We start from the raw sequence: 144,179 nt of genomic DNA on the forward strand, positions 1-144,179 counted from the left end.
ATTATTCACCCTTTTATATTAGATGGAAATGAACACAACTTCACTTGAAATTTGGGTCCTGTAAGGGATGTTATAGCACAGTTGCCTTTGGGCTGTCCTTGGACCTGTTGGGCCCTGCCCCATATATTTGTCCAAGGTAAGGTCATCAAACTTTCACTTCTCATTTTTCGCATTGCTGATTTTGCCACCTTTAATTCCTTTATCATAAGCTACCTCTCCCTTTTAGATAAACACTTTCCTCCTGTTTTTAACTCCATTTGATGTGCTATACTTAGTGTTTATATTTGGCATTTTTCTGTATTTTATTCCCCTAATTTCACCTCCCAATCCAAACATAACCACTTAGAAGCTGCGATTTACTATATTTGGTGACTGACTGGCTTATTGAAACAATTTTATTCACATTACAAAGGAGGAAAGCTTACTATTTGTGTTACAAAGAGGATGGGTAGGTGGACCTTTGTGTGAGGACTGGTGGTTAGTGACCTCTTGTATCTGTAGATAGTGTAAAGTGGTCAAAGCTTATACTTTATAATAAGATTGGGCCATGTCCACCTGTCTCTGATGTTAAGTTCTGCACCTACCAAACAAATATAAATTCCTTTCTTTTAGGTGAATTGTACATTTTGAAGTAGGACAGGTGCATACTATTTGGTACATTGACCTTTGACCTAGTTATTACATAATATGATATAATGTGATTTATCCCATATCACCTATGTGAAGTTCAATAATTGCTGATATGAATAAGATACAACTCATAGTTGAAAGAATTCATTTTATTTCAAAAGATGATTTTGATGGTGAAGCAAAAGTATGAAAACAATAGTTCAAACAGCTCAATGACATTTCTATACACATTCATATAAGACATAGGTTAGTACCTCATCAAATTGTTTTTCACAAGTGAGACTAAGCATATTTGTTACTTATACAGTCCCGAACTATTTCACAGATTATTGGAAAAATTAAGGTTTGCTATAGGTATAACGGTACCAATTGCGCAAGTCCAGGTGGGCGGAGCTTAAGGTGTATGGAACATTGTATTCAGAATTAAAGAACAAAACTAGCTGTGATTGGTGCATTATGTAAGACTTGTACTTTCTGTTTGGCTTAAAAAAAAGTTGAGCCTCTTGGCAACATGTGAGTTTGTGTTAATTTCTATCTAGATCATATTTTGTATTTTTTATGATTTTTTTAAAATATGGTACACATGACTGAAAATGTGCTTGTTGTGACTAGATAACTCTTACCCCTGTCTAGTTCCAGTAGAGTTATCTCTCTTAAATGCAATGGAGTACCTGGTTATGTCATTGTCAAATTGACAATCTAGCATTGTTCTATAGGACAGCGTGTGACATGCATGCCCAAGTAGGACAGAAAGTATATTTATTTCACAAAACATTAGCATTGAGGTATATGGAAAAACAATTGGTACCGTGATACCATATGATATATGTAGATATTTTACATTGTTAAAGTATTCGTGTTTACTATGTCAGTGTCCACGAGAGTGGAACACATTGTCAAGGTATTCGTGTTTACTATATCAGTGTCCACGAGAGTGGAACACATTGTCAAGGTATTCGTGTTATCAGTGACAACGAGAGTTAGCCACATTCTCGTTTTTTGTTTGAATTGTACTTATACAACATTAAGATTCTGACGTGAACAGCATATAGAAACTGCATGATTATTTATTATGCTAGAAAATCATGTAAAATCTTTTTCAAGAATGGTGTGTTATGTCAGGACTGTTTCGTTGAGGTGCCAATTAAAACTCCTTCGTTTGTAGTAGGAAATCACTTTAGCAGTACCATTCTTTTAATATTGAAATTGACTATTTAATAAAAGACATATGAAGAAAAAAAATCTTCCTTTTTATAGCATTTCCTCAGTGTACATAACAAGGTAATTCCCCATGTCATAAAAACTAAGAAATTACTATTGCTACAGGTAGAAGCGTCTACAATTCATTTCTTGAAAATGTATACTGAAATGTATACTGAAATGTATACCGATACGCTTACCGAAAACGATAGAACATAGAAGTGCTTCAAGTTCTCGAGATATTAATACAATTCTTTTTCATTGTACTGATATGGCTTTTTAAGTGCACTCAACGGGTCCATAATACGCTTTGTATAACCCGTTTACCATATCATTGATAAACAAGACACTGACCGTCAGATTATTTCATATGTTTCTGCCATTAATATCCCAACATTTGTTTACAGAATAACCTTAACGTTAGCACGCGCGACATGATCCAACGCCGAGTTATACCAAAGACTTATAAAAAAATGACACTAGCAGCTGCCTCTCTAGGTGCTCATCATGAAGAGGTTAGTGTTAGGATTGGTAGACATGATGTTAGGATAATGTGACTGGGTGAGACATCGTGCTACATGTCTGTAGCATGAAGCCCCAGTGCTAGACTTCACTATAAACTGCCACACTGCAGACATTGTAGCGATATGACTGAAATATCTGGAAAGATGCGCTAAAGTTCCACACACACACACGCACGCATACACACACACACACACACACACACGCACACACATGCTTGTCATTATGTTTTCTTGATGCACGATATTGCAATCAAAAGTTTGCAAGTGTCTCTAAGTCCAGTTACAAGAATGTATGTATGTATTTATGTATGAGGTAGATGTATACAGACTTCGATAGATTAAGGACGACATAATCCGTATTACTATTATCTCTGTGATAAGTCAATACTTTGAGCTTTGACAATTGTCTGGAATGTAAGGAGGCTCTTGAAGTGATTAACGAAGGAATGACCTGACTAGTCTCACACTGTACGCTAATCAAAGATGGATGACTAGGCTATAATGCGGTCTACTATTGTTGAATTCAATCAGTGCAATTTCTCCCCTAAATACAATCTTAAGAAGTTGGATTCATGCTATTAACGTTAAATATTTAGATTGTCAAATATCGATTGAGTTCAAGTTGTTACCTATATGTATCTGAAAAGAGAATTTTGAAAACATCTATGTCTCTTAGTGTTCACAAGAAAATAAAATCAAAGCATTTAACTTTTTCATTGTGTCATCGACCTGTTTGTCTTTGTTTCATTTTCATGCCACAGATGAAAAATTATAGTTGCCAAATTACTGGAGGTTTTGGGAGACCTAGATATGAAACAAATGCATAGTCGAAGAGGCTAGTTTACACCTTTGCACATTTTTATATTTTGTATCTAGTGGTACAGGGCAACCTGTATCGACTAAAAAGTATTTATCGCTTGGAAAACTGTCCAAGGTTAGTCGTTGATTTTATGGTGACAACGCATATACCTCGACGTTTATTCGGTCAGTTTGTATAGTCAGGATCGCATTAAAGCAGAATATTGAATATTTACCTTCGAATGTTGGCAGCTAAAACTAGAGGCAATACGGGACTGAAGGAGATTGTTATAACAATTCTCAATTATATTTATTCAGCGATTGTAAGAACGCAAGAAAGTCTTCTGTACAACGATAGGTTGGAAAACACTGATTTGCAACGGGGAAAGAAATACATTGAAAACAGTCTCCTATCTAAGGGTCTATTTTGCAATTTACATTTACATTACAATCCCCAGCCCAATATGATGCATTACACAGGAAATGTCGACTATTATCTGCAGAATTAGAACCAAGCTACAACAAAATGAAGAAAGATATAAAAGAAATAAATAAGGAAAGTCCAATAAATCTTATCACGCCTAAAACTAGAACCTCTCTCCATTGCAAATATTTGATAATTGCAACGTTGCCAGTTCATAATTCAGCCTAGTTGAAAAACAATGCTTGACACATATTTGCGGTTAGGTTCTTTTCACTCCCGAGGGTCACAACACTCAGCTAGACAGATCCATTAAAACTGACAGTGCTGATTGTTCAAACCAGTGCTCTAATGAAAACACACACACCCATTATTACAAAGCGTCACAATTCTCAAATATATGTATGTGTGTAATTATGATTTTCAACGCATATCTAACAATTTTAGCAGTCATATAGCTACGAGGTTTGTATTGAGGTATTTTATAGTGCTGTCTAGCACTGGGGCATCATGCCGCAGCCAAAAATCATGTTCCACTTAGTCACATTATCCTGACACCCGGCCAACCAGTACTAACATTAAACACTAACATTATAATGATGAACTCGAATCCACGACCTCCCGCAACTTAGGCGGACGATCTAACCACTAGACCACCAGAGCGGTCCCCAAACATATCTTCATCACAGTATTCTATACGAAATATGGTCCATATATATATATATATATATATATATATATATATATATATATATATATATATATATATATATATATATAATGAGCTTAGTTATCCCGATTGACCAAACCCCAAAGCTCAGTGGTTAGAGTGCAAGCCTCGCAAAATAAAGATGCGGATTTCAATCCTATCATGGGACCACTTCGGGTTGTCTACCAAAGTAATGCTTTGGTTAAGACACCTAGCTCAGATTGGAAAGACACGGAACAACCGACTTGTACTTCACTGCGAAATGACACAAAACCAAATAATCGTGATAGGAAGTACACACCATTAGCAAAAGGTGGCTGCATTCATCTAGCCTTTATATTTCATTGTTGATATCTTGCATTTACCTCATGTTCTCTTTCAAGTTTGCATGTATAATGTTACAACTTTATTGGTGCATTCACGTGGAAGTGTACTGTTCACGATGAACAAAATTGTATCAGAATAATCTACTTTGGACACTTAAGTGACTATGAGATACACCGGTCATGAAAACTCGGCCACTGTGATGTACTTTTGTTGCATGATTGACTTTGATAATTTGAATATATCCTGTCATATCAGTCTGCAGATTTATTTGTAATTCAATACAAACTGCTGTGCTTCCTGGGAGCTATTTCTGCAAAGCTGTACATCATGCAGCTATGAGACTAAAGTCTCTTTTCATTTTCCAGAACAGCAGTAGAATTCGGCAGACACCCCGACTAAGCAACCCATTTGATGATCAGACTGATCACTTCGACATAATGCGGAATGGCGCTAACAAAATTGTCCTAAACATTGCATTATTTACGCTAGCCATGGTTAGCATGCTGGCTATGTCGAAGGTCTAAGAAGAAGACAACTGTGACGGAACTTGCAATCGTTGTCTGGAAAGTGTCAACAACTAGTGGACGGAACATAATCAAATATAACAGATGTAACAGCACTAGTTGGAACAGAACTGTCCTTGAATCGACTGGCGATAGTTTGCATGAACATGGTGTGTTTTGATCGACCCTTGTATAGAGATACATGTGTTTGTTCATAGTAAATATAATTTTTACTTGATATACCATTAGTTATACAAGTCATCCTTTACACAAGTGATATATCTATGATATAGCTTGCATACTATTCAAGTATTTTGTTTATAGCATATAATGAGAGTAGTAAATAGGGATAGTATACCCTCAATGGGAATTAGCATTACAGACCCCCCCCCCCCCGCCGGGAACATATAGCCTCAAGGGAAATTTAACATGGAGAGAAAATCGTGGGAACATATAGCCTCAAGGGAATTTAACATGGAGAAAAATCGTGGGACGATATAGCCTCTAGGGAATTGAACAGGGAGAAAAATCGTGGGACGATATAGCCTCAAGAAGAATTGAACATGGGAATAGGGACTGCATAGCGTCAAAGGAATTTAAACAGGGTGGGACTGTATAGCGTCAAGGGAAATTGAACATGGGATTTTTTTTTTTTTAAATTTAAAAAAAAGGGGTAGGCAATTGAAAGTCATTCTCTTTTCGAGAAATGTGGGTGGCCCTGAAAAGGGCCTTTGGCTTTCTTCTATTTCCTCCATTTCCTCATCCAGCCCCTAATCTTTCCCCAAATTCCTTTGTTCTTCTTCTTTTCATTTTCCGGTATCCAGTCCGGGTGACCCATGGCTCGGAACTTCTGTTGGATTTTTATCCAGTTATTGTTCAGTCTCTCATATTCTTCTTTTTTCTTTCTATTCTCTTGTTCTTTTCTATCTTTTGCCCACCTGTCCTTAATTTTCTGCACTTCTTCTCCTCTATTATCTTTTCATCTTTTCTTCCGCTTTCTTTAGTTGTTCACTGCCCCTTTTCACGAACTTCCACTCTGACCATTTCTCTAGCTCTTCTAAATAGCATCTCACTCCTTTTACCTTGTCCATAGACTCTTTTATAGTCCCCACTCTTACATACTCTGGTTGAATCAATCCTCTCAATCCCTTAACTTCTTCCTCTATCATCTCCTCTATCATTTTCCTCGCTAATTTTAGTTCATTGACATAGTCAAGACTTTTTCCAAACCTCCATTCTCTTTCTATCCTTTCAATAGTATATTCTCCATCCATCATCCAAAAGTAAGCATTTCTTAAGTCATTAAACAACGCCGACACTTCCATCTTGTATCTGTTATTCCGTAGAATGGTTCGAACGACGAACGTGGTGGGTTCTTATACGAAAAGCGCGGACGTGAAGGAAAACATCCCCAAAGACATAAAATTGATCTTACCTAGATCATGACCAAACAACGCGCGGACGTGAAGGAAAACATCCCCTACTTTTCTCATTTCATATGATCTACTATCCACATACTTAAACCATCAATGAACAAACCCATAATCTACTATATACACAAACTTACGTGAGCGTTTACAAACACAAACACACAAACACATACACTCGTACTATTAAAAAAAGAGTTAGTGTTTATATTCACACTACTCTACCTACACACATTGGCAAATTGATGGTTATTTCTTTTCTAGAGTATTTGGTAGCCCTGAAAAGGGCTGTTTTGTTTGGAACTTCATGGACACCTGGTTAATGATGGCACATTCCAGGCCTGGCGCCACATACACATCTTGTTCTCCAGTTGCTTTTTACTTTTTTTGGGGAGAGAGCAGAGGCGGAATAAATAGCTTCAGAATCCCAATTTTCTGTTTCTGGGATACTGAATTTTCTTCTCTCCTTTTCCTCCTCTTCTTTGTTTCTTCTCTCCTCTTCCTCTTCTTTGTATCTTCTCTCCGCCTCTTCTTTGTATCTTCTCTCCTCCTCTTCTTTGTTTCTTCTTTCCTCCTCCTCTGTCATCCTTCCCTCTTCCACAATGGCCTCCGCGGCCAGTTCGTTCAACAGGCGCCTGGCATATTCCAGATGCACATGAAGTTCCAACAGTTTCGCTAGTCTGGTGTTCATTCTGGTGTTGATCAATCAACAAGGGTAGCTGGACTGCCGAACGAGTTTCAATTTATACTAAAAGTGCGGACGTGAAGGAAAACATCCCCCTAAAAACATAAAATTGATCTTACCTAGATCATGACCAAAAACAACGCGCGGACCTAAAAGAAACACTCACTCACTTTTTTATACTACCCATTCCTATTCTAAATTTTTTTTTCATCAATCACTTCAATATACTATTCACATACGCAAAGCAATCAAACCCCAAAATCTACTCTCTCCACACCTCAAACAGCAAAAAAAACATGATCTTAATCTACTATCCACACCAACGTACGTGAGCACTTACTAACAAACAATCCTATACACAAATACACTCACACTATAAAAAAAGAGTCAGTGTTTATATTCACACTACTCTACCTACACACATTGGCAAATCGATGGTTATTTCTTTTCTAGAGTATTGGGTAGCCCTGAAAAGGGCTGTTTTTTTTTGTTTGCTATGGCAATCTTTTAGTTTCTAAGAATGCGATGTCCTCTGAGGATGGACTTTCTGGCGATAGGTCTGCTTCTTCGGAAAGAGAAGAAGAACTCTTTGGTGTAGATACGACAATCGACAAAGCCTCTGTCAGGTTCAGGTTGCTGCTGTTGTTGTTGTTGTTGCTGTTGCTGCTGCTGTCTCTGAAGTCTGTACTTCTCTGTCCATTCTTCTTTCTCCCTGTTCACTTCTTCTCTGAAGAGCTCTTCTATCAGGTCTTCAGTGACTTTTAACATTCTCACATTCCACTGGACAACAAATTTTTACAAAAGTCATGTTACTGAAATAAAATTAGTCAATTCTTATCAATTTTTATGTGCTGAACACGAATATGACAGTCAAATTGCAAAATTGGCTCTAGTTTTTTTGTAATCTGCAAGAAATTAATGTTTACATAACGAAATGCATTCCAATAGTAAAAGGTCAACTGTAATAGCCTACCTATAAAAAATCAAGTCATTGACTACATCTTAGATTTCTTCGCCTGTCTCTTGTACAGCTGTTCGGGAGCATCTCTGAGGAGTGTCCAGCAGTAGTCAGCCAGCATTGTAGTGGACCATTTTCCCTGGTATCTTTGTTCCATTGTTGCGATATCTTGATGAAAACGTTCGCCGTGTTCATCACTAACAATACCACAGTTGCTAGGAAAGAAATCCAAATGGGAATGAAGGAAGTGAATCTTTAGAGACATATTGCAGCCAAGTTTCTTATACTTCATCAACATGTCTTCTACTAGTTCCTTATAGTTTTCTGCCCTAACATTTCCGAGGAAGTTTGTAGAAACTAGGCGAAAAGCATTCCATGCTTGTTTCGCGTCACCTTCCAGCAAGTTGTTGAACCGGTCATCTTTGAAAAGCTCTCGAATCTGAGGACCCACAAAAACTCCCTCTTTAATCTTTGCTTCGCTGAGTCGAGGGAATTTTTCATGCAGGTATCTGAATGCTGGCAAAGTCCGGTCAATGGCTTTCACGAAGTTCTTCATCAAACCTAGTTTGATGTGAAGGGGTGGTAGCAAGATTTTCTGAGCCTCAACCAGAGCTGGGTGTTGGATATTCTTCTCTCCAATGGCTACATTCTGCCTGTGAGTCCATTCCTTCCTCATGTAGTGCATTTCCCTTGCTCGGCTATCCCACTCGCATAAGAAACACATGTATTTTGTATATCCTTGCTGCAGTCCCATTAAAAGGGCAACTACCTTCAAATCACCACAGAGGTGCCAGCTGTACTTGTTATACTCAATGGAATTCAGTAGCTGCCTTAAGTTATCGTATGTCTCTTTCATGTGGACAGCATACGCTACTGGAATAGATGGAAGAATGTTTCCATTGTGCAAAAGCACAGCCTTGAGACTCAGTTTCGAAGAGTCCACAAATAGTCTCCATTCTTGTGGGTCATGAGTGATTTTTAAAGCATTCATGAGGCCCTCAATATCGGAACAGAATATCAGATTACTTTCCTTTCTGAAGAAAGGCTCCAATTGCTGGTGGCCCTTTCGATATGCAGTAATTGTGACATCTTCTTCTAGAAGATTCCATTGTTGGAGTCTTGATCCTAGCAATTCTGCCTTGTTCTTTGATAAGTCCAAATCACGAATCAGGTCATTTAGTTCTTCCTGTGTTATTCTGTGTGGGGTTGATGATGCACCACAGTGAAAATCTGGATCACTGCATGCTGATGGACCAGGAGAAAAGAACAGGTCGACTCACCTTTGTCTTCGTCAGATGAATCAAGAGAATATTCTGCTGGAGGTTCTGGAATAGGAAGTCCCTCACCATGTGGAACTGGTCTCAATGCAGACGGAATGTTTGGGTAGACTATTCTCGACTTCTTTCGCTTCGTTATTCCGCCGGAAAGAGGAGGAACCAAGCAGAAGTAACAGTCATTTAGGTGGTTGCTTGGCTCTCTCCACACCATTGGGACTGCAAACGGCATTGATGACCTTTTGCAATTCAACCACTGTGAAAGCTGTGTTGTACATGTAGCACAGCATATATGCGGAGCCCAAGGCTTGTCTTGGTCACCAACCTTGCATCCGAAGTAAAGATGATATGCCTTCTTCACTTGAGAATTGATACTTTTCTTCTGGTTGGCAAATGTCACTTCCCCACAAATATAGCAAAAATTGTCCGCGGTATTAACACACTTTCGAGGCATTACTGTTCTTTATTGTACGTAAATGGATAAAATAATAAGTTTTATGTAACAGTAGCTTGAACTGTCTCGCACAACGTCTAAAATATTTTAAATGCTGAACCTATCTGATTGGGCTTTATATAGTACACTGCTTACGTCAGCTTCAGCAGCCGCCTGGCATTAGTATAATAGGCCTACACATGTATAGTACACTGCTGACGTCAACTTACTTCAGCAGCCGCATGGCATTAGTATTGCATTGCATCAGAAAATGATGCAATCAACTGTGGATGATGTGAGCATGATGGTATTATGCAATGTTACATCATTATTCCGGATGTTGCTGCAGTCCTACTGGAGAAATTTACACAGTGAAACATAGAAAATGAGGTATATGAATATCTTCAAAACGAGAGCCAATACAAATTTTTCACGGTTATATTCGTGTTCGGCACACCAAAATACTACAGATTAGGGCCTTTTCAAGTCAGTAATGATTTCACTGTTGACCAGTGTTCTCTATCTCTTCTGGCTTCGGTATCAGACTGTGTCTGACCCTATGCAAATTCACGTAGGCTTCGTTTAGCTTAGCTAGCTTGGAGCACATCTTCGTAGGAGGATGAGTCGACAATGGATGGTTAGACTGGAAACTTCCCCGGTTCTTAAAGTCAAAGCGCGGACGTGAAGGAAAACATCCCTCCACGGTTTTCGAGCCGCAACGTTCAATGAGTGTCATGAGAGGGATAGTAAGAAATTAAAGAGCATGAATCAACATTCCTATAGCCAAACAAAAGACAAAGGCATTTTTTTAAAAACACAACATTTTTTATTCAAAAATCACTTAACAATAACCAACAACTCTAACATTTTTAACAATAATCCAACCATATAACATCAAACATTTTTTCAAATCACAAACATTTTTTTTCAATTCACACTCTACTTTAAACAGGGCTGACAACGTTGTGAATGAAATTGTGATTTCCACTGTTGGAAGTCATTAGGCCATTGATGGACACCACGTTTCTTAGCTTGAGACAAAAGATAAGCATAATGGTCACAAAACCATCGATCTACTTTCACATCGTTTCTAGAAGAAGAACGAGGATCAAAATGAGTCACTAAATGTTCTAAGGAATAGCCCAGGCTGCGATGATGCAGAAAATACACACAGTACTGTCCACACACCAAGGAATCTGTGCCTTGTAATTTCACATTATTGAATCGGGTGGTCTGAGCATTTCTTCTCATAAAGTCAATGATATCGTCTTCCAAAGGAGGCAATCCGTACGAATCGAAATATTCCACACATCCTTCTTGAGGAAAGTAAACGGCTACCCATTGGGTTCCTGGGAGATGACTGTCGTCCGTGTTGATCACGTAAGCTAGATGGTCTTGAGGTTTGCGATGAGGGAGTTCATCTTTAGCACAGACGACAGGATTCCAAGAAGCCGTATACGAACTGTGGTTCAAAAGGTAATAAAGTTCCCAGGTATCCATTTGTGTGTTGTTTTGCTTCTTCTTCACAGGTAATAATAAGTCATCAATTCGATCCTGACTTTTTGCTTGAAAATGTCTGACAAATAACCGTTTCTTCGTTTCGTCTCCTCACTCTGATTCAGGACAGCTTCGATACGATGGATCTCTTGAGTGGTTAATGCTGGACAAGAATGTTCACGCAAGTCTTTATACCACTGATGCAACACAACTTCGTCCGAGATGAGACTCCAAGCTTCGTCCAGATACTCGTCCAATTTTTCTTCTTGACTCAGCATCAGGCATTTATCGTGTTGAATTTGACTGGGATGATCGTTTTGACATCCATAGCAATTTTTCTTGATCAATTCCGTCATTTTTTCGACCATGTGTTTGGCAAAACAGGAGAATAAATGGGCTTCTTGTTCTGGCCATCTCGACTTCATCATGATTACTTCTTCCACCGTCTCCGCACATTCCATGTCTAAAGTTTCTCCACTAGGTAAAGAGGGATAACAGTCTTCCATGACTTCTAATAATCTAGAATGACTTCTCTCAAACTGTTGATTTCTATGGTATTATCGAATTCTGCATACAGGATGACGTTCACCGTTTCATCAGGGACTCGGTTTGCAAACTGAATTTCCACACGAATTTGGCCGGTATTTATAGGGTGGAAATGTCCCTCGTCGCTGCCTTGGTCTGGAGTGAAATCGAAAGTCCACAAAGCATAGCCTCCTGCACAATCGTCGTACGTAATACCGTGACTGGTGTTGGTTCCTAACTGTCCGATAGCTGCGTACAGGGACAAGTACGATCTCAAGTAATTCTTCTTCTCAAAGTTAGGTTCGAAAGGTCGGGTACACAAGGTTTTGCCATCGCGACTGACTTCGATCTTGGACACGCCAAAGTGTTGAAAGTAGAAAGGATTTTTATTGATAGCTCCGTTGAAGGCTGTATTCTCGACCATACCAACGATTAAACGTTTGGGTAACTGTCCTTGAAACAGATGATCTTCGATCATGGATCGCTGTCCCCTAGGAATGGTGAAGGTTTTCACTTCCACGCGTCGGATGGGATACTTGGCGGTCGTTCTGCTCAACGTCTGACTAATGTCGTTTCCCACTTTGGGTAACACTTCCACGCGTCGTCTGGCTTCTTGGATTTTGGTTTTGTAATTGTCAGCATCACCCAATAAATGGAAAGCGGTACTGCTACGATTCAGTCTCAGGCGGACATCCACACCGTTTAGCAAATATTTCTCTTGCAACCACATGTCCAAATGCAAACGATCCATCAGTTCTAAACTGTGTCCGTCTTTGATTCTGTCTCTTCGTTCTACAAATCCCGCATTGTGGTCTTTGGTTATATCAGTTTTGAATGTTTCAAACTCCTTAGCTTCGTCAGCTTCCCATACCACACAGGCATCGAGATGAGTGTTCTTGGCGTCTATTCCGTACGTCAAGAGATTTTCCAGGTACGTTCGATAAGGGTAAGTATCCATGCTGCTACTGACTAGTTTGTTATTCAAGTACAAGTCCACTCCACTGAACAAGGAATGCATGAAATTGTTGACGGGAGCTACTGCTTCATCGTCTATAGCATTTCCATTATTATCTTGAACTTTGACTTTCAGATACAAGTAACTGCTATTCAGATCTATGTAATCTTCGGGCTGTCCTTTGATTTCAAACTCGATGGGAGCGGAATCCGTCAATGAGGAGACGGGATGAAATTCCACCCATTGGGATTCTTGCATGGTCATCATGGTGGGGGGCATGGCAAACAGATCCAGTTCCGACTTGGAACAGACGCAAGACTCTCGGTGCATCATTTTGTTCTGTTCTTTCTCAATAATCAAAAACGTCTAAGTCTCGAACGGTTCTTCTTTTCTTGGCCTTTCTCGCTTTAGACGTGTGAAGTCTGGTGAAAGGGTGTTTTCTTCGTCGTCTCTTTCTACCTTGTCCTTGCTGAATTCCTGACTCGGTAGCGTGCAGGGCATTTATAGGTGTTTCGCGTCGGCCCAAAAGGTCTTTGCCCGTTTGCAGCAAGACATTTTTGCCTGCCCTCATGAAGGCTTCTTTAGGATTTTGTTTGTCGATGATGACATTTTGGAGAAATTCTTTGCCTTGCGTCAGGGCCGCATCTTTCAAGGTGTGCAATCCGCGTGTCACCATCGGTTTCAACACCGGAGCCACCGAACGAAAGGCCGATTTCAGCATATTTCCTAAACCGTGTCCTCGCTGTCGTGCAACCCCTCGGTACACTGGATACATGACTTACGAGTCGTGAGAGAACCGTTTTCGAAAATGGAGTTTCACCGTGACTTTTCCTTTGGTGAATGAAATATTTTGTCCCAAATCTCCTTTTATAGCAATGTTGACCGTGTCCAAATAAGACTTGCTGACAGGCAAATAATGAGGATGTACAAATTCGCGGTGAACGTGGTAAGTGTTTCCACCTTCCTCGTCACTGGTCGTGGTACTATCCACTTTGAAAGGAATGACACGCAGTAACGGCACAGAGGTGTGTCCCACCACGTTATACTCCACCACATCTTAGTACACAAAGATCAAATTCATTCCTTGGTTCAGTTCTACAGGGAATCGAAAAAACTTGTAAAATTCCATATTGCTGTTGATCTTCAGTTTAAAATTTGGAGCCATTTTTGTGTCTCCACCTAAAATATCAAACAAGTCACGATTAAAACTGATGGACAACGTTTGGGTGTCCTGAAATTTCATCAGTAAGCGACGAGCCACTTTATGGTACTCCAGGGTGACACTTTTTTTGGCTTTGTTCAGGGCTTTGTCAAAGGCTAACTCGAACCTGGAAGCAATGGTGTCCACCAAATGTTGGCCACTAAAATAAAACCCTGAAGGAATTTTAAAAGTGTAGATATTGAAGGGTGAATTGTTGGATGGTCTTGTGTCCCCTGAAAACCCGATGTCATTCATGGTTTCTTGTAATTGTTGGTTCAGGATTTCGTCCTCAAAAGTGTTTTGCTTTTCTGTGATGTTTTGGATTTGTGTAGGGTGAATGATTTCTACTAAAGCCACTTCCCAATGGGCTTCGTGATCTAACTGGATGGCTTGAGGTAATTTGGCCGTGTAACAGCACAATGTGTTGTGGGGAAACACCTCCATAGAACTGTCACTGGGTAAGGTTAAGTAAAATTGGTTTTGGTGGCTCATAATTCCAGAGTTCTGTGGCTGTCCGAGGGGTTACTGGACGTCAGAGGCGTGTCTCCGCCCAAAATGGGGTTCTGGTTGTGGTTGTTGTTGGAGTGGTGACTGGCACTGACACTGGACACAAGGTTCCCGTGGTTCCCGTTGGAGGAGAATTTCAGGGAGGGATTGGGAAGCAGGTAACCGATGCAACTGCTCAATAAAATGGTCCACAATTGTTTGTCTCCTTGTTGCAAACTCAAATTGGCAATGGCTGCCCCGATGACACAATACACCACGAAGATTTGGCAGAAAAAGACGATTTGCGTTTTAGGCACACGTTCTCCACACCACACCCACAAGGGTTGTTTTTGTAAATCTTGCACAGAAGAACTAGGTGAAGGAGTGGTCGACGTAGCTGCGTCTGTGTGAAAGGGTATGATGGTCACTTCTTTTTATAGTCGATGACTTGCGAAGCGTCGATCCAAGAATCAAAACTGGGTGGATATCCTTTCCAACGTACTTTCACTTCTTTGACACGTCGTTTGCCCACTTTACGGGTTCTGCGTTCGAGAATGCTTTCGATGTCGTACACGTCGTCTTCTTTTTTGGTGACACGTTGTAACTCGGGCAAATAAAACGTTCCTTTGAGCACTTCTCCGTTCATGTCTTCCAATTTATAGACGGCAGGATGACGGCCATGCACTCGTCCAGTGACGCGAAACAATTCGGTCGTCCAGTTAGGTAAATAACCTTTGTCGAAAGTGCGTTTGGTTTTGCCAATGCGCACCCAATCTCCTACGGCCAACTCTCCACTTTTCTTGGGGACAGCCCTCGTCGGGGACGTACCAAACAGACGCTCAAACAGCAGCACTTCGTTGTCGGGAGTCACTTCTTGCGAGGCACGTCCGATGCTTCGATGGTAAGATTGGTTGTACGCTTGCACCAGGTGCGGTAAGATGTCGATGTACTTCAGAGTGTGGTGATGCGTAAAATATTTCCACATGCGTTCTTTCAAAGTGCGTTGAAAACGTTCCACGATGCTGGCTTTGGTTTCAGGATTCTCGGTGGTAAAAAAATGAATGTCACGTTTCTTTAATTCTTTTTGGAAAGCTTGGTTCAGAAATTCGGTGCCTTTGTCCGTTTGCCATCGAAGAGGGTGACGACCGCTTTGTTTCAACACCCGTTGCAGGGCTCGCACTAACTCGCTGCTCGATTGGAAGTCAAGGGCACGACCCAGGCAAATTTGGAAAAGACGTTAATGACACAAAACAAATATTTGTAGCCACGATTGTAGCTGGCCAAATGAGAGACATCGGCTAAATCGGCTTGCCATTGATGATCGATGCCTTCCACTCGGGTGCGACTTCTGGCAAACTTGCGTCGAATGGGTTTGTGTAAAGTGTAGGTAGCTTGTTCTTGTAACCATCGTTGAACTTGAGGTAAACGGAGACATTTCAGTCGAGTTTTGGCAGCACGATACAATTTTTGAACTCCTGCGTAACCTGCAGGATGCGAGGGATCATAGTAAATGCTGGCTAAGACTTTTTCCATTTTTTTTTTGTGTTTGTGTGTTAATAAGACACCCACTCTTAGAGGATGCTACTCTTTTTCTCTTGGGGTATTTTCTTGGATTGCAATGCTTTGCGTGTGCGACCGGCAATAGGTGTTGAAGAGGAGGATGTCTAAGCGGGGGATATCGCTTCTTGTTTCACTTCTGTCTTCACTTTCTTTTTCTCTTGTGATGAAGAAGGGGTGGCCATCATCTTTTTAATCCATCCAATTCTGGAGGTAGGTGGTGTTGTTAACTTGCGTACTTTTTCTGGTGGAGTTTGAAACCCTTCTTCTTCTTCTTCTTCTCCTTTTTCTGTCTTGGTCACTGGTACTGGTACTGGTACTGGTACTGGTGATGGTGCTGGACTTTTCATCAAGGTCTTAAAATCTTTCAGAGTGGGTAGAGCTGTTTCGTCTAAAGCTTTCTGGCGAAAGAGTTGCAGTCGTTGCAAGAGTTGACCGTGCTTTTGCGATTTTTCTGTTTCGGACAAATCTTGGCGATCCATCAAGGACTGCAATTCGTGTTGTAACTGGGACATCTCGCTCAAATTGGGATTGGGAGGTAAATGCGGGGTGCGTTGTTCTTGCCACCGATGTTATTCCATCCATCGTTTGTAAGGCACTAAAGCTAGTTTTCGTCCTTCCATGGGGTTGTCAGGGGTCGATTCTGAGATTTTGGGACTTCCGAGGGCCTTTTTATCTTGCTCCCACCAGTCCTCCCAACATGGTTCCCAAGACTCCTTTCAGCAAGGGACCTAACAAGAGGGGTAAAATGCATCCACGTTGGACCAACATCTTTTTTTTTTGACGAATGGGAATTTTCTTTTGAACCATTTGGCGAAGAACGTGACGACGTTTGCTTAAGCATTGTTTCTGGTGTTTGGACAAAGGGATCGTGCCTTTCAAGACGTTCAAACAGCATTCGCACACGGTATCGATGACCTCTTTGGAGGCCGATTGAATGAGTTTTTCTCGTAGAGGTGGAGAAGCTTTGGACAGGACAGATAACATGTCTCCATGTTTGATTAAACGTGGTGGTAGTCCTTTCCTTTTCTTTCCTTGGGGTTTTCTGCAGGGTGACATCTTCAGGAGCACCAAAACACTGATACCCTACTTGGTCACACACCTTTTTTTATACTGGAACGCGTCGCCACTGATTGTCTTTACCTCGTATCAGTTTGAAGACAGGCATGACACGTAGTGGAGGGATACGCAACGGACTAAATCGAGCCAGTTCTTGCTTGGACAAATCCAGCAAACTTTGTAACATGCCCGATCTTTCTTGAACTTTGATTTTGGGAGAAGGTACTTTGTGAGCAGCAGCCACTGCCACTAAATTGGAGGGTCCTGCCACTGGGGAAGTTCTTTTTGGGGTCATCAACGGAGATGTTCTTGGTGTGATCAACGTCTCCAAGTATTCTTCAGTTCTTGGTGTCATCAACGGAGAAGTGGATGAATGTGAGGCTGCCGGAGATGCAGTCACCGCCGTGGCAGGTCGTAGTTTGCGAGTGTAAGGTTGCGTCCTGGCCGAAGAAGTGCCTCTTTTGCGACTAGTTTTCTTCTGTGGGCTTTTCTTTTTCTGGGGACTTTTTCTCTGATTCTTTTTCTGGGGGCTTCTTTTCTTTTTCCGGGGTGGTGGTGGTGTCTGGTAAGAGGAGGGTCCCGCCACTGGAGAAGTTCTCCTTCTTGGGGACCTGGTCTTTTTCTTCTTCTTGGAGCTTCGTTGGACTTTTTTCTTGGGGAGAAGTTTGGGGGCATTAGGATCCCATCTTAAGAGAGAGCGAATGATGACCCCTCCTAGAGTACCGCTCCCTCCAGGTTTCAAAATGATTTGTTTTTTTGGTTTGAGTGTCGATGCGGGGAAATGCCAGTTGGACCAAAGCGACTTTGTATCGATCGAAAAAGCGTTTGGTTTGATGAGGAATCTGAATGATTCCTTGGAGTATTTGACGTGCCGTCACCGTGAACCATCGTAAGACTTCTTTGAGACTAGCTTCTAAGACACGAGCTCGTATTTGTGAATTTTTTTCTCGACTGATGCCGTACAAGGCACGAATCAATTTGACGGGAAGATGCGACTGAAGGGACGTCATGTTCAAAATGTGTGAGACAGACGAAAAGGGTCTGAGGTTTTTATAGATTTTTTTGTGGAGTGAAATTAAGTCGAGGACGGAGACGTGTACAGGACAGGCCCTCCGTCTTGGCACCAGTGGTGAAACAAGTGGGTATGAAATCGCAAATCCTCGGGGGTCGTAGGTTTCAAATCGACGAGTAAATAGGCGTGTGGAGTTTGAGTGGCATCGTCGTACGCCTGAGTCAACCAAGGCGTTCCTAACTGTTTGGCTAAGACTTGCACTTGCGATTTATCTCGAGGGCTTTTAAACAAGACCACGTAATGCGCATTGAGACTGATGGTGCGATGGGCTTTACTTTGTTGAAATAAATTTTGGGTGATGTAAACGACACTGGCATTACGGTGATGCCCTTTGCGCGTGAACCACAGTTTAATTTCTTCTTCGTCTTCTCCTAACATGTCGTCGAAAATGACCAAATGGGTTTGACGGGAGTCAGAGACGATGCCGTCGTCTTCTTTAGGAATGCATTCCACAAACACGATGGAATCGCCTTGACTTTCTCGCAAGAGGCTGTACGCCGATTGCTACTCTTTGTAACACCACACGACCCGTTGAGGCGGCCGATCGATCAAATGATGTTTATGTTCGATCAAACGTTTGACGAATTCGGTTTTGCCTGAACCGCTAGGTCCAGCAATGAGCATGTTAAAGGGATGGCGAAGATACAAAGCCTCCCAACTGGCACGATCTAAGTGTTCGTCGATGACTTTGACAGTAGAGGAAGAGGGAGCAGAGTCAGCAGAGGTAGCCATAGTGTGAGAAATGTCACTTGTGACACGAAAACAAACAAGACAAGAGTTTATATACTTTTTTCAGAACACTTTTATTGAATGTTTCAAACATGAATACGAAAGACAAAAATACATAAAATCCCAAGGCTTAAGTACAAGGATAAAAGGCACATGATAACCATGAACGTGGAATAAAAACAAGAGTCTGTACAACATGTTTTGGGTAATGTTCTAACCAGTTCTATAGTAGGGGGTAAGGTCACACAAGTGTCCTCCCGAAAGGGTCTTTCAGGCCTGTCCACGACAGTCCTGTCCTGGGTGACGGGTTCTTCTGGCACCGTCACTAACACAGGTTGAAAAGTAACTTTTTTCCTTGAACAAATCTCGTGCATACTGGGCCACTTCTTGGGTCCAAGCCTCAAAATCCCATTCTTTCAAGGCATGGACATCTGTCCAATGGGGATGTAAGTCACAAGCTACACGCACATCGTCATACACGTCTTGGGTAGCTAAAAGTTGACGAATCTTTTTTTCCCGTCGAGGTCGAGAAGTATCCAGATGAAAACGCAAGGCTTTGAGCAAAAGGAGTCTTTCGTGACCATTTGAGACCATTTGGGTGGTAAGTACTGATCGTAAAGAGTCCACAAGGAATCGGCTGGTAAACGAAATCCCAGAAAACAAGTCACTAAGATACACACTATGCGTCGTCCCAAATTGATTGGATATAGTTCTTGTAATAATTGATGGTAATGATCCACGGTTTGAATATTTTCATTGAGTTCCTTCCACGGAATCTGTTCAATGATATGTGACATAATCCGTGGCATGGCAGCCTGATTTTATAGTCTCTTTGTTTCGGAAGCAATAACGGTAATTTCTAACTAGACATGTTTGTTCTCCACTAGGGAATTTAAATGTTACATACTGTAACCGAAACATCAGAGTTCGTCTAGATGTTTCGTCTTCCGCTAAGCAGATTCCACGTAACAAATGTTGGTAATCCTTTAACTCGTCTTCCTCAATACGTTGCAGTAGGTGAATCTCGAAGTAACCAAAATTACGAACGTCTAGTTCATCATTCACAAACTGAAAGTGTTCAACAAGGTCTGACCACTGAAAGAATTTCTGACGAATCAGTCCTCTTATACCATTCAGGCAAGCCCAAAATGTTCTCTTGTAAAGTATCCATAAGTATATACACTGTTCTTGGAATCCTTGGGTGGTGGCCAATAGCCTCGTTTACCTTTGTGCCAAATGTAATATCCACTCATAATCAGTCTTCTTATACTTTGAAACAGAGCATAATTTAAAAACGGTTGAATAACTTTGCGTTTGCGTTTCACTTGTATTTTGATCAGTTCTCGGTAAATGCCTTCTCTCAACTCCACAGGCAAGGCACGAATGTTCTCTAGCAAAGTATCCATGAATAGGTCATACTAAATCCTCTTTTGTCTGACACAAGAAATGTATTGTTTGCACACACATGGTTTTACTTCAGTGTCGAATTTAAATCGTTTAGTTACTAATTTACACATTACAGTTCGTTCAGAAGTTTCCTCTTTCACTAAGTTGACATTGTGAACAAGATGTTGGTAATTCGTTAACTCTTCCTCTGGAATTCGATGCAGTAAGTTTACAATGTAGTAGATAGATTCATCCAGAGCAAACCAATCCTTTTTAAAACTAGGGGATCATTGATCAATGTCCGTCCAATGGAACACTTTCAACTGAATCAGTCCTTGTATAGCATTCAGGTACCAGTGGTTCAAACACCGGTGACGTAACGGATGCAATTGTTCTTTACGTTTCACTTGTATTTTGACCAGCTCTCGGTAAATGCGTTCTCTCAACTCCACAGGCATAGCACGAATGTTCTCGTGTAAAGTATCCATGAACAGATTATAGTAAGTTACTTCAATGTCTCCGTCCCACTAAGGGTAAGTAATGACAATTCGGTGACCATCGAGCATGTTCTACGTAGGCCGAATCTTGCGGTTCTCAGTGGTGAAGTGACACACCGCAACTGAAGCACTTGACTTTATCTCCTTCACCCAAGTAGAAAAATCCGGCTCTGGCTAATTCTTCGGGGCTCGGTCCTCCCAGATACTTAGGCCATTTTCCTTTGAACGATTGAAGACGATTTTCAAAGTCGCAGTATTCCGACAAACGCATAGGAAACGAATATTTGTCTTTCACGAGTTCGTTTCGATGAGGGTTGGGTGACATGGACAGGAGTTTGCTCAGGGCTGGATGACATCCGTAGGGGGGTAGACGTGAAGGTGAACATTCCCCTTTAAAACGAAACCCGGTAAAATGTCCAAGAGGACGAGCGGCATCACTTTCGCATCCCTCAGGTTTGACACGCACAGCATCACTTTCCATAATAGGGGTAGTGACACTAAAGTTCCCATGATGCTTTACGGCATCGCTAAGGTCACAACGTACAGCATCGTACCCATCGCAAGGCTCACAATCGCATTCCAATTCAGAAGCCCCACACTTGAATTGTGCCTTTCTAAACAACTTGTTTTGTGTTTCTCTGAAAGTATTCATCTTGTTCGCTCGGTCTTGGTAGTCACAATGAACTATCGATCTTGTCCAGGGTTCCTTTTTATATGCAGACCAATACCGACGTGTCCATACGGTAAGGTGAAATGGTTGGGAAGTCGAACTCGCTTCTGGTACACGATTTGATAGACTTTTTCCAAGGGTCGACTGACGATGTGGTGAGTGGGTAAACGTACAATCTTGTTGGGTTGATAGGTGGTCACTTTAAAGTTTCCATCCTCTCCCGATTGCAAGGCTTCTTTCAGTACCCCAAAGTTGACCACTCGACTGGTACGATAATTCAGAGTCAATCCCTTCACTTTACACTCTGTGTGCACTTCTCCTTGTGGGTCCCGGTATTAGTAGCCGTAATTTTTAGGACCGCCACTCGCGAAACTTAGAATCTTGTCGTCAGGATGCTCGTCTGTCCAGGCTCCTAAACGGTCTCCTTCGATGTTAGGGTGTTGCTGACCCGGTCGATTGATGTAGATGCAACTGCTCGTGTCAAAGTACAGGACGCGATCTCCTAACAGTTCTAAAGCTTCGTACAATTTTAAGCGAGCATGGGCTGTCACGTAAGCCGCAATGATGACATTTCCAAAGGGGTCGTCTTGTACAAAGTCCAGATCTTCTTCGTAATTGACCAAGATCAAATCCTCGCGAACGACGTCCACGTGTTTCATGTATTTGGTTTTGTCGTGAATCATCTGGAAGTAGCGGGAATGTTCTGTCATATATTCCGTCGTGGGTAAACACGGTCGTTGTGCCATTTTACCCCACACGTAATTTAACCTCACTTTGGCAAACGATCGCCTGCCTTCGTTTTTCTCGATGTGATCTAAAGTGATGCCTTCTTGTTCATAGTATTTCTCTTTGAATTGTATTTGGTCTTCGGGAGTGTGACACCAGGAAGGATAGCCGCTGGCTTCTTGCTTCAGTTTCAAAAAGGCATCCACGTAGTCGGCGAAAATGCCTTTCTGCGTGGGGTCACCCTTGTGGTATTGTTGTGTCTTGGGAAAGTGACAAATTTCGTACACTTCTAACAGTTGGTATCCCATGTCCAGAGCTTTGAACAATTCCACGCTGACCCACGTCCCCGTCAAGGCCCGTTCTTCCTGGGTGTGATGGCAAGGCTGGTCTTGGTTGCACGTTTCGGCACAAGTACGGCACAAAGGAAACATCAGTTTGCCTTGGCAATGGTGAGGTAAGACGGGATGGTACAAGTCCGTGGGCGGCAAAACTTTGCACTTGATCAGACCTTCGTATTGTCGAATGTTTTTCAGGTCGATGTGTTTCGTCAGCAATTGTGGGTGCCCTACAGGAAAGCGACAATATTTGCACGCGTAGGGATACAGCGAACACCCGTCCAAGTATTTGATTTCTTCTCCTTTCTCTTCGTCGGCTTGGCACAGCAAACAGGTGGCATTGGTCCTTCCTCCGTACAAACTATCCCTCGGGTTCAAGGGGTCCATCAGCTTGTAACTTTCCACGAGGCGTTTAAACTCGGGATCGGTTTTCAAACGGTGATCGTACTCGTGTTCCCACATTTCCACCACTTGGTATCCTTGCTGTTCTAACTTTAGGCGCCGCTGGCAAGTGTCCTGGTACAGGTCTTCCATGGTTCGTTGTAAAAACTGATTTTTAGTGCCACGGTCAGGATAACAGACGGGACATCCGTGAAATAAGCAACCGTTAAACTCGTACACGATCTTGGGGTTTTCTAAGTCCCAGCCATCGACCGAATGCGTTCCGATGGTCTTTTCGCCCCCTCCGTTGCGGGCATGCTGAATCCATTTGTCTTCCTTGTCGCACAAGTAATGTAACCAGCGTAGGGCTTTGACCGAGTATTGACGTTTGACACAGTGAGTCGTTTGAGGGCTGATGACAGCCACGGTGTTTTCAGGCATGAATCGTTGTCGGTACAGGAAGGAACACGCTTTGGCAATGGTGCAAGCTTCTTTCAAAGGATCGACCCCTCCGTGTTCCATGAACAGTTCTCGAAATTTTCCACAGCAACGTCGTAAAATGTCCACGTCGGAACGACAATACTTTAACATTTCTTCCTGAAAGTCGAAAGGGTCCGAGGCGTGAGCCTGGTACCAAGCGTAGAAAGCTTCTCGTTGTTCGGTACGCATGTTGTCAGGGTCATAATAGTGAGCCTCAGGTAAATGGGCTAGAATGGCGTGTTGATTGGCTTCCTTATTGAAAAAGTGTGGAAAGTACCCTTTAGCCATTTCTGTCATTCCAAACGTTTTAGGCATTCGACTCAAAGGCATGGCCAAATAGCTCATCGAATCTTTAAACTGTATTTGTCCCACTTGCATGAAAATGATTTTGGCTCCGTTCAAAGTCACTTTAGGACGTTCGGTGCCATGTTCCGTATAGTATCTGAGAAGAAACTGTCCATCGTATCCGGAGAAATTGTGAGCCATCACCGTGGCATGACGATGACAATCTCCGTAACGTTCGATGTCCTCTTGGCTCCAAGTCTTGTCGATGGGGTCTAAAACCCATTGGGCAAAATCGGCTAACGTGTTCGGTCCCCGAAAGATTTTTTCACGCCCTCCAGGAATCTTGCTGCAGTGAGGGCAATGACTGATGATAGGTTCTTGAATGCACTTCTCGCACGCTCGATGAGCCACGCAGAAATTACGAATGTGAATGCCGGTCTCTTGCATGCATTCGAAATCGAAAAAGATGAAATTGCCTTTCTTCTTGTGACCGTCCTCTTTCTCTGGTGGAGGTTGGTATTTTTGCACGTAGCATTGGTGTTCCAAGTCCACGATGTGGTGACAAATGTGACATTTTTTCTTTCCTCGACATACGTGTGCCTTGGCATTATTGGTACGTATGCCTTGTCCACACGTAAGGCACAATCTCAAGAGTTGACAAGCACATTTCTGCTGTGAACCTTGCGTCTTCAGATGTTGTTGGTAACAGGTAGGGCTGACAAACGTGCGCAGACAAGTTGAACAAGGCACTGGTCCTTCGCTCAGACAGGATGGAGAGGCCAAACATCCTGAGCATTTCAATCCGCAATGTTTGTGTTTTTCTCGATTATTATAACCATGGTCACATTTCTCACAGTAATAACCATATCCCAGGAATCCGGTGATACTGGTAATGGTATCGAAATGGTGATCGTGATAATAGACATGAATGTATTTTCTGTCCTTAAAGTCATGGCTTCGAAACAACAGAGGTCCGCGCACTTCTTGAGGGTGCACTTTCAAGGTGTATCGTGGAGCTAGGGCATCTTGCAATTTTTGCATCTCAGGAATGCCACAGGGTGTGTCTTTGGATAGGTCAGCTTGTTGCGACAGGAGTTCTGCTTCGTTTCGTTGTTTGGCTCGGTCCGATTGTCGAATAGTTTTCGAGGCTCTTTTCCATTCTGTCGTGTCGTTCTTGTTGGCATAGGTTCGTCCCACCACGATGGCTCGAGCTAAACACATCTGGTCTTGAGGGTTGTTAATTCGGACGAGGCTACGCTTAATGCTGCGAAGCTCGTTCACCAATAACATCATTTTGCGTCCGGTCCCTTGAGGAGGAGAGACGTGGGTCATGTCCAGTGTGGCTTTTCCATCGGTGATGTCAAACTGGTCATTGGATTGTTGCACGTGTTGAATCTTGTCCATGACTTTGGAAGCGGTCAATTCTGCAGGGGTGCTAAACTCGATCCAAACAGGGGATTTCAAACCGTCGTGTTGTATGGAACGTCTCAAGCGATCGTCTTCTTTGGGTTGACATTGTTGCTTGAGTGTGGTGAGCAAAGAATCCCACACCCCAGTGATGAACCCTTCTGCTTTCTCTAACGGTACTTCAGCCTTGAAATCTTTAAACTTCACCGTGTATTTGTAAGCCGTGGTTCTAAATTTTCTAGAGGAGCGCTTTTCTGTCTCTCGAATGGAATAGTATTTTTCAGGGTTGACTAAGGGTGGTGAACTTGGTTTAGAGGCTTCGGATTCTGGTTCACTCATGTCCTCTTCAAAATCACTGGCATGAATTTGTGCCAAGACTTCAGCTCTGGTACGAGACGATAGATCACGTTTCTGCCTCTTACTTTCTTCTTCTTTCTTCTCGAATGAATAGGATCGTTTCATCTTGAATGAAAAACGTCAAATGACTCAAGTTTAAACACCATGGACTAATTTACAGTCCTGGCAGACCAGCGTATATAAAAGGGTGTGTGTCTTGTCCTTTCACTATTCATTTCACTCTCTAACTGAGCACAACGATGGAAGAAACTAGCCAAATCGAACTTTTCGTCAGAGCTTTGCGAGGGGTCATTAGAAAATTCTCTTCAGACCAGCCGACGGACTACTCTCCTTCTTTTCGAGATAAAAGTCAAGATACTTGCTATATCTGTTAGAAGAAAGGGCATTGGTCTTCAGAGTGTCCAGACCGTCAAAAAAGAAAAAAAAGGGCTAAAAAAGTCAAGATACCTGTTATTATTGTCAAGAAAAAGGACATTGGTCTCCAGATTGCCCAAAAAAGAAACAAGAGGAGTCAGAAGAAAAGAGGAATTCTTCAGAAGAAGAGAGGGATTCTTCAGAGTAAGAAAAGGAAGAAAGAAGACAATTATATTTACAAGAGGCAAAGAAAAAGAAACAGGAGAAGAAAAGAAGAAGGGAAGAAAGTGAGGAGAAAGAAGAGGAAAAGACGGTGAAGAAATTTAAAAAACAGAGAGAGTAAACAAGGAGACAGAAGAAGTCAATGAACTTTTTAAAGTGTTCTGTTGTGAATTGTGAATTGGATTGTAATTATGGATAAAAGAATAAATTAATCATATAAGGTAAGTGTCTTTGAGTTTTGATTTTAAAATAAGAACGTACACTCACGCACTCATACACAGACACGTACTATAGGTGTAAAATGGTTTTTTTTTTTTTTTTTTTTTTTTTTTTTTGAGTTATTGGCAATTGAAATTGTGTCTCTTTTCGAGAAATGTGGGTGGCCCTGAAAAGGGCCTTTTTTGGTGTAGGGGTGAGTTTAAGCAATCAACTTTAACTGTCTTGAACCTTTGCCACGGCCAAGGCCTTCTTCTGGACTGCGTAATGTTGATGATGATGATGATTGGGTTGAAATCACTAAGGGTGGTACGGTAGGCTTAGTCACAGGGTTGACGTGTTTAGCTCGGGAAGGTCGTATTCTCTTCGGTCGTAATAAAGAAGTCTGATACATTTGTTTCAGACTTCTTAACTCCGCTAAAATGTCCAACAGTACCGTGACCGTTTGATTTTCACCCTCTTGTTTCTTTGCTGATACTTCTTGTTGTTGTTGTTGTTTTTTTCTTACCTCTTCTTCTTGCTGCTGCTGCTGTAGGAGAAAAGCTTGTTCCGCTTCCTTTTGTCGTTGTATAAATTTCTCCAATTCTTATTTCTGTCTCCGTCTAAAATTCTCCACTTGCTGTAATGAAGAAGGTAACGAAGGTTTCGGAACAAATTCTTGCGAGGTAAGAAAATCCACAAAATCCCAATTCTCCTCTTCTGAAAGTAAGTCCGGGTTCCCTTGGGCGGTCTCCACTGCTGGTGCACCCCAATGGATCGTTTTCTGAGTTTCCGTCATGTTGAATCACTGTCGCATAGATTGACTGCACACAGGCGCTAGCGAATCTATATAGACCACGTGACGTCACAGACTGCTCTCTTCGGATTGGATGCGGGCTGACTGAATTTTGTAACGCGTGTTCGGATTGGTGAATGAACTCAATCCGTTTCAATCCTTCCTCTACCTATAAATAAGCGCAGTTCACTGCATTGATTCACCTGTTCTCGTCGCCTCACGATGTGGACCACAGTCGAATCATCCACCCTTGTGTCTTCAATGATGTTTAGGACGGACATGCTCATGTATGTCAGGTCCAAGTGGACTGTTGTTGATAGGACAGATACTAGTCTATGGATGAGAAGAGTTTACATAGAAAGACAAGGATGTCTCAAGAGGGTACTTGTGTATGGACCTGCAGTTAGAAGGAGTTTAAGAAGAAGAAGAAGATGTGACAGATGCCATCTATGTTAATATTAACATAAACCCAAAGGCCCTTTTCAGGGCCACCCACATTTCTCGAAAAGAGAATGACTTTCAATTGCCTACCCCTTTTTTAAATTTTTTTTAAAAAAAAAATCCCATGTTCAATTTCCCTTGACGCTATACAGTCCCACCCTGTTTAAAATCCTTTGACGCTATACAGTCCCTATTCCCATGTTCAATTCCTCTTGAGGCTATATCGTCCCACGATTTTTCTCCATGTTCAATTCCCTTGAGGCTATATCGTCCCACGATTTTTCTCCATGTTAAATTCCCTTGAGGCTATATGTTCCCACGATTTTCTCTCCATGTTAAATTTCCCTTGAGGCTATATGTTCCCGGGGGGGGGGGGGGTCTGTAATGCTAATTCCCATTGAGGCTATACTATCCTTATTTACTACTAATGAGTATTGACGGAGTGTGTGTGTGTGTGTGAACTCTTGCATGTAGTTTTGTTACTACGGCATGAGGAAGAAACTGAGACATAGAGGGACGCAGAGCCCGAGACAGAGAGAGAAAGAGAGAGAGAAACATATGCTATTGTGCAACACCTTTAATACATTACCAGCACGAATTATTTTCTACTTACAGTAGGTATTTAATTAAGCATTAAGATGTGGACACACACACACACACACACACATACACACACACACACACACACACACACATATATATATATATATATATATATATATATATATATATATATATATATATATATATATATATATATATATATATATATATATTGATAACGACTTGCGGAAATATCACTAAGAAAAATATACATTTGGCGAAGTGAACTAAATATGGTTAACAACCTTTTGCATGTCACCGTTATATTTAAATCACTCTGATATCAATAGCAGTTTTTCCACTAATGCACACTAATGAAAATGTATAATGCATCAGTATTGCTTACTGGCATAATTTGGCTATAACAAATCCCCACTTGAAATTTTGCGAAGCGAAACGCAACTTAAAAAAGGCCATAACACTGCTTGGTTCAGAAATAACCATCAGTACTTAATAATAAGTGAGTTTTCGCTTACGTTGGCACCATATCGGTCAAACTAGAATCCTTCCTATTTCTAAATGACATTAAAATACAAATATAAGTACTTACACATCTATTGTTTTCAAATGGATTCCTTTACTCTTATCACAGATTGTACTTATATAGGTATGAACTCTTAATACCATCTATTAGGATTAATTGAGAGAGTCCCAGGGAATTTCAGATTTTCATCCAAGATGATGATATAACTATCATAGTCAAAGTTGTTCGCAGCTGGGGTCCGATATTCGACACCAGTTTTGCCAGGCTGCATTTTCGCATCTGCTGCAAGCAAGCTTTGAAAGGACGAAGGTAATGAGCAATATAAGGCAGCCGCGAATAACCAATGATATTCGTGGCAAGCTTGCGTTTTGTGCCACACTTATTACGACAGTCTGCTAAGTGATCTAGAAGATAGACTGTATCTCTTGAACCATGGAACGAACCTCTAAATGTTTTTATTACCTTGGATTACCCATGGAACTTTAACTGTTCGTATCAAACATTGTAGAAATTGTTCATTGTGATATTCCTGTAATTTAATTATTTTACCACTAAAAAATCCTTTTTTTTCTAAGTGAATTATTACCTGCTGCAATCTTCAGTTAATTCCTTACGTAAATGTACAGAATTTTCAACTGAGAGGTTAAAATCAAGCTTAACGACTATTTATTGATCATACTGTCACCATTCAAAAGTGTACTCGCATAAATGAAAACAAATTATTTAGCCAGATAGCTGCTTATGTTTGGGCAGCACTGTATGTTTGCTTTTCTTCTCAGGCTGAGGTCAGGTGTCTGAAATATTGGTCTACAACCAACAAAAAATATATCTCCAATTGGGAATCCTTTGCTTATTTACAAATGTACAGGTTTCAGATCTCCAACATATATCGTACCACGTTCAAAGTGAATTGAAACACTTTTGTTTCTCTATTGGGTTCACAATTGCCGCGTGAATTCGTATAAGTATTTTCAAGTCTACTTGATGAATACTATGGCAGGGGAGATTACACTGGCTGTTGCATCAATCAAAACCATGGCTGGTTGTTTGCTTCTCTTTTCTTGAATGAATACTATTAAACATGATAGGCCTTCCAATATACAAAAAGTCCAATTTCCTTTCTCATATGTGGTTAGGAATAGATAAAATATGTGCAATTTCACCATGCTACCTTTCATTGTCGGCAGTGAACAAAGAATCAAAACGTGACTCTATATGACAGTTAATATAGCTTTATACAGTTAAAACTTTCCAAGGTTTTATAAAAAAAACATTTATTCAAATGAAATCCTCACCGATATATATATATCATTTGAGAGCTTCATTGTAATAACATGACTAAGAACAATTGTGTAATAACATATATAGATGCAGATGATGAATATGTTTTGTGAAATGCAATATTTGAATGTTTCTGCATTTGAATTCCAGTCGACCACCCCGACATTTACTTTCTATCATCCAATCGTTTACCATTCATCTATCTAGTAGTTCAGAATTTGTCAATTACCATCATTTGGTAATTGTTTGGAAATGTAGCATAACATGTTTTAAACAATCGTGGACTATACAAAGAAAATGTCATAATTTCTCGTTTAATACTTGATTGGATACAACAGAAGAAAATGATTACTCATAGTTTAAATATTTGTCAATGATAGGTTTTCAATGATTGTGATAAGAGAATACCAATTTACTTCAAATATTGTATATTCAATTGTGTTGTCATATTTCAATTCAACAATATGTCTACCATAGCATACGTTCGTCCTGCCTTTTATCAGCAGTCGTTTACCATTTACATTCTTTTCAGATATCAGTTCCTTAATAGTTCAAAACTGTAGAATATATATTAATAGCTTTACCATTTGATATAAAATAATAATTACTGTCTAAAATAATATTTTTTTCCTTCTAAAGTTACATTTACTATATAGTTGTTAAATATTTTTAATAACGATTAGTTATTTCCTGACTCTACATAGGGTAACCGATGATAAAAAATGAAAATAATAACCTTAAGTTCATCTCTATGCTGATTAGCAGAATAGCTCCATAGACAGGCGTGGCTGTGGTGGAGAGGAATAAGTACACAACATTTAAGAAGACAGACGTAATTAATACATAAACAACATAGTCTTGCTTAAGTTAGTGCATGTAATCAAAGGTACAGTCATTGATAAGAAATAAGATATCCTTTCTAATGTTCAAATTAACTATTGCCATTTATTGATCAGATAAATATTGTACAGACTTATTAGATAGTCAAGTGACGGTGAATCATATAGTTTATGGATTTTGTTAAATGTCGGAACAACTATGATGGATGCGTACAGTTTGTTTCACAAAGGCTATCAAATTATTGAATGAATATGAACAAGGAGGAGAATGAAAAAATAACAAAGTTAAAATAAAGGAAAGAAAGGAAAACAGACAACAAACGATTTAGCCTCTTAAAGACATTCCAGAGAGGCGAAGTGAACAGTGTGGCTTATAAAGTTTATTGTACCGCGGAATTAACCAATTAGTAATTTTTATATATAAATACAACAATAATTAAACGAATGTATTATTATTGCTATTTATAATGTAGTATTATTTAATAGCTTCCTGAAATGATTATTTGTTAAATGATTTATTTTAAAAAGTCTGTTCTACGGACTTCCAGAAGAACTCTCTAATCCATTGATGTTTTTCGTTCTTGTTCAGCTTGGAAATGAGTAGATTTTGTGGCTGATGAAACACTGGAAACTGCTGCAGCTCTGCTGGAACATTTACTTGGCCTAGACATATGGATATTATGCCAGGTCCAAATCCTTCCTGAAGATTCAAGTTCAGGGCCATACTGATGTAGTCGCTAGAAACAACCTCCTCGTTCAAAACGAAGACATTCAGGCAACTCTGTTCCATTATTGAAGCAGTTGCATTTATTTCCAACCTCTTAGGTATACTTTCCATGTTATTCAGTGAAATAGACAGTCTACACATATCTGCGAAGATCTGGTGTATAACGGAGGACTCTTTCTTTAAAGATTCCGATGACTGAATGTTGATGTCATATTCATGTCTGTCGCCAAAACTCTCAAAGTTCCTCTTGGAACAGAACTGAACTGTTCTTTTAAATCTCATTTTTACTGTCTCTTGATCAACTTCACTTGTTTTTAAAGCATTCAAGGCACCTTCTAGGTAGGCTTGAAAGTACAGTTTTCTGTTTTCACCTTCAAGCCGAGAACTTGATACTTCCATTAGATCCAATAAAAGGATGCTGTTGGAGAAATCTCTTTTCCTTAAATAATTCTCTGCTTTTGTAAACATGATTTCGCGGTCATTCGCATCTTCTTCTCTCATCTCAGATATTTCTTGATAAAAAGGCAAAACCTGACCATATTCACCCACAAACTCGTACAGATGATCACGTTCCTCTATTGTCTTTGTAGCATAGAATCCTCCTTTTTGCTTTTTCTTCATAAGCATCTCCTTGATGGATGGGAACCTTGTCTTCGATATCAAGGGTACACTTGTAGCTATGTACGCCGACTTTTGCAGTACTTCAATTATGAGATTTTTTGCAGTCTCATATAATGACCTAATGGGCCCCATATTAGATCTTCCACCTGGTTTTGTTGATGCAAGGTGAATGAGACAAAGTGCGTGCTGCTCAAGACATTTCACCTTTTGCAATGGTGCGCACTCTTTTTCTTTTGCTGCCTGTGCAAATACTTCAATTGCCTTATCATACCAACGAAGGCTTCGAAACAGAAGGCCTTTATCAAACATCGCCTGGATATTAGATGTACTGCACTCAAGAGACTTTTCCAAGTGACTCAAAATTTCAGCTGTTCTGTTATCGCATGTATAAGGTAACACTTGCTTTGGAGCGACGATGAATTGTACTGTTCGGTATTCCTCGGGTATGGCGTGTTTGTATGATTGTTCCTCTGTACTTCTTCTGCCGGTCCGTCTTGATGAGGCGATAGAACTATTCAGGACAGACCTCAACGTTATCGCCAACTGATGGTGAGCAAAGGCAGTTTTCCGAATTTCAAGGCTTCTTCTTAGTAGCATCTCAGACTTCCTGTAATCTTTCCAATATCTTGCCTGTTTGCCAAACCGTTCGAGAACATATACATCATCGTTGCAAATACTGTATGCCTTTTCAAAGAAATCTCTCTGTGTCATGTTTTTGATATTTGTCGGAAGAATGTGTTGGAGATTTAAGTCTGTATTTTTGTGATATTGCAACAACCCAATGATTTCCCCCAGCATCGCCCATCCTTTTGCTCTATATCTGTCAATATTAGCATTCTTTGCCACGTCATAAAGAACTTCTATTGCGCGATTTGCTAAGTTCTCAAAGTCTGAAAGATGTTCAAAACAAAAGATGTTATACACATTGAATTGCCTTTTCAGTAATAGTGCAAGACCAAATTTTGAGAGAAACATATTTTCCACGTCTGTCCCTTCATCTGAAATAATGTCCTGGAACAAATCAATGGAATATTTATAGAATTTGGGACCAAAACGAGAATACGTAAAAGCTTGTTCAAATTTTGCCCTGTTCACAAGGTTTCGTCTGCTTCCTAATACTTTAAGTTTATCCATTACTCCAGCAGCCCCCTTGTTTCCTTTCTTTCGGTACATCCACATCTGATTTGCAAGAGCGATAACATTTTCACTATTCCTCACTAAAACTTCCTCAGTATATTTCATTGCTTCTTCCTCTTCGCCCATTAGCCAGTGAATGAACGATAGTAAGTTATAAGCTGCTTCCCATTCAGCGTCCGTTTCAAATCCCGATTTCTTCATTTCTTGAGAGATTTTTTCTCTTAAGGACGTCAAATACTCCTTGTTCGGTTGTTGAGGAATTTTCAAGTCGAACAAAGAAGGAAAAGTGTCATTACACTTCAAAACAGTTTCATCTGTTTCAGTTGCCATCATAGAGCTCACTGAAAAAAGAGCATGCATCTCTAAGACAGTCAGTTCTGAATGCATGAAAGATAGCGTTTATTAAATGTAAAAACGGAAAATTGCCAAGGTATATAGGAGTCAAGCTGCGAAAGTCTTTGAAGCAGTAGGTCGAATTAACTATAATGATCATTGTCTTTGCGTTGAATTATTGTTTGGGTATTGTTGAATTAAGAGATACCATTAAGAGTGGGGGGATCAGAGTCAAATCACCAAGTATCCGTAATTTCAAGTCTATGAAAAACATGAGCTCAGATCATACCAGTGTCAACAGACAGTAGTATACATACATGCCAAGCATGTCGACGCCCACTCAGTAAGACAGCAGTTGATTTACCATTGAAGAAGATTTTGGACTTGTGAGGGAATACGGTTTATAGAACAAATGTCAAGCATATGCTTTATGGAGTGTAGGTAATATTAACATCTTTATTCTGTGTATTGTATCTTGTTCTTCATATTCGCGTTTATCCCGAGTCGACACAACATATCCTATATTGTGCTAATGTGCCGTTAAATCTACTGTTTGTTCGATCTTTTTCATAACTCTTGGACCTGAACTTGCAATGGCAAATCGTCGAAACACGTCCAATTAAAACACACTAACGTTACAAAGTTTTATTGTTTATTCGTCTATTGCACGATATACCTTCGTTTTGAATGTGGAGATCAGCAAAGGCGTAGTATTCACATTAAATGACCTACTAAAAACTTGTTTCGATTCTACAGTATTTGTCCCACCCACCAAAGTACTGCATATTAATGGTTCAAACATAAACGAAAGTCACTATAAAACTAATTCAGAAGATATTCCACCACGTCTGTACAAAATGTAGAAAGTGTAGATGCCGTCTTGCAAAGTGTAACTTAAAACATACAATTAGATATTTCTCCTTTTAAATGATTTCATTGTTTTCTTTGGTTTATAGACTTTCAGTACCAACATTTTATTGACTACATTTTATGTGACTTGACAATTTTAAACGTATTTGCACTTTATCACCATCTGCTTTAGTATAAGCAAGAATTACAACAACTTTCGTTCTCTGAATCGCAGAACGTTCCGACCATAATTTGTTCCCTGCACTCTTACAAACTACGCCTGACAAAAAGATTCGATAATAACAACGCCAAGAGGAGAGCTGTGCGAGAGACCATATTTTAACTCTCCTTGTCAGGCTTTTGGTTAATTAACATTTCTCTACTGATCATCAGAGGGACGTGCAAATATATCTTATCTTTCTAAAACAAAGAAACGACAATTAAAAGGTGCAGTTTAGAACGTTTGACATTGCAGAGGCGATGAACACCAAGATGTAGATGAACCGGATGTACGTAGATTTCTTACGCCTGACTAAGGATGGTGAGACACGTGACATAAGTCGTCTATCATATGCAATCGTTCATTTTGTTATGTGTAAGAAATTTTCGCGAATATAAAATTTGCTGACGTTTAAGTAAATATAACTATGTTCGAATAGATATGAGCAGCTTTATTAACACAGATGACCTTGTTAATTCAGTTAATTATGGTGGAACTGGCGTTGACATCACTGGTGATCAAATTCAATCGGTCATGATATTGATAGATATTATACCTTATATATATATATATATATATATATATATATATATATATATATATATATATATATATATATATATACATACATACATATATTTTTTATAGATATCGATGACTCGTGGTAGGCGTTCCTGACTCCAGATAGTTGCGGGTTCGAATTGAGGCCAGATCAAATCAGGTCGGTTACCGTGTTGTGCCTCTGAGTAAAGCACTTTACTCCAATTTCCTCAGCAAGATCTAACTTACCAAGTATTTGAGTGCCGTTAAGTACCAAAGACAAACGGAACATGAGACAACAATACGTCTATTTCTGGACTGAAACCAGTCTGCTAAAAATGAGAATGTTTTAAGCAAATGTTTGGCTAAAATATAGCAAAGATCCAACTTTTTGTTATAAGGTTTAAACATAATCTGTGACACAAATATATTTAACTAAATTTAAGGTTTGATTTCAGCATATTCAAATTTAAACATACCGTTTGAATATTAGGGTCACTAAAATAGTTGTTATTGTTACGATACATGTGTATATTTTGGGCCTTACAAAACAAGATGAGATTCATAGGACACACGAAATAATACTTATTTCATTTGTCAGTTGTAGGCATAAGTGAATGAAAACTGATTTCACCCATATAAAATCTCTAGCTTTCCCGAATATTATCAAGTTTCACTTTGTTTGTACTTTTCATCATAGCTCTTAATAATAATAATAATAATAATAATAACAATAAAAAAACAACAAAATGATAAAAATGTAATTACTTGGAGAGATATTAGAGGAAGTTTTATGTCGGATGCAATGCTAATAAATGGCTGTACTATTGACGATCCTATAATGGTAAGGTCGTATTTTTCATTTAGATCAAATTTAGTTAAGGTGATTGGTACAATGCGTTCAATAGTATACTTTAAGAAATATCAGATGAAAATGTAGCCTCACGTTCAATCTAAAGGCTATTGACAACAAATTAATCATTACCTTACAAACAGCCCAAAAATAGAAGGAAATGCAGTCCTTTGATGCTTCCAGTGTATTATTGTATCTCTAGTCATATGCATTGACTTCAATCGACGGGTCCACAGGTATCTGATTGTTTAAGTAAACTGGGTTATATCTACTTATATAGCTTGGCAAGTCAAATGCCTGACCCAAGGTTGCAAAGCTTCACCCGAATTATGGTCTCGCGACTGGTAATTCTATAAGTGTTATCTGTATAGAAGAAAATGCAAATATAACTCGTGGTTTGAGTCTAACGTGATATGATCCTCACTAACTGGTTGCCCATGTGACATCGCACATTGCTGAATGAATGGATAATCATGAAACTAGTTTTGCGTTATTAATTCACTTGATCCGCTTTTAATTCACTTGATCCGCTTATTTTGTGCGTAATCAAACTGATTTAAATGCAGATAAGGACCTGAATATTTCATGCTTTTCTGAAAATAACTTTCTGGAAAATATGGGTTAGGTCGAGTAATAAATGGCGCATAAAATCAACAGTTCTAGTACGTAAAACATATGTAACGCACATAAATTAAAACACGTGCGCGAAGAAATAAATCAATTTATTTGTTTCAGTTTCATAACGTACGCACTCTGCAAATTACTAATGCGCTTGGCTTATGTAAGTTGCGGACCCAAAATAAGAACTCACGAAGGCAAGTTAAAAGATCGCGTTCGAATTATCAACTTGTGCACGAAATTGGAAAATTTATATAATATTATACAAAGAACAATCCAGCTCAGTAAGACAAGGCATGACTTCTAGATCCGATACTGATTTCTCACTCGACGGTAGCAAAAGAGAGAAAGGTTATCCGATTTAAGTCCTTGATTTTCGGACTATTTTAGAAATTGATTTTTTGAAACTTAAAATATCCCGTATATGTTTGTTCTGGCTTTGTTTCTCGGTCGAGTTTAATGCTTTAATTGTACAAAAATATAATTTTCCTTGAATTAAGTATATTTTGTGTTTATTGTACATTTTATAATCTTTTACAGTAAATTAACGAATGATAACAATTTGGAGTTTTTGTTAGAATGTTTGTGCATGTGGCTTTAACACATTGCCCTCATAAACTTGATGTATGTAGCTTAAACTATGTGCCATGCTTTGATATAAAATGTGGTTGCCAATATTTAAAGCAATGTAGGCAAACGCGTAAAACCATTTAATTCAAACGGTTCATCGTAATACATCTGATTTCGGCAATGACGTTGTTAGAAATGATGGACTTTGGAATAAACTTCGAAATAGCTTTAATTTTAAAGGGCCTTTTAATAGTCTATAAGATACAAATATTTATTTTATTCCGACAAAACGTATGTCATGGAACTGTGTAAATCAAGCTGTGTTGAAGTTCCAATATATTTTAAAGAAACAAATTGATAGAAAAGATTAAGTGACTTTATGCTATTTCACTGACAGGAAGAACCTATTTTATTCACGCCAGGGTTTGAAATAACTGCTCTGTTTTAAAGATTAATTGTTTTTTATATTTAGAATAAAGACTATATAACACTCAAAGACCATTTTTGATCTGTTCTTGCAGTCACTCTCAGCTCCAAACGACCCTCGCAACTTTTATTCAAATAAACGTTTAGTCAAGATCATTCACAGAAGGTGCAATCAATTTGTAAGATATCGTAAGGGCACTATAAATGTACATGCCCTATAACTGCAGATCAGGTATCATACTAAGAACGTTTGATACGAGTCTAAGAACCATATGTTCTTATTACACCTATAGGAATGGATGTTCTTGATTCCGATAGAGCTACAAATGTATTTCAATATGGCTGGTATGCATATGCATGTATTTGCTTTCTGCCTCATTATCACACTACATTTTACCTGATATCTCGCCTTAGATTCATATATCTCTCGCTGATACTGACTTCATATGTGCTACATTAATTTATCAGTGTGTTTTTGTGTATTTTGTGGGAAGGATCTATCTAGACTGGTGGAACTCTAGTTCAATCCCTTTGCCTTGAGCAATACTGGGAATCAAATATGTTTAAACTTAACACCTCGCGTGCGGGATTTAATATAAAACTGCACCCGGGAAACAACACAATATTAATATCTATGTTGCGTAGCAACTATATTTTCAGATATACTTTATCGTGACACTTGGTTGAATATTTAATTCAGTACTGGGGACATCAGGCACAAATGAAATCAATAAATATATATAGAATCAACAACTTTATTTTTCTTGTTTGATTTTGATAGTACGTTTAGGTGGATAGCTTATTACATTGATGCTGCTAAAACCGTACAGGTAGAACAACTCCTGTTCCTAATGTAGAGTACTACTTTGCAACTCTTTTACGTCACATAGTGACAGGTTTATCTGAAAAGTGCTGTCAAATTATTCTTAATAATACTTCAGTATTTTTTTGAAATAAAGTTAAAATACGGCTACAAATATATAAACCTCACAATGAACTTCTACTCCCACAGTTATGTAACTAATCCAGGATAATATATTATATTCGGGTACCAATCTTGCTTTCGTTACTTTGGATTTATTTTGTTACCTTGAACATCACTTTTCAGCACTTTTTTAACTGTATTAAATACCTAGGAACTTACAGCTAAGTGTCTTTCTCAAGGGCCAAAAGAGGCAGCTATATCGGAGCAAATTGGGTGGGTACCACACTCACTAAACTTCGATTAAGAGTCCGTCTCTCCATCAACTTATCTACGGCAACTTCCTCCTGGTGTTGATTCTTGATAAAATGTATTGAAATATACATATAAATCAAAATAAAATGAACAGGATATATTTGTAAAAATTCGTATACGCCACTCGTGGTGAAAAAAATATTAGCTGCTGATCAAAAGAGCACGCTGTGCACAAAAAGTACGCCCGGATAACGTGGGACAGGGTAGATTATATAAATGCAGTCCTGTCTGGTTATCAACACTTTATCATCTCCTTTGCCGAGATAACAAGTACCAGGACATCATGAGGTACAAACTCCTGCTGACGCCGATGATATCAGTACTGTCTGGGCTATCGTCACTGTATCATATCATCTGTTGAATTAGCTAGCACACGGAAGTTATAAAGCACAAATCGGGTAGTTAGAGATTATATGGTCATAGATTCAAATGAAATCCTCACCGGTTACATATATGTATCATTTGAGAACTTTATTGTGATAACATGTATAAGAGCAATTTGTGTAATAACAGATATAGATCAGATCATGAATATGTTTTGTAAAATGCAGTATTTGAATGTTTCTGCATTTGCATTCCAGTCGACCATCCCGACCTTTACTTTTTATTATCCAATCGTTTACCATTCATCTATCTAGTAGTTCAGAATTTGTCAATTACGATCATTTGGTAATTGCTTGGAAATGTAGTATAAAATGTTTTAAATAATCGTGGACTATACAAAGAAAATGTCATAATTTCTCGTTTAATACTTGATTTGGATACAACAAAAGAAAATGATTACTCATAGCTTAAATATTTGTCAAGCATATGTTTTCAATGATTGTGATAAGAGAATACAAATTTACTTAAACTTTTTATTCAATTGTGTTGTCACATTCCATTTTAATAAAATGTCTAAATAGACATCGTTCGTCCAGCATTTTCCCAGCATTCGTTTATCAATTATATTCTATTCAGAGATCAGTTCCTTAGTAAGTCAAGGCTGTAGAATAAATATTAGTGACTTTACCATTTGATATAAAATAATAATTACCGTTTAAAAATAGTTTTTTTTCTTCCTAAAGTTACATTTACTATAATTGTTAAATATTTATTAATAACGATTATTTATTTCCTAACTCTACATAGGGTAGCAGATAATAAAAAATGAAAATAATAACATTATGTTCATATCTATGCTGATTAGTGGAAAAGCTCCATGACAGGCGTGACTGGTGGAGAAGAGTAAGTACACAGCATATAAGAAGACAGACCTAAGAAATACGTAAATAACATAGTCTTGCTTAAGTTTGGGCATGTAATAGTGTAATTAAAGGAACAGTCATTGATAAGAAATACGTAAATAATATAGTCTTGCTTAAGTTTGTGCATGCATTAGTGTAATTAAAGGAACAATCATTGATAAGAAATACGATATCCTTTCCTATGTTCAAATTTATTATTACCACTTATTAATCAGATAAATATAGTACAGAATTTTTGAGATATTCAAGTGAAGGTGAATCACATAGTTTATGGATTTTGTTAAATGTCGGGACAACTATGATGGATGCGTACATTTTATTTCACAAAGGCTATCGAATTATTGAATGGATATGAATAAGGACGAGAAAGAAAAATGTAACAAAGTTAACATTAAACAAACAACGGAAAACAGACAACACACGATTCAGCTTCCTAAAGGCTTTCCAGAGAGGCGAAGTAAACAATGTGTGTTATAAAGTTTATTGTACCGCCCCATTGACCAAAAGAATGATGTTTTTCTGTGTAAATACAACAATAATTAAACAAATGTATTATTATTGTTCTTTATAATGTAGCAACACTATTTCGATCTCATCTACTATATTACTTGACACATACGTTCCTTTGGAGGTAGTCAGCAATCGGTTGTAACTTGACATATGTTCCGTTGGAGGTAGTCAGCAGTCAGTTGTAACTTGACATATGTTCCGTTGGAGGTAGGCAGCAGTCATTTGTAACTTGAAACATTCTTTGTGTCACTATAACAAAGAAAATTAGTGGTTAGGACTTAGCAGACACTTACATTTTATGTTCATTCATCAGGCAAAATTGTGTCCGTTTTAGGTAGTTAGTTGCATATCCTTTAATGAATATAGTAGTTGTCATTATCTTCCTTTTCTTGCTTCGACATTGTAAGTATCAGAAGCAGACGACTTAATGCATGTACATCTGTAGTGCTGATACACCCTTTGCTGAAAATGGACTTGTCCAGAAACTGGAAATGGATCAGAGCATGTCCGTCTATTACACTAAAAACTTCCTTTAAGCATGAGACGCGCATAATATGACGGTGTTACGGCCACTCTACTCAGAGTCAGGTTAGAAACTATAAATCAGTGAATGAATTGACTAAAGTTCCTTGCACATTTTATCACATTAAAAGTTTCTATTATTCAAATCGGTGTTTTTTTTTTATATACAAACAAACGGGTTTTTTTATTATCAGACTATAGTACCGTACTTGTGTGTGTGTGTGTGTGTGTGTGTGTGTATGTGTGTGTGTGCTGATATTGGATATTTCTCATGGTCAATGCAAGTTGCGAAAAGTAGGACATTATATTTAGGTTCACAAGAACATATTTTTGACAGGATGGGATTGAGTTAAGAACATAATTAAGCCTGGAGTACGATGCCGATAACAGGAATGTACAGAAAATACTTGGATACTGATCGCAGAAGGTGGCCCCAACCATTCTCATTGTCTTATTTAGCAACAAGGACAAAGAAGCGAGATTACTTTGTAATAGTGCCAGCACATTGCGTAATTCAATTAAGTTCAATGCATACATATTAAATACACAAATAGGCTTTTGGCCTCAATTTCTTATATGATTGAAAACGAATCTGCAAACCAACAGACGAATATTAATTTACTCCAAGCCAGCTGCCATCAAACACATTGCGTGCAAAACATATCCTTTAGCCAGATACTTCAAGCGACAAGGATCTGCTCTTAGGATAACAATGGAAAGAATTGTCTCAGTACCTAGTTTAGCGGTTCAATGCCAAAATACTTGTGTATAATGCCAAAGAAAATGCGAAATCGAAATAATGAGACCCCCCCCCATTACTGTATAAAAAAATGGAAACTATTGAAAAAATCGATTCGTCTCGCCTTCTATCCAGACTGAGCATTAAGTATGCACACCAAACATTCTGAGTGAAATCCTTGTCGGATCAAAGCTACTAGCTGTCACGAAGCGAACTATGAATGGATCCTCTTAATCTGGATGAAGAGACCAGACACGCTGAAACATTACATAAACTAATAATTTATGTAAAGACCTCAATATTCATAGCAGTACCTTCACATCGAAAGACAAAAACTAACATACTAAACGATACGCAAAAATAGTTCAATCCAGAATGTCGAGGAGACCGAAAAGCTAACAGGATGATGATTCTACTGGCAAACCAAAATATTTGCCAAATTCTCGTTGCAGAACACTTTTCTTCCCCTGGCAACTAGTTCAACAACATGATTTTGACTGGAATAGACCACAGACAAAATGGAATCGTGAATTCAGGAGACCAAACGAAGTTTGTTAGATTCACCAACTTAGACTACAGTATTCTCACACCATCCCGTTTGTTCGTAAATCAACCATCGATTTTAAAAGCAGAAATGCATAATGGATATAACAAATGCACACAGCGTTGTCATTTCATTCACTGATTTATAATTTATGACCTGATTTTCGCTAGGGCTCTCACACACTATCAACTTGTTGACGTTTCTAATCAAAGTTTCTTTAGCAACATGGTCACCATTTTCGGCTGGGCCAGTATATATTTATAAGCAGCGTAAATGATCTACTTCACAGTCTTTGACCATCTCAATAACTCCGTAAATTTTGTATTTTAATCTATTTGAACACATATAAACAAATGTTCCTCCTATTTATTTGCTCAGTTTGTTTTAGAAATGCAAAGCTAGACATTGCAAATATTGTACGCAGACGACAGAGTATTTACGGAAATAGACTACTCTAGAAACCAGAAAAGGGCAGCGAGCAGTATGTTCCTTGTTTACATCCGGAGCCTCGTTTGCGCTAAAACGCCAATAATTCGAGAGTACCAGGGACCCATTAGTGACAGTCAGGTTAGAAATTATAAATAAATTAATGAAATGAAGTTTTGTGTATATCTATTTCTTTGATGCTTTGCGTTTTTAAAATCGGTGTGTGCGTTCGTGTGTGTGTGTGTGTGTGTAAACAAGCAAACAAACGGTGGAGAATGCGAATTTATAATAGCCTTTGCATGGAAGGAATTAAGTCTAGGGAATTTCTGCAACGTTTGGCTTCTAAATATTTGGAATTTTACTTTTAATTGGCACCCTATAGCATCACCGTATGACTTAATTTGTAATTTCAAAAGTATATGCGAAACCCATTTCCCTGTCCATGTTTACTTTCAAATCAAATGTTCTTTCTACCCTAAGACGTTCGTGTAGTTCTTGCTGCGGTGCGTTTTAGCCCTAATATATTCATATATATATATATCATTACATTCTATATGGACGTTGTCTATACTCCTTGAAATACACAAGTAGCATAACTATTATCCGGGGCACAATTTTGAGCTGTCATGCAATAGCATTATTGCTAAATGATGTTACATATCCTTTGTTTCAGTCAGCAAAATAAGTCACAAAGAGAGAAGATAACGCAAAAAAGTATTCGTGCCAGCAGCCAGAAAAATAATATTTACCACAAATCAGAATTAATAAGTCGTTTGTATGGTGTTGATACATTTCTGTATGGTGTTGATACATTTATGTATGGTGTTGATACAGTTTTGTATGGTGTTGATACATTTCTGTATGGTGTTGATACAGTTTTGTATGGTGTTGATACATTTCTGTATGGTGTTGATACAGTTTTGTATGTGTTGATACATTTCTGTATGGTATTGATACAGTTTTGTATGGTGTTGATACATTTCTGTATAGTGTTGATACAGTTTTGTATGGCGTTGATACAGTTTTGTTAAAACCATGCTCATTGCATCCGCATTTTATCTTGTGAAAACGCTATTTATGTGGAAGCCGAATAATATCATCATATTTAAACTGTAACATTTATGGCAATGTTTCCGTGGGTAATTTTATAAGACTCAGTCTAGTTTAAAATGTTATTTGTGTGAATAATTTTATACGATTTTATCACGAATCGAGTTTTGTTACACTAATAAAGCAGACAAGCGAAAACGAAGCAGCAAAACGAAAAGCGCAAACAAGCAAGCTCCGTAGTGTTTTCATATCAACAATTTAAAGTCTCTCGAATTGTACTCCCAGACTATTCAATTGTGTTGCCCTCCATTGTCATTTACAGACTCACAACGTCTAAATCTGGGCTGTATAAATACCATTAATGAGTGTCAAACGACTAAACCAGCGATGTCTCGTCGTTCTTAAACGGGTCTATATAATTATCGCTTAAAGAGGCGACATTGTTGGATAACTTATTTGTAGAATTGCTCAAAGGTATGCCTTTGGAAAGGTCAATCAAAATGAGAGTTACATTGGCTGATGAATGGTTCGTAAAACTACTACCCATGAATGTCACGTTACTGTGTGATTGCTTCTTTGCTTTATAGCCTCACGGCCGATTAATCATCAGCTGAAGAAAAAACAATTACAAAAAGAAGAAACGGATGTTGCTGCGTACACGTTTTGTTTCTTTCGGATTTACTGCTGTACCAATAAACACGTTGGCAGCCTAAGTTCAAACTCTGTAACGTACCACTACATTTTTTGGACCAATCACCTATTAATAATAGCATCCTAATGTTATCCCGTTAATATTTTCTCTCATTTTGTCCGAATATATGATAACCAGTGTCGAATTTTACTTACTTAAAATGAAAAGCAGCATTGAAAACTCGGTTTGAAATAACATATTTATTGAGTTCAGCCAAGGGATTTCGTGTAGGATCAGATTGCACATAGATCAAATGTACTCATGCACCTAGTTGTTTCACTGAAGCACAAATATTTCGACAATATAACAAAAGGTAACATGGATGGAAAGCATCAAAGCGCGAGCAACAAAGTATTCCAATGATTAAAGAGATTCAACAGTTATAACTAGTAAGGAAAAATTGTTTGTTTAAAGCAACATATTAAATCTTGGAATTAAACTTACGACTATATCATTACAGGAATTTTTCAAACATGACGATTATTTTGCAATCAATAAATAATAACAAATATTTCTTATCACAATTTAAGCCACCTTAAAATCCTTTATGTACTTAACAACTTGAATCTTTCATTTCAATTGATACACCGCATTAAATAATACCCAATTTGTTTGATACAGATAACATATCGTTCCATCTCATTAATAGTATTTTAGAATTTTCGCCGGGTCATTTTATCATTACATCCTCTGCTTAGAGCTTACATGATCCAAGGTTCACGTCTAGGCGTTTCAATATCAGTTACATGTTTTTGTAATTTTTTTATATATCTCAGAATATGAAATAAAACATTATATGTAAATTGTCTATAGGAACATATAATGTTATTGACCATACCGCAATAACAATATTCACACTCCTAGCTTGTATTTATCACAACCTTCCCTTCTAACATATACATATATATATATATATATATATATATATATATATATATATATATATATATATATATATATATTCGTCAAAATGAATGCTAATTTTAGATTTATAGGTAAGTAGGCTGATGATAACAAGCGCATATCACATGCCTAGGTTTAAAATACCCGATGCATAAGCGAATGATATGTACAATAAAAACAGGTGATGTTCGTCTATAGCACTCGCCTATCAATCTACATGACGAATTCTTCATACAGTTTAATGTTTTTCACCATACCTGACTGTGTTTGTCATTCCTATCGGCAATGGATGCAGTTATGATATAAGACAGAATATTATAACACTTAAGTTTGTTAATGCTTCCTTAAGAATTATTTTAAAGTGCTTATACATGAACAATGAATACCTAAGAAATATAAATATTTGTTTAAAAACATAAATAAGAAGAACTTCTCGGTGCATACCATAACCAACAACCATTAATACATTTCATACGAAACATATGACAAGAACCATGTAACATGTAATAAAAATTGAGTTTGGATGTCTCGTGCAACAGACAGATTATTCAAAGCCTCATTTACACCGTCAGGTAAGGTCTGCACTGACGCGCATACAATTGGGCCTTAGGATGAATTGTGTTTGGCAGTGTGCCAAGTTGAATGTTTGTCACCAATGTTGTATTTTGGGCATTGTTTGAGTAGAAATTACTAACACGTTCGATAATTACTCCACCACGTTAGCGACATTTGTCATAGGTCCGATCGTGTTGTAAACATATACTACGTATCACAGGAAAGCGATTTAAAGACAAAACTCAAAAAGGGCAACAAATCTGCCTTGCTCGGCGCTCAACATTAAGAGGCTAGTGGTAGGACTGGTCGGACTGGTGTCAGGATAATGTGACTGCATGGAACATGATGCTAAATGTTTGCGGCATGATGTCCAAGTGCTAGACATCACAATAAACTGCCACACTGCAGACATTGTAGCGATATGACTGAAAACCTGTTGCAGCCTCGTTAAATATCCAAATAACACACACACACGCACACACACACAGAAAGTTATGAATTTAAACATCTGATTCAAAGCTAGAAAAATTTAATTTTATTTGTTTTATCATAACCTGTGATACAGCTCTGTTTTTTTAACAAGACGTTACTATCGGGTAGAAATGTTCAACATTGCGTATCTATCTATCTATCTATATATATACCTTTTGGCTTCGATGTCTCAAACAGTTCTTGTGTACACGTTCATTTGCTATTGTCCTACATAAACTGATGTTCTTTGAAGAAAAGGTGTTCGTATAATAATCACTGGCCTCGCATTTGGTAATTTGAAATACAGCTGCATATACCAAATATTTAGTGAAATTTACACACGCCTCGTTTATCTAATCAAGAAATTTCAAAGATCCTGATTTCTGAAGTTTCTTTATGTTCATATTTAGATTTATGAAGCCAGAAATCATTATATTCACGAACAAATACACTCCAATTAATATAAAGTTTCTCTGGTTTTGATACATCTTGTCTAAAACATGACAATATCATGATAAGACAAAATATCATACTTTAATGTTCACCGATTAAGCTGTACATTTAAAAGCTTGAAGATTGTTGCGCAAGTTTATCAACATTTGCTATGATTACATTTACATTATTGTTTCGATCAACGTGCAAACACATGATTACATACCAACGGAAAGTGATTTAAGGACGAAATGTTAAAAATGTATTTATTATGTTCTTTGTAGGGTTGAAACAAAGTAAAGTCCTGTGCGCATTGAACCCAAACCAACAAGCGAATACATGATACGTGCTTCGTTAGAGCCCGTTAACAGGACCTTGTCCTTGCGTCAAGGAATTTACTTTTCTTGATACACACCTAAATACTTGTGGAAAATATGTGCATCATCCAACGACGGCTAACTGATGGAAACAAAAGTGAATAGTAATTTAATGCATTGAAAAGCACTGGTTGCCATATTTAACATATGTCGGCTAGGCATGGTGAAGTGTTGATACAGCTAAACAGCCTTTTAATAAATAATGTGGCTTCGTGTAAACTTAATTTCGGTCAACCTCATTTTTGTTTTATATTTTTTGAGTTAATTCTATCTTTGTCGTATGGAAAAAGCTGTAGGAAGGTTGACTGCGAAAGACGAGGTCATCGCACTGGAGCGATATCAACATTTTAATATCAGCTTGATGTAACAGCCAATAACTTGAAAGACATTTGTGTCCAACTGTAGTTCTCTGGAAATCGTCTATGTTTACATTAGTGTACTGCACTGGTCTATAATCTGAATAAAGTACCAGAACTAACTGTGGCGAAGTGACAATGTCGAACGAAGCTGATGCTTTGACAATAGATGTGATAATAATCTCTATTGTGTTGAATAGGTATCTCTAAATTATAATAAATATTTCAACATCAATATTGTTTAAATTTATTATATTTTCCCATTTTGCTTCACACAGTTATTATGTTGTTTAGAAAATATTTTAAAATGATAAACTTCTCGTTGTTTGTTTAAAAAACAAATATTATTTAGAGAAGTAAATTCAGATGATTGATAATCATGATATAATAATTTATGAAGCCAGAAATATTACATCCGTTGCAAAATGTAATCAGTTTTTATATCATGTACCTTGTTGTGATAAATCTTTGTGGAAAACACGAAAAATGCTCAATAAGGCAAATTAACATACTCTACCTGATTAGTCTCTATTTACTTCATGATAGGGCTACCGATGTGCCAGATGATAAATCTAATCATGTCTACGCCGGAATTAGACATTGATAACTCCGCTTATCTGGTCAATTTGGATGGATCATTCTATTTTAAAATAAGGTTTCTACGTTCAGTTATATGCGACCGCCTCCTAAGTTCGCTTAGTTAGGATTAAAGAAAATATCGACAACAGAAGTTTCAAGTACAGACTAATAAAGTGCACAAAGGATCTTACTTTGTATTTCTAGAATAGTTATTTTTGTTCCCTTCCAGTATCAAAATGAACTCGTCTACCTCTGTAAACATGGGATAACATGCCATATTGACCTGTACAAGGGAACAGTTTAGTGTGTTATGCAAAGTATATAGTGAAATTAACGACATGAATATGCGAATAATGTATTTCGTTTTTGCTTAGTAACAGTTATCCGTTGCTGTTGGAGATTTCACACAAATGGACAAGGGAAGAAATAAACACTCAGCTTTCTGTCTTTTGGTTTTAGTATGTACACATTCAAATATAAACTACTTCTAAGAAAACACATGAGTCCAGCACTCTATCCCCATGGCTTTAAGTTTTATTATAGGTGTAGAATGTAGTATGTGTTCGTTCAGTCAGTTAAATGTGTAAACCGATTGTTAATATTATGTACCTATTAATGGTAATATCTATTCGTTCCGTGAGTTGTTAATTAATTTACGTCAGACTGGAATTGAAATGAACCAGTAAGGCAGCATTTTATCATGTAGATAGGTACCAAAAACGTTTTCACTGATGTTATATACACTGATCTGAAGGTGTCGTCTGTAGCATTGATATTGGCAGTAGAGAATCTCATCACGTGACTGAGAATCACTGACACTTTAGGTCTGCTCCTCCATCATGTAGAAGACGTTAAAATCGCAGCAATTCATGTTTCATTTTCAAATCGAATGTGAGGAATAGATGATTAAAACATGATGAGATTATTTTCTGATTTATATGACCAGGTAACGTTTTAACAATTTAGTCTGGCACAAACTATTCTTTTAGTTTATGTTAACCTTTGTATTGTTTGACATGTGTCCTATTATTCCCCGCAATTATTGTGTGCTTTGCACATAGGTGGGATTTATATAATCTCGCTAATGACGCAGTAGGCAAATGATAGTGCATACATATTGACTTTAGATGGAAACTGTGTAAGAATGTATCAAACACAATTTCACAACAGTTCATGTTGACAAAATGAGCCAATTTGATTTTCTCTTCCAAACACGGTAACGTATTTATGGTTAAATGATCAAGGTCACCGTCCACTATTGCATAAGACCTTTCGCCATTGTTTCTTTGATGACATATCTGCGGCTATGCTTCTATGTGATAAAAGAACCAAACATACTGCAGTCAGCCACTGTTATCCATCATGTGAACCTGCTGAGTTTTATATCATATACGTACACATGTGAAGATAATTCGTAAACATATATCTGATATCGTTGGGCATAAAATTGTATACTTAGAGGATGATAACCATGCAGAAGGAGATGCGCAGATGTCACATGTAACATGAACATAACGTTCTGTGAAGATTACATGACACACGCAATACAATACTAATATATGTATATAATGTAGATGTGATTGTAAGTTATATCTTCCCTAGGGTTGGATCTTCTTTAGGCTCTGTCACATAACACTGACTAGTGACAATTGTAAACATGCCAAGAGAATCGGTAAAGGACACCATTTATCTCTATGTGTCACATGACCTTACATCAAACCGTTCGATAAGCGTGAACCTGATGATGAAGAAATCGATATAAGACAAAACCTTGATATAATGTCGAAACTAAAAATAAAATAAAATACAATCCTAGTGGGGGATGTTTCGTGTAAAAATACAATTTTGTATTATATGCAAAAGAGACAAAGAATATAATAAAATTGTCAAAATCTGTTAAATTTGGTATACTAACCTGCACAACTTGATAATGATCTCTCAAGGAGCTTGATGTGGAGCTCATAACACCTCTGCTACTATCGCATATAAGGTGCTAATGCAATACTATAAGAAAAGCCGTGTCAATGTTATGTTTGCCCTTGAAAGTACTAGCAGACTCGTCAAGTGGACGGGAAAACCTCATTTGTGTGCATGCCAGGTTTGCTTGTACCCATGCTTGATCCTTGACGTTCGACGGAACTGGTAGCTATTACAGAGCATAAGTTTTAGAATGTAGACTTCCCGGAGAGTAAAAAACAATATGTATGTTGCATCCTATATAAGAATGAGGTGATCATTTTTGAAAGGCTAACAAAGAAGTGTAACAGTTATTCTATGACCGGTCTGTAGGTTTACCACTAAACAAATTGTCTATGGATATATCATTGAAAGAGAATCACAAGAGCGCTACGAGTGGTTGGTTCATGGGCGTCAAATTTCACATCGACACTCCAGAATAACGGTGACACTACGTGATGATTGGTCCATACAATGACTATTCATCACGCTCAAAAAGTGATCCTTACAAGTAATATATTTGAGTCGCACTGGGCAAAAACTTGTAAAGGCCACTGAAAGAGAGTTAATTTGCTGTCATTGAAAGAGGGTCACATTCCAACCACACTGGTGATAGAAATATAAAGTCACGTTGTTCGGCAATTCATCAGCAGAACTGCGTTTCATTAAGGTCACATCGATTAAAGAACGACCAACAACAAGGTCATCTAAAAAGATTACAGTGGAAAGGTCGTCCAAAGAAATGTACTATGCACTACGAATATCGCTGTTTTGTGACGCCTGATCTGAAGATTTACTATTCCTGCGATTTATATTGATAGCTGATTTGCCTGTGACAATGTCATTGAAAGAGAGTTCTGTTACTGGATGACTGGTCTGTAGAATCATTACTTATGAGAAGAAATGTTTGCATGACCAATGTTGCTACTCTTTTGAGTCCCATTCTTCAAACTCTTGCCCGTAGAAATATTTCAGCAGTTATATCACTTGATAACCTGTTCAAGGAAAGCAGTCCAAGGAGAGCCACATAAAATTGCCACTTTTTAAGGTCACACTGCTAAAAGGACTAACTTTTAGAACTGCGACATCAAAAGACTGGTGTCGTATTGGTCTGTGAAATATCTTTAAAATTACAAAATTATAAGGACCGCATTTCTCAAACACTGGCCAATGGTAAAATCACCCAAGAAGGTCGCATTTGTTGATCATCGTTCCGCACAATTATTACTTAATAATGTTTAATTAGTTGAATGAATGCCATTCAGTGATAGTTAGTACAACATATAAGTGTAACAATCTTATCATTCCGTTACAGTTAGGAATGGATTTAGTTTAAACATTCATCATACATACCAAGAATTAAGTCTTCAAAATAGTCTTGTTATGAAAATTCAATTTAACAACATATTCCACATTCAGCCATACAAATTATCATTATTTCTGTTATTATTGAGCATTATATCTCTTCAGCTTCCATTCACGTTTACTCTCTTTCTTCATTCTGATTTAGCCTCGGCTTTGATTTATGTTCATCAGTCATAAAAACAAGAGTGTGCATACATATTTCTTACAAACTTATTATTATTATTATTATTATTTGGAAGGGCGAAACTATTACCCTCTTAAAGATGTAAAGAACTAAGTTTTGTTTGCCCTCTCGCCTGATCAAGCACTGGGAACGGGTTTAATTCGATGGTAACATCTATTTTTTCAGGACAGATTAATATTACTCCTGGCCAATAATTCATTTGATGATTTAGCTTGAACGCTACATTGACGAAGTGATTTAAATCATAAACAATTGTCCCTCATTAAAACAAATATGTTCCAATGCGGTTGATTTTATATTTATTTCAAATCTTCCAAACAACATACACCTGTAACGATGTGTTGAAGGGAGGAGGATATTTCCTCCAGAGATTTCATGGACTGAATGTGGATGTAATACACAAACACATGTCCTTCCTAAAAATCCTCCGGATTCTTGAAATAAATTGCTTTCTTAAATCTCAGTTGTAAAGGTTCTTGGTCAGAGTCACAGATTCTTAATCGATAGATGGCACTGTCCATGTGGTTCCCAAGTGCGGTTTTCTGTGTTTACCTACAAACTGTGTAAATGAAGCTTCCGATAGGTCCATGAAAAGACTATTCCTTGCCTTACATAATTGTCTCCCCTCTTAATGATGATACTGAGGCCATTTGTATCCTTTTCACTCATCTAAAAATGTATATATAGAATGACAAAGGCTGGCCATATTCGAGTACTAATTGGCACAGACAAACACGTTCCTCTATAGTCTTTCAACCAGGAAATGTCTTCCTCTCAAAGTTCTCGTAATATTTATCTTAACACAGGAATATCTCTGATCATTACTTACCAAGGCCCAAATAGAAAACAAATCAATAATAAAGAAAATAAATAAAACCAGATACAAAACCAGTGATTAGAACGACATTGTCACATGCTTCGACGAATGGTGAAATTGAAAACTCCAGTGAGTCAAGTAAAAAAGTGCTTATTAAACGAGGAGAGTTTCCTATGCTAAAAGGACCGTTGTTAAATGTCGCGGTTCTCTTGTTAGAATTGATTCCTGAGCGTCCTTTCGTAGCCGTGTTAAGAAGAACATGAACAGTAAGGACATCTCTGGAATGCCATGCTACTTGGACCACTGAATCTTGTGGAAGGACCACAATTTTAAGTTTAGTTCCTTTGAAACGGTTGAGGGAACATTGACGTTCATACAAACGACGAATTCCTTGCTTTCCATACGGAGGTACAATTATTTATGGCTGTATTGATTTGTATAAGCAACAGAAAGGTCTTAACGCTATAGTCAATTACTGCAACCTCTTCACCAGAAAGCTGTAGGCGATAAAGTCAAACCTAGTCTAAGAGATCAAAAAAAAAAAAGTCGTAAAAAACAAAGAAAAGAAAAATGCAGCATCTTCTAAGACAACAACACTTCCAATCTGAAACATTCATCAAGAATCGGTTGGATCTAAAATAGCATATTAACAAACTCCAGCAGCAAAGATATGCAACCTGATCAAAACATTTCACACAAAAAAGAACATCGCTAGTTTTTATCAACTTATTTTCACATCATCAACATTGATACGATTTTAATAGACTTTTTCTACAATCCTGCCCATGCTGCTGGTTGTGGAGGAATTCAAATACGATATCGTGTGGTTAAAATCAATCCCTAAAGTCTACGTCAGCAAAATCTACGAGTATGGGTACAAAAACAATCGAAGTATACGCTAAATAAACCATTATACGAATATTTCAAAGATTTCATAACAAATTAGTATTCATATTGGCCAAATAACAATTTTGAAACCATCTTCTGCTTTCTTTTGAATGTAAGCAATATCACTTTATTTTGTCTTCTGTAATTCATGCGTATTATGTTAATACCATTTCTTTATTTATTTCTTACTTTCCATCTACTAAATGTTTTCGATGAATAAGTCATACTGTTGTCTCTCCATTGATTTGAATGAGAGGTTTAAAAAAAGCCATGAAGTATTTTTCTTTTAAATTCTATACTTTCAGTTGGTTGCTAAGACATTAATGTTGCCTAAAAATAACAGGGGCCGGGTGTTAACATCACTTAAAAACATCGATGACTTTATCAGGATAAGGATGTGGAAACTCTGTACCTTTTCCAATGACACATAGAGACAGCCTGCTGGGCTGTGGCTTGGGAAAGTATCGCATCCGCTACTCTTTGATAACTAATCTTACGCTTTACCAAACGAGCAACTGCAAGTTACTCTACCCCACACCTGCCAGGAAATAAAAGAGAAATTGATTGTTTATAAAATGTTGACCGCCCCAATGGCCCAAACGATTGGAACGTCCGTCTCGGATGCTGGAGGTCGCGGGTTCAAACCCGGCCAAGTCATACAAAAGACTTAACTGCCACACTGCAGACATCATAGCGTTATGACTAAAATTGTTAAAACTACGTTAAAAATCCAAATCACACCCACGCATATAAATTCTTCTTCTGAATGGATTCCCAATCAATACGCAATAAATGTATTTTGAACATTTATCCGACCTGAATGTTTGATTATTTTCTTGTTCATCAATACACTGAACAAATTGCAGAATTCGTGTACTTGTATCCAAGGTTTAGTTTTAATTAAAGTGTCACCGTCGGGTGGGATGGTATTTTCGGATCTTCTTTCGAGCCTGTATATTGTTTCTTTCTACCTTAATATTTTTTTTCTTCAGATTAATATAATGGATACGATATGTTCTTTTAACATCTGTACAACATAACAAAAATAATTATTCTTCGTTACCAGTGCGGTCGTTTATGTCCCAGTCGTTATGTTATATTCATGTGTTACTGTTCACGGTAGAATGACCATTCATGTGCCACTTGGTTACTGATTCCCTAGAGGTTTATTACGCATAATAAATGTCTTCCCTTGGATCAAATGACACTGTATGAATTTTAAACCCTGGACTAAGATGAACTCGAAATCTATACAATTAAAATGATTCTGCCAACGGATATTATGTACATAATCGGGATTCCTCTACGAACATGCTAGAGCCATGGCATTTTTCTATAATTATAACAAGATAAAGAGTGTTAGGTATAAAGATTAGTTATCATACCGAAAAACAACAAATTCCAACAGTGGATTCCTACATTACATCTCCCTAACCTTCGATAATTACACACAGGGCAGACACCAAAGAAAAGCGGCTCCAGCACATTTATTCAACATTCGACAAGGCACCTACAGGTAAGAATACGCAGTGAAAAAGAAATTTCCAGTTTATAAAAGAAAGAAATCAAACAGTGTGCACGTAACAAAATTATATTTGATTCTAGTGAATAGTAGTTTTATGCCAGATAATTAATATACGGCACAGACATATCGTATATATTTAAATCAGAATTACGAGCATCTCTAGTCGCTTTAACCAAATTTTTTTGTTGGTTTAACTGTTTATTTATCGTAACATTCTTTCAAACAGCTACCTCTTTGTAAATTTACTAAAAAATTTACAAAAATACCTGCATGTTACTATTATATCTTTCTTCAAATTTTGTTTCGGTACTTGTTCTGTGATTAAAATGTACATTAACCAATCTATGTGAGCAATTTCTACTTTTCCAATTTCAATTTTTAAAGGTTTCTTTAACTAACCTTCGCTTCTAAATAATACTTCATTATTTTTGTGTGCTAAAGTTTCACACTTGCGACTTATATCTCGCGGAGACAGATCCTTTGGAAGCGCGTTTTAAATTGATCATATACAGGAAGCATCATTCTGTATGTCAAGAACTATTTAATACCGGACTATTACTTTAGCTACGTTTCAAACAGTTTTATCTAAATCGCACATTTTACGAGAATTACAAGAAGCACCAAACTGCTTCCAAAAATGAATGGTGATGAATTCAGATACCAGTTTATACTACGATGAATGATTTAAAATTACAAAAGAGTTAGCATTTTGTGAACTTTCAAGGCGACTGTAAAACGTTAAAATTACGAAGTTTTTGGCTTTTATGTACCGTCAAATGTGTTACACATTTTCCGTTTTAGTATCTAACAGTTGTATGCAATTTCATCCAGGGCATTTGTCAGATAAGAGATTTCAAAAGGCATTCCCCGGTGATGTAGCTAAGTGAAACAACCCAGATTGCACATCCCTTGTCTAAACGAATTTTTAGGAATCAATGTTGTATAGCATTTTATAGGTTAGTATAGCACAGTATAGCATAACATATTACAGCAAAGTGTAGTATAGTATAGTGTGATGTGCCTTTGGTGTGGCTTCGGTGGAGTGGAGTGGAGTGTGGCGTAGCTTGGCGTGGCGTGGCACAGCATAGCAGGCATAGCATAGGAACATTTTGTTATCATACATGGGTCCAGAGATATCGTCGCATGACACAAGCGAAAATCCGTTACATTCTCCGGTGTCTTTCTACGAGGATCCAGAGAGAGAGAGAGAGAGAGAGAGAGAGAAATTATTGAGTAGTAGCGTATTCAGTAGATTAAAGTATGTCTTCTTCCGAACTAATAAATGTACCATACAATCTTGTATAATACAATACCATGTAATCTTGTACCATACAATCTTGTACCTTACAATACCATACAATCTTGTACCATACAATACCATCCAATCTTGTGCCATACAATACCATACAATACCATACAATCTTGTACCATACAATTTTGTGAATTGCTTTTAAAAGTCTCACCAGAACGAATACACATAAACGATGGGAAGTGTTTGGTTATTGTAGGTGACTTGGTGGAAGTTTATTTTTCTCTTTTTCTCGCTCACTCTGCAGGCTTCCCCTTATGCATGAGAGAGAGAGAGAGAGAGAGAGAGGATTCCAATGAATTTATTTACCAGGTTTAATTCATTTAGAACCAGTATTATTACTATTTATTATTATTGTTACATTGCTATTTAAATTTATTACAGATTTAGAGGATATATGAGCGATATCCATCTGTTGAGACATAGCCTAATGATGGGACTATATATATATATATATATATATATATATATATATATATATATATATATATATGAGAAGGGGAGCAGAAATCAGAAAGGATTATGATGAAACTGTGTACCATATTAAATTCATTTAGAAAACGAGGATTATTAATACTTTTAATCGTTATTTTCATACGTCACTAATGATAAAGTGTGTCCACACGTCATTGATCTAGCATCAACTGCAGAATGTCGCTAAATTGTTTATATATATGTATCATTGCGCCATGGGCGAATCACATATTGGTATTGATGTATCAAACTGCTTTATAACAACACTTTAAATGCCATGTTATTGTAATGTATGTGATAAACACACACACACACACACACACACACACACATATATATATATATATATATATATATATATATATATATATATATATATATATATATATATATATATATATATATATATATATATATATGTGTGTGTGTGTGAGTGTGTGTGTGTGTGTGTGTGTGTGTGTACTTTTTGTAGTGGTCTAAAGTACTTTTTTCTTTACCACGCTGCTTTTGCCATCCGACGGTGAATCTAAAAGGTAGTCTGTGCTACTTTGTCTGTATCTAGGTACTTCGAGTTTGAAATATGAATAAAGTGCCAGAAGTTATGTATGTTGCCTTGTATAGAGTCAGCACAGGACATGTGCCGAAAACAAAATAAAATCCAAATGACATATAATTCATTCCCTATTTAATTTAGACTGACTTCATTGATTTCACTACTAAAAGCTTTACCTTTACACTCGTTGCAAATGATATCGTCCGGGATTTTACGAGATTTTACTAAAATAAGGAATAAGCTTTAAAAGTACTGACATTTATTTAACTGGCTTGGAATGTATATAGTGTCACAAAAGTACTGACATTTATTTAACTGGCCTTGGAATGTATATAGTGTCACAAAAGTACTGAGATTTATTTAACTGGCCTTGGAATGTATATAGTGTCACAGAAGTACTGACATTTATTTAACTGGCCTTGGAATGTATATAGTGTCACAGAAGTACTGATATTTATTTAACTGGCCTTGGAATGTATATAGTGTCACAGAAGTACTGACATTTATTTAACTGGCCTTGGAATGTATATAGTGTCACAGAAGTACTGACATTTATTTAACTGGATTGGAATGTATATAGTGTCACAGAAGTACTGACATTTATTTAACTGGCCTTGGAATGTATATAGTGTCACAGAAGTACTGACATTTATTTAACTGGCCTTGGAATGTATATATTGTCACAAAAGTACTGACATTTATTTAACTGGATTGGAATGTATATATTGTCACAGAAGTACTGACATTTATTTAACTGGCCTTGGAATGTATATAGTGTCACAGAAGTACTGACATTTATTTAACTGGCCTTGGAATGTATATAGTGTCACAGAAGTACTGACATTTATTTAACTGGCCTTGGAATGTATATATTGTCACAAAAGTACTGACATTTATTTAACTGGATTGGAATGTATATAGTGTCACAGAAGTACTGACATTTATTTAACTGGCCTTGGAATGTATATAGTGTCACAGAAGTACTGACATTTATTTAACTGGCCTTGGAATGTATATAGTGTCACAGAAGTACTGACATTTATTTAACTGGCCTTGGAATGTATATAGTGTCGCAAAAGCACTGACATTTATTTAACTGGCCTTGTGTGTATATAGTGTCACCAAAGTAATGAGATTTATTTATCTGGCCTTGGATGTATATAGAGTCACAAAAGTACTGACAAGTATTTAATTGGCCTTGAATGTATATAGTGTTACAAAAAAGAGCATATCCTCCTGGAGTTGGTCCATATTATTCAGTCAAGACTATCTCTGCGTTCTCAGATATGGATAAGATTATGTGACAGACAGCTTAAATGCACATAGTATAAACATTTGTTCCGGGGGCGTGGTTCTGGACATATTTTGGTTCACGCGACGTTCATAAACTGGGCACAAATAATATTGTTTGGAAGACGTATATAAATGTCACTTACACTATCCTAGGAACGTATTCATACCTCGGTTGTTTGTATCCCCACAAATCTCATATAACTTTGTTTAAACCTTTTATAGCAAGTAGTTGATTGCCAAGCAACTATGTTGAAGAATACAGACATACTCAGGAAACATGTTTTGTTCCAAACCAGCTACACTAGACCTTCGCCCGTGCGTACTCCGTCAACTACACTCAATGGCAAGGCTCCAGTCTATGGGGTAAATTAAATATAAAGTTTATCCTGATGGTTGTTCTGCTAGGTTCCATTGCCTCTTATTTATTTAGAGCGGTACTAGTAAAACAGTTAGAAAGCAAACTTCTTAAGCGCGCGTAATTTATAAATATTTTGATAAAAATTTCATTTTATTCAAAGTCACTATAAAGGAATCTTATTAAGCAATTTTTCTACATATTGAAGAAAACTGATAAGGACATGTGTCAAACCACAGCATCTAAATTTGTATAAAAATATCCGGAACATAGCCATTGTATTCCCCTACACCAAAGTTATAAAGTTATCCGAATGTGCTACTTGCACTTGTTAGTGCCTATTCAAGTTGGAAATAAATTCATAGGTAAGGACGTGTTCTGTAAATAACAGAAGAGCGTTTTAAATAAGATTGTAAAACTTAGTGTAATGACTTAATGGGTTTCGAATAACGCAAAGTATAAACATATAAATAAAACAAAAAATAAACTAAACATTTTAAATCTGTATCGTTACTTAAAGTATTTCTGATATGATGCGTTATCTTCTTCTTTAATCTCTCTACGGTTGGTTATCAAATCACAGATACGTGGACCTCCGTCGAGACAATCAAGACCTAGTGGAACGATCGCCATCTCTTCTACCAGTCCCTATGAAAATCTCGAGAGGAGAAGGATGACGAGGGTTCAGCGACAGAAACCTTGGCAGGAAAAAGGATGCATTCTAACAAGAAGGAAGTCAGAATATGTTGGTAATTTAATCTTCCAAAGGCATTACTTGTTATACTCGCGGGAATTGGAGTTAAAATATGATTATATTGAAGGTTGTCAGGATAGTGTCCTGCAAGTTTTGATCTGGTAGTCAACGTGTGTCTTTAACATTTTCAACAGTTTCCTCGAACACTTCATTTAGACGCGTTCCTTTATGTCATTGCTTTTATTAATTAACTTTTGGCTCCTGTGAAGTTTCTCATTTGATTGAAATGCTTCTTTATGTTTAGTAGTAATTATATTATAAAATTCTTGTCACTCTTATAAAACAATATTTGCTGCGCTAAAGAACAGTTGTTGTGCTGATATGACGATATTGGTTACCCTGATGGATGAATACTGGTTATGCTGATAGTTCAATATTTGTTGCATTAGCAGATCGATATTTGATGCACTAAGAGATTTTGTTATGCTGATAGATTAATATATTTAAGCTGATAGATCGATATGTGTTAAGCTTATATGATAATATATGTTAATCTTCAAGATCAAAATCTGATATGTTAATTGATCACTATTTGTTATACTTTTATATCAATACTTGTTATGCCGCAAGATTAAACATTCGCATATTAATAGATCGATAAATATTTCCTTAAGAAATCAGTGTTTATTATGCTGATATATCAGTATCTGTTATGCTAATAGATTAATATTTCTTATTCATTTAGAACAATATTTGGTGAATCTGGTGTCTTCAGTGTACTATTCATGGCAATTAACTTTAAAAAGCAGCATTTGAAAGTCAACCATGAACTGATATAACATTTTCAGATATCAAACACGTACTGATCGAACATCGGTGCTAGCAATCAGTTTGCCTGTATATAAAAAAAAATTTTTATCCGCTGCAATAGCTTTATGTTATGATTCTTGGTTTGGTTCTTTTCTTGCAAGACCAGATAAATTTTAGTTTCAAGACCTATCTAAGAACGAGAAGCAGTCTTAAAAGCAGACAAAACACGAGTACAAGTAGTTTTGATTACACACTACGTCTGCAAAGATTAAACATTGAATTTTGGGCGTTGCTACTCGACTTTTTTATTATAATGCAATCGTGGAACAAATTATGCAATATATCATTCACAGACATTACGGCATCATGTAAAAACAGTTTGTATTGCCTAATGGACGTCTTGCGATATTTGATCTATTTCAACAGAGTTGGTGTACGAAACATCGTTACCAGTCAGCTTTGATCTTGCGAAAGCCGAGTGCAAGCTACGATATTACGTGTCCAACACAAAGTACGGCAAGCTATATCAAATAGTGTAAGTTTATTTTGGATGAAGAACATATAATAAACTACGGATTCATTTTTCCCACTTGAACCACAAACAATGTATTACCCAATAAGTTAAAAATCTTCCACAGCCTAATTTTTCTACTTAAGCTGAACGTAATATACAACCAATTATGTCCAGAATCCGTCAAAGTATAATGTTTCTACTTAAACTGAAAACACATATCAAATATGTCCCAAACTATCACAACCTAATATTTCTACTCAAGCCGCAAACAATTTGTTATCGAATGTGTTCATATCCTATCGCTATTGTTTCAGCTTAAGCCGCAACCAATTTATTGAAGACTATGGTGAAATACTTTCACAAATGTTTCTAAAAATACCACAAACTATTTATTACCAAAAGTGTTCATATATCACATTTATGCAAATGTTCACTGTTTTTCATATGAATATTGTTGAAAAGGAATTCAAGTTCATTGTATAGCCTATAGTTTGAATCTGCAAACTAATTTCACTTTTTACACACCCCTTCGTGTATGTTGATATTAATAGGAATGTGAGCTTCATTTATTATCTGCTCTAATTGAAGTGCAGTAATCTGTGTCTACTATCGTATCTGCCCTAATTCAAGTTCAGTAATCTGTTTCTATTCTCGTATCTGCCTAATTGAAGTACAGTAATCTGTTTCTATTCTCGTATCTGCCTAACTGAAGTACAGTCATCTGTTTCTGCTATCGTATCGGCCTAATTGAAATACATTAATCTGTTTCTTCTCTTGTATCTGCTCTAATTTAAATACAGTAATCAGTTTCTACTAGTTTATCTGCCCTAATTTGTTTTGCAGTAATCTGTTTCTACTTTCGTATCTTCTCTAATTTAAATGTGGTAATCTGTTTCTAATAGCATATCTGCCCTAATTGTAGTGCAGTAATCTGTTTTACTATCGTATCTGCCCTAATTGTAGTGCATTCATCTGTTTTTACTATCGTATCTGCCCTGATTGATGTGCAGCCAAGTATCCGAACACCTATAAGACTAGATAATGAGGCATTAATATGACTCATCTTGCAACTGCCATTTTGTCCGTCAATATCGTTATATTTTTTAAATTAAGCTGCTCAATCGATTTGGTTTAATTACTTTAACTTTTCGAAAGGCTCTTGTTGGAAGTAAGGCTAGAAATGTAGACTTGTAGCTTAAATTATTAAATACTATGTAAATGATAAAATATCGGTAAAACGTTTTCACATGTCAGCAATGTCAGTGCGGATTCGGCATTCCGGATTCTGTGAATCTCTATATTTAATAAAATTCTGCACAAAAAGTCATGAGAAATAATTAATTTATCAAAAGGTGGTCATATTTATTTCTTTTTTAATTATATTCATTGAAACCCCCTTATTCGCGGCAGTTTTATATGGACCGAAAATATCATTCTTTTCAATCTACAGGCATGACGACACAATACCACATAGGTTAGCTACAGCTCCGAGCAAATGGTTGTGGGAGCAGGACTTCCTTCTCTGGCTGAATGAAGGAAGGAAAGAATACATTGCACAGAAATACAACAAGAAAAAGGACACTAGATCCAAAAATGAAAGGTACACCATTATAAATTGGAACAATAATTCAAGGTTTATGTAACTCCATTAAAGATTTATTTTCCATGAGATTGTCAAGAGTCGCCAGGTAGTTAGAACCGTTAGACAGTTCATCAGTTATGGTCGCTTTGCTCCAACAAAACGTAAAGTAATGTACATACAGCCTGCATGAGGCTATCATGGAATAATTTAGTCATTAATAATTAATCATTAACAACAATAAATAAATTATTACTGTAATGATACATTAATTTTGATTAATTCTGTATGCTATTGCCACGTGAGACTACTAGGCAGTGATAGTTCGATCGATTTTTAAAACTGATTATCAATGTCTGTTTACGTTCTGCCAATAAACACGGTAGCTGAAATAAATAATAAATTGCAACCTTAAACGCAAAGGTTGAGGTACAGACAGCTAGTGATTAAATACTTTTGTCTCGCCCATGGCAACATTCACGGAACAATGACCCTTAATTTGATTATAATTTTTAGATTATGTCAATTAAACATTGTTGAATAATTAAAGACAAAATTACCGAATCATTAAATATATAAAATTTAAAAATAAAAATACAATGACTTGACATATCTAGATGATGGTAGTTTTGTATTTAATTAATCAAAAAGGGAAGCAATGTACAATAATGTTATAATAATTTTTAAAATATGTAAATATTGTTTTCAAAACTGAATAAATATTATAGCACATTACAAGTAAACTCGGTTCTGTAGAAAGCATATAATAAACTTTCAACATTGGATTGAGAAGTAATTTTAAGACTTTGTAATGATTAAACCATGCAATAATATAAATAAATCCGTTAGGTCATGTGATAGTGTTTCAGCGCTACGTAAGATCTGTTTCAAGTGTCCGAAAAATATGAGTTTGACGGTGACATTATTTGTTAATCAATGACCTTCTAAGACAGTGAGAATGTAATATAATATAAGCGTTTTCCAATTAAAAATATAATGACTTCTTGCATCTAGATGCTGTTAGTTTTGTCTTTAATTAATATTTTCAGTTCGTGCGATTCTAGCAGAGGATCATCCTACCGTTCTGGAAATGGTCAAAACTCCTCCCGAAATGTGAATGCTGGCGGGAAATCAGATGCAAAACTTAGCAAAGAATTCAGACCAAACGCCGAGATATTTGCGTAAGTCTCTTTATATTGGTATTATTATTATGTTCAAGTAGTAATTAGATTGCAATTAATGACAATATCAATACTAATATAGAATGCTATGCACATGATAAATACAGAAGTACGCAGCGAATCTCTCGCAGAATCAAGTGGAAACAACAAAGTACGGTGACTGACCAATGAATTTATAGAGGTCTGAATACATCAACCATCGATTTTACCAACAATGGCAGGAGCACAACCAGGGCACTTAAAATGGTCCTGCAAATTTAGCCATATATCCTACCCACAGTGGCAGGAGCACTACAAAAGCCTGAATAATTCAGCCATGGATCTTGTCATCAGTGGCAGGAACACTATAAAGGTCTGAATAATTCAGTCATGGATCTTTTCATCAATGGCAGGAACACTATAAAGATCCAAATAATTCAGCCATGGATATTTTCATCAGTGACATGAACACTATAAAGATCGGAATAATTCAGCCATGGATCATTTCATCAGTGACATGAACACTATAAAGATCGGAATAATTCAGCCATGGATCATTTCATCAGTGGCAGGAACACTATAAAGATCGGAATAATTCAGCCATGGATCATTTCATCAGTGGCAGGAACACTATAAAGATCGGAATAATTCAGCCATGGATCTTTTCATCAGTGACATGAACACTATAAAGATCGGAATAATTCAGCCATGGATCATTTAATCAGTGGCAGGAACACTATAAAGATCGGAATAATTCAGCCATGGATCATTTCATCAGTGGCAGGAACACTATAAAGATCGGAATAATTCAGCCATGGATCATTTCATCAGTGGCAGGAACACTATAAAGATCCGACTAGCTCAACCATATGTATCTCGAACAGTTTCAGCAGCATTATAAAGGTGTGAATAACTCAGTCATAGATCTTATCAAAAGTGGTAGGAGAAATATAACGATCCGAAAAACTCAGCCAAGATTGTTCTATCAGCAGTGGCAGGAGTATTATAAAAATCCGAGTAACTCAGGCATAGATTTTATGGACAGTGGCAGGAGAACTATAAATGTTTTAATAATTTACCTATGAATCTTACCGAAGGTGGCAGGAACACCATAAAGATCTGAATAACTCAGACATATGTTTTACCAACAGAGACAGGAGTATAAGAAATAACCGTCGATACAATTGATGTCAGCCTGGAGTACAATCAAAAGGAAAGACTTGCCTCTGAGAAAGGCCCTACTATGAATGCCACTGCGAGAAGTCCTTAAGATCTAATGCCATCAACATATTTCCAATCCTACAAGGATTGATCAACCAGAATTGTCAATAACTGAGCCATTGCGGTTCCTGCCTCTATTAATCCTCTCTTACTACATGCAAGAAAAGGTATCGGGTCTATTCTACACCACCTAGATCGCAGGAGGCGGGACGTTGTGATAGCGGCTCCATACGAATGCTGGACAAGAAGACGACGACGACGACGAAGAAGAAGAAGATGATGATGGTGATAACATTCAATTGAAGATGATCAACACCAAAAGATCTAAGTTATTTACAATAAATTGTTCCAACAACAGACGTTTGCAGCAAAGATACATTGGTAGAAATATGCTGACGTAGGTGCTAATGCCATTCTAAGATATAGACTGTGAATTTAGAAAGCTAAGCGACAGTGAAACTATGTTTGAACTAACAAATATCTGAAAATTTAATTCTGTTATATATTATAATAGTGACACATGAATCCATATCTAGCTCAATGACTTTAAAACTGTGTTTTGTGGCTTTCGCGGAAAAGAAACTAGAACTACTTTTGACAATCTAAAGAAGTGGATCATTTGCATATTTACTGACTCTGCTTTAATTACCAACGCATTATGAAATGTCTGTATGCGTGTATACATAAAATTAAATCATTTAAAAAAAACCATCTTTATTAATTTATTCGATTTAGACAACCATGTTTGATAATTTATTTAATTTACAAAACCATGTTTAATAATTTACTTGATTTACAAAATTGTGTTTAATAATTGTAAGAATGTCAGATATCTTATGCACATGCACTATCAAGGTTGGAATTAAAATGGCTGGAAGATAGCAAGGACTTTGCCCCTTCACTGACACATCTTTGATGTTTTCAAACATGACTAAAACGAAATACTGGCTGTCATAAGTGTTACTCCGTGAGTTGTAATGTCTACATAACTGCAACGTTTTAAATGCCTATGTGAAAGACGACATCATTATACGCTAATTTATATGGCTATGTGGAAATCTACCTTACTGTACATTGATTTAAATGCTGATGTGGAATATATATAACTGTGCACTGATTTTGTTATACCAATGTGGACAACATTGTTTACTTTAAATGATCGAGGGTGCGATTTCTAAGAGTATGTGTGCACGTGACCTACGTATCATAAAGTTAAAGTACTAATCAGTTTTCATGAACAATCAATCCTTTATGCTCTTTCAATTACTATTAATTCTCAGTCTTAGACTATTACCTTCATTTAGTTATTGCTAAATCTGCTAATGACATTTGTGTCTTTTAAATGAACTCGGATGCTAGCTTCGTTTTAAGCATAATGATTTGACATTTTAAAGGCTTCTAGTGCACATCAGGATATTTAAACCTGAAAAACCTGGATGCTATCTTCTGTATCATCAATTATAAATTTCAAGTAATCATGCCAATCAATTGTAAGTACTCTATTTCGTTCGTTGTAAAGTTTCAGTTGATGAAAATAATAATGTATTCATTGGTTTGCGTGGCTGAACACAGTCTTGCATTATTAATAATTTAGTCGCTAAACAGCCAGAAAAACGGATTCAAACATAACTAACACACCTTAATATATAATTTACAGCTCTAGTCTGTGCAAACAGTCACACTACAATCTCTCTCTCTCTCTCTCTCTCTCTCTCTCTCTCTCTCTCTCTCTCTCTCTATATATATATATATATATATATATATATATATATATATATATATATTAATCTTAGAACAATCGGGTGCCACGAAAACGTTTGTATGTATAACACAGTTATATTAGGGGCCAATAATTTAATGCTGTAGGACAGGGGAGAGCCCCTTTAAAAAAAATCTATCTGTCGATGGTGTAAAATGTGTATGTCTCTGCCTAATAACACAGTAGCACCATATTATGTTAATGGCATTGTCTGAAAACCAAAAAAAAAAAAAATCAATTATCTTCAGATCAAGCAAGGTTCAATGTCTCAACTCAAATAAAATCGCAGATCCCCCTCCAATGAAATGGTTTATACCTATATTAGATCAATTCTTTATGTGCTTGCTAATTGGTGTATACGTAAATTCAAACATAGCATAAATGTTCTGCTAAAAATCTTACGATGACTCGCAGTCTTACCAAAAGAATACATCTTAGTAGCACAATAAAATACTCTAGTAAATAAATAAAACAACATTTTAATCCCTAAATTTTCGAAAAATTGGATTTGCCCTGAATATCTTTCACTATTTTCCGTTAGGCCACCACATCGGCATCCATGACACGTGTCTAACATAAGATTAAATGAATATAATTATGTTTGCAATATTCAAATTCTATTAGGTGAAAAATTCATCTGTTTCGTAAAAGTATAGTATTGTTGGGGGGGGGGGTATTTTGTCATGAAGAATTACAACATTCTGTAAAAGTCATCTAATTCGCAACAAGACTTTTCGGGAATTGTCGCACACATTCCTGCCTGACGATATCTACCGAATAAGAAAAAAGTATCATGTTAGGTAACACTGGAAAAAAACACCGCTATAAGCCGGTAATACCGCGCACCGCTAACACATATACATACACACACAGGGATGGTGAGTCTGTATGTTTGAAGGTTGTACATAAAATTTTATTTCGTTAATTTTCCTCATTGGGCGTTGTACTATCACGAGATTCACTATGTTGAGGGGGTGGGTGGGTTAAAGTATTGTGTTTTTAGAGTGTTTTATATATTTATTTATAGTCCAAAAGTGTATTTCACTGCAGATTTTCTAGAGGCAGTATTTCTAGGTTACTGCATTTTTATGGGAAAATATAAACGAGATTTTCTGAGCTACGATGCACGACGTTAGGAGTTAAGTATAGTTCAGTAAAAACTAGTTTATATTTTCCTATATAATTGAAATAACGTTTTAATTACATACTCATTTTGCCTTTCTACCCAGGACTGAATACTAATGAAACAAAGTAATTGAATGTATGCTAGATTCAAAAGTAAAACACCGAAAAGTTAATTGAATTTATTAGTACAACAATCAAATTTAATTCATAATTCCAACTGCTATCGATCGTTCGAATTTTCTGCAATCAGACTTGACGTAAACGGTCACGTGATACTGATCAAGAATGTTTTTATATATCAGTAAATTCTGCAGACTTTTTTGGTTCCCAATTTCCAGATAAGTCTACGTGAAGTTGTATCTATAGGAACCCTCACACCATAAAAATAACAAGTCCCACCCACCCACCTTTGTAATTTTCAACCAAAATATGTAACTTCCTGATTAAAATGGCCCATTAGAAGTTAAAAAATGTAAATGCACAATCATTCCTATACTTCAATATTCACCCCTTTTGTCAAAGAAAGCTTATGCCAGGCTTTTCAAGCCATTCATCTGAAATTATTGCATATTGTTTGGACAGTGGGTTCCACCAGCTGTTATTAAAGGTCAGGGTCATGTGGCGAGCAAGGGATCTCATTAAACTGGACATGAGTTTGTTTTTGAAAGATCAAAATGCGTAGAAAGCAAGAACAATGATTGCTATAACAACACATGCCATACGAATGAGTTATGTTAAAAAAGGAATAGCTTGGTTTAAACAACATCAACCAACTTGTTTTATTGAAAAATGATCATATTAAGCTTCTTCGATCACATGACACGATATGACACTCTGCCATACAGTACTATATAAAGAATCGACGACTCTTGGCTAGCGAAGATGTGGCTATGTATTTTGTTTGCATTGAAGAGGTTAACGAAAGAAAACAGAGCTACCTAAAAGTGACTCTATTTACCGTGTGTGATTAGGTAAAGTGTACACATCCTAAAATGCCCATCCATGATCATTTAATCCTATAATAGTAATATATATACTTGTAAAACATTGTCATACAACATAAATTCTTATTAACATTGGCATGGTATGCAAAGCAGAAAGTAAATACTAAAAATGGAATATATCGGAATTAAGTAATATAAATATGCAGTAAATATTAAAACACATCAATTAATGAGCATAGTGAGTTATTTGGACATAGTGAGTTATTTGGACATAGTGATTTATTTGGACATAGTGAGTTATTTGGACATAGTGATTTATTTGGACATAGTGAGTTATTTGGACAGTATTTGTATCCAGGCGAAATTATTTGGACAGTTTTGTGTCTATATGAAGTTCTTTTGTCATCTCTGTTTCTATATGAAGTTATTTTGACAGTTTATGTATCCACACGAAATTATTTGGACAGTTTTGTGTCCATATGAAGTTATTGTGTCAGCTTTGTTTCTATATGAAGTCATTGTGACAGTTTTGTGCCTATATGAAGTTATTTTTACAACTTTTTTCATATGAAGTTGTTTCTTAGCAATGATTAGTCTTATGTATTCGCAGTTATTACAACTCGTACAGAATAGAAAAACAGAGAAGGCAGGCCGCAGCTGTTACCATACAGAAAATTATTAAAGGATGGTACATCCGACACAAGATAAAAGTTCTCAAGAGAAAGGTAATCGTAAATATTTTGTCTAGCACAGACATTATTTCTATAACTCGTTTATCAATGCCAAATGCACTCGTTCTCATAGTCGAGTGTCTGCGCCTAATGCTGGTATTTCATGAACAAACCGAAAGGGTAGATAATCATACGGTAGGTAATAAGGTAGACTATAATTCTTTCATACGTAGATCGGTACTATTTCGTGCTAGGTTAGCTATTGTGTTATATAAGCCACTTTCAAATGATAAAATTTAATTTGCTATTTTTAGTGAAGCCGTTTTAAAATATATGAATTTAATAAGCTCCCTGAACAGATTTTGTATTACAAAATCAACTTTGAGTGAATATTGTGTGAATGATTTATTTAATGACTGAATACCTCAAGATAATGATCGTACATGGGTTGCAGTGTTCCAGTACCCTCTGGACATCTTTTAAAATAAGTTGAACTCAGGGTTTGCAACGACTTTCAAGCATATTTCAAATATATTCATGCAAAATGTTAGATGGTAGCTCAATGCATATCAGCCAAAATTTAAAGCTCATATGCGTGCTAATATGAATCATAAACAAATGCATATAATATGCTTAGCTTGTAAGATTGTAAAAAAAATTTTTTTTTGGGGGGGGGGCTATGGCTTACTACAATTTTTGGAGTCATGTATAGTTTTACTGGTTTGGTAGGCAATCAGCGTCAGTTTTATTTATAACTCTACTTTTCCCTAAAATGGCTGTATTTTATGTATGTCTTCTTTGAATTTCAGCCAAATATGGGACGTTGGGAAGGATAAAAAACCTTCTTTGAAAATATACACGCACTAAAATTTATTATATTAAAATGGATTTTAAATAACGATCAGAATCTAGTACTCATGCGATGCTTCGTTTCTATAATGGCTTTGTCTTGAAATAATGACTGAAACTGTAAAACGTTTTAACAATGAATGTCAGCAAACGTCATTAAAATTATTCCACATCGAATCTATGCGTATTTTAGTGTTTTCAGGATTTCTTTTATCTATATTTTTGTACATTGATTTCAAAAGGCCTTACTCGAGCATGGTAGAACATGGAAGCGATTCATAGAAGAATACAGAGAACTGGTTGCTAGGATACAGTCTCGATATGGAGTTATGAAATACAAGATTCCGCTTGATCTGAAGCAGATTCAGACATTCATGGATCGTAAGCACAGTATGTATAATACTCATCCCTTTCATGATGACAAGCCGTACGGGTTCAAATTTGATTTTATCACTAGTGGAATGGGAACGTAAATCCCGTTATAACTTTGACTGACATGCTGTTTTGTATATTTAATTTAATTGTTAGTCTGTTAGTTTTAATTTTTTAAAATTCCATTACATGTTTTTGTAATGTAACATTGTTTGCTGAACTTGACCTTGTCCAAAATTGAGTTCAATTCTATTTGACCTGATTGACTTTTTAAAACATTTTTATTTCATTGAGGTAAACAATTAATAATAGTTTCATTATTCTGTATGTGTATGAGCTCATTAACAGAGCTATTATTATTCATGTAAACAAGAAGGCGTAAACATGTTGATCAGGGTCAGGGTTTTGGAAATCCCCAAGTGAATTTAATAGGTTATTGTGTTGTAAGTAAACAAAGTTCATAAAATCATGCTAGAAAGTTATTTTCCATTAGGCAATGGTTGTTTTTAGAAAATGCTAATTTGTGACCTCGGGTGAAACGGAGAACTATATTATCTTGCGACTGTCAGAATTTTACCAGTTGTGCTTTAACGTCTGGCACTTTACGTTCTATTTTGTTGTGTTCAGTTTGTGATGAATTTTATTTTCTTCAAATTATTGAATTCAATTGATTATTCTCTCTGAAAATACAAAGGTGGTCTGACAAAATTCTTGTATAGAGACATTCATTGGAATTTATACTGAATTCATACCTGGAATAATATTTCTGTGGTTCAGAAAGAGAATGTTGGCACATCAGCACTTCGCTGACCACAACAGACACGTCATCGCCTTCAATTTCGGATCTCATCGGGACTTGAACTGAGTTTATTCAGGACTTTTTATTACCATGACTTGTGTCTTTAATTCTTGGATTTAATTCGCAATAACGAATGTTTTTTTTTCCTCTCATTTTTTGCTTTGTATCTTGGGAAATAAATTATATGTTGAATTTTACAAAGATTGTTGTCTTCCCTCTTTTTTGTTACTTATTTTAAGAGCATAGACTCGTAACACATGTCCATCTGATTTCCAGTTTTCTGAGTAGAACAAGCACAATGCTAATATCAATTGTCACTCGTTTTTGGACTGTTTCTCCAGAAAGAACACGAAAGTGGTCCGAATGATAGCAAGCTGCTATTGGCTCGTTCAGCAAGAGATACAGTCAAGGTTATCAGAATGATAAAAAAATTGTTATTGGACTGTTCTTCAGGGATAGATATAGAGATTTTTGAGGGGTTGTAAGCCCTTGAAGGGAAGCAGCCATGTAGTTTTGTGTATTTTCATGGCGCATTTTTAATAGCACTCATCGTGTAATGTAAATATAGTCATTGATTCCAAATACAAATTAATGTTTGAGATTCGATTGATGCTTGTGACGCAACACGTAAACTTTGAATAATACTATTTACAGCGCATGATTGAGCGGAGTGATCGTCAATATCAATTGGATATTTGTATCTGATATGGTAAATTGAAATAATCATAATTATCAAACAGATCATACATAGCAAATAATTTATGCTTTGAAAAAGCATAACACAATATGACACCATATAATATTAAAGAACTTATAAAATTTGGCAATCAATTATTGAATTCTACGGCCTTTGCTATTCTGAATAAATTAATGTTACATACACCTTCGCACCCTTAACCCACTAAAAAGTCAGTGTAAACTAATTTTACCTTGAGTAATACATTTCAGACGTTCGGCAAGTTGTTTTAATATAAGATCTTCAATATTACAGGGTATGAGGAAGCATTCAGAAAGGTGGCATATGGGGATAAACTTCCAAAGCAGAATTTGATGGAGTTTTTCGAGGCATGCCAGTTGTACCCAACGGAACTGGAGATTAGGAAAGGCTTTGACACAGTGTTCAAAGGTATCTATTTTGGAAAATAAAACATCATGCAGGAAAAAGATATTGAATCAGATTTAGTCTTAAAGACAAATTTTGGGTGGTCAAATTAAAAATAGTTTTCTGGTGCTTAATTTGATGACATCTTGCCTTTTAAAGCAACATTTGATTGATTTAGTCCTAAACTAGACTGAAGTTTACCTTACCGTTTTAAAACTCTGTTATAAATTGTAAACATTACAATAATAAAAACGTATGAAACTATTCAATTCTGCAAACATATGCCAAGGTAGAGAGGCATATATACTCATTGGATAATTAAACAAAACTAAGATCAAAGATTAAATAAACGCGATTAAAACTATACTTATTCAAGAGAATGCCGCGAAATTGGGAGGAAAATCTAAAGTCAGATTAGGTTAGATAGAGATGTGGCAAAAATCCTCACATCACAGCTTTTCTTTCGAACATGTTAAATGTCTCTGCCATTCTATACCTTAAAATCCAATATGTCCCCCCAAAAATCTTGATTCTTTCTTCAGCATGTGTGCCTTTGGGAGCAATCAATATTTATTCCATGGTACAAGCAATGGAAAGCTAGGAAATATTTCAAGTGTGTTTAGTGGCGACGAAATTGATGAACAATAACAATTCCTGTTACTACTTGCTCGTGGCATGTTATCAAATGCAACGCATTGCATAAATCTGATTTCTAGTGACCATAAATATCCGAGATTATATCAAACATATTGATCATTGTATCGATTATTTTATGAAGCTGATGAATAACTTCTATAAAGTGCGACGTCAATATAACACAAAATGCTTATCACATAAAGTTTTTACTTTTGTACAAGTGAGATTCGTGCGATAAAAAACTATGAATCTATTTAAAATGTTTCTGCCATTTGCCAGGATCCGGCAACACAGCAGAAGTTGTTTTTCTCCTTGACTGTTCCTCGAGTATTGGCGTTGTCACCTTTAGGGACCAGCTCCATTTAATCAGGGACACAGTTAAATTTCTTGATATCGCCCCAGATAGGATTCGTGTAGGAATGATCCCGTACAGCGAAGGCATAATCCATTCTTTCGACCTGAAGGCGTTTGAAAAGAAGGAGGATATTTTGCAGGCAATAGGTATGAAGCATTTCATTTCTAATATCCTACTGTAAAGCACAAACTTCTAGTGCTTATTATGTAATTGTAAAACGCTTTTAAACTACTTGACATCATCTAAAATTCTTATGATCAATCTTCTGTCTCAATCAGTCCCAAGATAGGGAATACTTTTAAACATGTCCACAAATGAATTTTCTGTCTCAGAATGCCCACGAACACTCAGCCTTATCAGTATGCCTCAAGATTAGTCACCCTGATCAGTATGTCTCAAGATTAGTCACCCTGATCAGCATGTCTCAAGATTAGTCACCCTGATCAGTATGTCTCAAGATTAGTCACCCTGATCAGTACGTCTCAAGATTAGTCACCCTGATCAGTATGTCTCAAGATTAGTCACCCTGATCAGCATGTCTCAAGAATAATCACCCTGATCAGTATGTCTCAAGATGAACCACTCTGATCAGTACGTCTCAAGATGAATCACCCTGATCAGCATGTCTCAAGATGAATCACCCTGATCAGCATGTCTCAAGATTAATCACCCTGATCAGTACGTCTCAAGATGAACCACCCTGATCAGTACGTCTCAAGATGAATCACCCTGAGCTGTACGTCTCAAGATGAATCACCCTGATTAGTACGGCTCAAGATTAATCACCCTGATCAGAATGTCTCAAGATGAATTACCCGGATCAGCATGTCTCAAGATGTATCACCCTGATCAGCATGTCTCAAGATGAATCAGCCTGGTCAGTATGTCTCAAGATGAATCACCCTGATCAGCATCTCTCAAAATTAATCACCCTGATCAGTATGTCTCAAGATGAATCACCCTAATCAGTACGTCTCAAGATGGATCACCCTGATCAATATATCTCAAGTTGAACCATCCTTCTCTAGTATTTGCATACCCTCCAGTTTACTGGTCTCCCCAACCGATTTTAAGAAACGAAAATCATTAAGGATACAAAAGAACCTGAAACGTAGTCATTTTATTCTAGTCTGACTGTCGCTATCTTTTCTGGTTTCTAGAACATTGATTTTCAGTAAAACAGCGTTGTCTGTATCCAGTATTTACAATGTCCTGTTTTAATATTTCGAAAACAAATTGAACAAACAGAAGGGATGAATTCATGTATACATGAGGCGAAAGAGGCGTAACTCCAAAATTTACGGGATTATTAAGATTATTAAAAAAATCGTATGTTTTTTTGAAAACATTGCCTCGCCCACGCAAATATGGTGATTATGTTACTAAAGAGACTTCCGTTTAATTAGAAACGACAACATGTTGACAGTGTTTGAGATCCCCTGGAGACTATCAGGTTAAAAGTTATAAAACAATGAATGAATGACTACGTTTAGTACATCTTTAAAATCGTTGATTCCTTTTGTTTTTAAACTCGGTAGAGGAGTGATAACAGATGGGATGGTATGATAATATGATAAAACAGTAGTCAAAATGCTCCAGACTACATTCAGTATGACAGCGAATATTTTGAATTTTGAACAAAACGTTTGAGAGCAAGTTAGTACAAATATGTAATCCAGTCTACCTTTAAAGCCAAACCTCAAGTCACCAACCGTATTAAAGGCATTATGTTCATTTTAGATAGAATCTTTTGTATCCATTACTGAATTACCCTTTGTCGATGATGCACGAAATAAAGCTTTTATCGTGTTTGCTTAGTGGAAAGTAGAAAAAAAAGAACAATAAGTATGTCAAAATATATTAGAAATGTTTTCTTGGATTACTGATGAACCGTAATATTGACCAATACTAACCTAAACGTAAATTCTAACCATGTTGGGACAGAGCGATTGACCGACAAATATAACACGCCTGTAGTTGATCATACACGTTATTATATAATATCGGTTATTGCAGAAAAGATGGAGGCACGACCAGGATTGACAAGAACAGATCTGGCATTGAGGTTGATGCTGGACATATTTAAGGTATTCATGCAAATTTCTCTAGAGCAACAACATGTCTGCATAAAACAATATAGTTTACTTTATAATGCATGCTTGTTTCTAATAGATCATGCTGTATTAAAATTGTTGGGGTCTTTAACATGGTACTGCTTTTCTTATTAGCTATTCGTTTGACTATTTCATATTTTTTAAATGTTCACATGCGAAAGAAGAGAAAATATGAACGCAATCAAGCTTTATACACAATTCGAATAGCTTTCGATGAAGTCAGATACAAAAATATAATGAAACATATTATAGCGGAATGAGGCGTTGAAAACATAGACATACAAGATGTGAATAATAATACAAATGCAGTTGTGGAAGATTCATTTGACTGTGTGGACTAAAGAAGTGCCTTGTAGAAGGACAAATATTGTAAGATAATAAAAACAAATTCCATCTTTTTCATTGTAACTTTTCCGGACTCAAGAACATTCATATAGCACGTTTATCCAACAAAACTTTAATAATATCATGTAAGGAATGTTCTTTCTTGTCAGGGAGAAGAAATTTACAATAAGCATTTCACTGAAGTCTTTCTCTGTTGACTGCTGTTTTCCATGTGTGTTGTTCCCTTGTCAAACATGCTTGAGATACATACAATGATGCTGAAAATGGTTTGACGTAATTCTTTTTAAATATTTACCATTTTATTAGTGCTCGGATTCCCTTAGCGGTTTGTTTTGTTGTGTCACAAGAAAGGAATAATATTGGAAACAAAACACACAACGACACAAATAAGAATAGAAAACAATATAAATAAAGGCGACTACGGATTTTTATTTATGAAGGATTCGAGACCTGGTGTGCAGAAGATAGCGATTGTGGTGACTGACGGGAACTCCAGCGACGCAGAAAGAACGAAACGAGAGGCTCGCGCACTTCACGAAAGTGGGATACGTGTGTTCGCAATAGGTACATATATCAGAACTGTTAAAACGTTAGTTTATAATATTGAGTTTTAGAGTATTGGCGGCTATACATCAAGTATACAAATTTAATGTATCCTATTAAATACAGCTTTTCCATGAACGTTTAATAAACCATGTTCATTCTTTATCAAATGTTGTGTTCACATTGTTAAATACAATAATCTTGGTACATTCGACTTATAGTTAATGCACGCAATTTCATTCAAATGTAGCGAAATGAAAGAAATATACAGTGACCCCAATCAATAAAGTTCAAACTAAAACATTTGAGTATATCGTTGTGAGTTTTCTGGCTATAATAATGACGTTATGATTATTTGAATATGTAGATATTATGGAGTCAAATCAATAAATATATTAGAATGCTCTGTTTGATACTTGTTGCACGCGTAAACAAGTTCATAGTTCATGGCGCTATGCTACATAGGTCGCTGTAAGTATGATTGGTCAGTGGTCCAAGTGGATTACTCATGCGCCACATCTCATTGGCAGTTTATCACAGGTCGCATTGAAGCAGGTAATTAATCTGTTGAAGTTCGTATTTTCATAGATTCTAATAATTTCTACACTCAGGAGTCGGAGCGACGACGAACGAAACAGAACTATCTACAATAGCAACGTCTAAGGATCACGTGTTTTATGCCTATGATGTCAAGTCTTTTGTCCAGATACAAAAGGCGATAAAGAAAACCTTTTGTCTTGGTAAGCACTTTTCCAGTTTTATGTTACTCGCTTTTGCATTCACAAGTTTGTTACGGCTACTGTAGGAATAATTCTGACCAATTTGATGCAAACCAAAATCGTGGGCCCCGAGTGGCCGAGTGGTCTAAAGCGTTCTCGGTCACGGATCACTGCCATGTTACCTCTGTCTGTCTCCCTGGTTCTTCCTCCACTATTAATACTGGCCGCCATGTATAGCCTATCGTGTGCTGAACAATGGCGTTAAACCCTATGACAACAACAACAGCAAACCAAAATCGAGTAAAGACAGCGAGGAGCTACCAGAGGATGTACGTTCGATAATATGGTACATGGTAGAGGTTGTCTGGTACTGTTATGAGTTTAAAGTTGAAACGTCGCCTCATTTACGTTAACGTCCCCAATTTGTCACTCGGTCTCAACACAAAATGCACCTCATTTACATCAAGATACCCATATGTGCCTGGACTTAAAGTCATGAAACACAACCCATTTACATGAGAATTCCCATGTGTGTCTGGACCAGCGCTATAACACTATACATCACGATACACTTATGTGCCTGGACTTAAAGTCATAAAACACAACCTAATTACATGAGGATTCTCATGTGTGTCTGGACATGCACTATAACACTATACATCAAGATACCCATATGTGCCTGGACTTAAAGTCATAAAACACAACCCATTTACATGAGAATTCCCATGTGTGTCTGGACCAGCGCTATAACATTATACATCAAGATACCCATATGTGCCTGGACTTAAAGTCATAAAACACAACCCATTTACATGAGAATTCCCATGTGTGTCTGGACCAGCGCTATAACACTATACATCACGATACACTTATTTGCCTGGACTTAAAGTCATAAAACACAACCTAATTACATGAGGATTCCCATGTGTGTCTGGACATGCACTATAACACTATACATCAATATACCCATATGTGCCTGGACTTAAAGTCATAAAACACAACCCATTTACATGAGAATTCCCATTTGTGTCTGGACCAGCGCTATAACACTATACATCAAGATACCCATATGTGCCTGGACTTAAAGTCATAAAACACAACCCATTTACATGAGAATTCCCATGTGTGTCTGGACCAGCGCTATAACACTATACATCACGATACACTTATGTGCCTGGACTTAAAGTCATTAAACACAACCTAATTACATGAGGATTCTCATGTGTGTCTGGACATGCGCTGTAACACTATACATCATGATACAGTTCTGTTCCTGCACTTAAAGTCTTTGCATAAAAAAACCTTGTGTGACCAGACTTCAACTCGTCACGGGGACATAATTTAAATATTGAATTAGATGTTTACCTTAACTTGAACGTATAAAGTTCATTTAATGTAAACCAAAATTCAGATGCGCACCTGGACTTCAACTCATACAATGCACCTCGTTTAGATTAACATTCATAAATGCTTCTGACTTGAACTCATAAAACATACATGATTTGCAGCAGGATTTACATGCACGCCGAACACGAACTATATAAAGCACACGTACGTTATAGCAAAATTCTCATTTGTACCTTGATTTATACTCTTAACACACATATAACTTACAGTAAGATTCCCAAATGTGTCTTGACATGTACTCATGACACAAACATAATTTACCTCAAGATCCCCATGTGTGCCTTGACTTGCGCTCATAAAACATATACAATTTACTTCAATATCCCTTTGAGTGCCTTGACTTTTCTTAACACATAAAATTTACGTCAAGATTCCCATGTGTTCCTTGACTTGTATTCATATGACCTGTTAAAACTAATTTTGATAAGATTTGGACGGTGTTTATCCAATGTAAAAATTTCCTTGTTGCATAGGATCATACCAATCAAACAATGCACATCGATTCAACTGATCGCAATCATCTTTTCCAACAGTTCCAGGTTTCGTGAAATATAACCATCTTTGATAAAATTCATCATATGGGGCAAGCAATATTTGTAATTCTGCATTGAAGATAATATGTTGATAGTTATTGGATTTTAGAAATTAATTCACTTTAAGCATTGAATCTAGCAATTATTATTCATGGTAACTATAGGCATTATAATTCTAAATTGTTACGTTAGGCATTGAATCTAGCAGGTAGTATGCATGCTAACTATAGGCGTTACAATTCTAAATTGTAAATATAGGCATTATAATTCTAAATTGTTACGTTTGGCATTGAATCTAGCAAGTAGTATACATGCTAACTATAGGCATTACAATTCTAAATTGTTACGTTTGGCATTGAATCTAGCAAGTACTATACATGGTAACCATAGGCATTACAATTATAAATGGTTACGTTTGGCATTGAATCTACCAAGTACTATACATGGTAACCATAGGCATTGCAATTCTAAATGGTTACGTTTGGCATTGAATCTAGCAAGTATTATGGTAACCATAGGCATTACAATTCTAAATTGTTACGTTTGGCATTAAATCTAGCAAGGATTATAAATGGTAACCATAGGCATTACAATTCTAAATTGTTACGTTTGGCATTGAATCTAGCAAGTACTATACATGGTAACCATAGGCATTACAATTCTAAATTGTTACGTTTGGCATTGAATCTAGCAAGTACTATACATGGTAACCATAGGCATTGCAATTCTCAATTGTTACGTTTGGCATTGAATCTAGCAAGTACTATACATGGTAACAATAGGCATTACAATTCTAAATTGTTACGTTTGGCATTGAATCTAGTAAGTACTATACATGGTAACCATAGGCATTACAATTCTAAATGGTTACGTTTGGCATTGAATCTAGCAAGTACTATACATGGTAACCATAGGCATTACAATTCTAAATTGTTACGTTTGGCATTGAATCTAGCAAGTACTATACATGGTAACCATAGACATTACAATTCTAAATTGTTACGTTTGGCATTGAATCTTGTAAGTATTATACATGATAACTATAGGCATTGCAATTCTAAAATGTTACGTTAGGCATGACATCAAGCAAGTTATCGACATTACAACTTTAGGCAATAAATCTAGCAAATTATCTATATTGTAATTTTAGGCTTTAAATCCAGCAAGTTATCTACGTTGTAACTTTAGGTAATAGATCTAGCACGTTATATACATTGTAAAATTAGGCAATACTTTTAACATAATATCTACATTGTACCTTTAGCATATATATATATATATATATATATATATATATATATATATATATATATATATATATATATATATACTTTAGGCAAGAAACTTAGCAAGTTATCTAAATATTAACTGTACGTTTTAAATGTATACATTGTTACTTTTAGACAATATATCTAGCACGTTATCTGCACTATAACTATAGGCAATACATCTAGCATAACTATCTGCATTGTAACGTCAGGCAGTAAATATAGCACATTTTCTTCGTTGTCATTTTAGACTGTGAATATAGTGATATCTAGATTGAAAACTCATGTGTTATATCTAACAAGTTATCTACAGTGTTGTTTTATGCATTGAATCTAGCACGTTATCTACACCGTAACAATAGGCATTTCAGTTCTACGTTCTAAATTTAGGCATTACACTCATCAAGTTATCAGAGTAATAGCTTTAAGCAATACATCTAGCAAGCTATCTACATTGTAACTTAATGCAATATATTTAGTAGTTATCTACACTGTAACTTTAGTCGTGACATACAGCAAGTCATTAACATTGTAATTTTAGCAAATACATCTAGCAAGCTATCTACATTTTGACGTTAGTTAATAGATCTAGCAATGTGTCTGTATGGTACCGTTAGGCAATGAATCTAACAAAGTATCAACATTGTAACATTAGACATTAAATATAGGAAGTTACCTACGCTGCAATTTTAAGCACTAAATATAGCACGTATTTTACATTATAACTTTAGGCACTAATTCCAGCAACGTATCTGCATTGTAACTTTAGGCATTGAATCCCTTTGCTACATTGTAACATGTGTCACAAATCTAATGCACAGAAAACAATCAAGCATTTTAACTTATATATTTCTCTTCTTGCTTTATCTGTAATGATAACAATCTTGAACTATCTGTCTTTCTAACGTAATGGTATTTTCTATCTTTGTAGTAATTAAGGCCATCTCTCTCTCTCTTTCTCTCTCTCTCAATTGTTTTAAAAGACTTGATGCATTTTCCCTCAGTTATGATTACTTCTTCCAATATTTCAGAAACATATACAAATATATCAACTTCATTTCCACAATGTCCACTGTCCTCTATCTTTAACAAACATCTTTCAAACCAAAAGAAAATAATTATCTAAATTGTATTTTGGTAGCCAATCAGAGTGGTCACTTAGTATATCAAATACAGTAACGTCAAGACAAAGAATGAAATATTAATCGTGGTTTCACGTTCATACATACGATCTCATTGGCGTAAATCTATATACGAGGTTCATCTGAGTGCGCAGGCGCTTAGGATTTTTGCATATCTATCTGTGTATGGTGTATATTATTTAATGCTGTTATGTGTCCATCGTGTACTATTGCTTATTTCCTGTTCAACGTTTTGGTGAAGTCTTTTCTCGAGAGGTTTACTATCTCCGTTTGCATTAAACCTCATTCGGATTTACTTAGATGTCTAATTCTCTTGTAAGCATGCAAACAAAAAGAACATGACAAAGTCATACAAATCTATATAGTTGATGTCGAAAATTATACTTATTGGCATTTCTTTTAAATTAATTACTTTAAGAATTTTAGCAATAATTTTGTTTACATTTTGCCTATTCATCCTCTTTAATTAATTGGATTGTCTGAAATAAATAGGGTTGTGGTCTCCTACCCATTTTATTTAGAATGACTGCATCAAGAAAGGAAGTGCTGAATTTAATTTAATATACATCATCTTGTTTTGAGGAAACAGCACAATAAATCCGGAAATATTTCACTGTCGAGCTATTATGCTTATCAACAGGTAATCTCACTTTTGACTATCTTCAAATTACAGATATTTCCATTAAAATTCCTTTATCTAACATGTTTATCACGCGGCCATACTTAGTAAACCACGCACACTGTGCAACAGTTATTTATCTATACAACACCAGCAGACAACATTTGCTACAATACTTCAATTTGACAGGTCCATTAAAGATTTTAATTTGTAAAATGAAGTATCTTATCTAGAAATGATCAGAGTAGTACAACTTTTTTTGAGTACTGGCTTTGGAATTTTGCAACGACCTTAAGTCGTTTAAGATGTACAATTGCAATAAGTTAATTATTTCCCAGAAATTATATTACCGTTTTCAGTAGACCTGTGTTAATACATTTACATGTCTAGTTCTATTGTAGGAAAGAAAAAAAATAATCAAAATAAGATGACAATTTCATACAAATCTGAATTTTTCGTAGCAAAATTTTTTATACTTATTGGCATTGCTCTTAATTTAATCTCTTTCAGAATTTTAGCAATATTTTTGTTCAAATTATGTATAGTCGGCGTCTTTAATCTTTCTTTTATTGCTTGAAAAGGTATTAAATGGGGTTGCAGTCCTTTTCTCATTTAATTTAACATGGCTGCATCAGGTATTGAGGTGTTCAATTTCATTTAGTGCGTGCCAGCAGCACAATGAATACGGAAATACGTCACCGTCAGGCTAGTTTACCTCGCGACAGTTTTCTCACCTTTGCCTAATTTGGAACTACATATATTTCTGTCGGTATTCCTATATCGTATACGTTGATGATGCGGACTTACTAAAGCATTTGCAACAGTTATTCGTGTAGACGATATCTGTACCAGCATTTCAGTTTCCAGTAAGTGTGAAATGAAGGATGGCTCATATAACATTTCTAAGAGTAGTACAGACCTTGGCGTACTGGAGATGAAATTTCCGTATCTTAACTGATTAAAGATATACAGTTACAAAAATGAATTATTGGTCAGAACGACTGTTTACTTCTTATACGTGAAACTTTAAAAAAGTGGGATTTTGTATCGAACAAATGCAAAACATTGCTATCTTGGAATTATAATCTTCAAGAACAGGGTTTCCAATAACATTCTGCATTGTTCGCTAGAAAATACTGTTAATGAAGCGCTAATCTATACCAACCATAGCCATAGTCAGTGTTCAGTCACTGCAAGTAACGAATTCATGTACCATTGATCCCGATATCGCTTAAGTTTGGAATGAATTTACTCTGGGTTACAGTCATTTCATACTTCTTATTATAAAGCGAATCGCGACTACATAAGGGCGGAAAAGAGAGTGATGGTAAATGAGTGTTTTGGAATACTTGCCAAGCAGAACAAAGTTGATTCTTTCAAGAAATATATTGCCATAAGAACAAAAGAAGGTCCTGTTTCAGCTAATCTATTGATTTCGGAAAAGACATAGATCGTAAGTGTCTGTTTCGTTGCATATGTTGGGTGGATTCTTACGTAATAATAGTCATTAAGAAACAGAGATCATTGTAAAACGTTGAAAGTCCTGAAACATGAATAATGTCTGTCAAGTCAATATTTAAAAATGGATCGGTATCAGTTAAAAATGTAATTTATTGCAGAAAGCCAAACTGGCTTATAATTGTCAAGAAGTTGTGGTATATTAAAATCGCTACTTTTGACGAACGGTCCAATTAATAAAAATAAGAAAAAGGAATAACAAGAAGAAGAATAATGGAGTTGGTAGTTTCATTATTCTTAGTTACATTTGCTTTTTTTTAGATGTTTATGGAATTTGTCCTTTTCTTCCGATTAGTACACCACATAATTCGTTATCGAGTTCAAGTTAACAGGGACTCATTTACGGTGCGCATTTCTCTTGACTACGGGATAAAATACAGACTGTGAAACTGACAAATTTCCCTTTGACTACAGGAAACTATATAGACCCTAAAAATTGTACCATTGAAACGAGATTGATATCCAGAACGTGCTCAAAGACAATGCCAAAACGAGATTGGAATCCAGAACGTGCTCAAAGAAAATGCCAAAACGATATTGGTATCCAGAAGTGTTCGAAGAAAATGCCAAAACGAGACTGGAATGCAGAACGTGCTCAAAGAAAGTGCCAAAACGAGATTGGAATCCAGAACGTGCTCAAAGAAAATTCCAAAACGAGATTGGAATCCAGAACGTGCTCAAAGAAAATACCAAAACGATATTGGTATTCAGAAGCGTTCAAAGAAAATGCCAAAACGAGATTGGAATCCAGAACGTGCTCAAAGAAAATGTCAAAACGAGATTGGAATCCAGAACGTGCTCAAAGAAAATGCCAAAACTGAAAGTGCCATTAAGAAATGCAGAACAATGTATGACAGAAGAAAATGGAGGAACGTGAATTATTTCATGAATGGATTTTACAAAATAGCTATTTCCAGGCTGCCGTTAATGTTACACATCGGTAACCCTTTCTAGCGATCATTCCTAGCAGACTCTTTACACATACAAACAAGTTTTACTCCTTAGACGCCATGCCATTATTCCTGTCAACGTGATTACACAGCCACAATTGCTTGTATTTGTAGAACTATTATTTGACCAAAAACCCTCTTCAGCTATATTGTTACATTTATTTCAGTCGTAATTCGTTCTACTGTGGTCGCAGCTAGGGACAGGTTATAAAAGACCAAGCACACTATGCTGAAATCTCGTAACACCATCAACATTCTCCGAGATTGTTGGTATAATCTGTTATGAATTTACAGTTCGTTGTTATTGATAGATTCGCAGATGGAATTAAATTTATAAGAGACATGAAGGATTTAACAGACAATATCGTGTGGAGATAAATAGATAGGTAGGCAGTCATGTACGTCTGAATGTCTGTCTGTCCGTCTGCATGTATGTATTATGTATGCATGTTTGTATGTGGGGGGTAGGCATGGCACTCTCATGTATGTATGTATGTATGTATGTATGTGGGGTGTAGGCATGCCTGCATGTATATGTGTATGTAGGTAGGTAGGTAGAAAGGTAGGTAGGCAGTTAGATATAGGGTTTAAAAGCACGTCAAAAATTATTAAAGTCTTCGCCAAACCCATTCGTAGCATGCATACACATGCCTTTTCAGATTTTTATAAAGAAACGATTAGTATGAAGTATATCATAAAAATATACGAAACGTGGACATATACATAGAAGGTGAACACTGCGTCGTCTGCATCCAATGATTTTAATTTCAATTATAATATCTACAACAACAAAAATGTTGAAGAAAACAAAGGGTAAAATATGCTCTTAAATATCAATACAAGCACATTAAATAGTTACAAGAATAATAGATTTATTATTACCAATGCATACAAGTTAACTCACGACGCAAATATGTAGGCCGTGTTAGTACAGAAACCTCCGTTTGGTTTGAAACGCAACGAGAGATGAAAGTGTTAGTGACTCCCTAGCGACAGTCGAGTTCTAAACTATAAACGCATCAATAAAATGACGAAGTTTTATGCATTTTAATTTTCTTCACGTCTTTCCTTTTCAACACTGGAATGAAGGGAGGCATAAACTGCCGGGTGGGTGGGGTGGCAAATATAGTAGCTTTGCAGCGCAAATAAAAGTTCAACTTTAAGTCACATCGCTACGATGTCTGCAGTGACAGTTTATAATGATGCTTACCGCTGGGGCACCATGCCGCAGACAAGTTGCATCATGTCCCAGTCAGTCACATGATCCTGACACGAGGCCGACCAGTCCTAATACTAACCTCTTAATGCTGAGCGCATAGAGAGGCAGTTGTTAGTACCAGTTTATAAGTCTTTTGTATGACTCGGCCAGGAAGCGAAACTGCGACCTCCCGCATCCGAGGCTGATATAAAATCTAAAGATATTGAAAGGAATTAAATAAAAGTGCGCATAAAATGAAAGCTAAAGGTAAAAATATATGATTAATTTAATCATCGATAAGGTAAAATATAACACTTAAATACAATCACTGTTATAGTATAACACATCCTTTCATGGCAAAGACAAACTATATAATATCTGGGTTTGTAAAGTAGGGTTTTATGGTGTGTTGGCAATACAAATATATTGAGATATGTAATTTCGAGAAGCTTATGTCACTAATATCGCAATTACAGCTGCATGTGTCCTATGCCAAACACTGACACCTAGAATACAGCAGCACGGAATTCTTTTGCACGAGGCACTGGAAATTCTGTGGAGTATATTTCCCCCCGAGGGATGTGTTTTAGCATGTGAAATCCATTCAAAATTGGCCGGTAGGTCTCTCTCTCTTTTTCTCTCTTTCTCTCTCTCTCTCTCTCGTAGATATCTCGGCTTAATAAGCGTTGATGCTCCCCACAACCGACAACAGATCGGTTCCAAAGTATTGTCCGCTTTAGACAGTTGAAATTAATATTATGCTAATCAGCCAATACAGGTATACATGACCTGTCTACGAATGATGTCAGTGTACCAATGAGAGAACAACTGTAGCCATAGTCCGTTTACGACTTTCGGAGAACACGTTGTTCCTAGAGTGTATTTGCGACTTTTGTAAACACATTGCCACTTACTGCGCTTTTTCTTGCGAGACTTATAAAGATTGATCAAATGTATTGCACAGATTGTTCTCCAGCCTAAATTTATGATTTTTGTATTATATGTTTATATCGCTGAACTTGGAACGTGTGTGTTCTTCATTTCACGGGTCTGACGTTTCAAGGCTCTGCTCCTTTCACAAAAGGGTTCGTCGATTTGTCTATGCATGTGGTCAAATTCATACTCATTTACTCTCTTAGATATCAACTATACAGTCAGTACTATAACTTCCTACCAAACGACCTTTCTAAATCTAAGAAAATATTTACAGTACGGCATCAAAGGGTGAAACAAACAAAGATAAATATGCCTGTAATATTAAGCTCTAATTCGAGTCTCTAAGTCATATTTATCTATTACAAATGTACAGTTTAAGTATATATTTAGAGTCGCATACTATGTCATATTTATGTGAAACGAATTTGCAGTTTGAGTGCATATTTCAGTGTTGTATACTGTGACATATGGATGAAATACAATTGTGCATTTCTAGCTTCTATGTCACTTCCTCCTACTATGATATATTGATGTAATATGAATGTGCAGTTCGAGTTTCTGTTTCACTTCCTCATACTATGATATACTGATGTAGTATGAATGTGCAGTTCGAGTTTCTATGTCACTTCCTCATACTATGATATACTGATGTAATATGAATGTGCAGTTCGAGTTTCTGTTTCACATATTTGGACATCTTTATGCAATAGAAATGTACAGCTCGAGTTTCTCCGGTACACAAGTTCATATTTATCATCGTCATATCTTTTTCCATAACTCGATTTCAATGTCCATCATTATTTTAAACTAGAGAGACAGTATAATTCTTACAAATTAAGCTAGTATTTTTTTTTTATGCGAAAGACGTATCAACCCATCTTCCACTGCAGTCTAAACACGTATCCTCCCCTCTTTCCACTGCTGACCAAACAATCTTAAGTAAAAGAATTTTAAAACGTCTGGACAATTTGCAAATTTGTAAATTAATAACTTAAAATATTTCCAGACCATCTACATATGCATGCAAATACCATATTGTATTATTCGTTTTTGACTTTTTTTTTTAACTGAGGTAAGTCAAGATCCAAAGGGTTTCAAAATATGTAAATATTTTAATTCAGTTTTTGTAATCCACTGTAGTTTAATCAGGTCACCTATACACGGATATAAATATGTCAGTCAAATTGCATTTGCCTGTTCTTGTTCAATCTACCTAGTAAGCGTCTGACGACATGCGAACGAAAGAAAGAACGGAAGATCATGCCAAAATCAAGCATCGGGTGTATACGATGAATATATGTTAAGAATGATTCCCATTAAGTTCGTTCGCTTTGAAGGTGATGGACAGAAATATACTAGTTAGAATCCAGGCTTTCTGATTTATGGGCTATAAATCGTTACATGTTTTTACTTTAGATACGGACAAAAGTGCCACTTTCCAGAAAGATGTCCACCGTCCCCTATTGCAGTCCGAAGCTTTGGATATTGTATGGATGATTTATCCACCTGCAGCGTCTGGTCTTTCTGATATCCGGACTTCAAGATGGATCCGACCAATCAGCGACGGACAGGAAGCATGGTCTTTGCTAGGTAAGTAAAACTGGTTGGAAACAGGAACTAAAACATTTTCAAAGAAACCACCAACATAAAGAGAAGGCCTAATCGAGTCTGATATTGCCCGCGTGATTTGCATGATTTAACAATTGACATTTTATTAAGCAGGTTTATGTAGTTTTTGAGAACGTTAAGTGAAATATCTAGCAATATTTATACCATGTTAATTTCATCTATTGTTTCTCTAGTCAACAACATTTGCTTCCAAAGAATCTTGGTCAGAAGATAGTTTTCTGAAGAAATTTCTTCCATATATATTTGTTGTATATGCAATAAACCACAATTACTAGTTTATTTCTGTCGTCACCTATGTGCGATGCCACATTAGCACCAGTTGTCAAATACTTAATGACCCTTGAACTAGGACGCCTTTATCAATGTGGGTCAAATTATCAGTATAACCACTCAATATGTAGTTGTGGAACATTCGAATCACCAACACAGTATTCCATCTGCCAAACCAGGTCTTGGATGCATCCACGCTCCAGCCATTAGCATCTTATTAACTACGCCATCGTCAAGAGATGAGACATACAGGATGTTCGAGTGACTGGCCCTAAGAAGTGTAAAATGTCCGACTGACCACAGGCTCAAAATATTCCAACTCAATATTTAGATTCAGCCTAGCAGATGACCACAAGACCAACAAGTGCCCATAAATCTTCATGTTGCCAACTTGACAAATAGAAACTGTGATACGTACATCTTTTGAAGAACAGTGCAGCTAGCTGGATACAATGGATACAAAGTACGAGAATGGTGAGGAAATATGGGCATCCTTTTGAGACTGTGTACTCACTTGCGTCTGAGACCCGCCGTCAAATCACATTTAAACGTCAAGTAAATATCAGAATTGGTTTGATGAGAACGATGCTGCAAAACAGAGACTATTGAATGAGAAACATCGGCTACAGATGACTTATCTTGAAGACAACATTTCATCACCCATGACGGCAATCTAACCAACACCAAAAGGACATTTCAGTACAAACTGAGGGAGTTACAAGACTCACTTTTGAGGAATTAGCAGCTGTGGTTCAGTTCTACGTAGGCACTAATGATATGAAGAACTTCTATGACGATTTGAAGACAATCTATGCGCCAACGTCATCAGAAACATCTCCTATACTGATTGATGACAGAGCCACACTGCTCGATGAAAAAGAGAAGATACTTCAAAGATAGACAATACACTTCAGCAGCATCCTAAATCAACAATCATCGATCACCGAGGAGGTAAATGATCGACTGTCCTAAATGAAAATCAACATATAACTTGCTGATCCTTCAGAGATGTAAAACCAGTGAAAGCAATGCACCTGCTGTAAAATGGCAAATCACTCAGAGCAGGTGATAAGCATAATCCCATTAATCCGGAGGCTGGCACGGGGCAAACAAAATGGCTGGACTCTGCAAACAATGCGGACTCGGGGAACTGTACCCAAGAAGTTCAAAGATGCATTCATCGTCCACTTGAACAAGAGATAAGGCAACATACAATCATGCGACAATCATCGGGAGAGAAAGTCAAGGTGGCTCCAAGAAAGGACGGGGGACGACATACACGGTGTTTTTTGCAGCTCGTCAACTCTGTAAGAGATGCCAAGAATAGAACTAGAACCTGTACACGACAGTCATCGACCTGACAGAAAACATTGATATAGTCAGCCGTGGAGTATTTTTGAAGATCATGACAAAATGGTGTTCCCCAAAGAAAATTGATCTTGAGAGGTTCTGCGATTTTATAATAGAACATTTTCTCGTGTGGTAAATTACATTGAATCATCTGAACTTTTTTCAGTCACCAATGTCGTCAAGCATGGTTGTTGTTGCCCAAACCCTCTTCTGTATGATGTTCTACGCCATACTTACTGAGGTCATCCGTGACTATACCACCAAGAATTGCATCAGAGACCGGGCTGATTGTAGGCTGTTCAGTCTGAGAAGACTAAAGGCGAAGACGAGGTCTCGGGAAGTGACGGTTCATAATCTCATATTTGCTGACAACTGTTTCCTGAAAGCCAAATTTGAGCCTGACATGGAACACAGCACTTATCATTTCTCTTCAGCTTGTGACAATTTCGGTCTCAGAATTAGTACCATGAAGACACTCACCAGGAAAGCCTTCTGTAGAGCTTACTATAACAATAAATGACCACATCCTCGTGGCTGTAGACTAGTTCTCCTAACTTTGCAGCACAGTCATGTGCAGTCTATATCGATGATGAAACCAACGCAGCAATTGCAAAATCATGTGTGGATTTTCGCATTATACCTGCGAATGTGTGGAAGCGCAGAGGTATCAGTCAACGCACAAATTTTAAGGTATTCTAAGCCATTGTTGCGAATTATATTTTACGCTTCGGAAACATAGACCTTGTACAAACGCCAGGTTAAGACTTTAAATCTTTTTCACGCTGGTTGCTTGAGGAACCTGTTGTGGATAAAATCGCAGTACAGGGTCCCAGAAACCTAGGTTCTTATACGAGCAGGCATTCCAAGTATCCACACTCTGCTGCTGAAATCACAGATGGGATGGGTAGGACGCATCACCATGACACCAGAAGAGGTATTACCAAAGAAAATCTTCTACGGCCTGAAAGGGGGAAGGTGATCTTAGGTTGGTCAGAATGAACGCTTAAAAGAGTCCCACAAGTCAACTTTGAAGCACTTCAACATCGACCCAGAGTCATGGGAAGATCTCACATAGGATCGAACCGCCTGCCGGAGTCTCATCCATACTGGAGCTACACATTATGTATGGAGTAGAACTGCTGGTGAATGGCAGAAGTGTGAGCAGCGTAGATCTCAGAAAAGCAGCAAGTCCAATATTGATAAAGCAAACCCAAACAGCATATCAATTCAAGCGTGACACATACAATTCAGGGCATAAATTGGTGTGATCAGCCACTCACGTACTTACAAAAACCAAAACCAGTTAGTGATGTCATTGTCATCTTGAAACTCGTAGGACGAGCAGCAATGTGTCATTCGTCCTGTGATGTGGTTGAATCGTGACAGAATCTGCTCATACATATGAACTTTAAAGCATATATCTTTGCCTCTGTTATTGATTCCTGACTATGGCCGCATTATTTATATTACATAAAACACAGCTGATCAGATAACTTGCAACATTCCCATTTTATCTTGAGACACTCACGTGTATATTCACTTGTTTGGTGGAGATGCAGGGTTGCTTTGAGGACTAGCTGTTGTGAAAATCACGCTAAAATTTAAACTTAGCGCAACATAAATCCTGCAAAAGTAAATGAAGAACACACATGATCATGAATCTTGTGAGATTTATTTCTTAAAATTGTCTATTTTACCTGCTTTGCTCCTGTACATTGTTGCAATTATGGACAGGCATTTCAGTAGGTTGAACAGCGATAGCACGAGAAGAGTGCCATATTTGGCTGCATTAACATTCATGTATATTTAATAAAACTTATATGCTTAATCAAAGTCAGCTGATTGTAATTAGTAGGCATATTCGTTTCATAACAATTAGCACCCCTGTTTCAATCGATTTTGGCATTCCTCTTGGAACATCGTTCTTCAAAGAACTTCAAATAAGCTCATCATAGTGTGAAAATCGCAACCACCAGATTGTGCTTTGATGTGCTTCAATAACAAAAAAGTCTTGGTATGAGGGGCTTAAATCCTTTTCTCATGACAAGAGAGACGCAAGATGGCGGACAGTATTTATCAACAAATGGAAAGCTAGTTTGGTCAAGCAGAGATTCTAACTCAAGCAGACAGAGGTTAAATGCGTGCATTATTTCTAAAGTTAAGCGCCTTAGGCCACTCGGTCACTGGGGGCCTCAGGTGAATGAACCAGTCTATGTAGATAGAATACGAACAAATTGGGTAGGCTCTAAGCGTGCTAAAGTGCTTACATTGGGTGAAAAATATATGATATACTCTTGAAAATTTGGCCTCATGTCTTCCTGTCGATGCCATAAGTTAAGAGCATTGATTGTTATAGCAACGAGAACTCAACCATCCATCATCATACTTATCAGGTTCGACAGTTTTGATTGTCAGACTACCATTAACTGGTATCACGTGACAATTGGTTTTTCATATACCTCCGTGCTAACGTTTGTGAAATAAGTATACTTTCTATCCTACTTCAGCATGCGTTTCACATGCTATCATAGAGAGAAATATTTGATTGTCAATTTGACAAGGACATTACCGGATACGCCATTCCATACAAGGGAGATAACTGTGCTGGAACTTAGTAGAGAAAGAGTTATCCAGTCACTACAGATACATCTTGAAAGACGTGTTGAATTGTTTTTAAATTATAAAAATACAAAACATGATCTAGATATGAATTAATATAACCTCACACATTGCCAAGAGACTCAACTTTTTATACCTGACAGAAACTACAACTATTACATAATGCACCAATCACGGTTATTGTTGTTTATTTCCAAATAGAATGTTCACAACTCATTAATCTCCTCCCCCCTGGGATTGTTCAATAGGTACAGTTAAAGTATTACCAGATGTTGGCGCCATTCACAATTCTTATACTTATTTCAGATGAGAAAATAATCAAAGAGACCGATTTTCGGACTTGTCTGAGGCTAGTGATCAAATCTAAACTGGCTAGGAATGGCTTGATTGAGGTCCCCGCCGATGTTCGCGCTGGGGTAGAGGAGGTGAAAAATCCCGAAGAAGCACTGAGGATAGTGGAGAACTTTATAAAAAGCAGGAAGGAAAAGATCAAGGAAAAGCGTTTGGATCTCACACAAAAATAACATAACAAGGAAAGTACAAATGAGACCCAACACAGACTGTGTAATACTCCTCTTCCACAAACAACAGTTTTCACATGTTTATATGAATTAATGATGACGGCCTATCAACTTCCTACAAGAACGTCGCTCATGGGATACTTTTGTTTCGAAAATAATTAGGATTGAGACTAAACTAAAACTTAACAACATTACATATTTGCCTTATGCACATGTATAATCTGTTGGCTTTATGCACATGTATTATATATTTACCTTATGTACGTGTATTATCTATAGACCTTACGCTCGTTTATAATTTGTTGACTTTATGTACATGTATTATCTATTTACCTTATGCACGTATATTATCTATAGACCTTACGCACGTGTATGTTCAAACATTTTCTACACATGTGGAAGATTTCCTTGATATTTTAACTTTGCTTCTCTTAATTCATGCGCAGGAAGCTAAAATGAGAGTGAGACAATGACATTATTTTTTTCACATTTTACAAATTTACCAGTATATTCCCTTTAAGTGAGAATGAGTGTCACGTCTTTAATTATTTATGTCAGAAATATGGGGGCCTTTTATCGTTTAAATGCTAGCGATCAGGTTCAATGATGGCTTGTTCCATGATGTGACAGTAGGGTTGGTGACCAATCCGGAAAGTATTGGCTCCAGTTTCATAATGTGGCGGTAGGGAAGATGACCAATACGGAAAGTACTGGCTCCAGTTTCATGAAGTGGCGGTAGGGTAGGTGACCAATCCGAAAATTATTGGCTCCAGTTTCATAATGTGGCGGTAGGGAAGATGACCAATACGAAAAGTACTGGCTTCAGTTTCATAAAGTGGCGGTAAGGTTGGTGACCAATCCGGAAAGCATCAGGACCTTAGAAATACTACGTCGAAGAGAAAATTCGAGAATCTCAATAAATAGCATTTTCATTTCACGAAGGAATAGAACTATGACAAAATTTACTACCTATACCTAATACTGGCAGGCCTTATTCACACGTATACTTAAAGACCTTTCTTCATTTGTAACACATAATAAAGACAGTTTCATCTTTCTACTTGTATTTAAACTACATGACTCAATTTTATAAGAAGCCTTAAACAGAGGAATAACATTTATTTCGTATACCACAAAATTATTGTAATATTCAAAGCTCAACGAAAGTAAGGCAATTGCTTGTTCAGCAAATGATATGCGGATGTAAACACCTGTGATGGGACAACTAAAGGACGAATATGTATCGTCATTGTTCTTCTGTTGTGCGTCAAGGTTGCATTAGGTCACCATTTCTTTTATCTTGAATTCCAAGTGCATTGCCATTGGCAGTTATAGTGTAAACATAAACGGTATATTTAAGCTGTATGTTGTTATACTCCTGTTATTGAAACGCGAACTGAAATGCAGCGCTTACTTAATCGACTTGAACCTTATGGTGATGAATGGGAAAGGTTCATTTGAATAAAACAAATGCGGTTGTTCTCTTCACGAGGTGGCTCGTATAACTGCCAAAACAACCTATCTGAGGAAGCATTTAAGGTCTTATTTGCAGTCAAATGCAAGTTGCTTATCGTGTAAATTATCAAAAGACACAACGTTTAAAAGCGTTATGCTAAGATACTGCCTGTTCTCTCGTATGGAACTGAAATGGGGGGCTTTAATAATGCGTTTTATATTGCAGTGAATATGTATTGAAACTTACAAACTCTACAGCAAACAGTTATGCTATGGGTGAAATAGGAAGAGATAGTCTTCGATCAGCCTACGTTAAGAAGCCAGTAAAATGCTACTTGAACATACTCTAAATGTCTCACTTTGGAAAATATGTTCTAATATGCGACTGCAATGAACGCCATCATCGGGTTGTAAGATATGGGCTAATAAAAGAAATTATATACTTATTTCTCGTGGTTTTGGAGAGGCTTTGTACAACCTTGCTGTACGAGAGAAACTAATATTTACGAAATAGTTCAGGAAAAGAACTGTTTTAACTGTGTAGTAAACTTTGTTTATCTTAATATATCACTGAATTGCAGTGGATAAGTTCTTATCTGCCCATAAAAATGAGTAAAAAACCGATGTTGAATATAAGATATAAAATTTGTATTATATACACTCAAGTTTTGAAAGGTACTCAATGATTAAAGCAATATAAGCTATAGCGAATAATAAAGCAATAGCTTATTCTTAGTTCATGTGTAAAATTATCTCTCATTCACATGTTCTGTACAACTTGTGTAGTAATTGGGATCTGTAGACTACATGGCATTACCTCAATAAACAAACAAAAACAAAGAAGACAAAAATAGCCATTGAATCAAAAAGTCCTTTCGTATGTGAACGTTGGACCTTTCAGTTGTATTGTAAACTACAATTTACCAAACTTTTTCTGAAAGCACTTCAGATGAGAAATTTATCTGCTTTGCAAAGTAGAAGTAAACGTAAATTTGTACTCCAAGAATCTTGTAATTTTAACTCTTGTTATCAGTGCAGATATCTATCTATCTATCTATCTATATATCTATCTATCTATCTATCTATCTATCTATCTATCTATCTATCTGTTAATCTGTGCTTATGTTTTGTTAATGGTACATGTATCATGTAGTTTAGACCAGCGGCCAACATTCTTTCAATAAAGGAGACTTCTATTGATACTGAATACGTTCATTGTTTCTGAAACATTTTGCAAACATCTATCATACCACTACTGGACTCAATCTAAATCGATTTGCACGACAGTGCCAAACATAACTTTTAAATTTCACACCACTAAATGCTTCTTATGAAGCGAAGATTATTGTCGTACTTTCATATTCAAGACAGAAAGAAGGTCAAGAAGACTGTTGACTTATCCGCAGTTGTTGATCACTTCCATAACGACCATGAAAGGTGTAACAGTGGTTCCACGCTGATATTTGCACAGGGGTTGAGGAGATCAAAAATCCCAACGATAATAGATGACTGTTTAAATCTAAAAAGAGATCTAGAAATCATTTATTATACCAGAGGCAGCATTGGTTAAAGATTAATTTAATGGTCACAAGTCCTAAATCTTTAGAGAGATAACTGCTATACTAGAACTTTAAATTCACATCACTGACCACCACCCTGTATGTAACCCTCAGGCTAGGGTCATTGAAAATTCTTGGTTAATTTCTCGCTTAATACTTTTTCTATATCATCCACAAACCCTTAGATTGATAACTACCATAAGTCGACTATAGAATCAGGAACCGCTGATGTTTCATATCAGAGTACTACACCTACCCCGTGAAAATCAGGCATGGTTATTTGAAAACCTTAGTGTAGTTTTGGAGACACATTTTGGGGATAAAATGATAATTCCCTAAACATTGGAGATATTGCTGTTTTATTTATTCATGAAGCTCGCCCTTTCATACCAATGCATCCGTACCCTCTATCTAACCCACATACATTGTCAATGGCGTTTCAGATTACTAGTGATATTTTCGGTGATAAATCTCTCCCACTCCCCCCTCTTTCACTCTCTCTCTCTCTCCCTCCCCCCTCTTCCTCTCTCTCTCTCTCTCTCTCTCTCTCTCTCTCTCTCTCTCTATATATATATATATATATATATATATATATATATATATATATATATATAGTGTACAAGCTGTATCATTGATATACCACGAGATGTATACATTTTTCATTAACAGCAAACGAGGCTTTTAATGAAAAGATTACACAATGAGTGGTATATAAAAAAATACAGCATACATACTACACATATATTTTATTTATATCACATACAAATGCACATACATGTATTTGTCTTACCAACGCAGTTAAGATTGACTACAAGAAGCTGTGTAAAGACCGAAAGAATTAACTCTGCACAGCCCTGTCTAGTGTGTCCTCTACAAAATGTAGTTCTTAACCTTTTGAAATAATCACATTCTCCCTTGCAAACTGCTAAGTTGCTTTTTTTTCACTCATATTGGTTATATAAATATAAGACACACTTATGATTTAAACAAGAAAAACTTTTCAAATGAGGAAAAGTAGAGCACTACAAACAAAGCATGGTTACAACATTAATACAAACACACGATATGTCACAAGTAGTGAAAGGGGCCACCCTAGGGACAATGGGAATTAGCATTACGGACCCCCCCCCCCGGCCACTCTGGGGACTATGTAAATTTAACATGGGGAAAATTGCTGGGCCACTGTAGGGACAAGGGGAATTGAACTTGGGGAATAGAGTTTGGGCTTGTCTAGGGGCAAGGGGAATTGAACATGGGGAATAGAGTTTGGGCTTGTCTAGGGACAAGGGGAATTGAACATGGGGAATAGAGTTTGGGCTTGTCTAGGGACAAGGGGAATTGAACATGGGAATAGAGTTTGGGCCTGTCTAGGGACTAGGGGAAATGGAACAGGGTCGGGACCCTATTTTAATACGGTCCCGACTTGATGGGTCTCTATTTTTTTGTTCTTTAAAAAATAAAAAAAAATAAATAAAAGGGGTAAGCAATTGAAAGTCGATCTCTTTTCGAGAAATGTGGGTGGCCCTGAAAAGGGCCTTTGGGTTTCTTCTTCTTCTAACTCCTCCACTTCTTTATCCATCCCCTTATTTTTTCCATCATTCCTTTTTTCTTCTTCTTTTCATTTTCCGGTATCCAGTCCGGGTGACCCATGGCTCGGAACTTCTGTTGGATTTTTATCCAGTTAGCGTTCAGTTTCTCTAGTTCTTCCTTTTTCTTTCTATTTTCTTCTTCTTTTCTATCTTTTGCCCACCTGTCCTTTATTTTCTCCACTTCTTCATCTATCACCTTTCTCATCTTTTCTTCACCTTTTTTAAATCTTTCAACACTCCTTTTGACAAAGGGCCACTCTGACCTTTTTTCTATCTCTTCCAAAAAACCTTCTTACTTCTTCTACCTTCTCCAGGGCCTCTTTTAATGTCCCCACTCTGACATAAGGGGGATTTATTAGCCCTCTCAGTCTCTTCACTTCTTCTTCAATTAATCATTCTATCATCTCCCTGGCTAATTTTAGTTCGTTCACGTAGTGCACACTGGTTCTTAACCTCCAATCTCTTTCAATCCTTTCAACTCCATATTCACCATCCACCATCCAAAAATAAACATGCCTTAGATCACTAAACAGTTGAGACACTTCCATCTTCTTTTTTTATTCCTTAGAATGGTGCGAACGACGAACTTTGTGGGTTCTTATAGTTAAAGCGCGGACGTGATGGAAAACATCCCCTAAAACAAAATTGATCTTACCTAGATCATTACTTAAAACGCGCGGACGTGAAGGAAAACATCCCCTACTTTTCTCATTTCATATGATCTACTATTCACATACGCTAACCAACAATAAACTAACCCAAAATCTACCATTAACACACCCAAATCATTAAAATCAAATCCCAATAATCTACTATCCACACTAACCTATGCTAGCGCTTATTAACACACAATCATATACATAAACTTATACACTCACACTAGGAAAAAGAGTTAGTGTTTATATTTACACTACTCTACATACACACATTGGCAAATCGATTACTATTTCTTTTCTAGAGTATTGGGTAGACCTGAAAAGGGCTGTTTGTTTTTGAACTCCAGTGACACCTGGTTAATGATGGCACCTTCCAGGCCTGGCACAACACACACATCTTCTTCCCCAGTCTCCTTTTACTTTTTTTCTTGAGAGCGCAGAGGGAGGATGATTGGCTTCAGCACCCCAATCCTCTGTCTCTGGTATCTTGTAAGCCATCCTCTCTCCTATTTTCTTTTCCTCCTCTTCCCTCTGTCTTCTCTCCTCCTCTTCCTTCTTTATTCTTTCCTCTTCTACTATGGCCTCCGCGGCCAGTTCATTTAACAGGCGCCTGACATATTCCAGATGTATCTGGAGTTCAAGAAGTTTGCTTATTCTGGTATTCATTGTCTTGTTAACGAATGAACAGGGTAGCTAGACTGCCAAGCGAGTTTCAATTTATACTAAAAGCGCGGACGTGAAGGAAAACATCCCTTAAAACAAAATTGATATTACCTAGATCATGACCAAACAAACGCGCGGACCTAAAAGAAACACTCACTCACTTTTTTATACTACCCATTACTAATTTAACAATTTTCATTAATCACTTCAATATACTATCCACATACGCAAAGCAATCAAACCTCAAATCTACTCTCCCCACACGTCAAACAGCAAAAAAAAAAAAAAACAACAACAAACATGATCACGATCTACTATCCACACAAACTTACGTGATCACTTACAAACACACAATCATATACACAAACACATACACTCACACTATAAAAAAGAGTCAGTGTTTATATTCACACTACTCTACATACACTCATTGGCAAATCGATTGTTATTTCTTTTCTAGAGTATTGGGTAGCCCTGAAAAGGGCTGTTTTTTTTTGTTTGCTATGGCAATCTTTTAGTTTCTAAGAATGCGACGTCCTCTGAGGATAGACTTTCTGACGATAGGTCTGCTTCTTCGGAAAGAAAGGTTCAGGTTGCTGCTGCTGCTGTTGCTGCTCTCTCTGCTGTTTCTGAAGTCTGTACTTCTCTGTCCATTCTTCTTTCTCCCTGTTCACTTCTTCTCTGAAGAGCTCTTCTATCAGGTCTTCAGTGACTTTTAACATTCTCACGTTCTCTATCTCTTCTGGCTTCGGTATCAGACTGTGTCTGACCCTATGCAAATTCACGTAGGCTTCGTTTAGCTTAGCTAGTTTGGAGCACATCTTCGTAGGAGGATGAGTCGACAATGGATGGTTAGACTGGAAACTACCCCGATTCTTAAAGTCAAAGCGCGGACGTGAAGGAAAACATCCCTCCACGGTTTTCGAGCCGCAACGTTCAATGAGTGTCATGAGAGGGATAGTAAGAAGTCAAAGAGCATGAATCAAGATTCCTATAGCCAAACAAAAGACAAAGGCATTTTTTTTTCAAAACACATTTTTTTATTCAAATTCACTTAACACTAACAAACAACTCTAACATTTTTAACAATGATCCAACAATATAACATCAAACATTTTTTTTTCAAATCTCAAACATTTTTTTCAATTAACTCTCTACTTTAAACAGGGCTGACAACGTTGTGAATGAAATTGTGATTTCCACTGTTGGAAGTCATTAGGCCATTGATGGACACTATGTTTCCTAGCTTGATACAAAAGATGAGCATAATGGTCACAAAACCATTTGATCTATTTTCACATCATTTCTAGAAGAAGAACGAGGATCAAAATGAGTCACTAAATGTTCTAAGGAATAGCCCAGGCTGCGATGATGCAGAAAATACACACAATATTGTCCACACACCAAGGAATCTGTGCCTTGTAATTTCACATTATTGAATCGGGTGTTCTGAGCATTTCTTCTCATAAAGTCAATGATATCGTCTTCCAAAGGGGGCAATCCGTACGAATCGAAATATTCCACACATCCTTCTTGAGGAAAGTAAACGGCTACCCAGTGGGTTCCTGGGAGATGACTGTCGTCCGTGTTGATCACATAAGCTAGATGGTCTTGAGGTTTGCGATGAGGGAGTTCATCTTTAGCACAGACGACAGGATTCCAAGAAGCCGTATACGAACTGTGGTTCAAAAGGTAATAAAGTTCCCAGGTATCCATGTTTTGTTTTTTTCTTCTTCACAGGTCATAATAAGTGATCAATTCGATCCTGACTTTTTGCTTAAAAATGTCTGACAAATAACCGTTTCTTCGTTTCGTCTCCTCACTCTGATTCAGGAGAGCTTCGATACGATGGATCTCTTGAGTGGTTAATGGTGGACAAGAATGTTCACGCAAGTCTTTATATCACTGATGCAACACGACTTCGTCCGAGATGAGACTCCAAGCATCGTCCAGATACTTGTCCAATTTTTCTTCTTGACTCAGCATTAGGCATTTATCGTGTTGAATTTGACTGGGATGATCGTTTTGACATCCATAGCAATCTTTCTTGATCAATTCCGTCATTTTTTCGACCAAGTGTTTGGCAAAACAGGAGACTAAATGCGCTTCTTGTTCTGGCCATCGGGATTTCATCATGATAACTTCTTCTTCCACAGTCTCCTCACATTCCATGTCTAAAGTTTCTCCACTAGGTAAAGAGGGATAACAGTCTTCCATAGCTTCTAATAGTCTAGAATGACTTCTCTCAAACTGTTGATTTCTATGGTATTATCGAATTCTGCATACAGGATGACGTTCACTGTCTTGTCCACTGGTTCTGCAAACTGAAGTTCCACACGAATCTGGCCAGATTTTATATGGTGGAAATGTCCCTCGTCGCTGCCTTGGTCTGGAGTGAAATCGAAAGCTCACAAAGCATAGCCTCCTGCGTAATCTTCTTACGTAATGCCATGACTGGTGTTGGTCCCTAACTGACCGGTAGCTTCGTACAGGGACAAGTACGATCTCAAGTAATTGTTCTGGATAAAGTCCGGTTCGAAAGGTCTGGTACACAAGGTCTTGCCATCGCGACTGACTTCGATTTTCTTCAACTTAAAGTGTTTAAACTTAAAAGGATTTTCACTGAAGGCTCCGTTGAAGGCTGAATTCTTGACCATACCAAGGATTAAACGCTTGGGTAACTGTCCTTGAAACAGATGATCTTCGATCATAGAATGATGGTTAGCGGGAATGGTGAAGGTTTTCACTTCCACGCGTCGTATGGGATACTTGGCGGTCGTTCTGCTCAAAGTGTTACTGATGTCATTTCCCACTTTAGGTAACACTTCCACGCGCCGTACGTAGAGTTTGACGTCCTCGATTTTGCTTTTAGGATTGCCACCGGTAGTAGCATCAGCATCAGCCAACAAATGGAAAGCAGCACTGCTACGATTCAGTGTCAAGCGAACATTTACACCGTTCAGCAAATATTTCTCTTGCAACCACATGTCCAAATGCAAACGATCCATCAGTTCTAAACTCTTTCCATTTAATATTTTGTTTCTTCGTTCTACAGATCCCTCATTGGTGTCTGCTTTTTTGGGGGGTCATCACTAATACCTGTTTTATCAAAATCGCCCGCTTCGTCAGGTTCCCATAGCACGCAAGCATTGAGATGGGTGTTGTTGGCATCTATTCCGTACGTCAAGAGATTTTCCAGGTAGGCACGGTAAGGGTAAGTATCCATGCTGCTACTGACCAGTTTGTTATTCAAGTACAAGTCCACTGAGCTGAATAAGGAATGCATGAAATTGTTGACTGGAGCTACTTTCTCTTCGCCGCTTATAGAATCTCCTCCCTTATCTAGAACTTTGACTTTCAAGTACAAGTAACTGCTGTTCAGATCGGTGTAATCTTCGGGCTGTCCTTTGATTTCAAACTCGATGGGAGAGGAATCCGTCAAAGAGGAGACGGGATGAAATTCCACCCACTGGGATTCTTGCATCGTCATCATGGTGGGGGGCATGGCAAACATATCCTGTTCCGACTTGGAACAGGCGCATGACTCTCGGTGCATCATTTTGTTTCTCTTTCTCAATAATCGAAAACGTCTAAGTCTCGAACGGTTCTTCTTTTCTTAGTCTTTCTAGCTTTAGACGTGTGAAGTCTGGTGAAAGGGTGTTTTCTTCGTCGTCTCTTTCTGCCTTGTCCTTGCTGAATGCCTGACTCGGTAGCGTGCAGGGCATTTATAGGTGTTTCTCGTCGGCTCAAAAGGTCTTTACCCGTTTGTAGCAAGACATTTTTGCCTGCCCTCATGAAGGCTTCTTTGGGGTTTTGTTTGTCGATGATGACATTTTGGAGAAATTCTTTGCCTTGCGTCAATGCCGCATCTTTCAAGGCGTGCAATCCGCGTGCCACCATCGGTTCAACATTGGGGCCACCGAAAGAAAGGCCGATTTTAACATATCTACTAAACGGTGTCCTCGCTGTCGAGCAACCCCTCGGTACACTGGATACATGACTTACGAGTCGTGAGAGAACCGTTTTCGAAAATGTAGTTTCACCGTGACTTTTCCTTTGGTGAATGGAATATTTTGTCCCAGATCTCCTTTTATAGCAATGTTGACCGTGTCTAAATAAGACTTACTGACAGGCAAATATTGAGGATGTACAAATTCGCGGTGAACGTGGTAAGTGTTTCCACCTTCCTCGTCAGTGACCGTGGCAGAATCCACTTTGAAAGGAATGACACGCAGTAACGGCACGGAGATGTGTCCCACCAGGTTGTACTTCACCACATCGGATTACAGAAAGATCAAATTCAGTCCCTGGTTCAGTTCTACCGGGAAACGAAAATACCTCGCAAAATGCCCGTTGTTGTCAATGTCTACCATGTGAATCATTTTGGTCTTTTTATCCGTGACCATATTGAGGTCTCCACCCAAAATGTCATACAATTCAGGGCAAAATTTAGTACGTATACTACTTTCCTCACTTTCAAATTTAATGAGTAGACGGTGAGACAGTATGTGGTACTGAATGGTGACACATTTTTTAGTGGGGTCAGAACTTTGTCAACTGTTGCATAGAATTTGTCAGCGATGGCTCCACCAGATGTTGACCACTAAGATAATGGCCTGAGTTAATTTTAAAGTGATAAACATAAAAAGGAGGAGAAGGGTCACTGCTGCTGCGGGGTAATGGGTCCTTCGCAAGAAATGATTTATGTTGATGAGTGGTCGTCATGGTTTGCTGCACTGTTTGGTCCAGAATTTCGACGTCAAAAGTGTTTTGAGTTTCAGTGATGTTTTTGATTTGTGTTGGATAAATCATTTCTACCAAAGCCACTTCCCAATGGGCTTCGTGATCTAATGGGATGGCCTGAGGTAATTTGGCCGTGTAACAGCACAACGTGTTGTGGGGAAACAGCTCCATGGAACTGTCACTGGGTAAGGTTAAGTAAAATTGGTTTTGGTGACTCATAATTCCAGAGTTCTGTGGCTGTCCGAGGGGTTACTGGACGTCAGAATCGTGTCTCCGCCCAAAATGGGGTTGTTGTTGTGGTTGGAATGGTGACTGACACTGGCACTGGACACAAGGTTTCCGTGGTTCCCGTTCGAGGAGAATTTCAGGGAGGGATTGGGAAGCAGGTAACCAATGCAACTGCTCAATAAAATGGTCCACAATTGTTTGTCTCCTTGTTGCAAACTCAAGTTGGCAATGGCTGCCCCGATGACACAATACACCACGAAGATTTGGCAGAAAAAGACGATTTGCGTTTTAGGCCCACGTTCTCCACACCACACCCACAAGGGTTGTTTTTGCAAATCTTGTAGAGAAGAACTGGGTGAAGGATTGGTAGCCGTAGTAGCTGCGTCTGCGTGAAAGGGCATGATGGTCACTTCTTTTTATAGTCGATGACTTGCGAAGCGTCGATCAAAGAATCAAAACTGGGTGGATATCCTTTCCAACGTACTTTGACTTCTTTGACACGTCGTTTGCCCACTTTACTGGTTCTGAGTTCGAGAATGCTTTCGATGTCGTACACTTCGTCTTCTTTTTTGGTGACACGTTGTAACTCGGGTAAATAAAACGTTCCTTTGAGCACTTACCCGTTCATGTCTTCCAATTTATAGACGACAGGATGACGGCCATGCACTCGTCCAGTGACACGAAACAATTCGGTCGTCCAGTTAGGTAAGTAACCTTTGTCGAAAGTGCGTTTGGTTTTGCCAATGCGCACTCAGTCTCCTACGGCCAACACTCCACTTTTCTTGGGGACAGCCCTCGTCGGGGACGTACCAAACAGACGCTCAAACACCATCACTTCGTTCTCGGAGTCACTTCTTGCGGGGCACGTCCGATGCTTCGATGGTAAGATTGGTTGTACGCTTGCACCAGGTGCGGTAAGATGTCGATGTACTTCAGAGTGTGGTGATGCGTAAAATATTTCCACATGCGTTCTTTCAAAGTTCGTTGAAAACGGTCCACGATGCTGGCTTTGGTTTCAGGATTCTAGGTGGTAAAAAAATGAATGTCACATTTCTTTAATTCTTTTTGGAAAGCTTGGCTCAGAAATTCGGTACCTTTGTCCGTTTGCCATCGAAGAGGGTGACGAACACTTTGTTTCAACACCCGTTGCAGGGCTCGCACTAACTCGCTGATCGATTTGGAAGTCAAGGGCACGACCCAGGCATATTTGGAAAAGACGTCGATGACACAAAACAAATATTTGTATCCGCGATTGTAGCTGGCCAAATGAGAGACATCGGCTAAATCGGCTTGCCATCGATGATCGATGCCTTCCACTCGGGTGCGACTTCTGGAAAACTTGCCTCGAATGGGTTTGTGTAAAGTGTAGGTAGCTTGTTCTTGTAACCATCGTTGCACTTGAGGTAAACGGAGACACGATACAATTTTTGAACTCCTGCGTAACCTGCAGGATTGGAGGGAGCGTAGTAAACGCTGGCTAAGACTTTTTCCATTTTTTGTGTTTGTTTGTGTGTTGGAGTATGCTACTCTATTTATCTTGGGGTATTTTCTTGGATTGCAATGCTTTGCGTGTGCGACCGGCATTAGGTGTCGAGGAGGAGGATGTCTGAGCGGGGGATATCGGTTCTTGTTTCACTTCTGTCTTCACTTCTGTCTTCACCTTCTTTTTCTCTTGTGATGAAGAAGGAGTGGCCATCATTTTTTTAATCCATCCAATTCTGGAGGTAGGTGGTGTTGTTAACTTTACTTTTTCTGTTGGAGTTTGAAACCCTTCTTCTTCTTCTTCTCCTTTTTCTGTCTTGGTCACTGGTAGTGGTGGTGGTGGTACTGGTGATGGTGCTGGACTTTTCATCAAGGTCTTAAAATCTTTCAGAGTGGGTAGAGCTGTTTCGTCTAAAGCTTTCTGGTGAAAGAGTTGCAGTCGTTGCAAGAGTTCACCGTACTTTTGCGATTTTTCTGTTTCGGACAAATCTTGGCGATCCATCAAGGACTGCAATTCGTGTTGTAACTGGGACATCTCGCTCAAATGGAGATTGGGAGGTAAATGCGGGGTGCGTTGTTCTTGCCACCGATGGTATTCCATCCATCGTTTGTAAGGCACTAAAGCTAGTTTTCGTCCTTCCATGGGGTCGTCAGGGGTCGATTCTGAGATCTTAGGACTTCAGAGGGTCTTTTTATCTTGCTCCCACCAGTCCTCCCAACATGGTTCCCAAGACTCCTTTCAGCAATGGGCCTAACAAGAGGGGTAAAATGCCTCCACGTTGGACCAACATCTTCTTCTTTTGACGAATGGGAATTTTCTTTTGAACCATTTGGCGAAGAACGTGACGATGTTTGCCTAAGCATTGTTTCTGGTGTTTGGACAAAGGGATCATGATTTCAAGACGTTCAAACAACATTCGCACACGGTATCGATGACCTCTTTGGAGGCTGATTGAATGAGTTTTTTTCGTAGAGGTGGAGAAGCTTTGGACAGGACAGATAACATGTCTCCATGTTTGACTGAACGAGGAGGCAGTCCTTTCCTTTTCTTTCCTTGGGGATGTTTAGAAGAGGGATGTTTTCTGGAGGGTGACATCTTCAGGAGCACCAAAACAGTGATACCCTACTTGGTCACAAAGCTTTTTTATACTGGAACGCGTCGCCACTGATTGTCTTTACGACGTATCAATTTGAGGACAGGCATGACTCGTCGTGCAGGGGTACGCAACGGACTAAATCTAGCCAGTTCTTGCTTGGACAAATCCAGTAAACTTTGTAACATGCCCAATCTTTCTTGAACTTTGATTTTGGGAGAAGGTACTTTGTGAGCAGCGGCCACTGCCACTAAATTGGAGGGTCCTGCCACTGGGGAAGTTCTTGGGGTCATCAACGGAGATGTTCTTGGTGTGATCAACGTATCCAAGTACTCTTCAGTTCTTGGTGTCATCAACGGGGAAGTGAATGAACCTGAGGCTACCGGAGACGCGGTCACCGCCTTTGCAGGTCGTGGTTTCCGTGTGTAAGGTTGCGTCCTGGCCGAAGTGCCTCTCTTGTGATTAGTTTTCTTCTGTGGGCTTTTCTTTTTCTGGGGACTTTTTCTCTGTTTCTTTTTCTGGGGGCTTCTTTTCTTTTTCCGGGGTGGTGTCTGGTAAGAGGAGGGTCCCGCCACTGGAGAAGTTCTTGGAGATACGGGTCTCCTTGGGGACCTGGTCTTTTTCTTCTTCTTGGAGCTTTGTTTGACTTTTTTCTTGGGGAGAAGTTTGGGAACATTAGGATCCCATCTTAAGAGAGAGCGAATGATGACCCCTCCTAGAGTACCGCTCCCTCCAGGTTTCAAAATGATTTGTATTTTGGTTTGAGTGTCGATGCGGGGATCAACCGGTTGCGTCAAAGTGACTTTGTTTCGATCAAAAAAGCTTTTGGTTTGATGAGTAATCTGAATGATCCCTCGGAGTAATTGACGTGCCGTCACCGTGAACCATCGTAAGACTTCTTTGAGACTAGCTTCTAAGACACGAGCTCGTGTTTGTGGATTTTTTTTCTCGACTGATGCCATACAAGGCACGAATCAATTTGACGGGAAGATGCGACTGAAGGGACGTCATGTTGACGTTGTGTGAGACAGAAGAAAAGGGTCTGAGGTTTTTATAGATTTTTTTTTTGGAGTGAAATTAAGTCGAGGACGGAGACGTGTACAGGACAGGCCCTCCGTCTTGGCACCAGTGGTGAAACAAGTGGGTACGAAATCGAAGGTTTCAAATCGACGAGTAAATAGGCGTGTGGAGTTTGAGTGGCATCGTCGTACGCCCGAGTCAGCCAATGCGTCCCTAACTGTTTGGCTAAGACTTGCACTTGCGATTTATCTCGAGGGCTTTTAAACAAGACCACGTAATGCGCATTGAGACTGATGGTGCGATGGGCTTTACTTTGTTGAAACAAATTTAAACGACACTGGCATTACGATGATGCCCTATGCGCGTGAACCACAGTTTAATTTCTTCTTCGTCTTCTCCTAACACGTCGTCGAAAATGACCAAATGGGTTTGACGGGAGTCAGAGACGATGCCGTCGTCTTCTTTAGGAATGCCTTCCACAAACACGATGGAACGATGGAATCGCCTTGACTTTCTCGCAAGAGGCTGTACGCCGATTGCCACTCTTTGTAACACCACACGATAATTTGAGGTAGTCGATCGATCAAATGATGTTTATGTTCGATCAAACGTTTGACGAATTCGGTTTTGACTGAACCGCTAGGTCCAGCAATGAGCATGTTAAAGGGATGGCGAAGATATAAAGCCTCCCAACTGGCACGATCAAAGTGTTCGTCGATGACTTTGACAGTGGAGGAAGAGGGAGCAGAGACAGCAGAGGTAGCCATAGTGTTAGGAATGTCACTTGTGACAGAAAAACAGACCAGACAAGAGTTTATATACTTTTTACAGGACACGTTTATTGAATCTTTTAAACATGAACACGAAAGACAAAAATACATAAAAGTCAAAGGCTTAAGTACAACGATAAAAGGCACATGATAACCATTAACGTGGAATAAAAACAAGTGTCTGTACAACATGTTTTGGGTAATGTTCTGACCAGTTCTATAGGGGGTAAGGTCACACAAGTGTCCTCCCGAAAGGGTCTTTCAGGCCTGTCCACGACAGTCCTGTCCTGGGTGAGGGGTTCTTCTGGCACCGTCACTAACACAGGTTGAAAATTAACTTTTTTCCTTGAACAACTCTCGTGCATACTGAGCCACTTCTTGGGTCCAAGCCTCAAAACCCCCTTTTTTCCAGTCACGGACATCTGTCCAATGGGGGTGTAAGTCACAAGCTACACACACATGGTCATTCACGTATTCGGTAGCTAAAAGTTGACGAATCTTTTTTTTCCCGTAGAGGTCGAGAAGTATCCAGATGAAACCGCAAGGCTTTGAGCAAAAGGAGTCTTTCGTGACCATTTAAGGCCATTGGGGTGGTAAGTACTGTTCGTAAAGAGTCTACAAGGAATCGGCTGGTAAACGAAATCCCAGGAAACAAGTCACTAAGACGCACACCACTTGTCGACCCAAATTGAATGAATACAGTTCTTGGAATAATCGATGGTAATGATCCACGGTTTGAATATGGTCATTGAGTTCCTTCCACGGAATCTGTTCAATTACATATGACATAAGCCGTGGCATGGCAGCTTGTTTTTATACCCTCTTTTTTTTCGGATGCAATACAAGTACTTTCTAGCCAGACATCTTCGTTTTCCAGTATGAAATCTAAATTTTGCATACTGTAACCTACACTTCAGAGTTCATTTAGGAGTTTCCTCTTCCGCTAAGTAGATTCCACGTAAAATATGTTGGTAATCCTTTATCTTGTCTTCCTCAATGCGTTGCTCTAGGTGAATCTCGAAGTAACCAAAATTATGAACATGCCGATCATTGGCGACCTCAAAGTTTTGAACAATGTTTGACCACTGAAACAATTTCTGACGAATCAGTTCTTTTATACTATTCAGGTACCAGTGGTTCAAACACCGGTGACGTAACGTATGCAATTGTTCTTTACGTTTGACTTGCATTTTCGGTAAATACGTTCTCTCAACTCCACAGGCAAAGCACGAATGTTCTCTTGCAAAGTATCCATGAATAGGTCAGTCCGTACAATTCACAATCTTCTCCTAGAGCAAAAGTAATCCACATAGTGAGTAATTTCTGGCCACTGCCTTTCAGGGTAACGTCCATGAATGTCACTGAACTCTTTTGATGTAAACGGTCTAGAGTAATATAATAGGACGAATGCACACTTTACCAAAAGAAATCTAATACACTGGTTGAATTTCTTCACTTTCCTCTTATGAATTTCTCGACACAAAAGTTCTACAGTGACCCATTGAGATTTCACTCTGGCAAACCCCTGCCAAACTTCCTTGCAAATCTTCTCTTGCAGTTCTTTAGGTAATGATTCAATATCGTTATTGAAATGAAGTTTAAATACTGGTTTCGGTGATGTCCAAAATTTGACTCCTAACCAATCTGGTTTCTTCTTCGTCAACGACATGGTAAGTTACTTCAATGTCTCGGTCCCACTAAGGGTAAGTAATGACAATTCGGTGACCATCGAGCATGTTCTAGGTAGGCTGAATCTTGCGGATCCCAGTGGTGACGTGACACACCGCAACTGAAGCACTTGACTTTATCCCTTTCGCCCAAGTAGAACAATCCGGCTCTGGCTAATTCTTCGGGGGTTGGTCCTCCCAGATACTTAGGCCATTTTCCTTTGAACGATTGAAGACGATTTTCAAAGTCGCAGTATTCCGACAAACGCACAGGAAACGAATATTTGTCTTTCACAGGTTCGTTTCGATGAGGGATGGTTGACATGGACAGGAGTTTGCTCAGGGCTGGATGACATCCGTAGGGTGGTAGACGTGAAGGTGAACACCCACCTTTAAAACGAAACCCAGTAAAGTGTCCAAGAGGACGAGGGGCATCGCTTTCGCATCCCTCAGGTTTGACACGCACAGCATCACTTTCCATGATAGGGGTAGTGAGAACAAAGTTCCCACGATGCTTTACGGCATCGCTAAGGTCACAGCGTACAGCATCGTTCCCATCGCAAGGCTCACAATCGCATTCCACTTGAGAAGTCCCACACTTAAATTGTGCCTGTCTAAACTTGTTTTGTGTTTCTCTGAAAGTATTCATCTTGTTCGCTTGGTCTTGGTAGTCACAATGAACTATCGATCTTGCCTAGGGTTCCTTTTTATATACAGACCAATACCAAAGTGTCCATACGGTAAGGTAAAATGATTGGGAAGTCGCACCCGCTTCTGGTACACGATTTGATAGACTTTTTCTAAGGGTCGACTGACGATGTGGTGAGTGGGTAAACGTACAATCTTGTTGGGTTGATAGGTGGTCACTTTAAAGTGTTCATCTTCTCTAAACTGCAAAGCTTCTTTCAGTAGGCCAAAGTTGACCACACGACTGGTACGATAATTCAGAGTCAATTCTTTCACTTTACACGTCGTGTGTACTTCTCTTTGTTTGTCGCGGTATTCGTAACCGTAATTTTCAGGACCACCACTGGCGAAACATAGAATCTTGTCGTCGGGATGCTCGTCTGTCCAGGCTCCTAAACGGTCTCCTTCGATGTCAGGGTGCTGTTGACTCAGGTGATGGATGTAAATGCAACTGTCCGTGTCAAAGTACAGGACGCATTCCACTAACAGTTCTAAAGCTTCGTACAATTTTAAGCGAGCATCAGCTGTCACGTAAGCCGCAATGATGACATTTCCAAAAGGGTCGTCTTGTACAAAGTCCAGATCTTCTTCGTAATTGACCAAGATCAAATCCTCGCGAACGACGTCCACGTGTTCCATGAATTTGGTTTTGTCGTGAATCATCTGAAAGTAGCGGGAAGGTTCTGTCAAATATTCCGTCCTGGGTAAACACGGGCGTTGTGCCATTTTACCCCACAAACAATTTAACATCACTTTGGCAAACGATCGCCTGCCTTCGTTTTTCTCGATGTGGTCTAAAGGGATGCACTTTGGTCCCGAAGACCAAAAGACATTCAAAGAGAAATACTATGAACAAGAAGTGTTCATAGTATTTCTCTTTGAATGTCTTTTGGTCTTCGGGAGTGTGACACCAGGACGGATAGCCACTGGCTTCTTGCTTCAGTTTCAAAAAGGCATCCACGTAGTCTGCGAAAATCCCTTTCTGCGTGGGGTCACCCTTGTGGTATTGTTGTGTCTTGGGAAAGTGACAACTTTCGTACACTTCTAACAGTTGGTATCCCATGTCCAGAGCTTTGAACAATTCCACGCTGACCCACGTCCCCGTCAGTGCCCGTTCTTCCTGAGTGTGATGGCAAGGTTGATCTTGGTTGCACGTTTCGGCAGCAGTACGGCACAAAGGAAACATCAGTTTGCCTTGGCAATGGTGAGGTATCACGGGATGGTACAAGTCCGTGGGCGGCAAATCTTTACACTTGATCAGACCTTCGTATTGTCGAATGTTTTTTTCAGGTCGATGTGTTCCGTCAACGATTGTGGGTGCCCTACAGGAAAGCGACAATATTTGCACACGTAGGGTTATAGCGAACACACGTCCAAGTATTTCATTTCTTCTCCTTTCTCTTCGTCGGCTTGGTACAGCAAACAGGTGGCATTGGTCCTTCCTCCGTACAAACTATCCCTCGGGTTCAGGGGGTTCATGAACTGGTAACTTTCCACGAGGCGTTTAAACTCGGGATCGGTTTTCAAACGGTGATCGTATTCGTGTTCCCACATTTCCACCACTTGGTATCCTTCCTGTTCTAACTTTAGGCGTCGCTGACAAGTGGCCTCGTACAAGTCTTCCATTGTTCGTTGTAAAAACTGATTTTTAGTGCCACGGTCAGGATAACAGACGGGACATCCGTGAAATAAGCAACCGTTAAACTCGTACACGATCTTGGGGTTTTCTAAGTCCCAGCCATCGACCGAATGCGTTCCGGTGGTCTTTTCGCCCCTTCCGTTGCGGGCATGCTGAATCCACTTGTCTTCCTTGTCGCACAAGTAATGTAACCAGCGTAGGGCTTTGACCGAGTATTGACGTTTGACATGGTTGGTCGTTTGAGGACTGATGACAGCTACGGTGTTTTCAGGCATGAATCTTGCCGGTACACGAAGGAACACGCTTTGGCAATGGTGCAAGCTTCTTTCAAAGGATCGACCCTTCCGTGTTCCATGAACAGTTCTCAAAATTTTCCACAGCAACGTCGTAAAATGTCCACTTCGGAACGACAATACTTTAACATTTCTTCCTGAAAGTCGAAAGGGTCTGAGGCGTGAGCCTGGTACGAAGCGTAGAAAGCTTCTCGTTGTTCGGTACGCATGTTGTCAGGGTCGTAATAGTGAGCCTCAGGTAAATGGGGTAGAACGGCGTGTTGATTGGCTTCCGTATTGAAAAAGTGTGGAAAGTACCCTTTAGCCATTTCTGTCATTCCAAACGTTTTAGGCATTCGGCTCAAAGGCATGGCCAAGTAACTCATCGAATCTTTAAATTGTACTTGTCCCACTTGCATGAAAATGATTTTGGCTCCGTTCAAAGTGACTTTAGGACGCTCGGTGCCTTGTTCCGTATAGTATCTCAAAAGAAACTGTCCATCATATCCGGAGAAATTGTGAGCCATCACGTGGCATCTCCGTAACGTTCGATGTCCTCTTGGCTCCACGTCTTGTCAATGGGATCTAAGACCCATTTCGCAAAATCGGCTAACGTGTTCGGTCCACGAAAGATTTTTTCACGCCCTCCGGGAATCTTACTGCAGTGAGGGCAATGACTGAAGATAGGTTCCTGAATGCACTTCTCGCACGCTCGATGAGCCACGCAGAAATTAGGAATGTGAATACCGGTCTCTTGCATGCATTCGAAATCAAAAAAGATGAAATTGCCTTTCTTCTTGTGACCGTCGTCTTTCTCTGGTGGGGGTTGGTATTTTTGCACGTAGCATTGATGTTCCAAGTCCACGATGTGGTGACAAATGTGATAATTTTTCTTTCCTGAACATACGTGTCTCTTGGCATTATTGGTACGTATGCCTTGTCGACAAGTAGGACACAATCTCAGCAGTTAACAAGCACATTTCTGCTGTGAACCTTGCGTCTTCAAATGTTGTTGGTAACAGGCAGGGCTGACAAACGTGCGCAGACAAGTTGAACAATGCACTGGTCCTTCGCTCAGACAGGGCGGAGAGGCCAAACATCCTGAGCATTTCGATCCACAATGCTTGTGTTGCTCTCGATTGTTATAGCCATAGTCACATTTCTCACAGTAATATCTGTGTCCCAGGAATCCGGTGATTCTGGTAATGGTATCGAAATGGTCATCGTGATAATAGACATGAATGTATTTTCCATCCTTAAAGTCTTTCCCACGAAACAACAGAGGCCCGCGCATTTCTTGAGGGTACACTTTCAAGGTGTATCGTAGAGCTAGGACATCTTGCAATGTTTGCATTTCAGGAATGCCACAGGGTTTGTCTTGGGGCAAGTCAGCTTGTCGTAACAGAAGTTCTGCTTCACTTCGTTGTTTGGCTCAGTCCGATTTTCGAATATTCTCCCGGGCTCTTTTCCATTCTACAGTGTCGTTTTTGTTGGCATAGGTTCGTCCCACCACGATAGCCCTATCTAAACACATTTGGTCTTGAGGGTTGTTAATTCGGACGAGACTTGTTTTGGTGCTGCGAAGCTCGTCCACCAATAACATCTTTTTGCGTCCAGTCCCTTGAGGAGGAGAGACGTGGATCATGTCCAGTGTGGCTTTTCCATCGGTGATGTCAAACTGGTCATTGGATTGTTGAATTTTGTCCATGGCTTTGGAAGCGGTCGATTCTACAGGGGTGCTAAACTCGATCCAAACAGGGGATTTCAAACCGTCGTGTTGTATGGAGAGTCTCAAGCGATCGTCTTCTTTGGGTTGACATTGTCGCTTGAGTGTGGTGAGCAAAGAATCCCACACCCCGGTGATGAACCCTTCTGCTTTCTCTAACGGTACTTCAGCCTTGAAATCTTTAAACTTCACCGTGTATTTGTGAGCAGTGATTCTAAATTTTCTAGAGGAGCGCTTTTCCGTCTCTCGAATGGAATAGTATTTTTCAGGGTTGACTAAGGGTAGCGAACTTTGTTTAGAGGGTTCAGATTCTGATTCACTCATGTCCTCTTCAAAATCACTGGCATGAATTGTGCCAAGACTTCATCTCTGGTACGAGACGATAGATCACGTTTCTGCCTCTTACTTTCTTCTTCTTTCTTCTCAAATGAATTGGATCGTTTCATCTTGAGTGCAAAACGTCAAATGACTCAAGTTTAAACACCATAGACTAATTTATAGTCATGGCAGACCAGCGTATATAAAAGGGTGTGTGTCTTGTCCTTTCACTATTCATTTCACTCTCAAACCGAGCACAACGATGGAAGAGACTACCCCGATGGAACGTTTCATCAGAGCTTTGCGAGGGGTCATTAGAAAATTCTCTTCAGACCAGCCGACGGACTATTCTCCTTCCTTTCGAGATAAAAGTGAAGATACTTGCTATATCTGTCAGAAGAAAGGGCATTGGTCTTCAGAGTGTCCAGACCGTCAAAAAAGAAAAACAGGGGTTAAAAGAGACAAAAGTCAAGATACCTGTTATTATTGTCAAGAAAAAGGACATTGGTCTCCAGATTGCCCAAAAAAGAAACAAGAGGAGTCAGAAGAAGAGAGGGATTCTTCAGAGGAAGAAGAGGAGGAAGATATCAGGCAGGTGAAGAAAAAGAAACAGGAGAAGAAAAGAAGAAGGGAAGAAAGTGAAGAGGAAGAGGAAGAAAAGACTGTGACGGTGAAGAAATTTAAAAAACAGCGAGACTAAAAAGTGAGACAGAAGAAGTGAATGTACTTTTTAAAGTGCTCTGTTGTGAATTTTGAATTGGATTGTAACTATTTATGAAAGAATAAATTAGGTATGAAAAGGTAAGTGTCTTTGAGTTTTAATTTTAAATAAGAAGCTACACTCACGCACTCATATACACGTACTATAGGGGTAAAATGGGTTTCTTTTTTTTTTTAGTTATTGGCAATTGAAAGTCTTTCTATTTTCGAGAGAAGTGGGTGGCCCTGAAAAGGGCCTTTGGTTTTTGATGTAGGGGTGAGTTTAAGCAATCAATTTTAACTGCCTTAAGCCTTTGCCACGGCCAAGGCCTACTTCTGGACTGCGTACTGTTGATGATGATGATGATTTGGTTGAAATCACTAAGGGTGCTACGGTAGGCTTAGTCACAGGGTTGGCGTGTTTAGCTCGGGAAGGTCGTATTCTCTTCGGTCGTAATAAAGAAGTCAGATACATTTGTTTCAGACTTCTTAACTCCGCTAAAATGTCTAACAGTACCGTGACCGTTTGATTTTCACACCCTTGTTTCTTTGCTGCTGCTTCTTCTTGTTGCTGTTTTTTTCTTACCTCTTCTTCTTGCTGTTGTTGCTGTAGGAGAAAAGCTTGTTTCGCTTCCTTTTGCTGTTGTATAAATTTCTCCAATTCTTCTTTCTGTCTCTGTCTAAAATTCTCCACGTGCGGTAATGAAGGAGACGAAGGTTCCGGAACAAATTCTTGCGAGGTAAGAAAATCCACAAAATCCAAATTTACCTCCTCTGAAAGTAAGTCCGGGTTCCCTTGGGCGGTCTCCACTGCTGGTGCACCCCAATGGATCGTTTTCTGAGTTCCCTTCATGTTGAAAAACTGTCACATGGATTGACTACACACAGGCGCTAGCGAATCTATATAGACCACGTGACGTCACAGACTCTCTTCCGATTGGACGTGGGCTGACTGAATTTTGTAACGCGTGTTTGGATTGGTCAATGAACTCAATCCGTTTCAATCCTTCCTCTACCTATAAATAAGCGCAGTTCACTGCATTGATTCACGTGTTCTCGGCGCCTCAACATGTGGACCGACGTTCAGTCTTCTACGCTTGTGTCTACAATGATGTTCCGGACGGACATAGCGATGTATGTCCGATCCTAGTGGACAGTTGTCCATAGGACCGACACCACCCTATGGATGCGTAGGATTTACGTGGAGAGGCAAGGAAGAAGATGTTGCAGATGCCCTTTATGTTAAGGGCATATTAACATAAACCCAAAGGCCCTTTTCAGGGCCACTCATAGGTCTCGAAAAGATCTTGACTTTCAATTGCCTAGCCCATTTTTTTAAAAAAAATTTAAAAAAAAAAAAAATTCCATGTTCAATTCCCCTTGTCCCTAAAGTAGTGTTTTTTTTCCATGTTACATTCCCCTTGTCCCTAGACAAGCCCAAACTCTATTGCCCATGTTCAATTCCCCTTGTCCCTAGAGAAGCCCAAACTCTATTCCCCATGTTCAATTCCACTTGTCCCTACAGTGGCCCAGCAATTTTCCCCATGTTAAATTTACATAGTCCCCAGAGTGGCCAAGGGGTGTCTTTATGCTAATTCCCATTGTCCCTAGGGTGGCCCCTTTCACTACTGTCACATGGCGGTTACCATATTTAAAAGAGTTGGAAATATTAAACTAAGTAAAATGAGGAATATCGAAGTCATTATAATTTAATTAGCAATGCTACCAACCATGTAATTGTTTCTATTCTCCATTTCTAACTTTCCCCTTTCCATTGCTTCGTGTTATTACATTTTTTCGTCATTCATAGGTCCTGAGACGTCGTTGCATGAAAGAGACAAAAATCCGCCAAGGTTTTTTTCTTCTTCTTTTTAACGGATTTTCCCTGGTATCTTTCTACGCAGGCCCAGAGAGAGAGAGAGAGAGAGATGTCGTTGTGGGGTTGGAGAGAATTAGAATAAAGGCATTATTCATTGACATTCCTGTTTCTTTATTGGTCGACAGAATAGAAAATGGTTGAGGGAGGGAAGAGCAGCCTACAGACATTTTAATATTATATATGTTTTAGACCCTTATTGACAGGTTTGATTAAATATGAAGAAATAACAAAAAGCATTATATAGATTACACTCTGTATTTTCCACCTTACAAATAAATGTACCATTCAAGTCATGACAGGCTGTTGCAGCTTTATAATTGGTACTGTGAACACTTAATTAAAATCACATGGAAGATTTACATCTAACCGTTTTGAAGTCCCAGGTTTATTTTATGTTACTTGGTGTGAGTTCACTTTTCTTTTTTTCTCTCACGCTACATCCTAGTAGTGTCTCCCCTTTGCATGAAATTCTGCACCGTGTTCAATTCATTCAGAAGACTGAAATTATTATTTTTATTATTATTTTGGTACACTGCTAATGTTTATTCAATGGAAATTCAATACAGATTTAGAGAAGAAAGATATGATGGCCTACTGTTGAAATATAAACTAGTGCTGAAACAATATTTATATACGTGTATTTAAAATAAAAACAAAATTGATTACTGATATAATGACATCGAATCTCTGAATCAACTCGAGGGCCGTGTAAACAGTGTTAAGAGGCACGTTTTAATTACATAACAACAATCTAAGCTCGTCATTGCCTGTACATTTTAGTGCCTTTCTGTGTTTGCTAGTGCCTTTCTGTGTGTGCTAGTGCATTTTTAGTGTTTGCTAGTGCCTTTCTGTGTGTGTTAGTGACTTTCTGTGTTTGCTAGTGCCTTTTTAGTGTTCATACTGCCGTCTTAATGATCTTATTGCCTTTAGTAAGACCCATCATTTTGGGATCCGATCAGCCAGCCTTAAAGAAAGACTCAAACCCATGGGCATCTATGATACTTTAACATTAGAATCAGCAAGTACTGTCACTTCATATTCATGCACACCTACCCTATGCTGCTTTGTCATAAGGAGCCGGGGGGGGGGATTGGGGGGACTTTTTATTCTGTGGAAACTAGCGATAATCTTGACTCTATAGTATATTACAATCAGGCAAGTTCAAGACCTCTTTATTTTGTCAGGTATTATTATGCCTGGATGAAGTATTTGGTAGTATTATATACATGACTGTAAATTAGTCATATATCCTTTATAAGAATTTAGAAATAACTTTGAATTGTCTCCCTTTGACGTTTGTGCTATGTTTACGGTAGCTATCCTAAATGGAAGATTAAATAATAATAATACATTAGATACATTACTTATTACAAGAAATGGTTGTAGTATCTTTGATCATATAGTCGTATCCTTTGATCTTATTAAAAAGTACTGTCAATATTTGGTAGTTGTATCAGGGATGAATTGATGCATCTTCGTTGGTAGTATACTAAGTTTAGCAAATGATGATGATGACAATGGTGCATGTATCCCACAGGAATATTTTTGTTCTGAATTAGGTACCGAAATTAACTTATCGTGTATTAGATTTAAATTATTGTTGAAACTGGTAAGCAACGTCATATTTTAGCATGATACTGACATGGCGCCTGATGAATTTGTTTCGCTATACCAAACCAATATTGAACTTATATGTAGCTGTGTTGCATCAACGTGTTATATATTTACATCTGTTAAGGTTCAGATAAACCAAGTCATCGAGAAATTTGGTCTTGTGTAAGTGTAGCAGAGACTTGATGATGTCTTGTATAAACGAAATAATATTTTATCCATGCGATCACAGTGGAATGGCTAACAGAAAGCAGTGTCAGCCTTTCTGTTATTTTCTTGCTTTTATAATTTTTGAGCAGTAAAACTCACTGATAAAACTAAGAGAATAGTTAAATCTCTTCCAAACAGTGGTACAATTATTTCAACGATTATTACAAACTGACAAAATGGCTTAGAAGTAAAACACACACACACACACACACACACACACACACACACACACACACTACGGTTTCTTTGAATGCAATTTAAGATGGTGATATTGATGTTTCAAAATCCACTAAGCAAGAAATAAACGATAACATGAAGGACATTACAAAACTCCAAGTCCCTATGACTGTGTGATCTGCTGATAATACGTTATCAAACAAATATACATTGCATTGTCCCTTTCAGTTGTTGTTATAAGGTTTAACCCATGTTTCAGCACAAGATAGGCTATACATGGCAGCCAGTATAAAAGGTGGAGGAAGAACCCGGGAAGAGCCACCGACCGATGAGAATCTACTCGCAAGCTTTCTCACATACCCACATTGCCTGAGCCAGAGACTCGAACCCAGGCAGACATGTGAGATGGCCATGATCCATAACGGTGAGCGGTTTAGACAACTCGGCCACTCAGGGCCCCTGTCCCTTTCAGAAAATGTTATGTTGTTTATTCAGACATTATATCACAATTAGGTCTCCTTGGGAATGGCCAAAGTGTAAATTATGTATGTCATATAAAATTTGATAGGCAAAAGATCCAGTTAAACTACAGGGTGATTTGTGCTATCAATAAGGTTTCAAAAATTATTACAAACATTTTGAATAAAATTATTTATAACTAGATAGGGAGTAACAACGTGAAATACGAATATCATGCAATTTTAGAAAAAAATAGTGTACAGTAAAATGTTGATTGTCCAGATGCTAATTATCCAGAGTATTCATTTGTATGGACTACTACTGTTTCTCCAAATCCATTTATATGGACTACTACTGTGTCTCTAAAACTATTTGTATGGACTACTAATGTGTCTTTAAAAACCATCTGTATGGACTACTACTGTGTCTAAAACCATTTGTATGGACTTCTACTGTGTCTCCAAACCCATTTGTATGGACTACTACTGTGTCTCTAAAACCATTTGTATGGACTACTACTGTGTCTCTAAAACCATTTGTATGGACTACTACTGTGTCTCTAAAGCCATTTGTATGGAATGCTACTGTGTCTAAAATCATTTGTATGGACTATTACTGTCTCTATAAAACCATATGTACGGACTACTACTGTGTCTAAAATCATTTGTATTGACTATTACTGTGTCTATAATCATTCGTATTGACTATTACTGTGTCTATAATCATTTGTATGGACTACTACTGTGTCTCCAAAACCAGTTGTATGGACTACTACTGTTTCTCCAAATCCATTTATATGGACTACTACTGTGTCTCTAAAACTATTTGTATGGACTACTAATGTGTCTTTAAAAACCATCTGTATGGAATGCTACTGTGTCTAAAACCATCTGTATGGACTACTACTGTGTCTCTAAAACCATTTGTATGGACTACTACTGTGTCTCTAAAACCATTTGTATGGACTACTACTGTGTCTAAAATCATTTGTATGGACTATTACTGTCTCTATAAAACCATATGTACGGACTACTACTGTGTCTAAAATCATTTGTATTGACTATTACTGTGTCTATATTCATTTGTATGGACTATGACTGTGTCTATAGTCATTTGTATGGACTACTACTGTGTTTAAAACCATTTGTATGGACTACTACTGTGTCTCTAAAACCATTTGTATGGACTACTACTGTGTCTCTAAAACCATTTGTATGGACTACTACTGTGTGGAAAATCATTTGTATGGACTACTACTGTGTCTAAAATCATTTGTATGTAATACTTCTGTGTCTCTAAAACCATCTGTATGGACTAATACTGTATCTCTAAAACCATTTGCATGGACTACCACTGTGTCTCTAAAACCATGTGTATGGACTACTACTAGTGTCTCTAAAACCATCTGTATGGACTAAAAATATATCTCTAAAGCCATTTGTGTGGACTACTACTGTGTCTCTAAAACCATTTGTATGGACTACTACTGTGTCTAAAATCATTTGTATGGACTATTACTGTCTCTATAAAACCATATGTATGAACTACTACTGTGTCTAAAATCATTTGTATTGACTACTACTGTGTCTAAAACCATTTGTATGGACTACTACTGTGTCTCTAAAACCATCTGTATGGACTACTACTAGTGTCTCTAAAACCATTTGTATGGACTACCACTTTGTCTCTAAAATCATTTGTATGGACTACTACTGTGTCTCTAAAACCATTTGTATGGACTACTACTGTGTCTAAAATCAGTTGTATGGACTATTACCGTCTCTATAAAACCATATGTATGGACTACTACTGTGTCTAAAATCATTTGTATTGACTATTACTGTGTCTATAATCATTCGTATTGACTATTACTGTGTCTATAATCATTTGTATGGACTACTACTGTGTCTCCAAAACCAGTTGTATGGACTACTACTGTGTCTCTAAAACCATTTGTATGGACTACTACTGTTTCTAAAATCATTTGTATGGACTACTACTGTGTCTCTAAAACCATTTGTATGCACTATTCCTGTGTCTCTGAAATCATTTGTATGTACTACTACTGTGTCTAAAATCATTTGTATGTAATACTTCTGTGTCTCTAAAATCATTTGTATGGACTACTACTGTGTCTAAAATCATTTGTATGGACTATTACTGTCTCTATAAAACCATATGTATGAACTACTACTGTGTCTAAAATCATTTGTATTTACTACTGTGTCTAAAACCATTTGTATGGACTACTACTGTGTCTCTAAAACCATCTGTATGGACTACTACTGTGTCTCTAAAACCATTTGTATGGACTACTACTAGTGTCTCTAAAACCATCTGTATGGACTACTACTATGTCTCTAAAACCATTTGTATGGACTACTACTGTGTCTAAAATCATTTGTATTGACTATTACTGTGTCTGTAATCATTTGTATTGACTACTACTGTGTCTCTAAAATCATATGTATGGACTATTACTGTGTCTCTGAGCAGCAGGGAAGTTCTACAGACCCCCTGGCACAGACTAAATTAACCCTCCTACCAAACATTTCTCCGTAGAAACCTCAGAATTCAAAAATAAAGCCTCCTACGCAAAATAATCCGCAAAATTTCAACCCAAGATGCAATTTCAGGCATAAAAAAAAGGCAGCTTTTTTGGGGGGGGTATTGTAAAATTTGTTTGTGATTGCAAGATCGGGTTGCGGATACTAATTTTATTTCACATTAAAACAATATCATTGAAAATAAGATGAGTAAAAAAACTAGCACAGTTGGAGAGCCTCATTCGGCTAGATTAGTGCGAGAAGAATTAGCGGCAGTAAGGAAACTTATTCCGACAAAACGATTATTTAAGAAAAAAGTTCGTGAGTACGATGATGAGCAACATCATATTGGTGAAGTATCGTCAAAGTGGTTGAGTCCAGTCACCGGAGTGATCGAACAAGTAGCATACGGTAAACAAACGAAAGATAAGGAACTTAGAGATCTTGGGCTTATTCCTATGACGAGAGATATTGAGCAACACTCTAGAATTGTTCCTGGTCAACTTGAGCAAATTCATCAAGGACAAGCACAAGCACGTCAAGAACAAGCACAAGCACAAGCACAAATACTAGAGTTACAAAGAAAAACACAAGAACAATTGCAGCAGGAACAAGAGCATCCCGAAGAAGGAAGAATAAAATTTTTAAGTACTGATAAATTTACCGATGAGGTTATCACAAGAATAAGGGAAATGAATCCGGATGAAGTTATAAAATTTGCTGCGGAAAATTATGATAAAAATAGACGGAAAAAATTAATGAAACCTCATCAAGCCGAGAATGTGTCTCGCGTACAGTGGATAAAATGGATATACTATATACACAAAGATGTTAAAAAGGTCAACAAAGATGATCCTGAATATATCAATTTTATTGATTCGATAGTCAATTACAAACCACGAGAATTTTCAGAGTCGCGTTTGTTCCCATCTTCGCTTGAAGAAATCAAACCCGCAGAAAGCAAGGAAGTTCAAGAATTAGCTGAAGAAATCAAACCCGCAGAAATATCATCTGATTTTGCAGATGTACCTGCGAATTTGCTTTTGAGATTCCAATCTATCAATAAACTAGATGATAAAGAGACAAGATTGCATGTTGCTGCAAATTATAACCCATTAAATAAACTTATATATCTGCAAGAAAACTTGCATAAAATTGTTGATGCTAATCCAGAAATCTGGCCTGCGGTAATTTATTTTGGTAGTTTAAGGAAGAAAATATATTTGAAAGATGAAGGATTTAAAAATTTTATGGAGAAAGTTGAAGAATATAAAAAAGAACAGAAATTAGGAAAAGAAAAATCAATATCAGGAAAAGGATATGGAACTGGATATTCAGTTTGCCCCGACAGTGTTGTTAACGATGTTTCTCGTCTTGAAGTATTAATCGGAGGAAAGCGAGCCGGAAATAACTCTCACGAAATAATCAACGAAGCATCAGATATTTGTCAGCGATTATTTCGCGGTGGTGTAATTGATTCCCACATTTATAAAGAACTTGTTGATGAGCTTATCGATTAAAACAACATAATTGGAATAATATGATTATTCACAAAAATCAACGCAGACCAACACTGGTTCGCGTAGTAAACTCTAGATTGCCAGTATATAAATATGTTCACGGCAACGGATTAGGTGATATCGTTGGAAGTCTTGTTACTCGAGTAATACCTAAAATTGGACCAATAGTAAAACAATTAGGATTGAAAGCGATAGGAAAGATTGGTGAGACCGCTGTTTCTGGTATTGGCAATTTAGCTAGTAAAGGATTCAACACTGTCAAAGATAAAATATTAAATTTAATACGTAAAAAAAGACCGGTCAGATTACCTATCACTAGAGAGATGCCGCCAGAAATTAGCAAAACCATAAATGAAGCAGCAAATAAAAAAATAAATGATCTGGCGCAGGAAGTTGCTAAGACGAATCTAGCTCATGAGATTGCAAACACAAATCTGGCGCATGAAATTGCAAATACAAATCTGGCGCATGAAATTGCAAATACAAATCTTGGAAATACAAGTTTCATTTCAGGGGATGGTCTTCGTTTTAGACGATATCATTAGTAATAATGTTCAAACAATTGTCAAATGAAGCGTTTAACATGGACGAGCCAGTAGGTAGAGACACATCAATGCGAGATCTTCAGTATTTCTCGTACGAGGTAGTTGAACCAAATACACCTAACCGCAAGGAAATTCAAGTTCACGATACAACAAGATATTTTCTTCCGTCTGAGGCGTATATCGAGGTTGTTGGGACGCTTAATAAAACCGATAATACCAACTACGGAGCGGATTTTAAAGTTGGATTTGTCAATAACGGTATCATGGCATTATTCAAGAGTGCCACTTACATGATTGATGGAAGAGAGATTGAATCAATCACTGAAAATGTTGATGTAGCAACAACGATTATAGGTCTAGCAAGATACTCGGATGATTTCACCAGATCGGCTGGTCCTAGTATGATGTTTGCTAAGGATAATTCTGATGAACCTATATTCAAACCGTTTGTTGTTAGACAACCGAATAATCGCGACGCTCCTAATCCTGTCCCTGCTGCTATCGAAAATATGATAATTGATCAAACTGAAAATTATAATCTTGGATTTGCCACGCGAAAAAAAATGTTAATTGGAGCCAATAATAATTTCTCCTGTGCAATTCCGTTGTCTCACATTTTTGGATTTTGCCGGCATTTCAGGAGAGTTATTTATGGAGCAAAGCATACAATTTCCTTTATTCGAGATGCCGCGGGTAATGATAGAGCCATTTGGCGAGAAGCGGGTGATGCTGGTAAGGTAACATTAACTAAAATTACTTTGTGGATGCCAGCAATAACACCATCAATTCACGAAGAAGAAAAATTATTATCATTCATGAATCAAGGAGGAAAATCCATCATGTCCTGGCTAACAACAACAACCGACTCCTCCGATGTTAATATGAATGGAATATACACTTGGCGAATTGCGTCACAGCAAGGTGTTTCAGCGCCCAGGCATATCTTCATTGTTCTTCAAAATGCAAATAGATACGACCAATTACACAGTCACATGATATTTGATCGATTCGAGGCAACAAACGTATCATTAAGAATAAATGGCCAACAAGAACCAACCGAGGAAATAGCTATCAATTTTGCTAATTATTCCACTGCACGCGCGTATCATCGATTATTAACTTATATGGGTCGCGATCAAAATATTGATACCGGATTGCAAATATCACAGTTAGATTTTAATACTCTTTATCCCATCTATTATTTTTCCCTGGAACATCTTGATTTGGTAAAGCAGTCGGTTGTCGATATTCATTTCAAAGCAAGAATAAACACTGGAGGGCCAGCGAGGGCAATTGCTGTTATTCTTAGTGATAGAACAATGATCTTAGAAGGCATTAGTGGTAGAATGAGAGTCATCGACGCACCCGTAGAAAATATGTGATAAATTCTAAATTTAGATAAAGTGATTATTAATATGCCATACGAACACGTCAGCGTAACACTGACCCCGGGTCAGATAAAAAAACTTCAAACAGCAACAAAGGCGCGGCGAGGATTGAAATTAATCTTGAAAAATAATCAGATTCACGGTGGACCTAACAAACTATCACTGACACGAGGTCAACACGGACGATTTACCAAAGCCAGATCAGCGAATTCTGGTGTTCATGTAACTCTCTCCATTGGCGCAGTAAAAGACATGATCAAGGTAGGTGGATTCCTTCCTTTCCTATTACCGTTATTAGCTCCGTTGATAAGCGGCGCGTTATCAGCAACGGCTGGATTTGGAGTTAAAAAATTATTGGATAAAGTTACCGGAGGAAGATACGGTAAAAAAAAATACCATCACGGATCTGGCCTGAGATTAGGACGACCCCCAATATACGGATCCGGCCTAAGATCATCACGCCATCATCGAATTTAGATTTAATCAACGAAGCAAAAAAAAAGAAAATAAAATTTTTCAGAGGAGTATTCATGCGAGATCAACTACCTAACAAACCAAACTCTACCGAGACAGGAATAATAAACCTTGATAAAAATTCCGGTCCTGGGACTCACTGGGTTGCCTACGCGATTAATCCTCGCGAAATCATTTACTTTGATTCGTATGGACTAGCGCCACCAAACGAATTTTTCAAATATATTTCTTCGTTGAAACTTCCAGTTTGGTATTCAACACTTCCAACGCAAACATCAACCGATCCACCAATATGCGGTCCAGAATCAATTAACGTTCTTGATGCAATTTCAAAATCATCCCGCCCTTATCACAAAATTTTATTTGAATATACCGTAGATAAATATCATGGTTGACATTTATGGTAGATCTCTCTTTAGAAAGAAAGAAGAAACAGATGAAGAAAAAAAAATCGATACATCAAATTTTGCAACCAAGAAAGACATTAACAATCTTCTATCGTTGGCAGAGATAAATCCTGGTGAAATTGCTGTTTTTCAAAATACCGAAGGTCGATTACAAACTAGCAATGTCAAAGTAACTGATATGATTAGCCGAGATGAATATAACGAACGCATCAAACAATTTACTCAGTTATCAGATTCAGTAACAAAATCTATCGCTGACGTTACTAATATTATCGCAAGTTTACCATCAAAGGCAAATATCGCAGATGTAGAAAAATCTGATAAAGAACTATCAGCGACATTATTGTTAAAGTTGGATAAGGCAGTCTACAATGAAGATCAGGAAAAACTTACAAAGCAACTAACTAAACTAACTAACGATCTTAAAAAACTCGATGAAACCTTAAAACAACTTAGCAAGAAAGTTGATGATAATATAAAGAAAACAACTGATACTTCATTCGTCGCAGATCAATTAACAAAGAAAAAAGTTGATCAGGAATTGCACGATGACCTCATTGATAAAGTAGGAAAGATCAACGAAGATATTACTAATATTATCGCTGACGTTTCTGAAATAAAAACCACAATGGATAAGAAAGGCGATAAAGTGTTATACGACGATCTTAGCAAGACAACAAAGAAAATCAACGACGATATTGCAAAAATCAATAAACACATCGAATCGTTACGTGGAAGTGATGATTACGATGATCTTGTTGAAAAAACAAAATCCATCAACGATGATATTGCCAAGATAAACAAAGATATCGAAGCGGTGCGTTCACTAACATTCCAAAAAGCTGATAAAACATCACACGACGATCTTAGCGATAAAACAAAGAAAATTAGTGCTGATATTGAAACGATGCGTGTGTTAATGAATCAGAAGGACGAGAAAACAAAATCTATCAATGATGATATTGATCAAATCAGCAAAGATATTGAAACAGTCCGTGGATTAGTGCACCAAAAAATTGATAAAACATCACACGATGATCTTGGTGAAAAACTAACAAGAACAACCAGGGACGTTACTAACATTCTTGCCGATGTCACAAAGATAAATACTGCAATAAGTGAAAAGGTTGATAAATCATCACACGACGAGAAAACAAAATCCATTAATGATAATATCAATCAAATCAACAAGGACATTGAAACTGTTCGTGGATTAGCGAATCAAAAAGTTGATAAATCATCACACGACGAGAAAACAAAATCCATCAGTGATGATATTGAAGTAGTTCGTGGATTAACGCAGCAGAAAGTCGATAAATTATTATATGATGAGAAAACAAAATCCATTAGCGATGATATTACTAAGATTAGTAAGAACATTGAAGTAGTTCGTGGATTAACACAACAGAAAGTCGATAAATCAGCACACGACAATCTTGGTGAAAAACTAACAAGAACAACCAGGGACGTTACTAACATTCTTGCTGATATTAACGCAGTTCGTGGATTAGCGAATCAAAAAGTTGATAAATCATCACACGACGAGAAAACAAAGAAGATTGATGAGGATATTAACGCAGTTCGTGGATTAGCAAATCAAAAAGTTGATAAATCATTGCACGACGAGAAAACAAAGAAGATTGATGAGGACATTGAAGTAGTTCGTGGATTAGTAAATCAAAAAGTTGATAAATCATTATACGACGAAAAAACAAAGAAAATCGGCGAGGATATTACTAAGATTAGCAAAGACACTGAAGTAGTTCGTGGATTAGCAAATCAAAAAATTGATAAAACATCACACGACGAGAAAACAAAGAAGATTGATGAGGATATTAACGCGATGCGTCAAATCGCAAATCAAAAAGTTGATAAATCATTACACGACGAAAAAACAAAGAAAATCAGTGATGATATTATTAAGGTTAGTAAGGACATTGAAGCAGTTCGTGGATTAACACAGCAGAAAGTCGATAAATCATCACATAATGATCTTGGTGAAAAACTAACAAGAACAACCAGGGATGTTACTAACATTCTCGCCGATGTTACAAAGATAAATACCACAATGGTTCAGAAAGTTGATAAAACATCACACGACGAGAAAACAAAATCCATCAACGATGATATTAACGCGGTTCGTGAATTAGCTAATCAAAAAGTTGATAAATCATCACACGACGAGAAAACAAAGAAAATCGTTGAAGATATCGCCAAAATCAACAGCGACGTTGAAACAGTTCGTGGATTAGCAAATCAAAAAGTTGATAAATCATCACATGATAATCTCCTAAAAAGAACGAAGAAAATCGGCGATGATGTTACTGGTATTCTCGCAGATGTTACCAAGATAAATACCGTAATGGAAAAAAAAGTTGATAAAACATCACATAATTTTCTTGACGAGAAAACAAAAAAAATCAACGAGGATATTATCAAAATTAATGAAGAAATTTCCGTGATACGTCAAATCATTAATGGAAAGGTCGATAAAACATCACACGACGATCTTGACGAGAGAGTAAAATCTATCAACGAAGAAATTGCTAAGGTAAATACAACAATAAGTGAAAAAGTTGATACGACATTATACGACAAAGAAATTCTAGGTATCAACACAAAACTATCATCGTTGAATATTCCTGAACTATTAAAGTTGAATATTCCTGAACTGGCGTGTATCACGATACCTAATGAAGTGGTAACAAATAATTTACCCTGTCGTGTGTCGTTTGTGGTTCACGCAGAGTACCGTTATTGGTATCCTCTTAATGATGAATTTACATTCACTCCGCAAATTAGTGGTATATATCGAATACATATCATTACTGAGTTAATAACATTTGTCATATCAACCGATGATTATAAAATAATGAATATTTTTGGATTTTTAGTTATTTCCATGAAAAAAAATATCGGTAAAACTTTCAAACTAACACCACCAGATAGAACCATCACGGAACCAACTCGTTATTTCATAATTTTCGAGTATTTATCTCCCGAGATTTTGACTTGGGAGGGTTTTGATGAGAAGAATATAAAATGATTAACCCAGCTCAATTGGTTAGATAAATAATTAATAATGACCGCATCGGATTATCGATATAATCTTGCGCGATCATGGCAAGATTCGCTAAAAAAACAAATAGACGAGTATCAAATAAAAATAAAGAAATACCAGCGCAGATTAGTTACTATTGATGTTATTGTTTATACCGCATCAGCTATAATCGCAGGTGCGGGTATTGTTTTATCCGTAGTAACAACAATAGCACCGATCGTAGCAACGATAATAATTTCATCAACAACAACGATAGCTGGCGTTCTCAATATTATTGCAAGAAAAATATCTTCGTGCACAAGTGAGAAATTATTATCGTACAAAAATAAACTAACTAAGATCAATGACGCATATTCGAAGTTATCATCGCTGATTTCCGAAAGTCTCAACGATGGAGTTATATCCGATATAGAATTTTATTCGATGATCAGCATCTACTCTGAGATTGAACAAATGAATAATAATAATGTCCGAGTTAGTCCAGATAGTGACAAACACAACACCGCCGACAACAACGTTAATATCACTAAGCTCAACTAATCCAGAATTTAACGTTGAATTTCCAACTCCAATTAGCGTCAAGGAAATGGCATTGATACAGTTACGAGTTTATAATAGCTGGCCTAATATCAGATCAAAATCATTCGGTAAATTATTATCAAACAATTCACTTGTTGTTGCTGATAAGAAACACGCCGATGGAACTCCTAGTTGGTTTGTTGTTAGTATACCAACCGGCAGCTATGAGATTGAACAAATTGATAAAGAATTCAACACTAGAATATCGAATATTACTGGCGATGCTAATCCAGGAATAAAGATATCAGCACATGAACCAACGTTATCATCAATCATTGAAGTAAAATCGCCGTATATGGTAGATATTTACCGTTCATCTATCAGGACAGTATTAGGCTGGCCTGATATTCCGCCGGGTAGAATAACAACACCAGAACCAAAGAAGTCCGACTTCATCAGCAATGAAAAAAACTACCACGGACTTGACTTGGACTATATTGATCAGTATGAACAAACTAAGGCGAGTCTTGATTTTTCATCAGGATCAGTTTATATGCTAGATTTGTTCGAGGATAGCATTACAATATTATTTGTTAAAATTATCAACGAATACGAAATACAAAAGAAACTGTTAGAACATTATTTCCAAGATTGCGTATTTAACGTACAAGCTTCATGCAACGAAATTATAATTACAACAGAGCGGATAAATAAATTAGCTGCTGATATGGAACTTATTAACGAACTAGCAACGGGCTATATACAAAACAGCGCCGTTTTTGGTATGGGTTTTATTATTAACGCGTTTATGCAACGACATAATCTAACCGAGAGGACGTTGCCAAATTATAAATTTCCCGGCTACAATGTTGATGAGATGAGAAAATTTGTCACTGATACGACTGATAAGTTATTTCCTAAATTGCATGACGCGTGGATTAAGAAGAAATCACAAGCAGAATCAATCTTGATGCATGATAACGATGGAATTGGACAAGGGAGACATATATCACCTGGGATAGTTAATATAACCGAAGTGATTGCTGTTTATCTTCATGCTGATGTTGTGGAAGGTAGCTACAATGTTGATCCTGCAATATCAAGAGCGGAGCAGGGATTTGTATTATACACATTCTCTCCTAACGTCTCTCCTGGTTACTTGATAATAAAGGAGCCGGTTAATCCGTTTTACCTACGCTGTCATAATCGATTATTATCAAGAATAAATTTCAAACTAACAAATCAAGATGGAAATTTACTTGATATTCGCGGAGAAACACTGAGTATTAGTTTGTTGGTAAAATCGTAAACGAAAGTTTTTGATTTTTAAATCTGTATCCCAGGGAAAAACAAACGAAAAAAATAAATAAAACCCAGAAGAATTTTTCAAAATTAATCTTTTTTTTTTATTTTGTAAATTTATGCCGTCTTAGGAATCAGAGATTCTCTTGCTTTATTCTCATCAACAAGTTTTTTCAGTTGTCTGACACGAGAACTTGTGATTTTCCTTGATTCATATGCGTCGGATAAAATTAATCTAGCTTTTTCTACTAGCGTTGATAATTTAACAAAATCCTCGATGTGATCATCGCTGACTGTCGCAAGTGATTGATACATCGCGATTTGGATCTTCTTTATTAATTTATATTCTGACGGCAGGGTATATTTATATTCGAGTCTCCCTAGAATAATTGTTTCGAATTCTGATCTGATTTTATTCACATCAAGGTCCGATGGGAGATCTATTTTTCTTTTCAAACTATTAATCTCTCCCATAATATCGTTTATTATTTCTTCGTCCATTATACTAATTTTGTAGTATTTAATTATTCTTCATCATCATCAAATATTATTGGAACATAGAAGAATATGATCCACTCACCGAGATTGTAGGAAAATGTTCTGTGGTTTATTCCCTCCGCTACTCGCCATATCGATACTGGAGTAATTTCATAAAATTTCGCAGCAGCATATATCGACTCAAATGCAATTTCTTCATTTGTTTCTTGATTTACCGACTTAACTGACTTGGCATCTTTCGGATGTTTTCCAGTGTTACCCGAGGAACAATTTTCACTCTGAGTCACAGCTCGAAGATTAGTTAATTCATTATTAAGTTTATTTCCATCGATATGATCTATAACCAAATTGTCTCTGATGAGTCCATGGAAACATTCGAACACAAATCTGTGAACGAAGTAATTTGTTTTTCTTCGTCTATTATTTTTGCTGATTGTGAATTTGAGATAACCATTCATATTAATATTACCAACAAGATTCTTCGTTCTGATGTGTCTCACATTTCCATCCTTGGATGCTTCATAATCATCAATGGTAGGATGTGATCTATATTCACTCATAGGAATCGTTGATTTCATTTCCATATATAATATTTTATACTTCTAAATCATAATTTGCTTTGAAACGATTAATATAATCTTCTTCACAAGAAATTACTGAGGAAGATTTCTTTTCATAATATCTCCGTAGCTCACGATATTTCTTTCCACCACAAGAAAAACATAATCGAGTCTTTCCTCGAATGCCAACTTGGCAAACCAAACATCGTTGTGGTCCTTTGTTGCCTCGTCGAACTTCGTATATATGAGCGCCGCAATATTCACCTCTGCAAGATTTATCACATGATTTTGTTGATCCGACTATTATCCACGCACATTGCTTCATTATAATTTAAACATTTGTCTAAAATATAATAATGGATTTATTTGATCTTGATGAGGCAGAATATATCATTCCTGAAGTAGATCGTGCAAAGAAAGAATTTTTCGACGATGGCGCGATTCATGTTTGGTCGACGTGGAAAACTAATTTCATTGATGCTACGATGAATCTAGAGCGAGCAAAAAAGATAATCGAACACATAAAATCCGAACACAAAGAGGAGCGATTTATATTTGGAATAAAATTTATTGCACAAATGCCTGATGATACTTGGATTATTCGCGACAAACGAGATCCAGTACGCGGCGGTAAGAAAAATGTCATTCTTGATAAGAATTCGAAGCCGGGATTGTTACTAGGGATTGATGGTCCTTATTACGCTAGAGCTTATCCTTCTAGTGCTGTAGTGTATGGAATTTATCGGCTGAATAATAATCCTGACGCGAAAAATTTACCCGCGATGAAAGAATCACCGATGATAAATTGCGTGGCTGAGCGAGTTATCGAGCATATGAAAAACGCTCGTCGCGGATCTGGTCTGACCCAATTGAGATTGGATAAAATTAATTCATGGGCAAAGACAGTTGCTGATGGCGCATCGATTGATGATGTTGCTGCGCTGAGCAAGAAACTTAAATTTCCTATTACGGTTAAAACGCTATCGGGTGAAATATTATATTCTTCACCATATAGTTCTCGAGGAACACCAATCGAAATTGTTGATCATAATTCACATGCGTGGTCGCAGTCAGTGATGATATTCCCGAAGGATCGTGTTGTTAAATTCTATCCCGCGGAATTTTCCACGGATGGCGCTGATGCAATGTTCCGATATATCAAATTATTAGCCGCATCTGATCCAATATCGGTTTGGTTATTCTCAAGCGAAGAAAGATATGATCAATTTATCTTGCCACGCGGAGATATTTACCGTGATGAAATATTACATGAATCGATGAAAAATATCGCGGAGAAATATTCGTCAAATCCAGATCGATTGCTGACAAATTGTTTTACTGTTCCATCTGTTGCCGCTCATGCCGCGAGAGAAAGAAATTCGTGGAAACCTACAAGGAATGAGTTTCTTAATGATATTCAACTTAGCTGTATCGAATATGGTCACGGAGGATTGTGGAATACCAAATATAATTTCGAAGATATGATTTCCGTTGATATGAGCGCGTGCTATCCTGGAAGTTTCCTTGGATATGGCGATTGTGCGGATTACTTTGCTAAATTCGGCCATCCTACCAACGAGATGACAAGAGTGGCAATTAACGGACCGTTGCCTGATTTTGTTATGACCGGATTCGCTAATGTTACTTCATTCGAACTTGCTGAAAATTTGCATAAAATTTGCTATATTTGGTTTGGTCGGCATTTATCTCAACGAAGATGGGTTCCTATAGTGTTGTTGAGATATATGTTGGATTCGTCGATGTTGATATCGCTGACAATAAATGAAGCGATTATATCGTATAGAAAGCAGACCGAGGTGTGGTTGCCAACGGATTGTGAAAACGCGAAAGATATCGGAAGAAAAATAATTGGTAAATTTACTCAAGGAGGATCAGTTGATCATAAACACAGACACGCTAGGTTATTTATCAATGATGCTGAAATGGATTTTATTATTGCCGATACAGTATCGCGTGGAATATTTTGCAATAGAGAAAATATTATTATTGATGGAGAAAAATTAGGAACCGTGATAACTTATCTTGATGGAGAGTCAGCGCAGTATACTCATTTAAGATCATCGATGCTCGCTTATGTGAGTATTAATTTACTGTCGATGATAAATAAATTTGCCGATATCGCGGTAAGAGTTGCAACGGATTCATTTTATATCGATAAGAAATATCAGTGTAGGTTGGAAAATTTAATCACTAATGATTCATGGGGAACCTGGAGAATAAAGAATGAGGATATTCTAGATTATTGTGAAGACGCTGATGTAGAAGATTGCGATAAGTTTCATAAAGACCAATGCGATGAAGTATCAGCAGCATCATCTGCGTTCGATCCGATTTCACGAAACAAATTCGTTTATCTGAATGGTCCTGGCGGTAGTGGTAAAACCACACGAGCGATAAACTTATTTTCAAACTCTGATATGATAGTGTTAACTCCAACTCACAGGTTAGCAAGAGAAATAAAGCAACGTGGCGTTAGTTCTTGCACGTATCACAGTTATTTCAAGTATAGTGGTGGATTATGGGATCCGGCTCGAATGGGAAACAAATATATCAACAAGATTATAGTATTTGATGAAATTTGCACAGTAAATTTAGTTATACTAAAATCATTCCTAAGTTGGTTGGAAGAAAAAAATACTGCAGTGATAATGTGCGGAGATCATGGTCAACCTGATCCTATTGATGGTGAATCTCCTCATAGATGGCTCAGAAACTTTGTGGATTATTATGAAGAGATTGATGCCGATTATAGATCTAATGATAATTTACTAACTGAGTTTAAAAAAATGATTCGATTGCAACCTAATAAGTTTCAATGTGATGTGATGAGAAAAATAATTGACGAGACTTCGATGGATAATTTTCTATCCTTGTGGCGTCCAGATCATTTGATTGTGGCTAGCAGAAAAATTGTTCGTGATAATATTCAGGAAATATTATTCAAACTTCATTATGAGAAATTTCCAACGTTGCCGGTACCATTATGCTATAGGCCCGCTGATACTAGAAAACAAAATATTAATGTTACTTTGCCGTGCGGAGAAGAAAAAATAATGGTTTTGAACGATATTATTTTCGTTGATATTAATCTTGTCAATGATGCGATAAGCGCAGAAAGATCGCCGTGGAAACTTGGATACGCAGCAACGATTCACTCGTCACAGGGATTAACAGTAGATGGTCAAGTCTGGATTGTCGATGATAGAATTTCCTGGTCAAATTTAGTTTATCTAGCCGTGTCTCGAGTAAGAAAATTATCTCAGTTGGGTAGGATTAGATTTCACATTAACGACGACGGCGGTAATTGAGTATCCTTTGGAATTACTTGTAGTTCCTCTTTGGTAAATCCTCGTTGTGGTGCTAATGAATCTAGAAAATAAATTGCTGGTCTTCCTGATGATCTTGTTACGGCCGATATTTTATGTGTTGTAACACTCCAGTTTGGATCGGTTGCTCTTTTTCTGCCACCCTCGGCTTCTCCTTCTTTATATAAATATCTAACCGTGACACTACCTAACACCGGCGAAATTATTGAACTTCGCTTTAGTGGTATATTTGTTTTTGTAATTGCAATTGCGGGTTTCATTGATATTGTTCGTGTTACTTCGTTATTTAGTGCGTTAATCACGTGAGGTAATCTTGTTACCCAATCGTGAGATCGTTTATCTTGGATAAATTCGCGCGCGTACTGATATCCGAATAATCGTTCTGCAAGAGTTTTATTGAATCTCTCAACGATAGCTTGATTGTGATGAACACCTACAATACCGCGACGGATTTTAACATTATTCTTTTTCATCAGTGAAGTAACCGCGCCAAGAAATTCTCGACCTGGATCAACCTGGAGAAGCTTCGGCCATGTTAATGGAGATCGTGAATAAATTTCGCTAAACGCCTTAGCAATATCTGTTGCTGTTTTATTCGATAACGGTTCCGCTTCCTTGTACCTACTTGCAATATCAACAACCGTCAGAACATATTTGTATATAACTCCGTCAACGGTATCGTAAGGAAGAAACATTAAGTCGGCCTGATGAACTTCATTAGGGACGCTGACAGAGAAACTCGCATATGGTATTTTCTTAGGCGGAGGAAGATAAATTTGCCAAACAGCTTGCTTTGATAACCATGATGCAGCGGTGGAGTGTTTTACTTTTGCGGCCTTGGCAAGTTTGGCAATTGCTGATTTTCCTTTCCAAAATCCTCGCGGAGAATAATATATCTGCTCCATTATAATTTACCAGCACCGAGAACTAATTTACCTTTCATTGCTCCTTTTATCAACCAAGTTGCCAATTTTTCTTTGAATTTTTTATTAGGTACTGCGTCTATTGCGTGAATTAGCTTCACATCAGCGAGATGTCGTTGTTCTAAATCTCCACTGCGATATGCGAGATCGTGATAGTAGCATGCGTTATCAATAGCATTTACTGGTTCTTCACCAGGATTTGGTTGATTATTATTATTAAGTCTTATATCTAGCCTTGTACCAGGTCCGCAATAGTTGTATCCTGGCAGATGTTTCTCTCCGGGATATTTCGCCCAAGGCAATCCTGGCAGATTTGTTAAGGAGGCGGTAATATCTCCTCCGGTTCTTCTATCTTTTTTTTAACGAATCTATATTTGATTGTACCACAAACCGCACATTCGCCTTTGATTGCATTCCTGTTGTTGCGTGTAACGACTTCGATTGGATTTATCGTAGCAGTTCGAGTGCGACACTTAACACAATATGAATCCATAATATTCTAATAACATGAATGTAATTGATTTTTCAGCCACGAAAAAACGCGAGCAAGTAAAACACACTTCAGCATTACCGAATTCGATAAGAATGATAATTATTGGACCGTCGGGATCTGGAAAAACTCAGTTATTGCTAAATTTGATAATGAGATGGCTAAAATGGGATAAATTATATTTGGTTGCGCCATCCGTTGATGATCAGCGATGTTATCAAGTACTAAAGGAATTTAGCGATAATACTGAGGATGGCACAATAGAATTTATAACGGATATCAATGAGGCTCCATCAGTGGAAAGTTTAGACGGCGATACTAATAATCTTGTTGTTTTCGACGATGTGATGCTGGATAAGCAAACTAATCCGGCCAGGATATTCTCGCGTGGCCGACACAAGAACACCGATGTGATTTACGTGACGCAGCGATATACGCAAATTCCGAAGGTAATTAGAGATAATTGTAATATTTTATCAGTTTTCAATGGCGTTGATACTCACACGCTGAGGAATATTCATCAAACTTGGTGTAATGGCGATATGGACATAAATAAGTTTAAAAATTTCTTTAGTCACGCTCAAGCGACTCCGCACGGATTTGTCACGATTAATCTTCATGATCCGCGTAGTAGATATCGAGTCGGTCTTGATCAGATTTACTCATAAAATTGCAGCCCACCATAATTCAATTATGGCAAATAAATTTTACAATACCCCCCCCCAAAAAAGCTGCCTTTTTTTTATGCCTGAAATTGCATCTTGGGTTGAAATTTTGCGGATTATTTTGCGTAGGAGGCTTTATTTTTGAATTCTGAGGTTTCTACGGAGAAATGTTTGGTAGGAGGGTTAATTTAGTCTGTGCCAGGGGGTCTGTAGAACTTCCCTGCTGCTGTCTCTGAAATCATTTGTATGGACTACTACTGTGTCAGTAAAGGACTCACGGTACTAATTCAACTCCAATGGTAAATATATGGAAACACTATCATGTTCAAATTTCAATAACTTAAAATTTCTGGGTGCTGATAATGAGACCTATAATTCTTCATGCACATCTAACCTTGGTGCAAGCTTATGTGTGGTGAACAGCATATGACCCACGGCATTTGGTTACATACATGTGCATGAAACACGTGTTATTGATTCTGAACCAAATGAATCATGTGCTACTTTCAGTATTGAGTACTCCTGAGTCAAGGATGTAAAAATGCTAAAATTGCATTAGTAGAAATTCGTCAATATTTTGTTTTATATTGCATATAGGATAAGCTCTCAAAAGATATTTTTCCTAAAAATTTAATTTTCATTATTAACCAATTATGGACCACCAAACCTGTAAATACTCTATTATTTCACCCATTTCTAGACTGGTTCACAGTTCTTCAGTATAATTAGTACCGTGTGTCCTAAAACCATATGTCTGGAGTCTACTACTGTATCTCTAAAACCATTTATATGGACTACTACTGTTTCTAAAACCATTTGTATGGACTACTACCGTGTCTCCAAAACCATTTGTATGGAGTATTACTGTGTCTCTAACACCATTTGTATGGACTACTACTGTTTCTAAAACCATTTGTATGGACTACTACCGTGTCTCCAAAACCATTTGTATGGAGTATTGCTGTGTCTCTAACACCATTTGTATGGACTATTACTGTGTCACTAAAACCATTTGTATGGACCACTACCGTGTCTCTAAAACCATTTGTATGGAGTATTACTGTGTCTCTAAAACCATTTGTATGGACTACTACTGTGTCTCTAAAATCATATGTATGGACTACTACTGTGTCTCTAAAATCATATGTATGGACTATTACTGTGTCTCTGAAATCATTTGTATGGACTACTACTGTGTCACTAAAACCATTTGTATGGAGTCTACTACTGTGTCTCTAAAACCATTTTTATGGACTACTACTGTGTCACTACCGCCATTTGTATGGACTATTCCTGTGTCTCTGAAATCATTTGTATGGACTATTACTGTGTCTCTGAAATCATTTGTATGGACTACTACTGTGTCACTAAAACCATATGTATGGAGTCTACTACTGTGTCTCTAAAACCATTTTTATGGACTACTACTGTGTCACTACCGCCATTTGTATGGACTATTCCTGTGTCTCTGAAATCATTTGTATGGACTATTACTGTGTCTCTGAAATCATTTGTATGGACTACTACTGTGTCACTAAAACCATATGTATGGAGTCTACTACTGTGTCTCTAAAACCATTTGTATGGACTTATACCGTGTCTCTAAAACCATTTGTATGGACTACTGTTGTGTCTCTAAACCATTTGTATGGACTACTACTGTGTCTCTAAAACCATTTGTATGGACTATTACTGTGTCTCTAAAATCATTTGTATGGACTACTGTTTTGTCTCTAAACCATTTGTATGGACTACTACTGTGTCTCTAAAACCATTTGTATGGACTACTACTGTGTCTCTAAAATCATTTTTATGGACTACTACTGTGTCACTAAAACTATCTGTATGGAGTCTACTTCTGTGTCTCTGAATCCATTTTTATGGACTACTACTGTGTCTCTAAATTATTTGTATGGACTACTACTGTGTCACTAAAACTATTTGTATGGACTTATACCGTGTCTCTAAAACCATTTGTATGGACTACTGTTGTGTCTCTAAACCATTTGTATGGACTACTACTGTGTCTCTAAAACCATTTGTATGGACTATTACTGTGTCTCTAAAATCATTTGTATGGACTACTGTTTTGTCTCTAAACCATTTGTATGGACTACTACTGTGTCTCTAAAACCATTTGTATGGACTACTACTGTGTCTCTAAAATCATTTTTATGGACTACTACTGTGTCACTAAAACTATCTGTATGGAGTCTACTTCTGTGTCTCTGAATCCATTTTTATGGACTATTACTGTGTCTCTAAAACCATTTGTATGGACTACTACTGTGTCTCTAAAACCATTTGTATGGACTATTACTGTTTCTCTATAACTATTTTTATGGACTATTACTGTGTCTCGAAAACCATTTGAATGGAATCTACTACTGTGTCTCTAAAACCATTTGTATGGACTACTACTGTGTCTCTAAAACTTTTTGTATGGACTACTACTGTGTCTAAAAACATTTGTATGGACTACTATTGTGTCTCTAAAACCATCTGTACGGGATAAAATGTCTCTCTAAAACCATTTGTATGGACTACTACCGTGTCTCTAAAACCATTTGTATGGACTACCACTTTGTCTCTAAAATCATTTGTATGGACTACTACTGTGTCACTAAAACTATTTGTATGGAGTCTACTTCTGTGTCTCTGAATCCATTTTTATAGACTATTACTGTGTCTCTAAAACCATTTGCATTTACTACTACTGTTTCTCTATAACTATTTGTATGGACTACTACTGTGTCTCGAAAACCATTTGTATGGTGTCTACTATTTGTGTGGAGTCTACTTCTGTGTCTCTGAATCCATTGTTATGGATTATTACTGTGTCTCTAAAACCATTTGTATGGACTACTACTGTTTCTCTATAACTATTTTTATGGACTATTACTGTGTCTCGAAAACCATTTGAATGGAATCTACTACTGTGTCTCTAAAACCATTTGTATGGACTACTACTGTTTCTCTATAACTATTTTTATGGACTATTACTGTGTCTCGAAAACCATTTGAATGGAATCTACTACTGTGTCTCTAAAACCATTTGTATGGACTACTACTGTGTCTCTTAAACCATTTGTATGGACTAGTGTTGTGTCTCTAAAACCATCTGTATGGGATCAAATGTCTCTCTAAAACCATTTGTATGGACTACTACTGTGTCTCTTAAACCATTTGTATGGACTAGTGTTGTGTCTCTAAAACCATCTGTATGGGATCAAATGTCTCTCTAAAACCATCTGTATGGACTACTACTGTGTCTCTAAAACCATTTGTATGGACTACTACTGTGTCTCTAAAACCATTTGTATGGACTACTACTGTGTCTCTAAAACCATTTGTATGGACTACTACTAGTGTCTCTAAAACCATTTGTATGGACTACCACTTTGTCTCTAAAATCATTTGTATGGACTACTACTGTGTCACTAAAACCATTTATATGGACTACTACTGTGTCTCTAAGACCATCTGTATGGACTACTACTGTGTCTCTAAAACTTTAAGTTATTGCAACATATTTTTACATACATGAAAAAAATTTGCTGATTAATTGCAAACATAATAAAATATTAATTTCTATGGTATTACACATTAGTATGTTATATATATATATAAAGAAATTAATGTAATTAGGAGAGAAACAAGATATTTTATTTTAGTGTCTCCTAGATAATACCAGTATGACAATACATAACTTGTCATGCAGAAATCCGAAGATAATGGACAATGATTCAAGACTCATACTGGTCTGATCAAAGGCATCATATAACCCAAGCAAACATAATTAACTGTCGATTGACAATCAATGTTCACATAAAGGATGATAAAGGTTATTCATCTATCAGCAAAGATTTGTACTGAATCCATGTTAGATGCATTTACCTTGATCAGAACCCTCTGGCACTTTTATTCATGACCATGGATAGGATGACCATCCATCATACCTATGTAATAGTTCGATCACGGATAGACCAAGTATTTAATAAAAGTATCTTGATAATATTGTTATTGTTGCTATTTGTGTACAAAACACTAATAAATGTAGTTACGTCGTTGAAACCATTGATCAAGATACCACAGTTCTACTCTAACCAAAATTCCAACATCCCAACAAATAATTATCTGGTGAGGATAATCGACATTTAACTGTACATATGACAACATTTTTGCTTTACAAAAACATGTAGCAGATTTTATTACCTGTTTCTCAATTTCCAAATCTTTTGATTGAGTAAATCATTGTAAATCGCGGATTTCACTGTTTCAGTACTTTTCCATTCAGTTGTTTGTAATGATTTGTCTTTCAAAGTTTGTTTTTATATCAGACAATTTAAATCAGCTATAAGTGATTTGTTTGCTCTGTTCATTTCAATATATGGTATCTGCTGTTGAAGAAGACCCTGGTGTCTGCACAATTATCTGCATCATCTGCATAAAGACCAGATGTGTTATTATTTATATCATGTATATAAAGACCAGGTGTGTCAGTGCAATTATGTATATCATTCACATCAAACTCCAGTGCATCTACACAATTATCTATATCATCTGCTTAAAGACCAGGTGTGTTCTGCACAACCATCTTTACCATTTACATAATTGTCAGATGTGTCTCCACAATTATCCATTTTTCTATATAAAAATCAGGCGAGGCCAATACTATAATGTTTACTAAATTAAGCAACGCCAATGTTATAATGTTTACTAAATTAGGCAAGGCTAATGTTATATGATATTTAATAAATTAGGCAAGGCCAATGCTATACTGTTTACTAAATTAGGCAAAGCCAATGTTATAATGTTTACTAAATTTAGGCGAGGCCAATTTTATAATGTTCACTAAATTAGGCAAGGCCAATGTTATAATGTTTACTAAATTAGGCAAGGCCAATGTTATGTGATATTTACTAAGTTATACAAGGCCAATGTTGTAATGTTTACTAAATTAGGCAAAGCCAATGTTATAATGTTTACTAAATTAGGCAAGGCCAATTTTTTAATGTTTGCTAAATTAGGCAAGGCCAATGTTATGTGATATTTACTAAATTATACAAGGCCAATGTTATAATGTTTATTAAATTAGACTAGGCCAATTTTATAATGTTTACTAAATTAGGCAAGGCCAAAGCTATGTAATGTTTCCTAAATAAAAGGCCAGTGCTGATATTTACGAAATTGGGCAAGGCCAATGCGATGTAATGGTTCCAAAATTAGCCACGGCCATTGCTGTGTATTTATGATATTAGGCAAGGCCAGTGCTATAATGTTTACTTTCTTATAAGTCCAACTGCAAAATCAAAAATCCTTTTCTGCTGTTGAATAATGGGCCACAGACTTTTCTTGGACTATACACGTTAGTTTCCCAATTTTCTTGGATTATGCACTAAACTGAACGGTTATTTTACTCTCACAGTTAAACTTAAGTTAATTGAGCATATTACCCAGAAAATGCATATAAAGCAAAATATTGCAAAGCTTGTAATAATGAATAAGTAGAAAGAAAGATCCATCTAGAATTAATGTTTTATCATCCATTAAGAACTCAAGGACCGTCTTGTGTTTATGTCACATTCCACAACAGAAAGATCTAGAATTGAAGTTTTAATATCCAGTAGAAAAGAGCCACCTAAAATTAATGTTGTACCAACCTGTCCAGCCTAAAGCCACTGAGAAACAGTTTTGAATATTCCAGTAGAAAAGAGCCATCTAGAATGAATGTATCATCGATCAAAAATGTAACAGCCATTTAACACTGTATCATTCAGAAGAAAAGTAAGAGTTATCCAGAGTTAATGCTGGATCATCGATAGATTGTGATATGAAATACTCTCTGAACGCCGATATTTATTCCCTGACCATCTTTTAATTTTTTAACAAAAACGACTAAGATTTCAGCACAAATATATGTGATTGGATCACCTTTTCTGAATATATTTTTTTATTTTGAGAAAATCAGGCAAAAGTTATTTGTATCACACGTGAAGAAACATCACTGGAAATGTATTCTATCCCATTTCGCACTGTGTCACCAAAATTACAAAAAGAGAACATAGTGCATACATTACAAGAAACATAATCAAGAGC

At 37.5% G+C, this 144,179-nt stretch overlaps 2 protein-coding genes across 3 annotated transcripts; one reads left to right on the forward strand and one right to left on the reverse strand.

The window, feature by feature from the left end:
• Positions 1 to 28,312: 28,312 nt before the first annotated feature.
• LOC149777828 (uncharacterized) lies at positions 28,313 to 36,260 on the reverse strand. Its single transcript, XM_089938267.1, has 2 exons — positions 36,122 to 36,260; positions 28,313 to 33,535 (listed from the first exon to the last, which is right to left on the reverse strand). Exon 2 carries the CDS (start codon positions 33,525 to 33,527, stop codon positions 31,230 to 31,232), a length of 2,298 nt encoding a protein of 765 aa, XP_089794393.1. The 5' UTR covers positions 33,528 to 33,535; positions 36,122 to 36,260; the 3' UTR covers positions 28,313 to 31,229.
• An 18,580-nt stretch (positions 36,261 to 54,840) lies between these two features.
• LOC149777829 (uncharacterized) lies at positions 54,841 to 95,894 on the forward strand. Of its 2 annotated transcripts, XM_089938268.1 has the most exons (16): positions 54,841 to 54,968; positions 58,829 to 58,969; positions 59,545 to 59,710; positions 60,892 to 61,000; positions 62,430 to 62,579; positions 63,608 to 63,739; positions 69,378 to 69,492; positions 70,530 to 70,677; positions 72,450 to 72,584; positions 73,476 to 73,697; positions 75,568 to 75,638; positions 76,451 to 76,574; positions 77,165 to 77,293; positions 86,384 to 86,524; positions 88,260 to 88,433; positions 93,018 to 95,894. In XM_089938268.1, exons 2-16 carry the CDS (start codon positions 58,853 to 58,855, stop codon positions 93,233 to 93,235), a joined length of 2,151 nt encoding a protein of 716 aa, XP_089794394.1. In that variant the 5' UTR covers positions 54,841 to 54,968; positions 58,829 to 58,852; the 3' UTR covers positions 93,236 to 95,894. The 2 variants fall into 2 exon arrangements, with proteins under 2 accessions (XP_089794394.1, XP_089794395.1); XM_089938269.1 differs by lacking the exon at positions 86,384 to 86,524.
• Positions 95,895 to 144,179: the final 48,285 nt, after the last annotated feature.

The sequence above is a fragment of the Sinohyriopsis cumingii genome, chromosome 17, assembly GCF_028554795.1.
Source record: "Sinohyriopsis cumingii isolate HCF-2022 chromosome 17, ASM2855479v2, whole genome shotgun sequence".
Taxonomy (NCBI): domain Eukaryota; kingdom Metazoa; phylum Mollusca; class Bivalvia; order Unionida; family Unionidae; genus Sinohyriopsis; species Sinohyriopsis cumingii.

Excerpts from the sequence above, each read along its gene's own strand:
- LOC149777828 (XM_089938267.1), bottom strand. The coding sequence starts at position 33,527 with ATGATGGCAACTGAAACAGATGAAACTGTTTTGAAGTGTAATGACACT.
- LOC149777829 (XM_089938268.1), top strand. The coding sequence starts at position 58,853 with ATGTTGAAGAATACAGACATACTCAGGAAACATGTTTTGTTCCAAACC. Across the intron at positions 59,711-60,891 it reads AAGGAAGTCAGAATATGTTG|AGTTGGTGTACGAAACATCG; the intron begins GTAATTTAATCT and ends CTATTTCAACAG. Across the intron at positions 63,740-69,377 it reads CCAAACGCCGAGATATTTGC|TTATTACAACTCGTACAGAA; the intron begins GTAAGTCTCTTT and ends ATGTATTCGCAG.